Here is a 125,122-nt window from a genome sequence, read left to right on the forward strand (position 1 = left end):
TGACGAGAGTCTAACTCGAGTACCGTAGCAATAAAGACGGATAACCAGATAAAGAAGGCAATATGACGATACATACTAGGGCATTATGATGAGAAAGACGGGGCATTATGCGGTGCTACTGGGCCGTGTGACACGATATCTTCGTAATTAATTTACTATAAAAGAACCATACGAATCGCAAGGGGATATATGTTACATTAGCTTGTGGGCTCCACAGACCAACAAATACCGTATCTTAATTTGGGAACCTCTGTCTCCTTTTAGCAAATATATTTCAATGACTTTCCTCAAAAGGTTTTTGTTTGCTCTTACAATGTATTATTACCGGATTGGAAGGGTGGACAGTCTGTACGCTTCCTGAATATGAGGTTCATACTAACAACAAATATGAAATTCGGTGAAATGTTTCCCTCTAGAACGGATAAATATTAACGAAAATTGCATCTGAAAACAAATAATAACACAGCGGCTGATTTCGGTTTTTACCACAACTAGCGGGAAACCTGCGCTACGCGCGGGTCCCGGCTAGAGATCCGCGCTGTTCAGATTTCACAAAGCACGAAGATTGATCTTAACTTCAATCTTAATTGCTAAGCAAAGAGTGACGTCACAATACCAATTACCCTATCCCTATTTTGTATTCCCGTTTTTTTTCCCGTTCAGGTTTTTTTTCCTGTCTCGTATAATTTGTTAGTCCCTTTTTCTTTCCTTTCCCACTTATTTCACAGCCCGTAAATTTTGTCTGTCCTGATTATTATTTCCTTGTCTTGTTTTCCACGTTTTTATCACAATAGTAAGGACAGCGTGTTTACATGCTGAGGGGTGTGCATGTTTATTTTTTTTTTTTTAAATCTGATTTCGGGTTGAACGAATAATCTACTCGAGTGGGAATCGAACCAATTACCTCAGAATTAACATGCTGGCGCTCTACACCAACTGAACTATCTAGCCCTATATTGGCGGTCTCCCTATCTTTTTTCTAACTTACAAAACCGGTTAAGCCCACTTTCACACGTGGTTGTTATTGTGGGTGCGTTCGTTTAGCTTCCCTGGGTCGACCCCGTCGTGTGGCGTTTTTTCTTTCCAGGACGAACGTGTGCAGATAATTACCCACGTTTGTCCTGTGAAAAAAAGCCGCACACCGGGGTAGACCCAGGGCAGCTAAACGAAGGCACTCTATATGTATGTTATGGTTGACCACACAATTTATGAACTCTGTCAGCTCTATTGATGCCGCATAAATTACCTTGAAACTGATGTCATTTTAAAGGAGCACTCGAAACAGGAGCAGTGCTCTCGACTAAACACTTTTTACATGCGTCGACTCGCAAGTCAACTAACAAGATCAAAGTCTGACTGAAATATAATCAAGGTTTGACAAGAGATCGACTTTTGTACAATTGAAGCAAAGTATTAAATTACGCACACAAACGTTTAATTGGTAATACTTGAGCCGGACGAAGCGTGGGACGAGTTTTGCCTGGCTAAACATGTTTACGGTCGTTTGAATCATCACACTTAAATTATTGCAGCTAATGATCAAATATCACTTGCTACTCTGACAGGCAGGAAAACAAACCTTAATTGTATAGCCTTTTTTTAACCAATAATATGAAATTCGTTTATGTATTCATTATTTTATTATTTTTTATTTGTTTTTATGGAAAGATGAAAAATTGCAAAATACTGGCAGGAACTATGAGTAATGTTAAAGACACTGGACACTATTTGTAATTGTCAAATACCAGTCTTCTAACTTGATGTGTTTCATCATATGCATCAAATAACAAACCTGTGAAAATTTGAGCTCAATATTAATGATAGGAAAAAATACTCTTGTCACACGAAGTTGTGTGCTTTCTGATGCTTGATTTCGAGCCCTCAAATTCTAAAACTGAGGTCTCGAAATCAAATCCGTGGAAAATTACTTCTTTCTCGAATACTACGTCACTTCAGTGGGAGCCGTTTCTCACAATGTTTTATACGATCAACAGCTCTCCATTACTCGTTACCAAGTGAGGTTTTATGCTAATAATTATGCTGAGTAATTATCAGTAGTGTCCACTGCCATTAGTAATATATTAATAAGAAGATGCAGAGACAAAATCTAAAACATAAACAAACACGACAACTTGGACTAGAATAGAAAAGGGGAGGAGAGAATGAAATTGCATGAGGAAGGCTAAATCCACAAATACACGAACACAGTTTCAAGTTAGGAAGGTAGTGTATTCTGCTCTACCAACCAGGCTCCTTTAGACATTACCATGGCCCAATTTCATAAAGCCTGTAAGCACACAAACAATTGCTTAGCATGAAATTTCTTCCTATTCATAAAAAACAAGAATACCGACCAAATTTAAATTTATTGCATATTGTTATAGTTACTGGCATTCAGCTGTTGTGTGCTTATCCTGAAAATCACGTGAACTGGTTGGAAATCCTGTTTTATGAAGTAATACATTTGTGCATTTACTGGCTTTATGAGTTTGGCCCCAGACCTACATCCTTACTGACTGAAAATGGGGTAATCCTGTTTCAGCCTTAGGAGTAGGTGGTAACATGCCCCTGGTGACAGTTGATTTGGTTGGCAACCAAAATTAGTTAAAGGGCATTGCACACTTCGGTAAACAGTAATGCTCAAAGGCCCACACTTCGTGTATCACAACTTACATATAAAATATTCCTGTGAAAATTTAGGCTCAATCGGTCATCGGAGTCAGGAGAAAATAACGGGAAACCCCACCCTTGTTTCCGCACGTTTCGCCGTGTCATGACATGTGTTAAAATAAATCCGTAATTCTCGCTATCGAGAATTGATAATTGTTTTAATGTTTTCTCAAAAAATAAAGCATTTCATGGAATAATATTTCAAGAGAAGTCTTTTACCATTACCTTCCGTAAATCCTGTAAGTTATTTATAAATCTGTGAACTTTTTGTTGTGTGCTTATCCTGAAAATCACTTGAACTGGTTGGAAATCCTGTTTTATGAAGTAATACATTTGTGCATTTACTGGCTTTATGAGTTTGGCCCCAGACGTACATCCTTACTGACTGAAAATGGGGTAATCCTGTTTCAGCCTTAGGAGTAGGTGGTAACATGCCCCTGGTGACAGTTGATTTGGTTGGCAACCAAAATTAGTTAAAGGGCATTGCACACTTCGGTAAACAGTAATGCTCAAAGGCCCACACTTCGTGTATCACAACTTACATATAAAATATTCCTGTGAAAATTTAGGCTCAATCGGTCATCGGAGTCAGGAGAAAATAACGGGAAACCCCACCCTTGTTTCCGCACGTTTCGCCGTGTCATGACATGTGTTAAAATAAATCCGTAATTCTCGCTATCGAGAATTGATAATTGTTTTGATGTTTTCTCAAAAAGTAAAGCATTTCATGGAATAATATTTCAAGAGAAGTCTTTTACCATTACCTTCCGTAAATCCTGTAAGTTATTTGTAAATCTGTGAACTTTTTGTTTCTGTTTCGAAAGTGTCCAATGGCTTTATAAAAAGTGTAGCCCTCACCTTGAAGTGGCTGTATAACCCTATGATGTTTGACCTTATCCCATTAAAAATATTGGCCTTTACAAAATAGCCTGATGACGACAAACAAACATACTGAATATATAGGCTTTATATATATTTTAATTTCATTATTTAGTCGGCTGGGTTGTAGCAGTAGCGCGGTATGAGATAAACTGTGCCATATGAGATAAACTGTGCCAGACGGTGACAGTTGACGCAGAAAATGATCTGTCCTCATTTAATAATAATAATAATAATAATAATAATAATAATAATAATAATAATAATAGTACTCCATTTTTAAGGCGCACTTAATCGCAATTAACATGTTCTGCTTGCCCAGCGTGGGTAATAAGGTTGTATATGAGTAGTTGGATCGTGATGTACGACCAGGTGCATATCAGTGATGAGCTCAGTGATGTACCATACATCATTGCGTGTAGCAGGGTAAATTTTGTAAAGAGAGCCAGTGGACACTATTGGTAACTGTCAAAGACCGGTCTTCTCACTTGCTGTATCTCAACATATGCATAAAATAACAAACATGTGAAAATTTGAGCTCGATTGGTCGTCGGAGTTGCGAGTTAACTATGAAAGAAAGAAAAAAAAAACACCCTTGTCAAACGAAATTGTGTGCTTTCAGATGCCTGATTTCGGGACCTCAAATTCTAAACTTGAGGTCTCGAAATCAAATTCGTGGAAAATTACTTCTTTCTTGAAAACTACGACACCTCAGAGGGAGCTGTTTCTCACAATGTTTTATACTATCAACCTCTCTCCATTACTCGTAATCAAGAAAGGTTTTATGATGATAATTATTTTGAGTAATTACCAACAGTGTCGACTGCCTTTAAGGCGCACTTAATCGCATTTAACATGTTCTGCTTGCCCAGCGTGGGTAATAAGGTTGTATATGGATAGTATGAGCGTAATGTACGACTGGGTGCGTATCAGTGATGAGCTCAGTGATGGTAGATTTCATAAAGAGTTGAGACTAGTCTTATCTCGAGTTAGAACGAGTTTCTCGTCCTAAGTTAGGACGAGCCTTATTGTCTCAACTCTTAAAGAGTTCCCATTATAGGACTAGTCGTAAATTGGGACTAAACCCAAGTTCGGACTAGGCCTATGTGATTACGCTCCCAGCATTGCAATCTTAATTTTGAAATTGTAGGCGCTGTTTCAATTGTATCAAATGTAGTTCTTGGATAATTTGTTTTTTTTAAAGGAAGTTAGCGATAAGAATACAACATCTTCAACGGACCCAGTGTACTTGTCGGAAAGAGAAGGGGTAACAAGATCTCAAAACGTACCTCTGCAAACCTGCAGCTAAATAAATACTGAGTGCTCTGAGACGAACATCGGGTGTGCTGAAGCTCTGTAGAGGAACATGTACTATCAACTGATATTTGTTTAAATCTGTTACACTAGGGTCTGATAATTGCTTCCGATCCGAACTTGACCAAAGCTAAATGTTAAAACAATGGTTTCTTAAAACACCATGCATTTATATTCCAGCGATAATAAGTTCGCAAAATTTCAAAAAAACTAATTACGGATATAGAGTAACAAAAAAGAGGAAAGCAAATGAAATACCAGTCTGACAATACCAGAAGTAAACCCTGCCTTTAAGCCCGAGTGACCTTTAAAATAAATCTCACTTCAATGTTTAATCAATGGTCCTTCAAAATAAAATTCACAAGCAATGATGATTAATACAATTGATTTAAGAAACGAATTATAATGAAGTGTTCGGTTCAAGTCCGTACACACAAAAAAGTAATTATTGGTCAATAATATAATGATTAAAGGATACAAACTATCAGGCAGATCAAGGGAAGTTCCTGGGCTAAGACCTCTTGGGTTTAGTAAGTATATTAAAGTGAATAAGGAACCAATTATTCACAATTTAAAGCAACAAATCCGTGCAAGTTACTCTCCTAAATGTATTGATTTCACATTGAGTGGCATTTAGAGAGTAGAATTTCAGAGTTGGAGTTTCCGAAAGTGGTGAAACGAAATATTGACTACATTCAAATTGTTCGCCTCGCGGTATGCTACCTGCGTATGCGCCAAGAATAACACACCTATAAAAAAATAACATAGACACAAATTCTTTAAAGGAACTGCAGCTGATTTCACGAAACTCTAGGATTAATCCTAACTCGAGTTAGGACGAGTAACCCGTCCTAACTTAGGATGGGTTCAATGCGTCCTTCACCTTTGGATGCAGGACTCAACTCGTCCTAAGTCCTAAGATTAATCCTAAGTTAGGAAGAGTTTGGTGAAATCGACGGCTGGACACGTTTTGGTAACTGTCAATGACCATGCTTCATTTGGTGTATCTCAACCAAAAATATGCATAAAATAACAAATCTGTGAAAATGTTGACTCAATTGGTCCACAGACTTGTCATTTTGTGCATACGTTGAGATACACCAAAATGCCGAAGGTGTCAAGTGTCTCTAAACTCTCTCTCTCTCTCTCATTTATTTTCTTCTTCTCGAAACTATTAACTTCGAGCTTGCTTTACTAACGGTTTGGCCTTTGTTGTCCTTCGGCCTGCCAAGAGCCAAACAAATTCTGAACACATCATCAACAAAACCGTCGCAGATTACATTTTTCTATATTTGTTTTACAACTTATTTGCGCCGACGTCTTGCGATGCGAATCCTTAAACTCAAACATCTGTCCATGTCTCAAATCACTAAAAACATCTTCGTTTCCTAGGAAGTGTTGGTGACTTGGCTGCAGCGTTTGTGTAAGTTAAAGGGTCTATGTAACTTTTGTAGGACAAAAAACACAATGTCCACAGATTTACACTAAACTTACACAGCTTGAAGATAATGATAGTAGAAAGCTTCCCTGAAAATATTACGTGCTGAGGCGCTGTAGTTTTGGGGAAATGAGTAAAACAATGTCATGAAAATAGTTTTCGTCTCATGAGACGAAAATTATTTTAAGCATTTACAAACTTATTTTCATGACATTGTTTTACTCATTTCTCAAAAACTACAGCACCTCAGTAAGTAATATTTGAATGGAAGCTTTCCACTATCATTTTCTTCAAACCCTGTAAGTTTAATGTAAATCTAAGGACATTTTGAAAAAGTACCCAAATCCTTTAACGTGAAGAGCACACATGAAGTGTTTGTCAAACCACTTGCGTTGGCGAGGAGCAAAAATGTACTGTGCTGTTTTTTTGCTCTTTCCAAGTTTGGGTTCTGATAATGTCTTGACGTGATCACCGCTCTGACGTATTGAAGACATTTAATATTGCTTGGCTCCTTCACGTACATATCATCTTCGAGTGTGTATAGCTCTTTCTCGTTGAGAACGAGTACAATAACCAGCGATGGGGAGAAATTTATGAAATTTCACATTCTATGTTAATTCATATTATTTAATTAAACTTATATGGTGAGCATCTACACAATTTGTGTGTAGGCGTCTGCATTTCCTTGAATTTGCTTTCTACATTTTTCAGAATTTAGCTTAAGATTTGCAGCTGGTAATTATTTTTTTTACCACAGGTTTTAAAGGCATGGGTAAACTTGTGATAAATTGGTCTAACGCATATGCATAAATAAATCTTTTTTAAAAAGGGGATCGATTCGGATAATCGGAAATGCTTCTAAGAAATGCTTCAGCCTTTCTCAGAAAAAATTGTTTTGCTAAACACATTTGTCTTGAGAAACTGCTAAATTTCAAATGGAGTTGTTTTTTCCCCGGTCGTAAACTTTTGGTAGTTAGCAAATGTGTACCCCATGTTAGGGATATTACTAGAATTGGGCCATTTTCTTGTTAAAGCAATTCCTCGAAATTTCTTTGTATTTTTGTCATTGGATGACTACAAGCTCCTTATTTACTTGATTCTAATAAAAAACTAGTTCTTAAAATAGCGCATTATTTCAAAAACATATCAATGCGCTGAACACTATTGCCCTGGTCTTTGTGCCAATTTCCTTTAAATACAATGGACACTATTGGTATTAATTGTCAAAGACCAGTCTTCTCACTTGGTGTATCTCAACATATGCATCAAATAACAAACCTGTGAAAATTTGAGCTCAATCGGTCGTCGAAGTTGCGAGATAATAATGAAAGAAAAAACACCCTTGTCACTCGAAGTTGGGTGCTTTCTGCATGATGCTTGATTTCGAGACCTCAAGTTCTAAATCTGAGGTCTCGAAATCAAATTCTTGGACAATTACTTCTTTCTTAAAAACTACATTTCTTCAGAGGGAGCCGTTTCTCACAATGTTTTATACTATCAACCTCTCCCCATTACTCGTTACTAAGTAAGCTGTTATGCTAAACATTATTTTGAGTAATTACAAACAGTGTCCACTGCCTTTAATCTTTCTCAGCTCCCTTGAGATTACTCAGCTCTGAGCTACTGTGGCGCTCCGAACACTTTTTCATACACAATGTCAACCTCTACCCCCCACAAGTACCCATTTAAACAATACAAGTGAAACGTCTTGCTCCAGGACACAAGTGTCATGACCGGGGTTCGAACATACACCCACCCGGATGACATAACCATGAACTTGAGTTCGATGCACTTAACCACTCGGCCATGACAACCTGGGAAATATAAAACATTTCACACACTGCGAATACGGATGAAACAGTAAAGTTCATCATGTCGCATCATTGACTTTTATTTGCATTGTGAATGAATTTTAAGTATTTTTTCTGATAAAGGTGGGTGTTGAACGAACCATGATTTTTATATGACCCCCATGTACAAACCTATAAAACCGGTGTCAGATGCAATTGTGTCCGCCATGCAATACTGTTCGCTCCGGACACTTTTGCATATGCAATCGTGTCCGGGGCTATGCAAAAACCGTCCGGCGGACATGTACATGTATGTGCGCGGGTAAGAGAGCGTGCATGCACTGAACCCGATGCAGCATGAACATTTACGTATTTTATGATTGCAGCGAATACCCAAGGGCCGAACATTTCCCATGTCATTCATGACATGCACTTAGCTTGTAAAAAATATGGCAAACGTGTTCCGTCGTGTTTAATTTACTGCAAGGACGGTTTTGCAGGGGGCGGACAGCACTGCATATGCAAAATTAATGTGTCCGGGTGGACACAATTGCATTATGCAGCAGCGTCCGGGCGGACACGATTGCATATGCAATAATGTCCCCCGAAAAGTATTGCAAAGAGGACATGATTGCATGCGACACCGGCTCCGAGACCGGCTTCTCCCAGATTCACAACTAGTCACAAAAGATATTCTTACATGGTGCCACTGCAAACCTTACTTACTTAGTATTTTCCATCTTGCATAACCGAAGTCTTATCTTAAAATTAACGTCTTTTGATGAAGACGAAAGATTATAAGAAAACCCCCTGACATCCCCGGTTTCAACATTGGTTCTTACGGGGTTGTAGAGCTTTGCGAAGCTTTTAAAGGGAATAGTAATTGGTTTGTTGGCCTTGTTATTAGTTTGTAAATTTATTTCAGTAGCGAAGGTTTACCTTAATTAATGGCATGGTTTCTTGCAGAAGTAACCTCATTAATCCCTCGAAATAAAGAAGGATTCTTATCAGGCCTTCCCAACGGGACGATTTCTAGCACTTCTATAGCATTAAAGTCAATGTACATGTTTGGTAATTGTCAAAGACCAGTGTTCTCACTTGGTGTATTCCATCTTATGCATATTATAACAAACCTGTGAAAACCTGAGCTTAATTGGTCGTCGAAGTTGCCAGATAACTATGAAAGAACAAAAACCCTTGTCACACAACGATGTGTGCTTTCAGATGCTTGATTTCGAGACCTCAAATTATAGTTCCGAGGTCTCGAAATCACATTCATGGAAAATTACTTCTTTCTTGAAAACTACGTTACATCATAACCCTAAAATATAAACCTGTGGAGATTTAGGCTCAATTGGTCATCGAAGTTGCGAGAAAATGATGAAAGAAAAAACACCCTTGTTGGACGAATTTGTGTGCATACAGATATGAATAAAAGACTTCTAGCAAGAAGTCTTTTAATATTTTAGTTAGAAATTACCCCTTTCTCAAAAACTACGTTACTTCAGAGGGAGTCGTTTCCCAAAATTGTTATACTATCAACAGCTTTCCAATGCTCGTACCAAGTCAGTTTTTAAGTAAATATTTGTTTTGAGTAGTTACCAAACGTGTACTTCAAATTATAAGGTTTTATTGGCATCCGTTGTGGAGTAGTGTGTGCGGTGGTTTCTGGAACTATATATATATTTACGTGAAATGGATCCTGTGTTTGATTGAGCGAGGACGAACATGGAAAACATGCGAAGGGATGTTCTTTTATCAAGCATTCTCGAACAAACATGTGTGCGTGTGTGTTTTGTTTTGTTTGCTGGTTTTTTTTATGTTGTTTGCTGGAGTTATTAATTTTGTGTACTTTTTTTTAAAAAGACGTTTAAATGGCTTTACTTTCAGAAGTGCCATTTTTCGGCATCCAGGGGCCAATTTCATAGAGCTGCTTAAGCAAAAGTTTTGCTTAAGCACGAAAATAGCTCGCTTATTTTACACATGTTACTGGCCAAAATTCCATGCCATATACATTGCTTATGGCTAGTATTTAGCTGTTATTTACTTAGCATAACAATTGAGTGGAGTCTTGGCCGGTAATCTGATTTTACTAAGCAATGATTTTGGGCCCAGTTTTTGTGTAACGCATTATCAAACCCACCAGACAAAAATTGTCATTGCAAAATTAAAAAAATTGTAAATTTGTTTGAGTGAAAACCAATAATGTTTTTAATTGTATAGCTATTACATTTATTTATTTTGATGTAAAACTTGTCATAACCAACTACATGCAGCATTTTACAATAACAAAACCGTGAACTTAGTTAACTGGGTAAATCCAAAGACACTTAGCATTGCCAATTGAAAAACAAATTAAGGTTATAACTATGCAAAATAGAAAAATGGAGCTAGCTGTTCCAAAACAACTTACCAACCAAAAGGACCTATTGTAATGCAAAAAAAAAAAAAAAAAAAAAAAAAAGTTAATGGCCTGGGCCCAATTTCATAGAGCTGCTTAAGCACAAAATTTTGCTTAAGCGAAAAAAATCCTTGCTTGTAAAATCAGGTCACCGGCCAAGAGTCGAGTCAATTGTCATGCTAAGTAAACACCAGCTAAATACCAGTCACAAGCAATGTATATGGCATACAATTTTGGCAAGTAACATGTGTAAAATAAGCGAGCTATTTTCGTGCTTAAGCAATATTTTTGCTTAAGCAGCTCTATGAAATAGGCCCCTGACGTTTCGACCCTAGCAGAGGTCTTCGTAATATGACAAAAAGTGTGTTTTTTCTTCCATTATTATCTCGCAACTTCGACGAGCAATTGGGTTCAATTTTTCACAGGTTTGTTTGTAGAGATACACCAAGTGAGAAGACTGGTCTTTGACATTTTCCCAAGGTGCCCATTGTCTTTAAATCACCGGAGACGCAACTAATAACATAATACTTGGTGTGTTGCTAAAACTTTTGGATAATTTTTTTTCTTCTAGGATTTGTCCTGATGTCAACTTTATTCCCAGTAAAAGTTGATTCTGGAATATTCCTTTGGTACGGAACACAAACTAAAAGTTCACAGATTTACAAATAACTTACAGGGTTTACATACAGTAATGGTGAAAGACTTTTCTTGAAATAACATTGTTCCATGAAATGCTTTACTTTTTGAGAAAACATTAAAACGGTATCAATTCTCGCTATCGAGAATTACTGATTTATTTCAAACACATGTCATGACACGGCGAAACGTGCGGAAACAAGGGTGGGTTTTCCCGTTATTTTTTCCCGACTCCGATGACCAATTGAGCCTACATTTATTACAGGTTTGTTATTTTACATATAAATTGTGATACACGTAATGTGGGCCTTGGAAAATACTGTTTACCGAAAGTGTCCAATGGCTTTAAAACAATTACTGATTGCCACGTGTGTTGTTTAACCTTTAAGCGCAGTTGCTTTCTTCTCCGTCGTGGTAATTTGTTAACGCCTCTGCCTTTCTTAAACGCTCAGACGTGACTGCCATATTGACTGCATCTTCTTGTAGTTCGGGTGGGGAGGGGGGGGGGGACACCCTAGAGGAAAAGTATACAGGCTCACATATATAACTGTTTTTTGGTAATTTCTTGTTATTTTTTATTCAAATTTCCATCCTAAATTGTCATAAAAGTAAAACAAATTTAACATCTACGCTGTTTTTCTGTTACTTATTAGCTTTTAAATAATTCGAAGAAAACAAAATTGTTTGAAACAATTCTCATTGAAGTTTTATTCAAATTGTAAATCTGAGAACTGTTTTTTTTTTCGTGTAGGGAGGTTTAACCTAGAAAGTCCAACACTTTCAAAAACTCTTTATCAAGACCTTACTCTCAGCTAAATGCAGCGATTTTCCATCAACTCGGAAATCAAACACACGATCGGGCACCGGAAAAACGTCAAAGTCTTTTACACCACACGAATCTCAAAGCTGGGCTTCTTAAAAAACAAATTAATTGACACATCGCATTTCGATGAGGGAGAAAATGCAGACGAGCTTAATAAGATGCGACATGCAAAAATGAAGAACCAAATCTGTTACTAAGAGCAGTTACAAATGGAATTGGTTTGACTCAAATAGCATTATAGGAGTTGTATTTATCGAAACAAAATGTGTATACGAAACGGCCCGAGTCATTAAGACTGTCTAGTTCCATTTGTGGCGTCTAGGTGCTGTCAAATTCGTCTACGAGAGTCCGGCATTTGCAGGTATATTTAAGTCCGAATAACTTAGTAGAATACAAATTGGTGAAGGGACGGCGAATTGTCATAATGCTTTCATTTAGTCAGTATTAAATCTAAAAGGGTAATTACTAATACGTTTAAAGGTAGTGGACACTATTGTTAATTGTCACGTATGGGTATGTCATCAATGTTACATCCACATTGTCTATACTGCGTATCATTTGAATGTCTTTTTGTTGGCCGTTGCCAGCAGTAGCTTTGTATTCAAACAAAGCTCAAATCTCGTCTTTGAATGGACCACGTTTTGCTTCAAAAGCAGAATGCAAAACAAAAAACCTGAATGTTTCGGAGGAGGAAACCTAACACATTTTGTATAAATATATAGTAACAAACGGACATGTGATAAAACAATGTAACGAAAAACGATCTAGCGAAAGGGAGCCCTATTGAATTAGCCTTAATCTAGGTCAGTATAAAGCACGTCATAGGACGTAACGTGAGTCAGATCAATTAAGCATGTACACGTTTTCGTATTCATATATTCGTCTGTATTTGAAAAACCCACGAGGATCGCTTTCATGTTTATATTCCAATGTGTTTTTGACTAGCACATAAAATGCATGCAAGATTGAACTCAAATTTTCACATGTTAGTTATTTTTTGCGTATGTTGAGATACACCAAGTGAGAAGACTGGTCTTTAACAATTACCAATAGTGTCCAGTGTCTTTAAAGGCAGTGGACACTAATGGTAATGATCAAACACCAGTCTTCTCACTTGGTGTATCTCATCAACATACGCATAAACAAATTAAACCTGTGAACATTTGAGCGCAATTGGTCGTCGAAGTTGCAAGATATGAATGAAATAAAAAACACGCTTGTCACACGAAGTTGTGTGCTTTCAGATGGTTGATTTCGAGACCTCAAATTCTAAACTTGAGGTCTCGAAATCAAATTCGTGGAAAATTACTTCTTTCTCGAAAACTACGTTACTTCAGAGGGAGCAGTTTGTCACAATGTTTTATACTATCAACCTCTCCTCGTTACTCGTTACCAAGTAAGGTTTTATGCAAATAATTATTTTGAGTAATTACCAATAGTGTCCACTGCCTTTAATGGCGCAGTATAATTTGATTCAACGGAATCGAAAAGAGGTTACGCCTTTAACAACTGACGTCACCGATTAAAAAGCAACAACGTCAGCGTCCCAAAAACGTTCCGAATAAGAACGCAGTCACAAATGTTTTTTTTTTCTTTTTTCTTTTTCAGAAACAAGCACTTACCCCATCATGTTGATTAAATTTCAATTGAATTGCAGACCCCGCCAGTTTGTCAAAATGTGATCTACGCTTAGCTGAAGAGTACATGGAAATTCGTTCGCTTGGTCGTTGGGGGAAAAATCACTAAATTTGCGGCCAATGTGTTTATCCTTCAGTATAACGTCACTACCAACAAAACTAAGGGCTGAACACAAGAACAAATTGGTGCCTGTTTTTTGTTTTCAAAAAGCCTTTTTCGCGAGTTAAAGGGAAGGTAAACTATTGGTAATTGTCCAAGACCAGTTTTCTCACCTGGCGTATCCCATCATAATCATAAAATAACAAGCCTGTGAAAATTTGGGCACAATTGGTCATCGAAGTTGCAAGAAAATGATGAAAGAAAAAACACCCTTGTTGGACGAAATTTGTACTTTCAGATAAGAATAAAAGACTTCTAGCTAGAAGTCTTTTATTATTTTAGTGAGAAATTACCTCTTTCTCAGAAACAACATTACTTCAGAGGGAGTCGTTTCCCGCAATGTTTTATACTGTCAACAGCTCTCCAATGCTCGTTACCAAGTCAGTTTTTAAGTTAATATTTGTTTTGAGTAATTACCAAACGTGTACCTTCCCTTTAAAGGCAGTGGACACTATTGGTAATTGACAAAGACTAGTCTTCACAGTTGGTGTATCTCAACATATGCATACAACAACAAACCTGTGAACATTTCAGCTCAATCGGTCGTCGAAGTTGCGAGATAATAATGAAAGAAAAAACACCCTTGTCACACGTAGTTGTGTGCTTTACGATGCTTGATTTCGAGACCTCAAATTCTAAACTTGAGGTATCGAAATCAAATTCGTGGAAAATTACTTCTCTCTCGAAAACTACGTTACTTCAGAGGGAGCTGTTTCACACAATGTTTTATACTATCAACCTCTCCCCATTACTCGTAATCAAGAAAGGTTTAATGATGATAACTATTTTGAGTAATTACCAATAGTGTCCACTGCCTTTAAAGGTAAGAATCAATGCGGCTTCGACTGACAATCACCATAAATCAATATTGAACTGACGTTGTCCCGTATGCAAAAATGAGGTCTTTGACAATCAGGTTGTCCGGTGCCTTTAAATCTTTTAAATTCACGAATGTTTTCTGAATTATTATTCACTATTTGTGACAATTTATTTTGTTGTTATTCTCGCTAGAATCTTTTCTACTCATCTACAGACATTCAAGACAAAATTTTCACAATTCTTCAGTCAAACTTCCAGTCCCAATTTACAACCGATGAAATTGTATTTAGACGCAGCCTCCAGCTGTTTGATTTAGCGAAATTTAATATTCTTTGCGACTTGATGAAACTTAATGATCTTATTCGACCAGTGAATGTTCAACTTTTGAAATTGAATCATTCCTTTTGATTGATGAATGTTGATTCTATGAGAAATCGTTTTCAAAAGAAGTTGAGTATGAGCCGGTGTGTCATTAAGTAGGGCAATATGATACATTTTATTTTATCAAAAAATTAAAGTCTGGTCACGTTTGAGTTTTGTCACCATTGTAAAAACAAAACTAACCCGAAAGAAAATTTAAAGACACTAGACACGTTCGGTTGGTGCTAAAAACAAAAATATATAAGCATACAAACTGACATGTGCAATGGAGAGCTGTTGATAGCATTAAAGAGTGTGATAAACGGATACCTCTGAAGTAACATAGTTTTTGAGAAAGAAGTAGTTTCTCACTCAAATATTTGATTCTGAGGAGGACATCAGGGCCCAATTTCATGGCTCTGCTTACCGTAAGCACAGAATCGGCGCTTGCGGAAGCAGGGAATTCTGTGCTTATACGGCAAGCGTATTTCACGGGTTAGCGGCGAATTTTGGCTTCTGCGCGTGCGTACTCCGCGTTACTAGGCATTCTACGCTTACAAGGCTATCGCAGAAATTCGGCGCTTGAACGGAAGCGGGGAATCGCGATCGTAAGTGCAGAATTCGGCGGTAAGCAGGCGCAGTAAATTGGGCGCAGGCGTCATGCCTTTTTAGGCATCTGAGAGCACACAATTGTGCAACACTTGCAATTCGATGATGCATTGAGGCCAAATGGTCACAGATTTGTTAACTGTATGCGTATGTCCGGATACACCACGTGAGAATAGTTATATGTGATAATTACAAGACATGTGCAGTGTAAGACATCAGTGTTGTACATCACCTGTCAAGAGTATTGTGCGCCTCTGTGTTGCCCTCTCACACTGCTCTCGTTTATTATGGTGTCTTTTCTGCATTCATCATAAACAAGCTTAATACTGTTTGATCATCTGATAGTTTAACTCATGTGGAACCAGTACGACAAGTTTAAAGGCTCTTAATGAATTTTGTGTTTCTTCCTTACGCCATGAGCATCACTTGTGGTGGATACCGGCGCACTATAAGTGTTCTTCTTCTTCTTCTTCTTATTATTATTATTAAGACATGTTATAAGACATGTGCAGTGAAGTAGGCATCATTATTCGAAAGTCAATTGAAACATTCACTTTTTGTCTCTAATAATAGTGGGGAAATTACTAAAATAATAGTGGGGATATTACTAAAATAACTAAAGTGTTATTCTGAACTACTTTCTGTATTTAAACTATTTTCTGTGATACTTTTTCACAGGACTCGGGAAAGTACTGTGTATATAGTGCTTCGGTGTATGGGTAAAAAAAAAAAAAAAACATTTTTTGTTATCCCCGATGCAAATTTAACATCTCTTATATTTTCTGTTCGTTAATTAATTATAGATATTTGGACTCGGTATTTCTAGAAGAAACTAGAAGAAACTGGCCCGTCCAAACGAGCTTATTGAATAGATTTGAAGTTCAGCATCAAGTTCGGAGCTCTCCTCAAAACACACAAGTCACAAGTTGGTAAGTTACTTATGTTGATTTCTTCTTTAAATAATCCTCTTTAAGTTTAATGAACGCACACACTTTGTTTTGCTTTTTATTCATTTCGCGATACGTTCGGATGCGTCACTTGAAACAATAATAATTAGCCTAGCCTTCTTCTATAACATTTGTATAATGATGTCGCATCAGTGAGATTTCGGGTAATTTTAGACACCTCCATTTCACAATCGAGTTACGTACACCCCTGATAATTGATAATAGGATGATTGTTACCCACATTTAGAGAAACTATTGTCTACAATGGTATATTAAAGGCAGTGGACACTATTGGTAATTACTCAAAATAATGATCATCATAAAACCTTTCTTGGGGAGAGGTTGTTGGTATAAAACATTGTGAGAAACAGCTCCCTCTGAAGTGATGTGATTTTCGAGAAAGAAGTAATTTCTCACGAATTTGATTTCGAGACCTCAAGTTTAGAATTTGAGGTCTCTAAATCAAGCATCAGAAAGCACACAACTTCGTGTAACAACAGTGTTTTTTCTTTCATTATTATCTCGCAAATTCGACGACCGATTGAGCTCAAATTTGCACATTTTTTGTTTGTTATGCATATGTTGAGATACACCAAGTGAGAAGACTGGTCTTTGACAATTACCAATAGTGTCCACTGTCTTTAAGTTGATGTGCAGTAGGTCCTCGAAAAAATATCTATACTGACGTAATTTATTTTTTTCTTTATACTTTGGTTTGAAATGTGGTTTACAGTTGTAGCATAAACGAAAAAAAAAAAAACGTGGAATAGCTTGATGTTTCTCGAACACTCCAAATTTGTGGAAATAAACTAAATTATTTTATGGGCTCAAACGATATCAGATCTCTTGGATAAAATTAGAAATCGTTGATAATTTACACTTCTTTAAGTGTCCATTGTCGAACGTCAATTCTTATCGTCAAACGAATGTGCAGCACCTAAATGTAGCCCGAGCCCTAAATGTAGCCCGAGCCCTAAATGTAGCCTGACCTAAATGTAGCCCCGAACATGTACCTAAATGTAGCCCGGACCTAAATGTAGCCCCAAACATGTACCCAGATGAAGCCCGGACCTAAATGTAGTCCAAACATGTACCTAAATGTAGCCCGGACCTAAATGTAGCCCCAAACATGTACCTAAATGTAGCCCGGACCTAAATGTAGCCCCAAACATGTACCTAGGTGTAGCCCGGACCTAAATGTAGCCCCAAACATGTACCTAAATGTAGCCTGACCTAAATGTAGCCCTTAACATGTACCTAAATGTAGCCCGGACCTAAATGTAGCCCCAAACATGTACCTAAATGTAGCCCGGACCTAAATGTAGCCCCAAACATGTACCTAGATGAAGCCCGGACCTAAATGTAGCCCCAAACATGTACCCAGATGAAGCCCGGACCTAAATGTAGTCCAAACATGTACCTAAATGTAGCCTGACCTAAATGTAGCCCTTAACATGTACCTAAATGTAGCCCGGACCTAAATGTAGCCCCAAACATGTACCTAGGTGTAGCCCGGACCTAAATGTAGCCCCAAACATGTACCTAGATGAAGCCCGGACCTAAATGTAGCCCCAAACATGTACCTAAATGTAGCCCGGACCTAAATGTAGCCCCAAACATGTACCTAGGTGTAGCCCGGACCTAAATGTAGCCCCAAACATGTACCTAGGTGTAGCCCGGACCTAAATGTAGCCCCAAACATGTACCTAGATGAAGCCCGGACCTAAATGTAGCCCCAAACATGTACCTAAATGTAGCCCGGACCTAAATGTAGCCCCAAACATGTACCTAGGTGTAGCCCGGACCTAAATGTAGCCCCAAACATGTACCTAAATGCAGCCCGGACCTAAATGTAGCCCCAAACATGTACCTAAATGTAGCCCGGACCTAAATGTAGCCCCAAACATGTACCTAGATGAAGCCCGGACCTAAATGTAGCCCCAAACATGTACCTAAATGTAGCCCGGACCTAAATGTAGCCCCAAACATGTACCTAAATGTAGCCCGGACCTAAATGTAGGGCTCGGGCTACTATTAGGTGCCGCACAAACGAACATTCAAATATGCTTACAAAAGTATTGGTATTATATAATTGCTGTAAATATGTCAGTATGATTGTTTTTTTTTTCTCATTTTTTTTCCATTATACTCTGGATGTATTATGTAATGAAAAATTAATTAATACGTAAAAAAAAAACCACTTATTCAGACTTCTCGATTCTATTAATCGATCATTCTTATTCACAATAATTAATTTCGTCTTTGTAATAATTACGGAACTGCAATGATAGCGCCAAATACGTTTTACCTCAAGCACTCGTGTGTTAAGTGCTTTATCTTTGATAGGGCGAACATGAACAGTAATCACCACCCATTGTGTAGTAGAGCTTTGAAGATTGCTAATGCGTGTTCAAGTGTTTATAGGCCTTTGGCGACCATCACGAGAGGTGAGATTGTCGTGACAGGCGTATACAAGAACTGTAAGAGGCGATACGTCAAAAAGAACACGCAAACAAATGTATTGAACTCATAAACCATTAGTATTAAGTGATTTAGCATCATTTTTCACTTGACACGAAGATATATCTGCTGGATGTTGACTAAGATATGCTGAGTAACTAAATGCAACCCAATCATGTCTGTGCAAACCCCATAAGTATAATTCGAGAGGAAATTTGAAGTATAATAGAGCTAATCATAACCCAACCTACGTACAGTACATAAAATTTAATTGATAACTTACTTACCTAAATTAAGCCACAACCTTGCAATGAAGTGGTGCAAAAGTTCAGTGCTTTAAGTAATACCTAACAGACATACATCTGCAAAATGCAATGAACTTATAATCCATTAGTATTAGGTAATTTAGCATCATTGTTCACTCGATACGAAGATATATCTGGTGGATGCATGTTGACTAAGATATGCTGAGTAACTTAATACAACCCAATCATGTCTGTGCAAACCCTATATATAATTCGAGACGTATTTGAAGTATAATGGAGCTAAATATAACCCAAACTATGTACACACAATTAGCTAATAACTTGCTTACCTAAAAGTAGCCACAGCCTTGTAATGAACTGCCGTCGATTTCAAAAAACTCTTCCTAACTTAAGACTAATATTAGGACATAGGACGAGTCCCAACCCTGCACTGTAGCATGCGGACCTTAATATTAATCCTAAGCTAGGACGAGTTACTCGTCCTATCTCGAGATAAGTCGAGTCCTAACTCTTTGTGAAATCGACCGCACTGGTGCCTTATAGTTTTGTGCTTATCTCTCATACCTTAATGAGTCCGACCTCGGTATCTTCGTCCTTCGGATGGGACGTAAAGCCGTTGGTCCCGTGAGTTGTGTAACGCGCGTAAAAGAACCAAGGTTCTTGGTTGTTCAAAAGCGCCCCGTTGTTCAAAGCGAATAGAACATTTTATGTGTATTTTGACATCACCCTTTGCAATTAAAGACAGTGGACACTATTGGTAATTGTCAAAGACTAGCCTTCACAGCTGGTGTATCTCAACAGTTGCATAAAAAACAAACCTGCGAACATTTGAGCTCAATCGGTCGTCGAATTTGCGAGATAATAATAAAAGAATAAACAAAACCTTGTCACACGAATTTGTGTGCTTTCTGATGCTTGATTTCGAGACCTCAAATTCTAAACTTGAGGTCTCGAAATCAAATTCTTTGCAAATCCTTCTTTCTTAAAAAACTACATCACTTCAGAGGGAGCTGTTTCTCACAATGTTTTATACCATCCATCTCTCCCCATTACTTGTAATCAAGAAAGGTTTTTTGATGATCAATATTTTGAGTAATTACCAATAGTGTCCACTGCCTTTAAGCTTGATTTACAAATCATCAAGCTTTTTGTTCAACACAGTGCCTTGTGGTAACATTAATTGGGCAAAATTTGGAATGGACTACAAGGAGTGGGGCCTCAAGATTTTTTTTTTTATATTGAAATTTTGTACACTCTCCAATTATAAAATAAAGGCCTACTCAAGGAAAACCACTTACATGGTTATTATGTTGTGTTTTTTTCCCAAAAATATTTTGATAACTTCTTGAGGGGTGAACAGCAGGGTGCTTCAAATTTACACAAGATTGTTCACAAAAACATTGGAGTTGTTAGAATCAATCAACACTGTTTTTCTTATTACAAAGTGAATGCCATAGCCTCGTGGAAAGAATACACTTTCACTACCTTAGAAAAACAAGTGTTTGCCAATCACAAGACAATGCAGGGAAATCTATGAATAGAATTGCTCAATCAGCGTTCAGTGTACATTTCCCTTTTACCTGTCTACACAAGCTCACTAACTATGTCTAGACTACACTATTGTTCAGAGCTGCCACCAACGTCATACCTTTGTGTTTTTAAGCTGGTTAAAGGATTTGGGTACTTTTTAAAAATTTCCATAGATTTACATTAAACTTACAGGGTTTGAAGATAATGATAGTGGAAAGCTTCCCTTCAAATATTACTTACTGAGGTGCTGTAGTTTTTTTGACGAACATTATTTTCATGACATTGTTTTACTCATTTCTCAAAAATTACAGCACCTCAGCACGTAATATTTTCAGGGAAGCTTTCTACAATCGTTATCTTCAAACTGTGTAAGTTTAGTGTAAATCTGATGGACATTGTGTTTGTTTGTCCTACAAAAAGTACATACACCCTTTAAAAAAGGATCATCAACTTATGACACTTTATAATACTATTTCGCTTCGAAGTAAACGTGGTGATGGAAAATGTATCAATTTTTAACTCCAAACATTTGAATTTGAGTAACACCCATAATAAATTCGAATATTTTCATATATTATCTTTTCAACAAGTATCCAATTCTTGCTAACCAAAGTATTGGTGTTATAAACTAGCTGATATAATTATTTCTTTTTCATTAATCAAGTTATTCTCATAAACTCTTGACTTCAATTTCCCTACCGTACAAAAACATCTTGTTTTCTTGTTTTAAAGGCACTGGACACCGCGAATAACTATCAACAACCAGTTTACTCACTTGGTGTGTCCCCGCATGTGCTAGATAAATAAAAACTGTGAAAATTTGAGCTTAATTGGTTCTCGAATTGGTGTAAAATACTTTCAAAACCAACGCGCTCTTTGAGTTTGAGTTTTTCATGCTCTGAGGCCGGCTGTATTTTTTAGTTTCACCAAGTCATATCAATCTACTCTCTTAGTTTACGTGTAGTCTTTACAATTTTAACATTTGCAGAAGAAAATTGCAGCGTATACTTAATGATTTGGATGCCTTTGTGTAACCCAATATATTACAATGCACCATTGTCTCGATTTCACAAACACTAGGATTCACTTTAAGATAAGTTGCCAGGGGTCGATTTCACAAAGAGTTAGGACTCGTGTTATCTTGAGTAAGGACGAGTTACTCGTCTTAACTTAGGACTAATCTTAAGGTCTGCATGCTACAGTGCAGGGTTGGGACTCGTCCTCAGTCATAATATTAGTTTTAAGTTAGGAAGAGTTTTGTGAAAATCGACGGCAGTAATACTACGATTTGCACCACACTTTGCCACATCTTGCTTATCAGTTAAGATTGATTCGCACTTTAGACAAATTTTTAGCTCTCTCTGAAATCGAGCCAATGTATAATTATTTAGTTCATTCGTGTTACTTATAACGCGGACCTTACGTTGAGATCGCGTGTGAGTGCGAGGTTATTTTTTACCTTTCGAAAACATATTACAATGAAAGTGTTTAAATCTCGAGTTGAAGGTGTTCATTAATTATATTTAATGACTTACAACATTTGCTATAGGGTTCTTACAAGAACTTGTTGATAAAATATAGTAAAAGTAGGTTTTAATTGTCTATTTTGTTTTTTTAATATCATTGGAGAGAACTGGCTCAATATAAACCTTAATGATAGTTGTAGGAGTTTCTTGAAGTTCCAAGGTTAATTGTTAACATTTTGTTCGGTAATAATATGTTGGGGGGGGGGGGGGGTTCGCGTTAAGGTACCTAATTAGAGTTCAGGTATCTTTCTTTTGAGGTCTTGTAGATATTCAGTTTTGATATATTAATAGATATTATAAAACATTACATTTTAGACTGTTTGGAATGGATATTGTTTAACTATATTATGACACTAACTAGGCCATTACCTTAACTATAAGTTTTCTCTTTTCTTGAATTTGGCGAAGTTGAGAACTACTATGCTTCAACGATTCGAATGTGTCTTTCAAAAACACATTTGCAGTTGAGTTTTGTAGTACCCTTAAAGGCATGGACACTATTGGTAATTACTCAAAATAATTGTTGGCATAAAACTTACTAGATGCGAGCATTGGAGAGCTGTTGATAGTATAAAACATCGTGAGGAAACGGCTCCCTCTGATGAATTAGTAATGTAGTTTTTAAGCATTTTCTCACTGAAATTTGTTAATTGAATTAGAGACCTTGACTGAGGTGTTTGGACATTAATTACACAAACGTATAGAGGAGATTTAACTTGCTGGGTGGTGTGATTATGCCGTGTGAACAGATCGCACTCATAAGTCATCCCCTGGGTGCAGTAAATCAATAACAAGAAGAAGCTGAATATAAGACCAATCAAAGATCACGTTCCATTCAATTGGTGAATACCCCGGGGAAAATTTCCTCAAACTTAAATATTTTACTTCATTTGAGTATAAGTGATGTCTTCGCCATCACCGTGCTATAAGAACCTCTTATTTTGAACGTGGTGCAGCTTGGGCATCAATTTTGATAAATTCTTGAAGCATATCTTCACCAAATACGGTTTATGTTGTACTATATAGATGGGGTTCCCCCGTAGCGAACGTTGTGATTCGGTTTCCTTTGGGTCACTGTATCCCTCTGTGAGTAATCGGAAGGGGGCTAATTCGGGAAGCGTGCCCCAACGTCGGCGCGACTGCGTCCAATTGGGGAGCTTTTTACAAAAAGAAGAAATATAGACCACATATTGCGATTCCGTCAATTACTAGACAGTAGGGATACCACGCGTGGTTTAGTAACGAAGTGTTCAGACTACAGCTGTGTTAATAGTAGTTGCAATATCGGATATCAATGTATCCGGGACGACTAGTATTTTACACTCACTCTAGGCAAGTTGGCTCCACGTCTTCCTAATAAATATACGACTCTAGTCACAATTTTGTAGAACCCGTCTCCTTTTGATTTGAAAAACGTTCGTTGGATATATAATCTGGGAGATGTTGTATTTCAATGCCTATAGATCTATATTCTTTTATCACGGTTCAGCCATCTTGAATTTCTCCCATTGATATCAATGTTACCAAACCGAGGCTGGAAGAACAAAATAGTCTGGTTCCTAATTGCAAGATAATTATAAGCATACATTGTTGTTATTCGATACGAGGAACAAGACCAAGATGAAGGCAGCATGATAAAAAGGTCAATACACTCAATGCAGTGGCCGCCAACTTTAATAAAAACGTGCACGCGTGGAGGCTGTCAGTGGCTCCGGGTCATGTGCAGCGCATACACGCACACTCTTTTTCTTTAATTTACTTCATGATGGCTGTAATGACGTCATGTGAAATCCATCTATTAAATAAATATGACTAAAACTACTATAAAAGGCAGTGGACTCAATTGGTAGCTACTCAAAAGAGTTGTTAGCATGAAAAATTACTTGGTAGCGAGCAATGGAGAGCTGTTGATGGTATTATAAAACATTATGTGAAATGGCTCCCTTTGAAGAAACGACTTTTTTTAGAAAGTAGTAAATTCTCACTAAAATAATACAAGACTTCAGGTCTGAAGCCTTTTCTATGGCATAGGAAAGCACTCAAATTAATGTGCAACAATGGTGTTTTTTCGTTCAATATTCTCTTAAAACTTCGATGACCAATTGAGTCACAATTTCCACAAATTTTGTATTTAATGCATATATTGCGCTACACCAAGTGAAAATACTGATGTTTGGAAATTACCAAAGGTGTTCCAGTGACTTTAACAACGACACACTAAATCAGTCCAGATCTACATCGAAAGCGATGAAACTAAGGGTGATATTTTCTTACAGAATAACGTCCGGAAAAAAAGGGACCTAGCTTTCATCACGGGCTCCCCGCTTTAAGTTCGATTAAATTAAAGATCACCGCAGTAAAAAAACGTGCGAGTCAGATGCTTCGTATTTGCTTAAGCTGGGTTTCGTCTACCCTGGGCCGTGCCAAAGCATAATTGCAAGGGGGAAATCGACGCTCTACCACCGGTCTGGAAGCCCGTTGGAGCAAACATCAAGAACTCGGAGTTCAATTTCACTGATATGCAAAGACACAATGTAAAACATGTATCAAAGTGGAAATTGTCTGCAACCTCAATTTCCAATTGTTGGCCGGGACTATGTGATATTTGCTCTCTTTGGCCCAATTGGTGCAGGCAGACTTTTCAGTTGAAATAACGGTTGACCGAGTTTAGTTAAAGTCACCTGGAAGTGGTATTTTTTCAAAATAAAGCTTTTGTCACTAATATATGTGTTTTGATAAGTGGAATGTGAATAAATAGTTAACTAAGGTTTTAAAAAAATCAGTTCTTATGTTATTTACAAATTTAAGAGTAGACCCCGACCCGAGAGGGCGCTGTTCGTGACGTCAATCGAGGCAGACTCTGCCTGTAATGCGTCGAGTAAACACAATTGCAAAGTACATGTACGGACCAAGTCGTGAGTTTGTACGTTTCAAAAAACGATTTTTTTGGCTTTTTTTTCCGGCAATGCCGACCAGGTGTATTGCTGCTGAATGCAGAAAAACACTTTTTGAAATGTACCAACTCACGACTTGGACGTACATGTACTTTGCACGTGTGTTTACTATACGCATTACAGGCAAAGTCTGCCTCGATTGACGTCACAAAAGGGGTAGGCGGAGTCAGCCCCCCGAACAACTTTATATATTTTTTAAACATATAAATCGTGACAAACAATTACTAAAAAGTTGTTTTATTGTTCGTAAGCATTATACTCTTATGTTTGAAAAAAAAAAAAATCTATTTCCAGGTGACTTTAATGTTATAAGATTGACACTCGATTGTAATAAACACTTTTTATTTTGATAATATTGACTGAAGAAATCACATATCTTATAGTTACATCAGAAACGCTGCAATATTCTTTGAGTGATCTATTATTTAAGACATCCTACTGAACAATTGCGCCAATATTCGGGATGATAGAAAACGAGACGAAAATAGTACAATTTATATGTATGAGGATGTATGAGGAGTGTGTGTTATAATGTGTGAGGAAACCCATAATTAGGGGAACCAATGCGATCAGGCAGGGACTGTAAATAAAATCGATATACCGAGACTAAGTTGTCTGATGTGGGGTTCAAACAGGGATCCAGGTTATGACAGACATGGAACCCATTGAACCAACTGCCATATTTGGGCTGGAGCTTCTGCCTGCCTTTTATCTTTACTGTGGATCGAGTGCAGAAGCGTATTATAAACCTGGTTGGAGAAGAGTTAGGAACTACACTGCACCCCCTTTCTCATCGAAGGTCTGTAGCCAGCCTTTGCCTGTTTTACAGATATTTCCATGGTAAATGTCCCACCAGTCTATCCAACCTTGTTCCTCCTGTCAGGGTGTTTGAGCGCGAGACCAGGCTTTCTGCTTGTTCTCATCCTTTTACTGTGGCTGTGCCGAGATGTAGAACAAAGAGCTACTCCAGTAGCTTTTTCTCTCGTACTGCATCTCTTTGGAACTCCTTGCCTGGTGCATGTTTCCCTTCATCCTATGATCTGCCATCTTTTAAGAGGAATGTCAATTCCTACCTTCAGCTCCACTGAGTTTCTGCATGTCTATATTTTCTTCCTTGTAGCCCTTAACCTAGAGTGGCTTTAAGCCTTGTTTTGGGCGACTTGCATTAAAAAAAAAAGCTGTTATAATGATAAAACATGTTGTAAATAAGAGGTACGCAAACAAACGTGAAATTTTAGCTCCAGATTTTTGCGATTTTTTTTTTTACTCCTTTGCGGGTCAGTTTGACTTAGATACCGGGTCAAACTGACAGAGATTGGGTAAGCGCCCACGGGACCTGGATCCGGGTCGATGCTGAACCGGAAGTTGATATAGTGCGCTCCCTGTGGTATTGTTAATATTATTATTATTGGTAATTGTAAAAGACCAGTCTGCTAACTTCGTGTATCTCAACATATACTATGCATAAAATAAAAAATCTGTGAAAATCTGACCTGCGCTGTACCATGGCCAACTTTGTTGACCACAGACCTTTGCATTATTTATCCTTAGACTATTAGACAGGTATTTTCTAAATAAAGATTGATTGGACAATAATCATGTCGTTCAAATTAGGTAGGGGCATTACCACAAACAATGTTGAACATCAAAAGTCCCTTAAAGTAATTGATTCGGATGTCAATCGGTGGGCAGCAAATTTCTTCAGTCATGCCAATAGCATAAACAAATGTTGACCTTTATGACTAGTCGTGTCATGTTATATGTCAATCAACCATTGCAATTTTTTTGTCAAATTATGTGCTTGTGTTTTCTGAAGAAAAAAAAATGTATACATAATGACCTTGTGTTTCGTTGGGGAGATGTGCACATGCTACCGATTGCAAATTGGTCGTACAAACTCAACCAAGGAAAATGTAGGAGTGGATGTCTAAAATAGAATGCACAGGGTGTTTAATTATATGAATTAGTGTGAAAATTTACCAGGAAATCTTGTATTAAAATAATTTATCGCCAATCACAGATACTACGTTTTCGTATACATGGTGAGTTGACCTGTTTTCGCATAATGATACACTGAGAATTCACATTCGTCAAAGTCCAACTGATTTTGTAACGAGATCTTTATCTCTCATTTCTCACATGTAATGTCTCCAACTTGGTTTGTCAAACCATAAGGACATGCGGCAGGTGCAAAATCAGACGCCAATGGGGGAAAATTAGGAGAGGTTGAAAAGGGGCGCTTAGAATCAGAAGTTCGACTGAGCTGCAAATCATAATGCTTAGGGCATGCACATCCGCCTTTGAATAGGCTCTTGCAAGAAAAGAAACATACCGACATTTCTATAACTGTAATTACTTTCGTCTTCTTCTTTATTTTTTTTTTAAGTGAATGTTGCGATCTCCACAACGTTGAAAACTATTTAGGTCTAGTTACGTGTTAAGGCCAATTGAATTATATATATTATTTGTAATACTTATTCATTTACTTATTGGGTTAGAATAACCTTCTGTTTTTTCAATAAATTTAATTAATTTCCATGACTAGATAGTACTATATGGCGCGTGTTGTTTTCTTCATTTTCTTCATTTTCTGCGCTTAGTAATGGGCATTTGTTTAGGCCATACTTACTTATCAGTACATTTATTTCTTCTCTTGCTGTAAGTAGTATCTGTATCAATTTTCTTCACAAATTTTATTTTGTAACGAAAAAAAAACAAAAACAAACATCGAGCAAACAAACAAACAAACAAACAAACAAACAAACAACAAAAGAATGAGAGATTAAATATTCGTTGGGGACAAAACAAAAAGGGGAAAAAGGTTTTCATTATGTAAGAAATGTGGTGTTCCAAGTCAAGGAATTATTTTTTATTTGTTTATTTATTTCTTCAAAACCTCAAAAAATGGAGAAGATAAACTGATTTATAAAAATCGCATCAAAAATACAAAATAAGGAGCATAAACACAAAACAAACAGAAGAAACAGGATAATCCTGACACTCTCGGACGACCCCCATACCATCCTGACAATGTATGAAACAAAGGGATTGTCAGAACGATCTGAGTAGCAGACCGAGAGTATCAAGGTCACCACATTTAAGAAACTGATTACGAAACAACACAGTTTTTACACTATCACAAATACCATGGTTGACGCAGTTTACATAATTAAGGTCGGAGTTAAATTTCCGCCTGCAAGAAGGATTAATAATGCAGTTAAGCAGCGAAAAAAAATTGTGTAAGCTAAAACTATTTTTATCTCTATCACAATGTTAAACACAGTAATGAAGAAAAGAGCACTACATGTTTACTATAATTGTCTTAACGTTTACAAGTAAACATGCGTCAGCCATGTTTGTTTGACAATATACCTTTCTGTGAACCTTATTATTCACGAGTTTCCCACACATTTTCTTAAATCCGTAGTTTTGGCCAAACTGCACACTTGAAATGTTTACGTAAGGGGGACACCGTAATTTGATATCGTAACCGAATGGCCTACCCTTGTAACGTTATACGTAACATGAGACGTTATAAGCTTCTTTCTGGTAAAGGCAAGTTTGCATTGCCGTTGCTGGTACACAACTCTTTTTTTTCTCTAAGCAAAGAAATTTGTCAAGCAGTATTTTCTGCTTAAAGGCCTGGACACATTTTGGTAATGGTTAAAGGCCAGTATTCTCACTTGGTGTATCCAAACATACGCATATACAATAACATATCGCCAAAAAATCGGCTCAATTGGTCATCCAAGTTGCAAGAAACTAATGAGATAAAAAAGACCCTTGTCGGGCATCTTTATGTGCTTTCAGTTGCACAATTAAAGACTGAAGTATTTTATTTTGTGTGAGAAACAACCTTTTTCTCAAAAAACACACACAATACTTTAGACGGAGCCGTTATCTGAATGTTTTTTTTTACTATCAACAGTTCCCACTTGCTCGTTACCAGGTAGGCCAAGGTTTTTGTGCTAACAGTTATTTTGATTATTTACCAATAGCGTCCAGTGCCTTTAAGAGTGGGCTTGTGTTCGGCTATTTTTTAGCAGCAGTTATGTCGAATTTACCGAATTATAAGGACAAATTTAGCTTGTACTTTGCACGCTATCGAATGAACCCAAGAATAATATTTAGGCAAAGGTATCTTTTACACTCTGTGCTACACAGACTGTTTCCCTGCCCAACAAAAACACGTCTATATGACAGTGTTACTGATTGTCTGTAGCGGGAATTTCTGTTTGATTTGAAAGTGAACGGAAAAGACTTGCTGATATGTAGAACAATGCCATTCCAACAGCTTGATTTCGTGTACTGCATCTCTTTGGAACTCCTTGCCTGGTGCATGTGTCCCCCAATCCTACATACTCAGTACAACATTTATTTCCAATTCCTCAATCAATATAAATACAATGTTTACAAAGTGATATACAGGAAAATCTAGACTGTTTTTAAGAGGAATATCAATTCCTACCTTCAGTTCCCCTGAGTTCTTTTCACGTTAAATAGTTTGTCTTTGTAGCCCATACCAAGAGTAGCTTTAAGCCTTGTTTTGAGCAAACATGCATCTTAAAAAAAAACAAAAAAACACAAAAAAAAACAGTAGAGTAGATAATAAGGGAAAGCTTACATTACCGTGATACCTTTGTAGTTTCATTCTTGGAAATATGTTATTTTCCCGAAAGCCTCGACCATCCTTAAATTGCCAACAACAAAACAATTACACAAAATATGTTTTTATAAACTGACATTTAAAACAACTCTGACGCTTAAAATGTCGATTGATTCACTCACCCATAATGGTTGTTTAATTTTCTGATCATCAAAGTGTGGGTTCGAGTCCCGGTGTGGCGGTTTCAACTTTCCGCCGTGTTCAGTTTTCCGAATGACCAAATACGGTAACAATACGTCGTGCGATGCCTGCGCACAGCAAGCGAAAGTAGTCCATTTTTAGTTACGTATTGAGTCATCCGTGTTACTCTCTGGTAGCTGTCATGGCGGCGTCCACGAGTACAACGAGCGGCGAACACGTGGATCGTATGAGAGAGTTTGGTGTGAAGACCAAGCAAATTATCCTGTATTTAACCAGTGGTACATATACCGAACGAGCGTCAGAGAATCAGAAGATTTTTTTGTTATTATTCTGGTTTTGTTTAATACATTTATTTATTACCGTTTTTTATTTTATTTATTTAGTTATTTATTTATTTTATATTTCACTGAGCAACAGTACTCGCCAGGGTACTCTCGGCGGTATATTTGTCTGGCTACGTCACCCGGAAAACTGAACACGCCGGAAGACTGAAACCGCCACACCGGTATTAGCACTTGTGTCTATCTGCAAAATACGTTAAAGGGAAGGTATACGTTTGTTCCTCATGGGGCTGAAACAAGATTACCAGCAGAAAGCGCTACCTCCTAATTTGAGATTTGAGTTGGTCTATGTTAAAGCGTTTGTTACCGTTTGTCACGAAATGCATGGTTAGACAGATGTTTAAAAGGCAGTGGACACTATTGGTAATTGTCAAAGACCAGTCTTCTCACTTGGTGTATCCCATCATAACCATAAAATAACAAGCCTGTGAAAGTTTGGGCTCAATCGGTCATCGAAGTTGCGAGAAAATGATGAAAGAAAAACACCCCTGTTGGACGAATTTGTGTGCTTTCAGATAGGAATAAAAGACTTCTAGATAGAAGTCTTTTGTTATTTTAGTGAGAAATTGCCTCTTTCTCATAAACTACTTTACTTCAGAGGTGCTCGTTTGCCAAAATGTTTCATACTATCCACAGCTCTCCAATGCTCGTTACCAAGTCAGTTATTAAGTTAATATTTGTTTTGAGTAATTACCAAACGTGTACCACCCTTTAACATCAGTTATACCATAATTGATATGTCATTTGGATCGGCCTGTGCACTATGATTGATAGTGCTCGTAAGAGAACCCAAAACACTTCGTTTATTGTAAGTGTATTCAAGGTTTTGAAGTGCGCGGTTCTTACGTCAAATAAATTAATAGACGAAAATATCAAGTGAGTTGTGCGTAAGTACCTTTTGAAAACGGTTGGGTTCCTAAAAAAAACGTGTTTGTGTCATGTTTTGCGTCATTTGTTAGATAGAAAAAAGGTGATTTAGTTACTAGTATGGTCTCATTTTTACGAATTTTACATAACTTTTTTCAAGACCACTCGTAATTACTTTGCCTAATTTAGACTTTGTTGTGGGTATGCGAAGACCTCCAGCTGTGTTGATTTGTATTTTTTTCATGCAAATTAAGCCGTAATTGTATGATATCTTTCTGGGAATGAAAGTAATAAGGAATCCACAAAAGATGGCTTGGTGTGGAACCCTTATTAATGATAATAACTGTGGCTTCTTCTATACATAATACTCAAATCCGTCACTTTTATAAGCTTATTTCGCAGCATTGGGCTTTAAAATGTTTTCTTTCTTTAAGGAAAAAGGGACTTTGGTAATGTTCGAATACCAGCATCAGGTTCACTTGGTGTATCCCAGTTTGCAAAACAGAAACAAAATACTTTTTGAAAGTTGGCTCTATTTGTCATCGAAGTTGCTAGAAAACATTGTGGGAAAAAATAGCACAAACACACACATTTACGCAACACTGGTGTTTTTTCTTTCTTTCAACATTTTCTTGCAAATTCGATGACCAACTGAGCCAACATTGCCACAGATTTTGAGTATACGGGTTTTGAAAATTACCAAATGTGTCCAGTGCCCTCAGAACAACAGAAAAGTAAAAACATAAATAATTTAGTCACAAATCATGATTCTGGTAGATGTGTGGTCAATCTAACGTATATTCCGGGCCAGCTTGGGACTATCCAAGATTCCTTGTTGGAATTTCGACCGGAATTCATTACGGGGTTGCCATTTTGACCTCAATACAACCGGGTCAGACTGTCAGAGTAAATAAGAACGTCTTGCTGTGTGATTGACGGGCGGATTCCCTCCTCGTCTCACTTCAAGTAAACAAACCTCGCCGGGAACCACTTAAAAGTGATGTTCTTGCTGCTCCAATCGTAACATACAATATTTGTACAACTCTCCTTCCGAAAATAAAATAAAAAATATGTTAATGGAAACATACAACATGAAACAGAACATTCATTAACATATGCCATCAAATTGATACGTAGTATATGCCCTGCAGAATTGGTTGCTTCCAAGTTGCCTGTAATTTGCCAGTACAAGTTTACTCCCGTGACAAGATAGCCATTTCCATCATGTTTATGGTTTAAATTCCACCAGCCATTTCAGTAAACTCTTTTTGTAATTTGCTGTTCTCATCTTAGTATTAATGTTCTTTGCTGTACGTCTTGAAAGTGTAATTTTTGTTTCTTATTCTTTTTTTTTTAATGTTTATTTTAAATGGTTAGTTGTGAACTCTGTCTTGTCAAGCCCCGGCTTTTGAAGGGTGTCAACATATTCATATACTAAATTCGATATTATTGAATTAATTTGTTTGATGATGATGATGATGATAATGATGTGGAAATAAACGTTGCATTGAAACCGCATTGAATTGAACCGATAAGCATTCGGTACACAACTTTAAACAGTATGTTGTACTCCAAGTCTACATCATATTTTCGAAAAGGCCACCACTTTCATTGCACGCTGCTTTTGCGGCTTGTTACCGTGTAAGTTTTTATGCTAACCAAATTGTTTAAGTAATTACCAATAGTGTCTGGTACCTTTAAACCCCGCAGTGAGGGCCGTTGCCAGCACGTGATGACATCATAGAGCTATATAGCAGAGTGTGGGTTCGAATCCCCAGCCATGACACTGTGTTCTTGAGCAAGACACTTAACCATTGCTTCGTCCTTCGGATGGGACGTAAAGCCGTTGGTCCCATGTGTTGTGTAACGCATGTAAAAGAACCCAGTGCACTTATCGAAAAGAGTAGGGGTTCGCCCCGGTGTTCCTGGTTGTGGCTGCTTAATGCGCCGTAGCACCTTGTAAACCCATATTAGGTGCTAAATAACTGGGTCTCAGAATTCATCACTGCAATAACCTATCTTTCTGAAAGTTTGTATCTACTCAGCGCCTCGAGTACCTTGTTTGGTAGATACGTGCGCTATATAAGACTTCGATATTATTATGGTTGACACGCATTAATGTTTCAATAGTCTTTACCTTGGTCAGCTTATATTCCATGAATTCCTAATTGGGCAATGCCGAACGTTCATAGAGGGTGTTGATCAAAGGTTAGTGATTTGGTTATAGGACCTTTACATTCTATTAGAACAGCGTCATGCAACTCCTTTATACCTTGTAAACACTGGTAAGCTCATAATTCCATGAATTCCTAATTGGGCAACGCCGGACGTTCAGAGAGGGTGTTGATCAAAGGTCAGTGATTTGGTTAAAGGCAGCGGACACTATTGGTAATTACTATAATTACTAGCATAAAACCTAACTTGGTAACGAGTAATGGGGAGAGGTTGATTGTGAGAAACGGCTCCCTCTGAAGTGACATAGTTTTCGAGAAAGGAGTAATTTTCCACGAATTTGATTTCGAGACCTCAAGTTTAGAATTTGAGGTCTCGAAATCAACCATCTAAACGCACACAACTTCGTGTAACAAGGGTATTTTTTTCTTTCATGAATATCTCGCAACTTCGACGGCCGATTGAGCTCACATTTTCACAGGTTAGTTATTTGTATGCATATGTTGAGATACACCAACTGTGAAGAGTAGCCTTTGATAATTGCCAATAGTGTCAAGTGTCTTTAAGGAGGTGTGCGGCACAAAAATCTGTCAGCAACATTTGTGTACAGAAAATTCGCCATGTATATATGAAACAGCAGTACACAATTTTATTATTATTTTAAGCAAAGTGATAAGTTTAAAACTGACCCAGGCCCATGGAACGGTAAACAAATTCACGGCTCAGCTTACCGTAAGCAGAGAAACGGCGCTTGCGGAAGCAGGGAATGATGTGCTCACATCAAGCGTATTAAAATTATCGGGTAAGCGGTGAACTTTGGCTTCTGCGTGTCGGGCTCCGCGGCATTCTACGCTTACAGAAATTCGGCGCTTGCACTTTAGTAATCACAGATCGTAAGCGCAGAATTCGGCGGTAAGCAGAACCAGCTGGCCCAGCTCTTTGCTTTGACCTTTTAACGGTGACGAGAAGTAGGCCAAACCTGTCGACCGTCTTTACGGCCCCTCTTAGAGTTTTGATACGAGCCGCTTGTGGCCACAAAGCTCTCCAAAGATTAAATAACTGTAGCTAGCGTTGAGTTTATAATGTAGATCACGCGTTGTTCCACTCTGTACATGGTCATTGAAAAAGCTGAATCGAGAAGTCTGGTACAAACATTCTATCTTCTACTTTGTTTTGCGGCTTGAGGCAAAACTAGTTACTATCATTTCAAGAATACGTAATATCGCCAAGGATGTTCCTCCAATTTCCCCATAAATAAAAGATTCACTATTTTGCGCGGAATGAATGTTTTACACAGTGGGAAGGGACTGACGCTATTGGTTGTATAATTATTGTGATTAAAATTTTTATTATTTATGTCTTTGTTTTATCTGTCCGGTCGGTACGTTCTTGTTCCTGTTTACTTTTTGTTTGTCTGTCCGTCGGGAGGGAATTACTCAAGCCGCCATATTTAATTTCACTGCCTCGTAGATAATGCCATCATTTTGGTTGCTTCTTTAAAGACACTGGACACTATTAGTAATTGTCAAAGACCAGTCTACCCACTTGCTGTATCTCAACATATGCATAAGATAACAAACCTGTGCCAATTTGAGCTCAATCGTTCGTCGAAGTTGCAAGATAATAATGAAAGCAAAAACACCCTTGTCGGAGAAGTTGTGTGCTTTCAGATGCTTGATTTCGAGACCTCAAATTCTAAATCTGAGGTCTCGAAATCAAATTAGAGGAAAATTACCCCTTTCTCGAAAACTACATTACTTCAGAGGGAGCCATTTCTCACAATGTTTTATACTACCAACAGCTCTCCATTACTCATAATCTCATAGTCAGATTTTATGATAACAAATAAATTATTTTGAGAAAATTACCACTAGTGTACACTGCCTTAAAAGTAAGGTGGGCGTACTACTATGTGTTCTGTAACCATTCTTCAAATTAAAGGCAATGCAAACTTACATTGTAAGTAGTACATACAACAGCTTTCGATAGAATAAAGCATTGTAAACCAAACATTTCACTTCCAGGTTTTTATCTCTAAATGTGACCCACTCTGTGAAAATGAGTCGCATGTCGCCCAATGCAATATTAAGTTATGGACAGTTTAATGTGGAAAATGTAAAAAAAGAAAGAAAAAAAAATTGTTTTCTTTTTCTTTTAAAGATCTTTAGTTGCATGGTTAACCTTTAGAACACTTGCTTTTAGGCAATAAAGCTATGAATACAACAGTTTTGTGATCATACTCATGTCTAATTTGTATCCTTTTGCACACAATGGTAGTTTAATATATCATTTTACTTGTAATTATTTTTTCACAAAAAATGGTGAAGTGGCTAACTTCAAACGGGAGTAACTCAGCAACGCGATACACAAAGCTTAGACATATACCAAAATACTGCTGCTGATGTGTTCTTTCCAGCCATGCATATAACTCAATTCCTGAAATTGCCTACATCTGACTCATTTTCACAGAGCGGGTCACAAATTTGCTTCTCAGAAACGTTACTGTTCGAAACGTTTCTCGGATTGTTTATTCCATCATTCGCCTGTCGCGGACGTAATCGCTGCGGATTTCCGAAGATCTCAAAAACGCGACAATGTAAAAGGAAATTGTTAACGGTTAGTTTTATTGTACATTTTGAGATAGACTAAACAATGTTAAAATATTCAGTTTAAAAATTACAAAACTACTCATCATTTGGCCGCTATAAACATGAAAATAAATCCCCAGTAAAAGGTTAGGGTTGAAATAACTAAATGAGATGCAAAATGGGTATAGGGAGAGGTGACGACGAAATTAAGAATGACCCAAATTCCATTCCGCCGTCAAAATCAAGGATGCACCGAAATATTTACAAAACGAGATTCGGTTCTTCCGTGTCTATTCATTTATGTTGACATTCATATCTCTACATATCCTTTCTGGACCCAACTCTACATGTCTGCATTTATGCGCAGCCCATGCGACAACTTAATGAAATAAATTTCGTGGGAAATATAATATACATAAACAAGCTTATGGTTAAGTGTTCAACAGTATACAGTTTTTTATGCAAAGTAGTTTTCTGCCGTGTTGGAGTTTGCAATGCGCATGTGTGATTCGGAGACGGGTGGTCTGCGCGTCTCTGGTGAGGGTGGGTGAGTGAAGCGAGTTTACCGGGAGGGCTACTTCAGAGAAAACTGCGAGTCTTGAAAGACACGGACGTGGTCGGGTTGCGCTGGTTGGATCTTATCGAATGAATATAAATCTTGTCTTTAACTCAAATTGCTGAATGAAGGTATCTGCATAATTAGAGCGGCTGGATATTCTGAAAGGTGCGTATATTTTTTGCTTGGTTCACACACAAGAAAAACAAACAAAATTTGTTTGTATCTTTTCAGACGTCGTTTTTTTTTTCTAAGATTGCTTTTTTGTGTATTTTGTGTGTTTGTTTTTGTGTTTGTTTTCCTTTCTTTCAATTGTATGATGAACGTTCATTCACCTCTTGTACATTAACAGCGTGTACATATTTTTGTATTAAAAAAACGGTTTATGCTTTAAGACATTTTGAGTACTTGCAGCTCGGGATAAGAACTGACAGTTGTGTCCATTTGTTTGTCCGTCTGGTTGTTTTGTTGTTTGTTTCATTCTTGTTGACTCTCTCTTCATTTCAATTGTGTGGTGTTCGTTCATTCATCCCTCGTACATAAACAGCGCGCACATATTTCTGTGTTAAAAAAAACCCGGTTTATGCAATTTATTGTTTGAAGTCATTTTTAGTGCTTGCTGCTCGGGATAAAAACTGGCAGTTGTGTCCATTTGTTTGTCCGTCTGGTTGTTTTGTTGTTTGTTTCCTCTTTGTCGACTCTCTCTTTATTGTTGTTCATAAACAGCGCGTACATTTTGGTTTTAGGAAAAAAATGGTTGGCGCTTGTTATAACGACTTAGTCATTTTCAGCGCTTGCAGCTCGGTGATAAGAACAAAAAAGTTGGGTCCATTTGTTGCGTTGTTTGTTTATTTGTTTGTTTGTTTGTTTGTTTCCTTCTTGTTGAATTTTCTCTTTATTTGGATTGTATGGTGTGCGTTCAATTCCCCTCTTGTTAAAGGCAGTGGGCACTATTGGTAATTACTCAAAATAATTATTGCCATTAAACCTTACTTGGTAACGAGTAATGGGGAGAGGTTGATGGTATCAAACATTGTGAGAAACGGCTCCCTCTGAAGTGCCATAGTTTTAGAGAAAGACGTAATTTTCCACGAATTTGATTTGAGGTCTCGAAATCAACCATCTGAACGCACACAACTTCGTGTGACAATTGTGTTTTTTCTTTCATTATTATCTCGCAAGTTCGATGACCGATTGTGCTCCAATTTTCACAGGTTTGTTATTTAATGTTTATGTTGAGATACACCAACTGTGAAGGCTAGTTTTTGACAATTTCCAGTTAGTGTCCACTGCCTTTAATGAGTAGTGCGTACATAATCTGTTTTATTGAAAACAAAACAAAATGCTTTTCTCCTGACGATGACTAGAGCAAGCTAGTCGAAACGTTGAGACCAATTCAGAACTGACTCCGCGGCAGTACGGTTAATTACGATCCTGTAAGCTAAAGTAGTAGTCCAGTCTATTTTCTATACCATCTGCCCTGGTACTAGTTTTAAAAAGCAGGACAGTTCTTTTGAGAACTGAGAAGTCTCCTGAACCTCCGATTATCTACTCCACGGCAGTAGAATAAAGCAAGTAGATACACACATGGTGTTACCGCAAACCAAATAATATACATTGATACCTCACCATGCAATGCCTCAAATCCTATAAAATGCTTGTTGTTAACAATTTCAGCGATTGCAGCTCGGGATAGGTGCTAAAACTTGGGTCCATTTAATTGCCTGCCTGTCTTGTTGTTTTGTTGTTTGTTTCATTTTGTTTGATTCTATCTTGCTCTCACTCGTACATGTGTTCGGGGATTTGGGGGGGGGGGGGTCGTTTACACTCAAATTGTAATGAAGTAAATACCAGAGAATTGTTATCAATTTGAAATACTACGGCAACGTTGAGGATATCTCGATTAAGTATCTTCCTTAGCCGTAGTCTAAGAAATGACTTTTTCTTATTGATTTTAAATTGTTATTTATGAATATATTGTTTAGGCTCTGACATCTGAAGTGAGCTTTGGCGGCAATTTAGACTGCAAGTTAAGGCAATTAAGTTGTCAGTTTTCAATACAATTTGTTTTTGTTTGAAACAAACCATACACAAAAAAACGATCGTAGATCTTGATTTGGTTTCTGCAGTTACATGTACAACTCGTCAAAACGCTTTTCCATCAGAAAACAAACACTTTTAGAACAGATAAGAGATAAGCATCAGCAAGAACACAACAATTTGCCAATACGTGTTGCCGCTATACATTTGAGGACAAAAACTGTCGATTGTTGATTTATCAATTTTGGTTTTCACCCATGCACCGATGTTTGTTAGCACTGTATACTCAGTACTTTCCCGAGTCCTGTGGAAACAAGAAATATCACACGCGTATTACTCGGGTGGGATTCGAACCCACGACCCTTGTTGATTTATCTCACACAAAGTTGGAACCACCATCTTGCTTATAAAGGTTTCCTCGTAAAGTGTGGTTTTTGTGCGTGGGAAGTGTCTCTGAAAATGCACTTCGAATTTTCGGCTTAGTTTCGATCGAAACTCGCGCTTACAGACGTGTACGGAATATCGAGTAAAACATAAACACTTTAGCCTCTACGTCTAGAGAAAATGTGACAACATAATTTGATAAAAATATCACCCAAAGGTCGTTTGTGTGCTCCTGTTTCATGACAGCGAGAGAATGTGCTAAACAAACCTCACGCAAGACAATGATGGACTGTTTCGTCCAATATGTAGACAACATACACAGTTTCTAGTTATCTATAACCTACTTTATCTTCTTGCCTTGCTCTCAACCAACCGCCACGCTCAAGCTTGCGATCTGGGCCCAATTTCATGGCTCTGCTTACCGTAAGCACAGAATCGGCGCTTACAGAAGCAGGGACTTATGTGCTTTCGTCAAGCGTATTTCACGGGTTAGCGGCGAATTTTAGAGTCTGCGCGTGCGTAGGCTACTCCACGTTTTTACTAGGCATTCTTTGCTTACAAGGCTAGCGCAGAAATTCGGCGCTTGCACGTAAGCGGGAAATGATCATCGTAAGCCCAGAATTCGGCGGTAAGCAGAGCCATGAAATTGGGCCGTGCTTCTGACATCACATACATATTAATGAACACTCAACCATCAGAACACTTTCATCTGCTCACAACTGGGCCCAGTTTCATGGCTCTGCTTACCGTAAGCATTGAATCGGCGCTAACGAAAGCAGGGAATTCTGTGCTTACGTCAAGCGTATTTCACGGGTTAGCTGCGATTTTGGCTTCTGCGCGTGTGTACTCCACGTTACTAGGCATTCTACGCTTACAAGGCTAGCGCAGAAAATTGGCGTTTGCAAGTAAGCGGGGGTTCGTGATCGTAAGCCCAGAATTCGGCGGTAAGCAGAGCCATGAAATTGGGCCGTGCTTCTGACATCACGTACATATTAATGAACACTCAACCATCAGAACAGTCTAATCTGCTCACAACTGGACTTTCTCCTTTATTGCTCACCGAATCTGGAACAACCTCTTAGTACGCATCAGAAATTGCAACATTCTGACATTTTTAACAAATCTCCCAGAACTCATTTGTATCAGATGTAATTTGTTTTGCTCTTTTCAGCGATTTGATCTTGATGTAAAGGCACTTTATAAATATTTAGTTTTATGTATGTAGATGTGTTTGTATGTGATTGTAAATTACCATGTAGTGGACACTATTGGTAATTGTCAAAGACTAGTCTTCACAGTTGGTGTATCTCAACATATGCATAAAATTAAAAAACCTGTGAAAATTTCAGCTCAATCGGTCGTCGAAGTTGCGAGATAATAATGAAAGAAAAAACACCCTTGTCACACGTAGTTGTGTGGTTTCAGATGCTTGATTTTGAAACCTCAAATTCCAAATCTGAGGTCTCGAAATCAAATTCGTGGAAAATTACTTCTTTCTTGAAAACTATGGCACTTCAGAGGGAGCCGTTTCTCACAATGTTTTATACTATGAACAAATATGTTAGTCCTGTGAACAAATATCAAAGACATGCTACTCGGGTGGAATTCAAACCCACAAGCTTTGAAATTCTAGGTTAGTGTCTTGCTTCGCCCGGCCCCAGCGGCCAGTCTATCCAGGACCGCTGGGATGGGCTAATCGCTTGCACAGATTCTTGTTCAGGAAGTACGTCATGTATGCAGTGCATAGAAATATGGTGCAGAGTGAGTGTGATGCATGATGGGACTGCGCATTATTAAAACGATGAGCGTGCATGATGCGTTGCCCACCCCGGCGCCTTTGGTTAAAGCAAGGCGCTGGGGACGAGCGAAGTGTCTTGTTAACTAGACTACCGAGGTTGCCCGGTAACTGTGGCTGCAGTTTGAAGCTGACTTTTCATGTTGGAGCCGAGCTGTATCCCACGGGAGTTGGTGACGAGCGTTAATGATTGCTGAACCTCTCATTTAAAGTACAGACCGCGAGGAACAAATGAAAGAGCAGTCATTCGTGTTTATAAATAGGTAAATAATGATCAGACACAGAACATAGTTAGGTGACCGATTTACAAGTTGCCAAAACCATGCATACGTTGCTTGGCGTAAGGTGTACTTTCATTAGAGCATTACGCACAACTTGTGGAGAAAACTTGGATTTCCAGCATTGTATGAACATTACATTAATGGTAAGAGAAAAAAATAAATTCTTCAGATTTACGTAAAACTTACAAGGTTGAAAACTTAAGATAAAAACACGGCCTAATGGTGATGAAAGCAGAACAATATCCCTTGAAGTATTTCTGTCTGAAATGTCATATTTGATGAGAAATAAATACAATTAATTTCTTGTTTGGAGTTTATCGCTCGGTGAGGTTTTCATTCATTTTTTTTTGGTTTTGAATCGATGTCATGCATAATTCGAATCGGCTGTTCACTATTTTCTCGTGACCCAGATGGCCGATCGATCTCAAACTTCTACAGGTAGATGTATATGGTGGATTACACAAAGTGCTTACACTGCCAGCAACTGTTCTGTCAGCCAACAAAATCCGTAATCATCCTTTTAAGCCCGTACATTACAGGATTTAACAAGCTAAAGTATTCTTCGCGAGTCACCACGGCTTACAAATCGCGTTTGTACGTGACGCAAACACTAAACTACGCGCTGTTTTCTAATCGTTACTCAAGAAATCTCGCATTTGTAATAATAGGATGAAGTTTTTTTTACCGACACGGCTAAAACTTGTGTAGCCTACATGGCATAGTGATTAGATCTAAAACGGATAGGCCAATAGGTGGTTTCCTCGTGACGTCATTATGGGACCATTTTTACGCGTAACATTTTGACAAGTATTTACTTTGCGTGAATACCGCGTGCGGCAAATGTCCTGCTCCATGGTTGGTCAAAAACTATGTCACATCAGAGGGAGCCGTTCTTCACAATGTTTTATACCATCAACTTCTCCCAATTACTCGTCACCAAGTAAGGTTTTATGCTAATAATTATTTTGAGTAATTACCAATAGTGTCCACTGCCTTTAATGGTCTCTACGAAGCAGACAGTGTTAAGCAAGTTAAGCAAGGCACCCTAGTTAAATTGCTGTTGTGTGAACGGGCTTATAGGCAAACTCGGGGTCTGCTTTGAATGTCTCTTCGAAGCAGAGCAAGTTAAGCAAGTGACCCTAGTTAAATTGCTGTTGTGTGAACGGGCTTATAGGCAAACTCGGGGTCTGCTTTGATGGTCTCTTCGAAGCAGAGCAAGTTAAGCAAGTGACCCTAGTTAAATTGCTGTTGTGTGAACGGGCTTATAGGCAAACCCGGGGTCTGCTTTGATTGTCTCTTCGAAGCAGAGCAAGTTAAGCAAGTGACCCTAGTTAAATTGCTGTTGTGTGAACGGGCTTATAGGCAAACTCGGGGTCTGCTTTGATGGTCTCTTCGAAGCAGAGCAAGTTAAGCAAGTGACCCTAGTTAAATTGCTGTTGTGTGAACGGGCTTATAGGCAAACTCGGGGTCTGCTTTGATTGTCTCTTCGAAGCAGAGCAAGTTAAGCAAGTGACCCTAGTTAAATTGCTGTCGTGTGAGCGGGCTTATAGGCAAACTCGGGGTCTGCTTTGATGGTCTCTTCGAAGCAGAGCAAGTTAAGCAAGTGACCCTAGTTAATTACTGTCGTGTGAAAGGGCTTATAGGCAAACTCGGGGTCTGCTTTGATTGTCTCTTCGAAGCAGAGCAAGTTAAGCAAGTGACCCTAGTTAAATTGCTGTTGTGTGAACGGGCTTATAGGCAAACTCGGGGTCTGCTTTAATGTGCTCTTCGAAGCAGACAGTGTGAAAGCTTATATCATGTTTATCACCTGCAACAGGTCCCCCCAATCCATGATAAGTGGGTTAAACGATATGGTCGTTCACACACTATTGATCGTCGTCAATCATACGTGAGATGCCATCGGCGATATGCACCGTGTATTCATACCGTTGTCTTTGTCTAGGTGCTGTAGGGATCCTTGTACAACGTGCGTATGATGGGAAATATCTTAATTAAACAACTTGTTTGGATGAAACAGATTGCGCAAACAGTCTCCCCGGAAATCAAACGCAATTCATATAAACAAACGCAATTCATATAAAAGGAAATGTCAAAGTTCGCGCAATTAACGGATAGCGCTCGAGGCTCGTGCTTTTTGTGTTTAGAATGAGATTTCCCCCTGCAAGCAGTCAGTGCAACCATGGAAGGAGAAGAAGAGCAATAACGAAAACAAATTAAGCTCTTGTTTGTGTTTCATTAGTTGTTCATTTTGTTTTTCTTTTCTGAAGATCTCCTAACGATGACTATAGAAAAGGCTTTAAGAGACCAATTTAAGAACTTCCTCCATACACTGCAGTTATTAACTACAATAACTATAGGCTAAATAAGTAGTCCCAGCCGATTTTCTTCTTTCCGCCCGGGTAGAAGTTAAAAACAGGACAGTTCTCTTAAGAACTGAAAAGTCTCCCGAACAACTAGATAAATTTACTCCGTGGTAGTAGAATATAGAAAGACAGTTCTCTAAAGAACAAAATCTACCTAGCAAGAGATACACACATGTAGCCTTTCTCTTGCATCTGGAAGCACACATGCAACAAGGGCGTGTTTCTGTCTTGCGACTTCCACGACCGATTGAGCCAAAGTTTTCGCATAAATTTGTAATGGTATGTATATGTTGAGATACACCAAGTGAAAATACAGGGCCCAATTTCATGGCTCTACTTACCGTAAGCACGGAATCGGCCCTTATGGAAGCAGGGAATTCTGTGCTAACGGCAAGCGTATTTCACGGGTTAGCGGCGAGTTTTGGCTTGTGCGCGTGCGTACTCCACGTTTATACTATAGGCATTCTGCGCTTACAAGGCTAGCGCAGAAATTCGGCGCTTGCAGGTAAGCGGGGAATCATGATCGTAAGCGCAGAATTCAGCGGTAAGCAGAGCCATGAAATTGGGCCCTGGTCTTTGTAGACCCGGGTTGCTTTTTAGCGGTTTGGGAAAGATTTTTTTTGTACTGACCAAATGTTCACAGGGTAAATTTAAATTTGTATTCCAGTGTGTGGTTGTTGCCTGGGAGTTAACTGAACATTATATCTGCTCTATGGTTATATCAACACAATTTCACAGGTTCTTGTTTTTAATGTGAGGTGGTGGGAAACACTTTAATGATTATGGGATTTGAGGCATTGCATGGTGAGGTATCAATATATATTTGGTTTGCGGTAACACATTTCAAAGAGCTGCTTAAGCACAACATGTTGCTTAAAGGCAGTGGACACTATTGGTAATTGTCAAAGACCAGTCTTCTCACTTGTTGTATCTTAACATATGCATTAAATAACAAACCTGTGAAAATTTGAGCTCAATCGGTCATCAAACTTCCGAGATAATAATGAAAGAAAAAATACCCTTGTCACACGAAGTTGTGTGCGTTTAGATAGTTGATTTCGAGACCTCAAGTTCTAAACTTGAGGTCTCGAAATCAAATTCGTGGAAAATTACTTCTCTCTCGAAAACTATGGAACTTCAGAGGGAGCCATTTCTCACAATGTCTTATACCATCAACCTCTCCCCATTACTGGTCACCAAGAAAGGTTTTATGCTAATAACTATTTTGAGTGATTACCAATAGTGTCCACTGCCTTTAAGCAAAAAAATCCTTACCTAGTAAAATTAATTTACCCGCCAAAACTCCACTCAATTGTTATGCTAAGTAAACAACAGCTAAATACCATTCACAAGCAATGTATATGGCTTGAAATTCTGGCCAGTAAAATAAGTGAGCTATTTTCGTGCTTAAGCGAATTTTTTGCTTAAGCAGCTCTATGAAATTGGCCCCATGTGTGTGTCTATTATAACGGTGTTAAATTATTTCATAAAAAATAACTTTCAATCATAACAAAATCCCAACATTTTTTTGTATCGTGAGGAGAAATTGAACCAGAAATTGTAGCAGTAGAATTTTGTATCTACTTTTCAGAATGTCAGTTATTTTACATCAAATAGTCCCGCGGGTGAGGATCTCTGGCCTATAGGGTAGCATTTTGTTTCAACAAAGCTAACTTCTAGTTATTGTAAAAATGTAATAATGCGCTGCATCAATTCGGTTATTCTTAAAATTGTACATTATAAAAATTTTTCCATTAAAGATTCTTAAAGGCAGTGGACTCAAAATAATTATTGGCATAAAACCTTACCTGGTGACGAGTAATGGGGAGAGGTTGATAGTATAAAACATTGTGAGAAACAGCTCCCTCTGAAGTAACGTAGTTTTCGAGAAAGAAGTAATTTTCCACGAATTTGATTTCGAGACCTCAAGTTTAGAACTTGAGGTCTCGAAATCAAGCATCTGAAAGCACACAACTTCGTGTGACAAGGGTGTTTTTTCTTTCATTGTTTTCTCACAACTTCGATGACCATTTGAGCTCAAATTTTCACAGGTGTGTTATTTTATGCATATGTTGAGATACACCAAGTGAGAAGACTGGTCTTTGTCCAGTGTCTTTGACATTCGAGAAGTACATTCATACAGCCACATAATTTGCTTTTGGCCATTTTGCGAGCAAGTTGCTCATTCTGGGCAGCTTTGTTGTGTGAATTCTCACAGGAGACCTTTTCGCAAAATAAAACTCGGTGTATGCGCGCTTTGGGGCATAGCATAAGGTGCATGCTAGGCAAGTTTGATTACTAGATAGGCCTGGGTCCAATTTCATAGAGCTGCTAAGCACAAAAACTCGCTCAGCATGACATTTCTTCCTTAAATGAACAAATGAACACGTTGCCTCGGTCGAGTTGGGATTGTGAAAAGCGTTTGTAACAGTTTGTTATAAAATGCATATGGTTAGAAAGAGGTTATAAAAGTAGAATACAATGATCCACACAAACATGCCTCGAAAATGCACGGTTTTCCGTTTACCTCGTCGACTAACACGGTCGGCTATTTATGGGAGTCAAATTGTTGACTTCCATTAATGGCCGACCGTGTTAGTTCGCAAAGTAAAAGGAAAACCACGCAATTTTGAAACAATTGTTCAATGGATCATTGTATTCTACTTTTAAAACATCTTTCCAATCATATACATTTTATAACAAACGGTTACAAACGCTTTTTATAGACCAACTCGTTCCTTTAATAAAGTGGGATTACCAACCGAATTTCCACAAGAAAACAACAGCTGAGTACCAGTATCGAGCAATATGAAACAAACGGACATTTGGTTGGTAGCCCTGTTTTTATCAAGGAAGAAACTTCATGCTAAGCAAATGTGTGTGCTTAGCAGCTCTTTGAAATTAGGCCCAGCATACACCTTATTCAACTTTTGGCGCTTGTGCGCAATTGGTACTTAGCGCAAAAGGTCTATGATGATCATGTATAAGTATATATACGTTCGCCCGTGGCATACCGCAAGGGATTAAGCAAAAAAAAAAGACAAATCGTCTCGGATGTTGAAATCTCATTCAAACTGTTTTTGCCTCAGTCTACTACTGTACCACACGAATGAGAAGAAACTGTCACCCCAGGGCAATGTGAGAATTGCATCTGAGGTTAAAGGAGCACGTTGCCATGGATCGGTCGAGTTGGTCTTTGAAAAGCATTTGTAACCGTTTGTTATGAAATGCATATGGGTAGAAAGATGTTGTAAAAGTAGAATACAATAATCCACACAAACATTCCTCGAAATTGCGTGGTTTTCCTTTTATCTCTTCGACTAACACGGTCGGCCATTTATGGGAGTCAACTTTTTGACTCCCATAAATGGCCGACCGTGTTAGTTCGCAAAGTAAAAGGAAAACCACTCAATTTCGAGGCAATGTTGTGTGGATCATTGTATTCTACTTTTAAAACATCTTTCCACCATATGCATTTAATAACAACCGGTTAGAAATGCTTTTTATAGACCAACTCGTCCGATCCAAGGCAACGTGTTCCTTTAATGTATTTTGCTCAGGTTTGTTTTCTGACAAACACGGTAGTCATGGCTTTGATATTTTTCTTAGGTGAATCGGGCCAAGACATTAATCATTTCGAAGGTCTCATTCTGAGGTTTACTCGTTACACGCCTCGAGGCCCAATGCACATCGGAACAATATTCTAATTCACTGTGACCAAAAACCTTTTAAATTTGAGACTGCGTATAAAAAAAAAAGTCACAAGACTTCAACATGATTCAAACCTCTATAGCCTTACGTCAAAAATTGACAAATTTAAAGGGTCTGGGTACATTTTGTAGGACACAAAGCGAGATGTCCACAGACATTAAAGACACTGGACGCTATTATAAGTTATCACACAAGCGCGAGTGGAATACGGAAAAATATAGCGCTTCTGCGTCCCATATCCAACGAGGCCGAAGGCCGAGTTGGATATGGGACGCAGACGCGCTATATTTTCCGTATTTCCACGAGCGCGCGTGTGATAACGTATTTATCTTTAAGCAAACTTGGCGCGTGACATAGAACACACAAGACGCATGGTAGTGATATTAGCCGTGCAATATAGGTTTTTATCACCACTCCATTCTGCCAAGCTGATTGGAGGATTAGCGCGTACTTGAAGATAATAGTAATTGTCAAAGACCAGTTTTCTCACTTGTTGTATCTCAACATGCATAAAATAACAAACCTGTGAAAATTTGAGCTCAATTGGTCGTCAAATTTGCGAGATATGAATGAAATGAAAAAACACCCTTGTTACATGGAGTTGTGTGCTTTATTTCAAGATCTCAACTTCTAAATCTGAGGTCTCGAAATCAAACTCGTGGAAAACTTACTTCTTTCTTGAAAACTATACTCCACTTCAGAGGCAGCCGTTTCTCACAATTATACTACCATTTTCTTATACTACCAACCTCTCCCAATACTCGTTACCAAGTAAGATTTTATGCGAATAACTATTTTGTTAGTAATTACCTTTTAACTCCCTTTGAACTTACACAATTTAAAAATAATGATGGTAGAAAACTTCCCTTAAACTATTACTTACTAGGGTGTTGTAGTATTTGCGATTGTAAAACAAGTCACATAAGTAATGTTGGTCTCTAAAGACGAAAATTATTTTAGCATGAATGTACTATTTCGCGACATTAATTTTTATTCATTTGCCAAACCGTAATACATCGTTAACTGTTTCTCATAACACTTTGCTCTCGAAAGCTTCTGTATATTATGTAGGCATATTAAACCAAAACTGAATGTTGCCATTAATTTTTAAGAGTCATTACCAAACGTATACCGCACTTCAAAGTGTAAAATACGGGTATTTTGAAATCACATATCCACATTTCAACCATGAACATTAGCGTATTTTACTTTGTGTTTTATTAATACGGAGGTAGAAATATTAATAATAATAATAATAATAATAATAATAATAATAATAATAATAATAATAATAATAATAATAATAATAATAATAATAATAATAATAATAATAATAATAATAATAATAATAATAATAATAATAATAATAATAATAATAATAATAATAATAATAATAATAATAATAATAATAATAATAATAATAATAATAATAATAATAATAATAATAATAATAATAATAATAATAATAATAATAATAATAATAATAATAATAATAATAATAATAATAAAACAGTATTTATATAGCGCAATATGAATTTGCATTCCTCAAAGCGCTTAACAGCAAAATGAACAGCATTACAAGAAAACAAAAACTAGAAATAGATCTATTTCTACATCCATGGTTTTAGAAGAGATGCTTTCCTGCGTACCACCCAACCCATTGATGTGTTTTACGCAATAACATGGATCGATGTATAGATTTTCACCATACCACATAAGTGAATCATCTTTAATTGTGACGCTCGACTCTTTCTCGTTGCCCGTGGCAAGCGAATGTGACAGTGGCAGTCACTCTTAACTCATCATTTTGCCCGAGGCAAGCGAATGCAACAAGGGCGAGTCTCCTATATAGAATGGTGGGTAGACTCTTAACAAATTATCCCCAGACAGAATGGACCTGGATCCGAGTCTCGTTGGGAACAGGACACATTTTAATTCTGAACTCAGTTTGACCCAGAATCTGTCTTGAAATGATCCAGAAATGAGTTAAATTTACGCAGAATCTGCAGGGGCAAAATCCGATTTCTGACCTTACTTTCGGTCAGCCCGACCAATTAAAGGCAGTGGACACTATTGGTAATTGCTCAAAATAATTATTAGCTTAAAACCTCACTTGGTGACGAGTATTGGTGAGAGGTTGCTAGTATAAAACATTATGAGAAACGGCTCCCTCTCTGAAGTGACATTATAGTTCTCGAGAGAGAAGTAATTTTCCACGAATTTGATTTCGAGACCTCAAGTTTAGAATTTGAGGTCCCGAAATCAAGCATCTCAACGCACACAACTTGGTGTGACAAGGGTGTTTTTTTCTTTCATAGTTATCTCGCATCTCCGACGACCAATCGAGCTTAAAACTTCACAGGTTTGTTATTGTATGCATATGTTGAGATACACCAAGTGAGAAGACTGGTCTTTGCAGTTACCAATAGTGTCCACTGTCTTTAAAATGATCCAGAAATGAAGTCCGTTTCACAGGAGAGCAATTTAGCGAGGGTCCCTTGCTAACTTGTAGCATGGTTGTACACATTTTCAAAATGTAGTCTACCCCGTGTGAAAGGATACCATATTGTTCTACTGTTCATTACAATTTCTCTCGCATAAGTTTGTCCAAAAAAGTGTCAATACATGTTCAACCATGCTAAAATTAAGCAAGGGACCTCGGTTTATAATGCTGTCGTGTGAATAGCACTTGTCCATTTACACGGTATACACATTGACACGCATTCCGGGTCAAGCTGACCCATAAATGGGTCTGGTCCTCTGGGACTCGAATCCGGGTCAATTCTGACCCGTTTTTTTTTAGAGTGCTTGCATACTAGCCTTGTATTAGGTTTCTGCCTCTGCACTGTAGTATAATACGAAAGTGTAAAGGCCGCCAATGCTACATGCATCTTGCATTACATAGTTTATTCTATTGTTTTTAATTTCCCTGCCAATGAATAGTTAAAAATATGTTGTTGTTGTTGTTGTTCTTGTTCTTGGTGGTGTTTTTTGTGTTGTTTTCTACTTCAGAAAGTCAACTATTTTACAATCCATGAATAAGTTCCAAAAGATGAATGCACTTGTTTATAGTTCCTTTACCCTGAAAATCATATTGCAAAACCATGCCCCATCTCTACCGGGAGCTTCTTTGTGTGAATTATAACCCTGGCCTAAAGGATCAAGACTTTTGAGAAAATGGTTTGATAAAATCCCGTCGTTCATACGGATAACAATCGTCAATCATCCTTGTCTAGGGATTTTGGTCGGCCTAGGAGATGTTCTTGACAGGATGGGCTTTTTTAAAGGCACTGGACACTATTGGTAATTACTCAAAATTTGTGTTGGCACAAAACTAACTTGGTAATGAGCAATGGAGATCTAGTGATAGTACAGAACATTGTGAGAAACGGCTCCCTCTGAAGTATGTAGTTTTTGAGAAAGAGGTAGTGTCTCACTCTAATAATATTAAAGGCTTCAGCTGAAGCTTTTACTATGCATTAAGGGTGTTTTCATTCATTATTCTCTTGCAACTTTGATGACCAATTGAGTCAACAGATTTGTTATTTGATGTGTATATATTGGCAAACACCAGGTGAGAATACTGGTCTTTGATAGTTACCAAAAAGTGTCCAGTGTCTTTAAGGCCAATATAAACTTCGATATAGGGTTTAGAAGGGCGGGCGTTGAGCAATCTCGTGGGACGTCATCAACCATTCATAAAAGTGCTTGAGGGGAAAATGAGAAAAAAAAAACTCAAATTTTTCAAGCAACAAGCATCTCCAGGTTTCCTCTAAGGAGTTTAAGAGTTGATAATAATGATATGAAGCTTTTTACCTCGGGTGTATTCCGATCTCAAAAACATACTTTAAAGCCATTGGACCCTTTCGGTACAGAAAAAAAAATTCACAGATTTACAAATAATTTACAGGGTTTACAGAAGGTAATGGTGAAAGACTTCTCTTGAAATATTAGTCCATGAAATGCTTTACTTTTTGAGAAAACGGTAAAACAATATAAATTCTCGTTAGCGAGAATTACGGATTTGTTATAAACACATGTCATGACACGGCGAAACGCGCGAAAACAGGAGTTGGTTTTCCCGTTATTTTCTCCCGACTCCGATGTCCGATTGAGCCTAAATTTCCACAGGATTGTTATTTTATTCATAAGTTGTGATACACGAAGTGTGGCACTTGGACAATACTGTTTACCGAAAGTGTATAATGGCTTTAAAGGGATCGTAAATATATATATTTCCTGATATAAAATAAATGGAACCCAGTGCTTGTTTCAATCCTATAAAGTTATAGTAACCATGAAACCAACCTGTGAAAATGATCACTTTTAGTTTCTCACTAAAATATTTGAATTTGATTTCGAGACCCCCGAGGTCTCAATTCAAGACATCTGAGCACACAACGTGTTCGCAATGGCTGTTTTTTCTTTCATTGTTTTATGGTAACTTTGACTTGCATACCCTCGCAACTTCGGCGTCCAAATTTTCACGGGTTTGTTATTTTTATGCATATGTTGGGATACACCAAGTGAGACGACTGGTCTTCGACAATAACCAATAGTGTTGTACGATCTGTATTCAGTCAGTCTTAGACCAGCGTTCAGATAGTGAAGTCATACCATAGTTTTAGCTACCATTATAAGTGTTCACAATTACTTCCCGCCAAACTTCCCGCTGATTCTGTTCAGCAGAGTGTGGGTTCATATCCCGGTCGTGACACTTGTGTCCCTGAGCAAGACACTTAACCATTATTGCTTCTCTCCACCCAGGGGTAAATGGGGACCTGTGAGGGCAGAGATGGTTCTTGTGATTGATTTAGCCGAGTAGCGCATTTGTTGCACGAGGCTGTGTACTCCCCAGAGAGCTGAGATGGTTTAAGGAGTGAATTAAGGCCCAGTGATCAGGGGTAATAATTTTGAAGCACTTTGAGACGCCCTCCGGGTATGAAAAGCGCTATATGAACTCAAATATTATTATAAATATTATTATTATTATGTTGGGATGCAACAAGTGAGACGACTGGTCTTCGACAATAACCAAAGGTGTCCAGTGCCTTAAAGTCTCAGATAACCACAAATAACTTCAAAGTTAGTTTTAATAACCCCAATAATATAGGTTTTCTCGGTCAATTTCGGAAAATGAACAGCCAATTTAACCACCAACCTATTCTATTTCGCGCAAAACCGAATGCTACTCAATAGGGTCATTCGATTTCGTTTTGGGATGAGTCAAATGTAATGTTGCGTCATTCGAATTAACAAAATAATAATTCAATTTAACAATTCATCAAAGCAGCAATCAAATTCGCAGACGCTTCTTGAGGCGTGTGTGTCACGAAAAAGAATGACGATACGCTAAATTGAACAGAGTGCTTAAGGAATTTGACTCAACCCAAAAAGAAATTGAATGGCCGAATTCTGAATGTGAAACGCAGTAACAACTGGAGAGGCAAAACAGCTTTAATTCGATTGCATGAAAATTAAATTGACTGCTCAGTTGCCGAATTTGACCGAGAAAACCTATACTAATACTTTGTTTTGCCAAGTTCATAAAAAATCGTCGACTCCTTGATAGCTTCAGAAATTGGAAGCGTCCACATTCCACGTTTAAGCGCGGATGTCCGTATGTCATTGTTCGTTAATTCAAACGTTCCTGCTGTCAGTAGTGTATTTTTTTGGGGGGTAACCGGCGATTAGTTCTCTCCAAATGACATATTATTTTTGTACAGTGTGGTTGTGCATTATGCACGGACCCGTTTTTTGTCCGAAAAACGGAGGTATACAAACGTGACACGCATGCAAACCACCCCGTTATGAAGCAAAGTATCGCTGTCATGGGAAATGGACGCCGTGCCCGTAGTTACGTCGCGGCACATTTTCGCTTCGGGACCAAACCTCCCGGCAGCTGCCACACATTGAAGTGACAAATAATGAGGCACAAGCCATCGGATGTTTACAGCCGGTAGAGACAAGTTTGTTCCCCGTTCTCGCCATGAGTGGGACACCTCCCCAGACGTTCTTTCATCGGAGTAATTACATCTTCAATTTCCCCTTTCTCAGCGACCGGACATCTGTCTTTGTTTACAGCCGTATTTCTCTACTTCCATGGACACCTAGAAGTGTCGACCATGAGACGTTTCGCAGACAACACAGGTGTATAAATGTCCACCTTCGTTAGCAATCTGTGTAATTAGGCTTTTTTGACTCCGCACTGCCCCATGAGGCCATGTTTTTATTAAAGTCCCTTTCACACGGGAGTAATTTAACAAGGGTCCCGTGCTAAATTGTAGCATGGTTGTAAACCTTTACAAAATGTACCTCGTGTGAAGGGACCTTGTTTCTACTGTCCGATGGCTCTCTTGTATATAATCTTGTCAAACATTGCTACATTTTACATCCATGCTTAAATAGCAAGGGACCCCCTGTTAAATTGCTGCCGTGTGATCAGCACTAATGTTAGTTTTAGATACGTACAGAGTTTTGTACGGTCAGCAGAGAAGACAGCCCTAATCACTACCGGTAGTTTGATCTCATTCGAGCCGCTGTGGGACGAAGCACCGTCAAGTAAACGGTCTGGTTCTTTTTGTAGGACACAAAACACAATGTCGAAATTTTAACTTTCCATCTACACAGTTTAAAGATAACAATGGCAGAAAGCTTCCCTTATAAGTAGAGCTATAACTTGCTGAGGTGCTGTATTTGTAGAGAATTGAGTTTAAAAAAAAATAAAGAAAATAATGATCGTCTCAATTTTAGCATGTGAAATGTATTTACCAGTTATATCCAATGTAAACCAGTGGACATTGTGTTTTGTGCCATACAAAAAATACACCGACCCTTTGAAGGCCCACGTATTTTTGTGTAACTACGTGATATCCATACGTGCCTCCGCCACAACTATTCATGGAGCATATAGACACAGTGCCATTACACTTATGTTGTTTACTAGCTATCAATCAGTACATCCGACCCGACCTAACAAATGAGACAATATAATAGAAACAAAATGTTACCGTTCTGGAACATTTTTATGAAACAAGCTTTCTGGTGGGATTTGCCCCCATGTCGCTTTCCTCTTTGATTTATTGTTTATTGTATGTCCATTTCATGCCTGTTTTGTTAGTTTTCTTAATATAATAATGTTTATTTCCTTCATACACTCCTGTATTTTCGTCTTTCTGTGATAAGGAAATAAATGTTGTGTGAATGAATAAATGAATGAAGTATAACAACTGTACTAGAGGACAGATATTGAAAACTATTAACCTGATGACGTCATCTTACTTTAACAGGCTCACAGCACCATTCAATGATCCAGAACACGAACACCTTGTTTTGGACTGGACATGTCAAAAACAAAACACGAAGTCTAGTTTTTTAGTTTGTTCTTGTTTTTCTTTCTTGCAGGTGGCCACTAAATTGACCTGCGTTAGAAGTGCAACGTTAGAAGTGCAACGTGCCGAAGGGTGTGAGTATTGTTATTTGTAGCTTCAACATAAATTCTTGACTGAATAACTTTGAAGACTTATTCGGGAACTTTGGGGGCGAGGGACAGTTTCCCAATGCTACCTACGTGCCAAGCTGTACGAGAACAAAGCATAATCTTCTGAAGTTGTTTTTTATTCCATCCCCTGTTCTTAAAGTACCGCAACTCAATCAACATACAGCAAGTGTAAGAGATTTCACAAAAGTATAGATATAAACTTTAAAATACGGTCAATTTATGGGCATATTTTGAATAAGTAATGAATTAGCAGGTTTCTTACAGCCTAGCAGTGTGAACTTAAGTTTAAATCCAATAAAGCAGTTCAAATTAACAGTCTAGATTTGATTTTCGGTTCAAGTTACATTTTAGCCCCAGCAATGAGCAGTTAGGGAGAACTGCGCCACCGATCGCATCTGCTAAGGCTGGGCCAAGAAGGGCAAATTAGAACTGATTGAAATTCAGGAATAAACTATAAATAAACAGTAAACTTGGGGGTACAACTAGGGGCAAGTTCGAACAGCGACCATTTGTCAATAACTAGTCAATATTCCATGGTTACCTATGCGATTACTCACCTTAGTACCAGCCAAAAACGTCAGTTGATCAACTAGGCAGTGGACACTATTGGCAATTACTCAAAATAATTATCAGCATAAAACCTCACTTGGAAAGGAGTAATGGGGAGAGGTCGATAATATAAAACACTGTGAGAAACGACTCCATCTGAAGTGACGTAGTTTTCGAGAAAGAAGTCATTTTCCACGAATTTGATTTCGAGACCTCAAGTTTAGAACTTGAGGTCTTGAAATCAAGCATCTGAAAGCACACAACTTCGTGTGACAAGGGTGTTCTTTTTTCATTGATATCTCGCAACTCCGACGACTAATCGAGCTCAATTTCTCACAGGTTTATTATATTGTGCTTATTATGAGATACACCAAGTGAGAAGACTAGTCTTTGACAATTACCAATAGTGTCCACTTGACCAATGTGTCAATATCTTTTGTGTGAGTGTTGGCTCTGTAAAGAGCCGGTGTGGGTTCGACGTTTCGACAGTTACTTTGGCTGTCTTCAGGAGAATCTTTCTTGGTTGAAAGTATAAGATAGAACCAACATTATCTTGATGTGTTATTTGTAATGGCTGAGATTGTGTGAGTTCCTTATCCTTATCGTTGTTATCGAGTGGTCACAATCTGTTGTCCATAGGTTGACCAAAAGGCACTGGACACTATTAGTATTTACTTTATGGGCCTCTCTTAATATTTATGAATGAGGTATGTCACAATGCTAACCCAAAACGAAGCGATGGGCACAGCCACTGCAAGTGGTGGCGGACTCGCGCCCATAGCCTTATTTTGGGTAAGAATTATGACGTCATGCATAAATATTAAGAGAGGCGTATTGTTAGTATAGAAACTCACTTGGTAACGAGTAATGGAGAGCTGTTGATAGTATAAAACATTGTGAGAAACGGCTCCATCTGAAGTAACGTACTTTTTTAGAAAGAGGTGATTTCTCACTCATGTAAGAAAATACTTCTGCTGAAGCCATTTATTATGCATCTGAAAGCACACCAAATAATGCAACAGGAGTGTTTTCTTTTCTTTCATCATACTCTTGCAAATTCGATGACCAGGTTTGTTATTTCATGCATAAGTTGAGATACACCAAGTGAGAATACAGGCCTTTGACCATTACCAAAATGTGTCCAGGCCTTTAAGCAGAAAATACTCATTGACAAATTTCTTTGCATAGAAAAAAAATGAGTTGTGTACCAGCAAAGGCAATGCAAACTTAAGGTAATTTTGGCTGGTGATCTATTTCTACTTAGCAAAACTATTCTGTGCTAAGCAATTTGTTGTGCTTACAGGCTTTATGAAATTGGGCCATTGTGTCCGTAGGTTAGGATTTCAAGAGATCTTAAAGGCAGTGGACACTATTGGTAATTGTCAAAGACTAGCCTTCACAGTTGGTGTATCTCAACATATGCATGAAATAACAAACCTGTGAAAATTTAAGCTCAATCGGTCATCGAAGTTGCCAGATAATAATGAAAGAAAAAAACACCCTTGTCACACGCTCAAGCTCTAAATCTGAGGTCTAGAAATCAAATTCGTGGAAAATTACCTTTTTTTCTCGAAAACTATGGCACTTCAGAGGGAGCTGTTTCTCACAATGTTCTGTACCACCAACCTCTCCCCATTACTCGTCACCAAGAAAGGTTTTATGCTAAACATTATTTTTTAGTAATAACCAGTAGTGTCCACTGCCTTTATTAAACGTTTAACCTATATTTTGTGTCTCTCCAATCTGCCACTGTCATAGTCACAGTGTTATCTTCTTGTATGATGGGCATCATGGTTGCCAATGAGTTTCCCCCGAAGCTTTTTCGACCGGTATAAACCCAGCAATATATAACATCTTCTGCCCCGAAGTCAGCCCGTGTATTTCTTTGTGGCAACCCGCGCCCCATACAGTTATTTCCTGCTGGGCAGTCAACGTTGTTTTTGTTCCTCTGAACGAAACATATATAAATGCACATCTTTAAAAATTCGCTCATGGATTTCTCCAGTGGCCGAATCCATTAAGGTTCTTTGATCTAATATGAGTGATTTTGATCCCCGGCTGTCGACATATAATACCGTTCATGGCGTTACCCGGGGTTGGTCAAGCACACTGATTGAGTTAGGAGTAATAGTGACTAAGTATTGCTCTAAGGAATCTGTGTGCCATGTCTTAATTTGTGTGTCACTAAATCGATTGGAACCGAATCAAACAATATGCGAAGATGTAGGATTTAACATGTAAAGGAGAAGACCGGTCTTTCCATTCACTTTGTCTGTCGCCAATTTTCCAAGTTCACTTTGGTTATTCGGTTTGGTTTTAGCTTTGCAAATCGTTTTGTTCGGGGTAATAATAATAATGATGAGTTGAAACCAACGGTTCTTTTCAGAACCACCCAAACTCATTTTTAGAGATTAGCAGTAACATGCTGTATTGCAAACCTCACTATATCGCGATACCACCATGCAAAGTTTCATAAATTAATAAAATAATATTTTATTCATTTATGTAGCGCAAAATAATTCCAATATAATTTTGTTCAAATGCGCCGAACAATAAAATATTCACAATTTTGTTTTCAAAGTACACTACAAAATAGCATTCGGACATCTTAAATAACACTGTTTCCATTCCAGTCTCTTTAAAAAACAAACTGAAGAAGTAAATTGTTCTTGCAACAATGAACCACCTTATTTGGTCTTCGTGATCGATAACCAGTGAATAGAAGTGAAGTAACTCATCCCAAACAAACAGTGATATTTTTTTCGTTTTGAGTTCTAAAAATCTATTCACAATACTGTTTTAGTGTGAGTTCGGATGTAACCGAACTCAAACGACCCAATTCTTCCGTCTTTTATGGCATTTTATTGTGTTTTGCAACGGTGTGGATTTAAGTATTTCGATACCATCAATGAAGCGTTTTTAGTTGACTTTTTTTTTCGTTCTTGGCTCAAAATCTATTCATTACTTGAAAAGCTTGAGGTCGGTGTAACCGAACTCTAATAAACCTACTTCTAGTGTATATTTTATTGCATATTTTTACCGGATTTTTTTTTACGGTTTAAGTTTAATAAGCATAGAGACAACATTCATGAAGCATTTTCAATTATGTTTTTCTTTCTGAGCTAAAAAACTATTCACTGTGAACTTTACATAGTCGAGTTCGGAGTGTAACCGAACTCAAATGACCTACTTCTTTTTTATTGCTTTATTGTATTTTGAAACGATGTGGATTTAAGCATTTTGACAACATCAATGAACCGTTTTCAGTTATGTTTTTCTTTCTGAGTTGAAAGTCTAATCACTGAAACCTTACATATTGTTATAGGTTAAGTTCGGACTGTAACCGAACTCAAATGACCTACTTCTATTTCTTTTTAATGTCATTATTGTAATTTTGAAACGGTGTGAGTTTAAGCATTTTGACAACATCAAATAAGTCTTTCAGGTGCCCTGTGGTTAAATTTAGCACTCGTGTTCGTCTAGACAAGGGATGCGTACCTTGCGTCGCTTCTTTTTCCCTCCAGGGTTATTCAGCCAGCCTGGTTATAAATTATTTATTTTCATACGTTATGGTTGAATTATTAATAACATATATAGGCTATGCTGACAGTATGCTGTGGATGTATTATTGATAACATAATGCTGACAGAACGTCGTCTGTTACAGGCGCATCATTAGTTCTTTTGGCATGGTTATTGTTTGTTGATAACCACTCCCAAATATTTGATTAAGGGAACTATCCCTAAGCAAGATTAAAGGCAGTGGTAATTACTCAACATTATTATTAGCATAAAACCTTACTTGGTGACGAGTAATGGGGAGAGGTTGATGGTATAAAACATTGTGAGAAACGGCTCCCTCTGAAGTGACGTAGTTTTCGAGAAATAGGTAATTTTCCACGAATTTGATTTTGAGACCTCAAGTTTAGAATTGGAGGTCTCGAAATAAACCATCTCAGCGGTTGCACATAACTTGGTGTGACAATGGTGTTTTTTTTCATAGTTATCTCGCATCTCCGACGTCCAATCGAGCTAAAATTTTCACAGGTTTGTTATTTTATGCATTTGTTGAGATACACCAATTGAGAAGACTGGTCTTTGACAATTGCCGATAGTGTCCACTGTCTTTAAACACATTGAAAATAAAACAATAAATTAAAATTAAAATAATAAATTGAAAATAAAAGCAAGGGCGTCAAATGATAGAATCCAGAAAAAAAAAACTTTGTTTAACAAAGTTTTTTTTTTCTGAAATTCGCCTTTTTACCCTGTGCGCTGTATTGTTATTATAATAGTATAAAATCAATGATGCTAATAAGTAAACATTTTAGTGAATTTTGTGTTCGTGAATCAGCATCATCCAAACGCTATCCCGTTTTGCACTTTTTTTCGAGTGGTCGTCCACTCTTTCAGATTGAAGTTTGCATCTTTTTGAGTGATTTGAGCTCAATTGGTAATGAAGTTGCGAGAAAATGATGAAAGAAAAAAAAACCTTGTTGGACGAAGTTGTGTGCTTTCAGATAGGAATTAAAGACTTTTGGCTAGAAGTATTTTGTTATTTTAGTGAGAAATTACTTCTTTCTCAAAATCTATGCCACTTCAGTGGGAGCCGTTTCTCACAATGTTTTATACTATCAACAGCTCTCCAATGCCCATTACCAAGTCAATTTTGAAGTTAATATTTGTTTTGAGTAATTACCAAACGTGTACCTTTCCTTTAAAAATATACTGAGAGTAAAAACAAATTCACAGATTAAAATAAGATATAAAACAAGAGGGTTTAAAATAAACTTGCAAATTGGTTTGTTTAGAAATAAGTATTGAGATATCTCTCTGCTGAAGCAATAGACCCTCATCACGGTGCAGCCATCTTGAACTTTCCCTATTGATATCAATGTAACAAAACCGAGGCTGGAAGTCAACATAGTCTGGTTCCTATTTACCAATTAGCATTTATTATTGTTATTCGATACAAGGAACATGACCAAGATGGAGGCAGCATGATAAAGGTCTATATACCTTATGCATTGACGTCATCCAGCCACCATCTTTGAGGTCAAACGGTGACGAAACAATCGAAACGCACTTAGATTGGCCAATGAACAACCTCCTTTTGACCTCAATGCGGGGGCGCCGTACTGAAATGACGTCATGTGCATAAGGTCTATTGATTCCTGTTCTTTTCCCAATTGAATTACAGAGTTTCAAAACAAGTGAATGTTGAACAGATGAGACCCCAGAGGGCAGTATAGAGAAAACTGGGCAATAAATTATGAACAATGGTTCAACGAGTCATCATTTTCATCACTCACTGAAAGGCTGCGACCGCATGTTATAATGCGGTCCACCACTCATCAACATGTCCACGTCAGTTGATGGTGAAACATCTGTAACAACTTGTCATTTCATGTTTAAAAACCGGCAAGCTTTAAGTTGTTTTTCTATCCGGCTATATTATATCATTATTGTTTTTACGATAGTGAATTCATCTCAGGAAATGTATTTTTACACAAAGCCGTCAAAAACCTACGCTGATAGCCACATCGACGTATTACATTACTCTGTTGTTTGTTTTCTTTGAAGTGATGTGTGTGGGGACTCGTACAGGAATCAAAACTGTAACATCCTTAGCACCCGTCTTGTCTGTAGGGGAACGCTAACCTCCACGCGGCGTCAAAAACAGCTTGCGTGTTTACCATTCCAAAATATTTTCAACCGCATAGAGTTGTGATTCGGGGAACATCGCATAGATTGATTTCATTGGGAAGTGACGTTCATTTCCTGTCATATCTATTCTGTTTTGCCATCAAAGTAGCAAAATATCAAAATGAAAAAGAAAATCAAAAAAAAAAAAAAAATCACCAACTGATGTGTGTTATATGCATGTGACATGGAAACTGCTTCCCTCATGAGACCTCCGCTACGTTTTATATTCTCGATTTTATTTTTAAGGGTATTTAAATTATCTGAGAGTACAATTTCAAGGTTTTATATTAAATGATGTTCTAAATGACCGTACTCTTATAAGCGCTACCAAATGTCAAGGCTGTGTTTTTCGGCGTGTATGGCAGTGGACACTATTGGTCATTACTCAAAATAATTATAAAACCTTTCTTGATTACGAGTAATGGGGAGAGGTTGGTAGTATAAAACATTGTGAGAAACGGCTCCCTCTGAAGTGCCATAGTTTTCGAGAAAGAAGTATCTTTCCACGAATTTGATTTCGAGACCTCCGATTTAGAACTTGAGGTCTCGAAATCAACCATCTAAACGCACACAACTTCGTGTGACAAGGTTTTTTTTTTCTTTCATTATTATCTCGCAAGTTCGATGACCGATTGAGCTCAAATTTTTACAGGTTTGTTATTATATTCGTATAGTAAGATACACCAACTGTGAAGACTGGTCTTTGACAATTACCAATAGTGTCCAATGTCTTTAAATACTACATAATGCGGCGCAATAGGTTCACCATGTTTATTCATCCATTGTATCATGTATATTAATATAGGTTTTCTCTGTCAAATTCGGTAAATGAGCAGCCAATTTCATTTCCATGCGTTCGAATCAAAGCTGTTTTGCCTCTCCAGTTGCGTTTCAAATTCAGAATTCGGCCATTTAATTTCGCTTTAGAGTCGAGTCAAATTCCTTTCATTTAGCACTCTGTTCAATGGGAGACTTTTGGGACGCTTGGTGGCAGCAAACTTACCAGGTAAAATCCATTGATCTCGGTAATGTGTGCATGCTCAGAACTACGGCCGTGTCCGAATTGGTGACTTTGGCTATAGCTACGGCTAGATCAGCGCGAATAGAAGAATAGGCAGACGCGCGCGATCTAGCCGTAGCTGTAGCCGAAGTCGCCGTTTCGGACACGGCCTTAGGCCGTGTCCGAATTGGCGACTTCGGCTACAGCTACGGCTAGGGCGCGCGCGTCTGCCATTCTTAAACACTGGTAGACGCTCTGATCTAGACGTAGCTGTAGCCAAAGTCATCGTTTCGGACACGGCCTTAGTTAACAATGGAAATTTACATGGTTAGTCTGCTGCCACCTAGCGTTCCAAAGTCTCCCATTTAGCATATGGACATTCCTTTTTGTGACACACACGCCTCAAGAAGCGAATTTGAATGCTGCTTTGATGAATTTGTTAAACTGAATGATTATTTGTTAAATCGAATGACGCAACATTACATTTGACTAATCATGAAACGAAATCAAATTACCCTTTGCAATAGTATTCGATTTCGCGCGGAATAGAATAGCTTGGTGGATAAATTGGCTGCTCATTTGCCGAGATTGACCGAGAAAACTTATAAATAACCTTTAAAAGATTCAGTGTTGCATTCACCTTACACAATATTTAAAAGTGGTATCAACTCTGATGTTTGTAACCGCATCTCTGCCCCTTTTTGGATGTTTTCAGGATTACGACCCATATTTCTTGAGGCGTGCAACATAATGGTGTTAGTTTATCTTTCACCTGGGGTTAGAATGAAATATAATAAAATTTTGTTTGTGTCGTACTTTTGATTCTTTGTTCTTATTTCAACGATTGTAGTGGAGACACCACGTTCAGGTATTGTTAGAGACTAGGCGTTCGGATCACTTGCTTAGGGTGGGGTATCAATTGCGTAGTTATTAAACGGGGGCGTGTATTATTACTCGACCTTGTGGTTTGCTAAAGCTGTAATTCAAAAGGTTACTAAATGTGGTTTTGAAGGTTTATCCCGTTAAAATTTCAGGAGGAAATTATATTTGATTTTTTAAAAGGAGTGGCCTTACACGGTAGCTTGAGCTGACAATGCCTTATATTCAGATATGTGTTGGTCGTAATAGAAATGCATTCAAACTGGTTGTATTTATTACAGTAGGTTTAGCTGCATGTTACGCAAGCATACACGTGAAAAAATTTTGCGGTAAAAATATCACGTTTTGACGTGAAGTTACCACTTTCCACGTCAGGTACGTAAGTGCAGACGTCATACGTGATCATGCAATAAGCCCAAAGTGGTGACGTCACATAGAAACGGCACCACTTTCTGACATTCGCGTACACGTTTTGCTCGCGTAACGTACAGCTAAATCTCCCCAGTATTAGTTACAGTCGGACGAAGAAATGTTGTTGCTTCTTGTTTGATGATGCTGTTTTAATTGGAATTGTTATTGCTGTCAAGCTTTGTCTTTTTTGTTGTCATTAACGATGTTGTTGTCTAGAGAGGCGTTAACTGTTTTGGTTCACGTTTTTAAGACTGTATACGTCTTGATTACTGCAATAGTTTGGTCTTAACCATTGCTTCGTCCTTCGGGTGAGACGTTAAGCCGTTGATCCCATGTAAAGAACCCAGTGCACTTATCGAAAAAAGAAGGGGTTCGCCCCGGTGTTCCTGGTCCGATCGGCAGCACATTGCGCCACAGCACCTTGTAAAGCATTACATGGTGCTATCAGAATAATATCTCATAGTTCAAACGAAGTCCCACATCTGGCAGGAAATACTGTATGTCCACCGGTGGTATGTCGGGGCGCCAGGAGCGTCACTGGGTGACGGACACGTGCGCTAGAAGGAGCCACAATTATTATTATTAATGATCTATTGACCTATTTTTCACGAACTGAAAAATAATGGCAAGTGTATGTTTGCGATTTCACGACAAACAAAAAACCTGTCTAACCTCATTGCTTATTGCTTAACTTTCACAAGCAGTCCAAATCACAACTTTGTAGCAGTGTTGTCTTCACTGTGAGAGCGAGGTGAAAATACCATGAAACTTTGAAGATGGGATTTTAAAAAGTGCTTACCTTTTATTAACGCCATGTTTTAATGTTGTGACGTTGTGTCAGTTTGTGGCGTCGGTAATATCCATGTAAGAGATTTTTGAAATTAGTCAAAGTGTGATTTTCTGATGACGATGCCTCTTTTTTGTTTAATTACAGCTAGTGATCTTAGGCTTCATGTTATTTTGTTCCTCGACGCAAATATTCAAAAATGTCGACTCAAGACGGCCTTCTCAACGTAACCACTGCTATCCCGAATGTTACAGAAGCTTCAATGGATGACGGGGGAGCCAGTGTGTATACCAAACTGGTTCCCGCCTTAATCGGCATTATAACCCTGGTTGGATTGGTTGGTAACTCGATCGTCGTCTACGTCATCGTGTGCCAGGGACATCTGAAGACGGTTACCAACTATTACATTGTGAATCTTGCCATAACTGACATATTCTTCCTGGTGTTCTGCGCACCTTTTACTGCGTCGATTTATGCAACGCCGAGTTGGCTGTTTGGTCGCTTCATGTGCAAGTTTGTCTTCTACATGATGCAGGTAAATATATCTTCTTCTTTTTTTTACATTTTATCTTATTTTGTCTCATGCACCGCTCCATACTTTTTGCAAATCCGAAATGCAAATCGAATTTTGGTGACCGATAGTCGATACGTTTTCCTCTTACAATATAGAACTTAATCACATGACGTCATTTCAATAGGGCGCCCTTACCGAGCGGTAAAAAGGAGGTTGTTCATTGGCCAATCTATGCGGCTCTAAGATGGCGGCTGGATGACGTCAATGCATCAGGTCTATTGTGTCAATACCTTGACCTTTGACACCAAGTAACAATTAATATAGATTAGCGCCGATGTATTAAAAGACGCATTTACTGTGATACTTATGTTAAAGGCACGTCACAGAAATAGTTTTTGCTAACAAAACATTTGCTGCCAGTGTACGCCTTTTGTAATCCAGCATATACAAAAACTGACAGACCTGTAGAAATTTAAGATCGATCGGACATCTGTGTCACGAGAAAATAGTGAAAAACCGATAGCATGACATCGGTTAAAAAACAAAATGAATACAACGCTCATTGAGTGATAGACTCCACGCAGGATAGTTATTTATATCTCATCAAAATATGACATTTCAGGCAGAAATATTTCATAATCATTAGACGGTGTAAGTTTTTTGTAAATCTGTGACCGTTGACGAGATTTTTTTTCTTACAAATTCTGTAATGTTCTGTAATAGATTAGCGCTGATGTACCAACAAAAACTATTTTTTCCTGGGAAATTGTCAGTTTAAAAGATGTCCATACATCGCTTTATCACCCATCAGCGACGTGTTCTTAGCGAACGTCACCGCCACTTATAGTGTTTATCCAGTCACAGTGATGATAAAATAAAAAGAAAAATACCTCAGCAACCAACCAATGATGAATGGTGCTATTAGTAGTCGTTCTGTGAAACGAGGGTGAAACAGATCAATCAGAAACCTCAGTCTACTAGAAACAATTATTTATCTGCTCAGATGGACTTGCTTCTACTTCAGTTGATTCATATTTTTTGAAGGACTCCATAATGGACGAAAGAAGTCAGTTCTTCGTTTCTTGGATTCTCCTTGCGTTATTCACTCACGCAAATATGATAGCCTTTTTTTTTAAACACAGCGATTCATATTGTTTAAGGATCCACGATGGACGAACGAAGTCACTTTGATATTTTCTTTTGATTGTCCTTGCGTGAATGACGTATGTCTTGATTTATTTCAAAAGCCATTTGCAGGTTAGATTTGAATAATGTTTGGTACCATGCCTAGCGAGTATAAATATTGAAGTAATGTCTGGTGCAATGATTTGCTTAGTCACAAGTTACCACTTAAATAACACAGAACAAAAGTAACTTCAGTAGTGTAAGACAAAAATAATTTAAGTGGGTGAAAAGAGAGGAACTGTACCGATAGCTATAACGTCCATTACGACAGTTGATGCCATGGCAGAATTTCTTTTTTGGATAAAAATGGTTAATTTAGTAACCGTTCTATTCTGTATTTCTAATAGCTGAAACAAGGGTAAAAGTAATCAAGCAGAAACAGTGGTGAACTGCAGACAAATTACTTTCTGCTCAGTAGACTTACTTCTACTTCAGTTGATTCATATTTCATATTTTTGAAGGACCCGTAATGGACGAAAGAAGTCATTTAGTGATTTTCTTGAAGAGTTCCTGCATGCGTGCTCGTAACACTCATGTGATACTTTCTTGCTGCTTTTCAAATGCCTTTTATGATTGAGATTTGGATAATGTCTCGTGTAATGACTTTTTTAATCACAAGTCACCATGATCAGAGAAAAAAAAACTTCAGTGTAGTGTAAAAAGAAAAGTAGTTTCAGCTGACTAGCAATACTTACCGTTCAGCTAACAGTTAAAGATACAATAGTAAACAAAATACCCCACACAACACAGTTCATTTGTAGCCGTTCTGTCTTTCTTAGCTGGAAAGTCGGTAAACAGAGATCAGTCAGAAACATCTCAATTACTAGAAAAGATACTTATTGCTCAAAGTGGACTTCTATTTTCTTCTACTTCAGTTGATTCATATGTTGAAGTACCCCGTAATTGACAAATAAGTAAGTTCTTCATTTACTTTGATTTTCCTTGCGTTAATAACGAATAATGTAAAGCTCTGTGAGCATTGTTTTGATGAACATTTGACTCATATTCTAAGGACCCCATAATGGACGAAAGAAGTCGGTTTCTTTGTTTCTTGGATTGTTCTTGCGTGGATAACTTCAAGACAGTGGACACTTTTGGTAATTGTCAAAGACTAGCCTTAACAGTTGGTGTATTTCAACAAATGCATAAAATAATTACCCGTTGAAAATTTGAGCTCAATCGGTCATCGAAGTTGCGAGATAATAATGAAAGAGAAAACACCCTTGTCACACGAAGTTGTGTGCGTTTAGATGGTTGATTTCGAGACCTCAAGTTCTAAATCTGAAGTCTCGAAATCAAACTCGTGGAAAATTACTTCTTTCGCGAAAACTACGTTACTTCAGGGCAGCCGTTTCTCACATTGTTTTCTACTATCAACAACTCTCCATTACTAATTACCAAGTAAGGTTTTATGCTAATCATTATTTTGAGTAATTACCGATAGTGTCCACTGCATTTTAACACTCTCAAAAAACATTTGCTATGTAGATTTGAATACTGTCTGGTGCTAAGACTCGCTTTGTTAGCTGCAGACAGAGCTTCGAATTAACATAAGTTTAATTTAAATATTACGTGTATACGGTGTTGTAAAAAACATTCAATTCCATCATTGATTTGGTAAATGATATACCAAAATGATTGATTGGTTGATTAATTGATTGATTTACTTAATCATGTCGAAACAGAATTTGTGTAAAGAGTGGATTAAAGGGAGTGGATTAAAGGCAGTGGACACTTTTGGTAGTCACTCAAAATAATTATTAGCATAAAACCTTACTTTGTAACAAGTAATGGGGAGAGGATGATGGTATAAAACATTGTGAGAAACAGCTCCCTCTGAAGTGACATAGTTTTCGAGAACGAAGTAATTTTCCACGAATTTGATTTCGAGACCTCAGATTTAGAGTTTGAGGTCTCGAAATCAACTATCTAAAGACCATCTAAAGACAACCATCTAAAGACACGGAACTTCGTGTGACAAGGTTTTTTTTTCTTTCATTATTATCTCGCAACTTCGACAACCAATTGAGCTAAAAATTGTACAAGTTGGATATTTCATGCATATGTTGAGATACACCAAGTGAGAAGACTGGTTTTTGACAACTACCAATAGTGTCCAGAGTCTTTAAGAAGGTGTTGAAATCTGTTTTATTTCGAGGAAATACATCGTGCTTAATCTCGCGTACCACTTTGATTACAACCAACGGCCAAGAAAAGATTAATCTTCAGAAACACTTTATGCCCGTAATTTGGACAATTATTCCCGATGATTGTAACTGGAGACCTCGCCTGCCAGCCTCCTCATTGCCCAGCGCTTCCCCCATGAGATTTCAGTAATGCGCTTTACGCTTAGCTAAATAGAATGTTGTAGTGATGCGTAGAACACGACGCCGTCCGCAGGCGCGGTGCAACGGTAGGGGAGTCACCTTGTGGGGTGGTACGTCTAGTCAATTTAATCATCCCGTACAATAACATTGGAGCACGTAGGTGCCTTACCTACGGGAAATAAGTCATTAATATTTAAAAAACTAAGAGGGATATTAATGGGAGCTTTGCGCCAACTAGTTAAAGGGTAATGACGGATTTATATTGTGTTTTCTAAATATGTATTTAATTTTAACACGAGTATATTAAAATATTACCTCATTCAACAAAGCATACATTTTATTTCGATACCCCGGCAACCGAATGAAGTAGCTGGGTTTTATTTGCAGCGTCGTCACTTTCTTCATCTTGGAAGTCGTGAAATATTTTTGAAGAACTGATATTTAAAGTTATCATTAGCTTCCTGTAATTATTTTGAAGTACACCGAACTAGCTTGTTTTTATTGACTTTCGTTGTTAGTGTGTTGTTGTTTTTGCTTCTGCTATTGTTGTTGCTGTTGCTGCTGCTGCAACAGTCGTTGATGCTATTGGTGTTGTTTTTGTGTATGTTGTTGTTGTTGTTGTTGTTGTTATGTTGTTTTATAACATCCCTTACAAATATTCTGCCTGTTCATTGGTTTAGAGCGCGTCACATAACATGTCTTAGTTTTGCTATAGACGACTGCCGTGTGATAGTGCATCGGTTTGCCGTGCGCTAGTTCGAAGACTATCACACGGCGTGCAGTACCCAGACGTCCGTTGCAATCTGCATTCGCGTCGTCCGTGGATTGTAGCATTAAGGTCTGTAACTTAATAGTACAGTATTTAGAATCGTTTGGGGTGTTATAAAACAAATATTGACTGCTTTTATGCGTGCAATATTATTTCGCCTCGGAAAAATAGAACGCTCCGCCGATCACCTCGGGAGTCATAGGGTGCGTTCGTTTAGCTTCCCTGGGTCGACCCCGGTGTGTGGCGGGTTTTTTTCCAGGACAAACGTTGGTAATTATGTGCACACGTTCATCCTGGAAAAAAAACCCGACACACACCGGGGTCGACCCGGGGAAGCTAAACGAACGCACCCATAGTTTTAACCATAGCACTCGAAGCAGTCAATATTTGTTTAATATACAGTGATGCTACTACTGCTGCTGCGGTTTTTGTTGTGTTGCAGTGGTTGATGTAGTTCTTCTTGTTGCTGCTGCGGTTTTTGTTGTGTTGCAGTGGTTGATGTAGTTCTTCTTGTTGCTGCTGCGGTTTTTGTTGTGTTGCAGTGGTTGATGTAGTTCTTCTTGTTGCTGCTGCGGTTTTTGTTGTGTTGCAGTGGTTGATGTAGTTCTTCTTGTTGCTGCTGCGGTTTTTGTTGTGTTGCAGTGGTTGATGTAGTTCTTGTTGTAGTTGCTGCTGCTGTTGCTGTTGTTCTAATGCTGCTGCAGTTGCTTTGTTATCGATGTATCTCGTATATTTTTTTCCGACAAACAAAAACTTGCTAAAACAGAAACGATTGAACCTGATCCGCATATCCTGCAATATTACATTATGTATAAATAAAATAATAATAAATACACAGTTATACACAAGAAATAATATACGGTTGCTGGAATTGTTAACGACTGCATGATAAGCACATTGTGTATACATGATAAGCACACTGTTAAGCGGATTGCTAAGCAGGATTATGTGTCATTGCTCCCAGTTAGTCTGATCTTTGCAAGGTAAAAAAAAAGTCCTCGATCTGGCTCAAGACACGTACGCAAGGAGGCACACGTTGCATCTGTCAAGACTTACAGTTTTAGCCTTGGGGTTAGCTTTTTTAGTGATTTCATTATTGGTTCTGACATTATATGATGTTTGAAGTAGGCAGCCAGTGCAAGACAAATTATCAGAGGCAGGAAATTGGAGGTATCGTGTACACCTAAAGGACGCCTGCAGCATTTCGGTTTAAACACTGTTAAGACCACTGATTAAATAATGATCAGTTCTGCCTTCGAGACTGTGAGTTGAAACACTAATGATCGAGTCTAACTGTTCTCGCAAAGATAAATTAAACACCTATAGAGGACAATCAGTGTAATACAATGTTATACATGGTAGTTCAATCTTAATTAACTGCCGTTATTTTGTTTGAGTGTTTCATTAAATCTTAGCTGATCTCCCACGATGAACAAGGCCGTCGTAGTCGCACGCGATGAAGTCAGTTAAAAGGCACTGGACACCTTTGTTAATTGTCAAAGACCAGCCTTCTCACTTGGTGTATCTTAACATTTGCCACACGAGTTGTGTGCTTGATGCTTGATTTCGAGACTTTATCTGTGGTCTCGAATGAAATTCAAATATTATTTAAATAAGAAATTACTTCTTTCTCAAAAACTATTTTTATTCTCACAATGTTTTATATTACTGATTCGGGGGGGGGGGGGGTAGTAGAATAGAGAAAGACAGTTCTCTAAAGAAAAAACTCTACCTGGCAAGTAGATACACACATGGTGTTACCGCAAACCATTATTGAAGTTCATACTAAAAATATCATTCTGTTTAACAATCCCATCTAAAATGAAGTCATGTTCAATGAAACTGTCTTAGCAAACAGTAGCCCACTTTGCACAGAAAAGCCTTTATTGATTTTGGAAGCTATAGTCTGATCCATGGTGGTAAAGTTTTAGCAGAAGACAAACATACATTTGTTAGTGTAACAACTGCATGTACGTCACAGCCATTTGCACACAGGGCAATGTTTCATCCCCTTTTTCTACCTCCGGTCCCCTATGACCTCAACTAAATAACACCAGGTTAATTCGATATGGTGTTCAAATCTAGCAAACCCAACGACAGTTGTTATGAAGAGTCTATTGACACATGCATTGCGCTTAAAGCCATTGGACCCTTTCGGTACAGAAAAAAATAATAAAAAGTTCACAGATTTACAAAATAATTTACAGGGTTTACAGAAGGTAATGGTGAAAGACTTCTCTTGAAATATTAGTCCATGAAATGCTTTATTTTTTGAGAAAACGGTTAAACAATATAAATTCTCGTTAGCGAGAATTACGGATTTATTTTAAACACATGTCATGACACAGCGAAACGCGCGGAAACAAGAGTGGGTTTCCCGTTATTTTCTCCTGACTCCGATGACCGATTGAGCCTAAATTTTCACAGGTTTGTTGTTTTATAGAGAAGTTGTGATACACGAAGTGTGGGACTTGGACAATACTGTTTACCGAAAGTGTATAATGGCTTTAACATCCGAAGTGGTTTGTATCCCATCCATATAGGAAATTGTATAGTCCAGGAGAACTGATGAACATGAACCGTGACATTGAGTACATCTAACATTTTTTTGCTGAAATGAGTCTTCCAGGGGGTCCCTTTTAAGAATCTGATGCATGCCCATCTGGCAGGGTTGAGCATTTTTTGTTATTGCAAAAAAATCACTTTTCCCATATGTTTGTGTACAAACGCTCATCAATGTGTTTTATATGATAACGACAAAACTCTTCACATGTTTTCTCGACAAGGAATACTTTCAGGTGTGTACTAACCAGATTTTACACGTAGATATTAATTCAGACACGTGGTTAATAATACTATTTATTTAATTTTACCTCACTTGGGTGAAATTATGTAATCAATAGGTTACTTTGTTTCTGATCTAACCTTTGACCTTGGCGCAACATTTCTATGTATTTATAATATGATTAAACTAACAAAAAAGAGTCCAACATGAGTGGTTTACCCTTAAAATAAAATAAAATTCTAAGGGGGACAACATCTTGTTATAATTGACCTTCATAATATACCAGTCGTCCTGCTTCTCAGTAAAACAATATCCATGCCAATGCATCAAGCCATTTGCAGTTTTTGGGGTGTGTGTGTACCTAAAACAAAGTTTTGTGGTGTCATATTTAACTATAGTTATACAGTGATGCAACTATCTCAATAAAAATTTTTAGTCTCAACCAAATGCCATCAACTCTAGCCAAAATTACCATTCAACTGTTACTGCTCCTCACCGATGAGATATAGATGCCATGGTCAGATGCCATTCTGATGAGCGTTTGTTATAAATTGATAGAAATGTTGCGAAATGTTACACCGGGCCAAAGGTCAGATCAGAAACAAAGTAACCTAGTGAGTACGTAATTTCACCAAAGTGAGGTAAAAGTAAATAAATAATATTATGAACCACGTGTCTGAATTAATATCTATGTGTAATATTTTTGCAATAACAAAATATACTCAACCCTGCCAGCTGGGCATGCATTGGAATTGCATACTAGACACCTTGAAGAACATATTTCTGCAAAAAAATCTTAGTTGTACTCAATGTCACGCTTTACCTAAATTTTGGGGTTTGGCTCCTGGGATCGATTTCACAAAGAGTTAAGACTAGTCCTAACTTAGGACCAGTCCTAGGAGATATACAAATTGCATGGATAGTCCTAAGTTAGGACGAGTAACTGGTCCTAACTCGAGATAAGACTAGTCCTAAACTCTTTGTGAAATCCACCCCAGGACTAGTATATCTCTTGATATGTGTACTTCACAATGTTTTGACAACGGGTGAAAATGAGTTTCGTTCCGACCGCGCAATACAAAATGGCCATGCACCAAACAGTAGAGTTCTCATAGACTCATGGGGTCAGAAAGGGATCAGAAGACCGGACGGTGTTACAATCTTTTAGGTAAATAAGTGCCAAAGATTGTTAACTGAAATGAGATGCGGTTCGTGTTCACTCTGGTTGTTAGGCTTTTCCCCGTAGCCATGGATGCACAATTCATTCTTCTTCTTCGTTAAACTGTATTGTCCAAAGGCCCACACTTCGTGTATCACAACTTATATCTAAAATAACAAACCTGTGAAAATTTAGGCTCAATCAGTCATCGGGGTCGGGAGAAAATAACGGGAAAACCCACCCTTGTTTCCGCACGTTTCGCCGTGTCTTGACATGTGTTTACTATAAATCCGTGATTCTCGTTGTCAAGAATTGATAATTGTTTCAAAGTTTTTTCAAAAAGTAAAGCATTTCATGGATTAATATTTCAAGAGAAGGCTTTCACCATTACCTTTCTTGATTACCTTATTAAAGGCAGTGTACACTATTGGTAATTACTCAAAATAATTTATCATCATAAAACCTTTCTTGATTACAAGTAATGGGGAGAGATGGATGGTATAAAACATTGTGAGAAACGGCTCCCTCTGAAGTGACGTAGTTTTTGAGTAAGAAGTAATTTTCCACGAATTTGATTTCGAGACCTCAAGTTTAGAATTTGAGGTATCGAAATCAAGCATCAGAAAGCGCACAACTTCGTGTGACAAGGGTGTTTTTTCTTTCATTATTATCTCGCAAATTCGACGACCGATTGAGCTCAAATTTTCACAGGTTTGTTTTTTTATGCATATGTTGAGATAAACCTTTGACAATTACCATTAGTGTCCACTGTCTTTAAGTAAAATATCAAGTAAAATCATTGACCATGTAAGTTTATATGTGAATCTGCGATCCTAGATGAGTGGTTTTCTATACCAATTATTTTATCATCATAATTAGACCATGGTAGTTTATATGTGAATCTGTGATCCTATAAACGAGTGTTTTTCTGTAGCAATTATGTTAAGTTCCTTTAACACAAATTCATTCCAATCGCAATTTAAGACTTGTGGACTTTGGGCAACAATTACTCTTCTCTTTCTGGAAGATTGAAGGGGAAACATTCCCGTGTTGTGAAGCACCCATGTAATTAATCAGAATGCCCATACAATGTCTGATTCGATGATTACTTTATGTCACTCCCGAGGTGTTAGAAAAGCGATTGAGATTTGTGCCTAACAACATTGTAGTGCCTCGCAGTCATCGTGTGCAATTTGAATTTGATTTAAGAGTTGTTGTACAATACAATACAATACAATACAATAATCTTTATTAGATCCAAAAAAGGGTAATTCAAATGCTCGCTTACAGTAAAAACAGTAACACATTAAAAACATTACAAAACAGACAATGGCTATATACAATTACAAGAAAAAAAAAAACTAAAAAGCGATAAGAAAAATTCCGGAGACCGGGCGATAAATTTATAATAAATTTTTAAAATTGAGAAGAAAACTACTGGAGCCTGGGTGACAATTTATAATTAACGTTTAAAATTGAGATTGTGGTGTGTTATTCCACGAGGGATAAAGGAGGATGGGTGCCGGTTTGTCGCAGAATATGGCACTCGCATACGACCAGACCTAGGGATCAACTGACTGGCAAGCGCATCATGAAGCGGATGGTTAGCATCATTCAGTAGCATTGTTAACTTGCCAGCCAGCAGATCCCCATATGCTGTGTCAACAAGCGGCCGCGACCCCCTAAGAATCCTTCCTGCTGCTTTTATCATTCTATTTATGCGATCCTTTGCAATCCCACGTACATTTCCACCCCAACAGACCAAGCAGTATGACCAAACACTAGCAACCACAGTGTCGTAAAAAGTAGCTAAAATTTTACGATTGACATGAAAAGAATTTAATTTTCTAAGACAAAACATACGAGAATTCATTTTTTTTTAACAATGGAATCTACATGCTCATGCCAACACAGTTCATTGTCAAATACGATACCCAGATATTTATAACAAGTTGTACGTTCCACTGCCCTGTCTTTCAAGATCACAGGCTCTGGTTGACGGCGTGATTTCCTATAATCAATAACCATTTCTTTAGTTTTAGAAACATTTAGTTGTTTTTTAGCTTCAGTTTTACAAACCATTCTTGGCCTTGATGACGGTGTTTGGTGATTATTGTCAGGGTCTTTTTGGCAATCCTTTAAAGGAACACGTTGCCTTGGATCGGGCGAGTTGGTTTTTGAAAAGCGTTTGTAACCGTTTTTTATAAAATGCATATGGGTAGAAAGATGTTGTAAAAGTAGAATACAATGATCCACACAAACATGCCTCAAAATTGCGTGGTTTTCCTTTTACCTCGTCGACTAACACGTCGGCCATTTATGGGGGTCAACATTTTGACTCCCATAAATGGCCGACCGTGTTAGTTCGCACAGTAGAAGGAAAACCACGCAATTTCGAGGCAAACTTGTGTGGATCATTGTATTCTACTTTTAAAACATCTTTCAAACCATATGCATTATATACAAAACGGTTACAAACGCTTTTGTTTTGACCAACTCGTCCGATCCATGGCAACGTGTTCCTTTAATTTAAGTTTAATGAAAAGCCTTAAGAAATGTGTAAAATGGTTAATCAAGTTACCATGGACCTAAACAGCTACTTGAGCAAACGTGATTTAATTGGATTGCTATTGGGACTTGCTTATTATGTGTTTGTTTTTCATTTAAATGTTTTTTCCTATAATATCTATACACTTCCGAAATTCTTCGTAATTATCGACTTAAAAATTAGGCCCAACCTCAAGTTTGTTTATCAAAATAAACTAGAAACACATCTACCGTTGACGGCGTTTGTCAAAATGACAGTACTTTGACGTCATGATTGGGATCTTGATTTTGCTGTAACAACATTTGTTTGTTTATTACTATAAAGTTTGTTTATCAACATAAACTAGAAACACATCTGCCGTTGACGGCGTCATGATTGGGATGTTAATTTTGCTGTAACAATATAAAAGCGACTGTACAACGGATCTTCCACAATTATGATGTTAAATGGGTGACGAACGTATGGATGTAACAACACTGTTCATCACTCTATGGCTGTTCACGAATCTTTCTAAAAAATTACAGCGAATGGTTATCAAAATGATTGTTTCTTTCAAACAAACCTGTTTAATTTCAAGTGAACTAAATTTCCTTATCGACTGAAGTCATTTAAAGTCACCCGGAAATATAATTTTGTTTCTTCAAACATTTAAATTTTGTTAATAAAATGGAAAGTTATTTTTTAAACCTTAGTTGACTGTTTATTCATATTCCACTCATCAAAACACATTTTAGTGACAAAGGCTTTATTTTGACAAAACACCACTTCCAGCAGGTGACTTTAAAAAAAAACATTTCAGGAAATATCACCCGTTGACGGTTATGGGGTGTTATTCGGTGTATTCTATAGTTTGATAAATAAGTAAAAGAAAACGGGAAAACAAAAACACACAACAGAATATTTGTCTTTTGGGGAAGGGGGGGGGGGGGTTAACCCCGGCGTTTCTCGTTCATATTGCAAGCACCCTTGCGTGCAATTTTCCTCAGGCTGGCGGGAGCTACCGTGATAATCATAAGTTCCGTTATCGGAAATTTATAACAATTATATGGCACCATATAATGTAATTTCATAATTCACTTCTTGAAATAAAAACAACCCGTGGTTTAAAACGAGATTACTATTTCTTCTTCCTGTGAAACTGAGAATATTTCCACAGCATTCAAACTTAGTCCCTGTTAAAATCAGTAATTGTCATACAGCTCAAAAGTATGACATTCATAATAAGGCAACTGAAAATACCAATCTATTTTCAAATCATTCAAAGCAGATAAAGCTTTTATGGACACAGAATTATGAAATATAATCTTTTTGGCAATAGGACTGTCGGATAGTTTGATGATGGCAAGTGGGTAGCGTTTATACCTCAGTTATTTTCATATCTGACGATAATAAGAAATTAACACCTTTTTTAAATGTCAGAAGTGATAAGTTTGGTGATTGTGCTCGAGCAGTCAATAAGTGGATTCACGGTGAGGAGATAAAGTACGATCAAGCGCTTGGGATCGATCACGATCCAGTGTCACACAAAGAGATGGTGAGACAATCTCCTGGGAACGAGGAAGCTTGAAGGATCACTCAGCATTGGGTTAAAGGCAGTGGACACTATTGGTAATTACTCAAAATAATTGTTAGCATAAAACCTTACTTGGTGACGAGTAATGAGGAGAGGTTTATGGTATAAAACATTGTTAGAAACGGCCCCCTCTGAAGTGACATAGTTTTCGAGAAAGAGGTAATTTTCCACGAACTTGATTTCGAGACCTCAGATTTAGAATTTGAGGCCTCGAAATCAACCATCAAAACGCACACAACTTCGTGTGACAAGGTTTTTCTTTTCTTTCATTATTATCTCGCAACTTTGACGACCAATTGAGCTCAAATTTTCACAGGTTTGTTATTTTATGCATATGTTGAGATTGACCAAGTGAGAAGACTGGTCTTTGACAATTACCAATAGCGTCCAGTGTCTTTAAGCTTCTGGAAGGACAGTTTTTATTCCATTCGGAACCAATGGTGTGAGCATCAAGGTATCAGCCAAGGGAAATGCCAAAGCTCCTCGTGATTGAAATAGCTTGAAATTTTCAAACTGAAGATCCCATGTCCACAGATGTCTGAAGCCATGAGCGCGTACAAATAGGACGCGCAATATTGAAAAAAAAAAGAAAAAAGAAAAAAAACACGGGCCAAGCTAGCCAGAGCTAATTCCAAAGCCGAAGCCGTCGTTTCGGAAAGGGCCCTAGTCTTGGTTCCAAGACCTTCTCATGGATTTGTTTTTCCAGTTTAGCTATACCATGCATGGTAAGCGCGCCGTATCACCCGCTAGCTTTGCGCAAGTCTATTCCTGGTTTGATTTCTACATAATAGGCTCTTTTCGAAACTACGGTTTCTGCTTTGGATTCAGCTTCAGGCTCCGTTCTCCCGTCTGAAGCCCTAAACGTGTACCGCAAATCACGAGCAAATTGTCAAAACAACCGCGGGGCCAAGCTAGCCTGAGACGAATCCAAAGCCGAAACCATGGTTTCGAAAAAGGCCACAGTCTTCAAACGAAATTAAATCAAAAAGAAAAGCGCGCCCTCTGTCGGGTTATCACGTTTACATTGCGAGTATGAGATAGTGGCGTCTTGTAACAAGACTACCGGGACCCAAAATGTGTCATGTAGCAACACAAATCATATGTTTATGCATTTTTTAACAAACGGTTACAAACGCTTTTCAAGGACCATTTCGAACGATCCAAGGCAACGTGTTCCTATACGGTTCGCTGAAACATGTTGATAAATCTGACATATAAAAAAAAATCAATACAATGATATTTTGTCACACAGTAGAAAATTCACTAGCGACTGCTGCAAAAAGGAAACTATCCACAATGAACACCAGTAGTAGCCTGTAGACGCATCTCAGTATGGCTCAATCTAGGACTTTTGTTCGATGTGGTGTGTTTTGCATGATCACCATCGTCCTTATACTGTTGGTGTTCTCGCTAAGCATGAATATTACGATGTACAACTCTGTCCACCAACATAAGCGGAAATCTCAAGATTTACTGGGTAGAGTGTTATATGCTTATAATAAATCTAGTAAAGCTTCACGCCACAGCAACAGCACCACTGTGGAGCATCGGCTGGATAAGTACGTCTTAAAGAGACCTGAGGCGGGTAAGAACACTTTAATTTTGATTTAAATGTCTGGACATGTTTTGTCATTACCAAAGACCATGTTATTCCACTTGGTGTGTCCCAACATATGAATAAAATAAATAAACCTGTGGAAAAGTTGGCTCAATTGGTCACCGAATTTGCAAGAGCATAATGAAAGAAAAAAAACCCCTGTTTTCCTTTTGTGCTTTCAGATGCATAATAAAGGCTTTAGCTGAATTATGTTATTATTTGAGTGAGAAATTACATCTTTCTCGAAAACTAAGTTACTTCAGAGGGAGTCGTTTCTCACAACGTTTTATACTATCAACAGCTATCCATTGGTCGTTACCGAGTAAACTTACATGCTAACAATTATTTTAATTTTTAATGTCCAGTATTTTTGGCGGTAACCATTGCCTCGAATGCAAAATTTGCATATAGTACCATTTTAATTTGTTTATACGAAGTAATTGTCAGTGAAATAACCCGAGAGTTAAACCAGTTCCTGTCTATGATGGACAGTGTAACAGATGCACAAAACCAGCTGGGACTCCCACTGACAATGCAATGAAAGCAAACAATTATAGATTTGTGACAACATTTGTTTTACTGGTTCGACATGCATTTAATTCAAGATTGCCTGGTCGATACTAGTATGAATAGGCATTGTGAACGTTAAAAGTACCACTATTTTTGGCGGGGGGGGGGGTGGTAAGGGTAAGGGTTAGGGTCTTAGGGTTAAAGACGTTATGTGCTTCACCGATTTGTTTTTCGCAGCCGATTTCCGAGGACGAGTATTAAACTTCTTGTGAAATACGCCCGAGAACGATTCAAGAACAAAGTTTTATTCAAAAATGATGTTTTATTTTGTTACCCTCTAGGACCTTTGAAGAAAGTTTCCCCGACTGATTCTGAAAATTTTCGCAAGGTCAAAGTACTTTGCTGGATAATGACGTCACCAAAAACTTTATACGCAAAGGCTCTTTACATCAAACAGACGTGGGGTCCACGCTGTGACGTCACTCTCTACATGAGTAGCAAAGCTGATCCAACTTTTCCAGCGATCGGACTTCCAGTGGAAGAAGGACGCCAAAATCTTTGGAATAAGACCTTGAACGCCTTCAACTATATCTACCAGAACCATTTCAACGACGCTGATTGGTTCATGAAGGCTGATGACGACACTTACGTCATCGTAGACAACCTGCGCTACTTTTTGAGCGACAAAAACAGCAGTGAGGGCGTTTACTTCGGTCACCATTTCAAGACGTTATCAAAGAAAGGGTACATGAGTGGAGGCGCGGGGTACGTTATGAGCAAAGAGGCACTGAGGTTGTTTGGGACAAAAGGGAAAAGTGATAATGCGTGTGATGTACGTTCCGGGGCTTCGGAAGATGTTCAGATGGGGCGGTGTTTGACGGCAGTTGGCGTCCATCCTGGAGATTCCAGAGATTCACAGAAGAGGGCGCGATTTCTCCCACTGGCACTCAGAGACTTTATTCAGGGGCGTCTCCCATACTGGTATCATTCATACAAGAAGTATAACGTAGCGAAGGTAAATATTGCTGTTGTTAATATAAGTTGTTGTACATTTTGGTTTGCGGATGGGACGTTAAGCCGATGATCCCGTGTATTGTCACGATTTTTTTCTTTAAACGTTCCTTTTAAATTACATCTGTTGGAAATATTATACTAAGTTACAATAATACTAACACTTCCCTGATGTGACGTAACATTATGTTTCATTTGTGTTCTTTGCCGCAGGGTCCCGGATGCTGTTCCGATTACCTCATCTCCTGTCATTACGTGACGCCCTCAAATATGCAGATGTTAGACTTTTATGTTTATCGTCTCCGCTCAGCTGGGAACGATGGTCAACACATTTACCGGGTCGGTAATAAAACTGTTCCAATATAGCTGATGACAGCAACTAACTTCTGAACTAGACAAGATGGTATTCCACATAACGTCCAAACAGCTGTTACAACAGACACATCCAAATCAGCTCTCAAAACACATTATTGTGATATGGACATGTGAATTTGACCACAAGGCACTTTTTACGATAACTATTTTATTAAATATCACGAGCAGTGCACTTGGAGTGCAGCTGACTAGAGTGCAGATTTTTTTGAGCAAGCGCCACGAGCGTCTGCATTGGCGGATACCAGCGCTGAAACTTCGATTATTATTATTATAATCAGGTGTTTGTGAACAAACAACAAACAGAAAAGCTGGTCCATTTTATTTTACTTTGGTTGACCGCTCCAGACAATTGCAGTCAGACTGCATTAAAAACAGATTACCCTCGACACTCGACAGGCCCTTATTTTGAGACGATATGACCTATGTTAACATTTAAACCGCCCTCTGTTGAAAAAAACACTTTCCACGTCCTGTTTCGCCGGGCAAAATAACGCGTAGTCATGGTAAGATTTCGTGTACTTTCTAGCTGGTTGCCCATAAACACAAAGGTTTTGCCCGGCGGTATGCGCGCAAATCATGTTATGGTTTTCGAGTGACGTCAGAGGTCACATCATCTTCGGAACTGCTGGCTCCCATTCGGTGATACTCGTCCATTAAATCGTCTATCATCAAATGCTTGTTTTGAGAACAAATAATAAGTTTACGCAAACAAAATGCATCATCAATGTATGTATAGTACGTGAGAAACTCATGCAACATTTTAATAAATACCAATAGTACAACAATAACAACTAAATCAACGCTTTGCAACTTTAAAAGCCGTAAAACAAAACCCAGAACACAACCAATTCGTCCCTGATACTCTTTCCATTTCACACAAGATTCCCAAACCTGCAAAAACGCTGTCCAGCAGAATGTCTTAAACCATTACCATTGTGTGACTGATTTTCACAGTATAACCCTCCTACTATAGTTCCCCTTAAAACTCTTAAGCAATTTCCCTACTTTTACACTATACATTTATTGGACATTAACAATGACTGTTTCTGTCGCCCAAGTATAGGGGATTCTAGATCATGTCAATAGCTATATAAAACAAGCTAAATTATTTGGGGTACCTTGGACTGACATACCATATCAATTGGATGTTTCTTAGGAGTATAACTGATTACCAAAAATCCACGTCAAAATCTGTTAATCCGCTCATCACAAATCTGGGAGGTGCATTGGTTAGAACCGGAACGTAACAACCTTGTTAATCGTAATATGCTTCCTGGCCCATGTGCGAATTTGATCCCTTTGGGAATCTACTGAGAGGAGTGGGGGTCTCTTATATGCCGCGCCACTCACTGGCCCATGTGCGAATTGGATCCCTTTTGGGAATTTGCTGAGAGGGAGATTGGGTCTTATGCCGCGTCACCGATCTTGATTGAATCAGAATTACCTCTGCCGATGTGAAATTAATGTCCTTGGTCGTTAAACCTCTTATACTATGTTAGCGCCTACACAGCATTATGTCCAATTTATCATTGCTAATAATAACCAAAACCTTGGGTATTTTTTATTTTTACCCACATTTTTGAAAGGAAGTCACGTATACGATTAACTATTCCTCTTCTTAACCTGGACAGGAATACTGTATTAAAGCCAGTGGACCCTTTCAGTAAACAGTATTGTCCAAGGCCCACACTTCGTGTATCACAACTTCTATATCAAATAACAAACCTGTGAAAATTTGGGCTTAATCGGTCATCGGAGTCGGGAGAAAATAACGGAAAAACCCACCCTTGTATCCGCGCGTTTCGCCGCGTCATGACATGTGTTTAAAATAAATCCGTTAATTCTCATTAACGAGAATTGATATTGTTTTACTGTTTTCTCAAAAAGTAAAGCATTTCATAGAATAATATTGCAAGAGAAGTATTTCACCACTACCTTCTGTCAACCCTGTAATTTGTAAATCTTTTTTTTTTTCTGTACCGAAAGGGTCCAATGGCTTTAAAGTCATTGGACACTTTCGGTACAGAAAGAAAAATAACTTACAGGGTTTACAGAAGGTAATGGTGAACGACTTCTCTTAAAATGTTAATCCATGAAATGCTTTACTTTTTGAGAAAACATTAAAACAATATCAATTCTCGATATCGAGAATTACGGATTTATTTTAAACACATGTCATGACACGGCGAAACGTGCGGAAACAAGGGTGGGTTTTCCCGTTATTTTCTCCCGACTCCGATGACTCCGATAGCCTAAATTTTCACAGGTTTGTTGTTTTATTTATAAGTTGTGATACACAAAGTGTGGGCCTTGGACAATATTGTTTACCGAAAGTGTCCGATGGCTTTAAATAGAATTCGAAACATGTTCAACTTAAAACCCAATATAGAACCCCCCCCCCCCCGTAAAAAAGAAAAGACTATTAATTTGTTTGCTTTACTAGAAATAATGCGCTGCGTTTCACCACCAATTATAAGGTCAAGTTTAATTACTAATTGCCTGTTTCACCAAGGGCCATGTTATTCCTGTATTTCTAATTTTTGTCTATTCTTGTCAGCATATTTTTTTTTCCGAACGTCGTGATTATGTCACGCTAAATTGTAGATATTCGTATATATATTAAAGGTTTTCATTTAACTATTTAAAGACACTGGACACTATTGGTAATTTTCAAAGACTAGTCTTTTCACTTGGTGTATCTCAACAATGCATAAAACAACAAACCTGTGAAAATTTGAGCTCAATTGGTCATCAAAGTTGCGAAATAATAATGAAAGAAAAAAACACCCTTGTCACGCGAAGTTTTGTACTTTCAGATGCTTGATTTCGAGACCTCAAATTCTAGACTTGAGGTCTCAAAATCAAATTCGTGGAAAATTACTTTTTCTTGTAAACTACGTTACTTCAGAGGGAGCTGTTTCGCACAATGTTTTATACTATCAACCTCTCCCCATTATCTCATTACCAAGTAAGGTTTATGCTAATTATTATTTTGAGTAGTTGCCAATAGGATCCACTGCCTTTCATTATTTTGTGTATTATTATTATTGTTATTTTCTGAGCTACTTCATGTTACTTTCTGTGCCTGTAGTATTTACTGGAGTGTATTTTAATAGTGTGTTTATTTGATGTATGCCTTTGCTGATGAATGTTGAATAAACGGAGTAATATAACTCCACATCAAGAAAAAAAATAAAAGAAAAAAAATCTTGGTTCGGAGAGATAATAGTTTTCCACTTAGAACGTAAAAACTACTCAGTATTATATTTAATGTTAAACCCACTAGGAAAATAATAAGAAGAAAAACCAGTTCAGAGATATAGTACTTTTCCTTTTAGAAGTAAACAAAATATTTGGATGTGCACGTCTCCAAAGTGTACAAGTTGACATCTTTAAAACGTTCAGAGAAAACGAGCAAACAATTCTATTGTCGAAATCAGTTTACCCGTTCACTAAAAATATTTACAGAGTGGAACAGGATGTTGGCATACTCAGGGGAAACTAGGGCTTGTACGTCCCGAGGTAAAGGTTTGATTATTGTTTTATGAAAAACAAATTGTGTGTTAAAGGCAGTGGACATTGTGGTAATTACTCAAAATAATTATCAGCATAAAACCTCATTTGGTAATTAGTAATGGGGAGAGGTTGATAGTATAAAATATTGTGAGAAACGGCTATATCTGAAGTGACGTAGTTTTCGAGAAAGAAGTAATTTTCCACGATTTTTATTTTGAGATCTCAAGTTTAGAATTTGAGGTCTTGAAATCAAGCATCTGAAAGCACACAACTTCGTGTGACAATGGTATTTTTTATTTCATTCATATCTCGCAACTTCGACGACCAATTGAGCTCAAATTTTCACAGGTTTGTTATTTTATGCATATGTTTAGATACACCAAGTGAGAAGACTGGTCTTTGACAACTACCAATAGTGTCCACTGTCTTTAATTTGATTGAGGTTGTATAAGGTTTTAATAAACGCTTCGATGACAGAGTTTGAATAATTGTCGAATAGTGGGTTTATGACGGGAATAAGTAACTCTGCCATGCTGACACAGTTACTTATTGCTCAATATATGATGGTTATAATACGCTTAAAAGGTTTCACCCGTAGGGCTCTCCAAATAGGCTGGAAAGAGGGGATAGAAGTGTTCCTGCGCGAAACTACTGTTTTGTTATTCTACAATCTTCAACACGAGGATTCGCGGATTTTATGTATTGCTAACGGCCCGCAAGATATTTTTGAATACGACGAAAGCCTTGGCTTTCGTTTAACGTATAGTACAAGATCACCAACTGGTGCTTGAGGAAATTTGAAACAAACTAGGCTAATACTACTTTGAGGAATAGGGTACCGGACATTACCTTATCCGAATGACCTCATTTGACATGAGCACTTTAGTAAGTTTCAAGTCAGTCTTCCTTTTGTTTGCATACTTTTGCAACCTCCTTCCCCACGGTCTATTGGTAACTGGACAGAATGTATTGGAGAACACGTCTCACAAACGACATGGAAAATCATAATCACGTGCACGGGTATTAGAAACATACCTTGCATCAGATAACATTCATTACCCGGTCTATAACATTCATATCTCAATGCATGACCCCACAAGACCCCACAAGACCCCACAAGACCCCACAAGACCCCATGTCTTCTTCAATATTCTCAAAGACTTTACGCGCCGCTAGAAAGTCAGCCCCCCCCCCATAAACTTTCTACTCTAACGATCGGTTTCGCTAAAGAGGGTTTTGTTTGAAGTGGTTAAAGTCTCATGACTTTTTAAATGGTCTAGTATTAACCCACATCGTCGGGCTATTTGAAGATAGTTGCAAGTTGTTTCCGATCCAGCCAGTACATGTTTGTAATGCAAATAGCCTCATGACTTGAATCAAGTCTAGACCGTACAAAGCATTGGAAATTTTCACTTGAAAGCCCCGTGCTTAACACAGTGTGAGAATCACTTAACAGAGCGTGCATAGGTTTCAATGATGAGGAGGATTATATAGAGCAATAGACGATGGGTTTTAAAGGGACAGGTTGTCTTGTATCGGGCGATTTTGTTATTTTATTTTTTTTAATTTTTTTTTGCAAGCATGAAAGGCCACTTCAAGGTGTGGCTTACAATATATTTTCCATGGGCCGTTGCCACCTACTCATGGCGCTGAAACAAGTGTACCAGCAGAAAGCACTACCTCTTAATTTGAGATTTGAGTTGGTCTATGTTAAAGCGTTTGTTACCGTTTGTTATGAAATGGATGGTTAGAAAGATTGTTTAAAAGGGCAGTGGACAATGTTGGTAATTGTCAATGAGCAGTTGTCTCATTGGGTGTATCTCAACATTTATGCATTAAAAAACAATGTGAACATTTGAGCTCAATTGGTCGTCGGAAGCTGCGAGATATGAATGAAATAAAAACCATCCTTGCCATGCACACGAAGTTGTGTGCTTTCAGATGCTTGATTTCGAGACGTCAAATTCTAAATTTGAGGTCTCGAAATCAATTTCGTGTAAAGATTACTTCTTTCTCGAAAACTAAGTTACTTCGGGGGAGCCGTTTCTCACACTGTTTATACTATCAACAACTCCGCATTACCCGTCCCCAAATAGTTTGTATTTGTGAATTATTCATGTTTGGAGCATTATTAAGGGTTCCAACAGCCGGTGTGGAAGTTGTTTTTTGTCATTTATGAGCTAGCAACTATTAGTGCAACTTTTAACATAACAAACAATGTTAGCTCCCCATTATACTGTTTACATCTGTTTTCATAAATATAACAGTCATTATAAAAACTTTTATATTTATGAAAACAGATGTAAACAGTTAAATGGTGAGCTAACTTTGTTGCAATTTTAGTCTGTTTTCAAGGTGTTTTCAACCAACATTTCTTTCCGTTTAGTTAGTCTTTTCTTCAGTCGTCATTATGCATAAGGTCCTCAAACACAAAAGCTATTTTGACAATCTATACATCATATGAAAGGGCTTTAAGTACGTAGTCTGTTTTCAAGGCATTTTCAACAAACATTTCCCTTCCGGTTAGTTAGTCTCTTCTCCAGTCGTTATTATGCATAAGTTCCTATGCCCTCAACCACAAAAGCTATTTTGACAATCTACATCATATGAAAGGGCTTCACGTACGTAGTCTGTTTCAAGGCGTTTTCAACAAAAATTTCCCTTCCGGTTAGTTAGTCTTTCCTCCAGTCGTCATTATTCATCAGTTCACATTTCCTCAACCACAAAAGCTATTTTGACAATCTTTACATCATATGAAAGGGCCTTACGTACTTCACATAAATGGGTATGTTAGAGACCTTCTCTTGACCTTTTGACCTTTTTAAACCGGATTTGCCCGTAAAATGCTTTGAAAAGGCACTATTTAAAAGCTTTTAGGTTGAAATGTACATTTTTTGATGCTTTACCATAAAATTATTTCAAATCGAAAAAACTGTTTGGTTTTGATTACTTTGCAATTTGACGAGCTATCAACAACACTTTTTTTCATTGATTCAAACACTGACCCAACAATAGCCGAACACCTAGTGTTTGTTTCTACAGTCTTTTTTTTTGGTTTTTCTTCTTCCTCTCGCTGTCGATTGTCCGCAAGAAAAAGCATAGATGCGAAGCTTGCATTAAATTGAAACTTTGCACACAGGTAGACAATAACCAGTAGATGATGGAAAAGTTGTTACGTCACGATGACGTCATCAGTTGACGAGATACACTAATACACTAAAATCATAACTTTTGATCTACATGAGGGATTCTTACAATCAATACAAAATCGGAAAGTTCAATAAAAACTCCATAAACGCCTCGCAGACATAACCCCTTTTTGATCTTGTCTTCTGGTTCAAAATCAAGGTTGAAAATTCTAAAATTCATGTATAAAGAACTACAAAATTCCCCCATTGATTGCGCGTATAAGGATTTTACAATTACATGTACATGTACTTTGTCACCACGTGTAAGCATGCGGTGCATTGTGGTCACCACGTGTAAGTATGTGGTGCATTGAGGAGCATAGTCAGGCTCTGCACCACGTGCTGATCGTTTTAGTCTGCGTTCGAGGCGTTCTCAACATAATGTAAGTTTTCTTCAAAAGTAATTAATTAGTTTATCTACGACCATACTGCGTTGATAACACCGGTTCTCGTCCGGTCATTGAAATTTAGCAAAATCGGGCCCAGTCAGTATTTGGATGGGAGACCACTTGGCGACCAAAATTTGTAGTATTTATTTTTGTATTTAATTTTTTTTTCTCCTATAAATAGCTTCGTTTTAGTCTGTTTTCAGGGCGTTTTCAACAAAGACTTCCCTCCCGGTTAGTTAGTCTCTTCTCCAGTCGTCATTATGCATAAGCTCCTATATCCTCAACCACACAAGCTATTTTGACAATCTATACATCATATGAAAGGGCTTTACGTACGTAGTCTGTTTTCAAGGTGTTTTCAACAAACACTTCCCTTCCGGTTAGTAAGTCTCTTCTCCAGTCGTCATTATTCATCAGTTCACGTTTCCTCAAACACAAAAGCTATTTTGACAATCTATACATCATATGAAAAGGCCTCACGTATTCCACAAAAATGGGTATGTTGGTGACCTTCTCTTGACTTTTTGACCTTTTTAAACTGAAAGAGCCTGTAAAATGCTTTGAAAAGGCATTATTTAAAGGCTTTTAGGTTGAAATGTACACTTTTTGATGCTTTTTCCATAAAATTATTACACACCAAGAAAACTGTTTGGCTTTGATTTCTTTGTAATTTGACGGGATATTTACAATACTCGTTTCATTTATTCAAACACTGACCCAACAATAGCCGAACACCTAGTGTTTGTTTTTACAAACACTATATCTAGTTACCTTGTCTTCTGGTTCAAATCAGATTTTTTGTGTATTTTCGTCAAAAATACATTTTTTGTTTTGACTACTACCGTACTGCGTTGATCACACCGGTTCTCGTCCGATCAGTGAAATTAAGCAATATCGGACCCGGTCAGTACTTGGATGGGAAACCCGCTAAACCAGTTGTTGACGTTGTTGTTTTTTTAGGTGTTCGGGCCAACAGCCCGGAACACCTCTTATTTTTGTTCGTTTTTTTAGGTGTTCGGGCAACAGACCGAACAACTCATTGATTTTGTTCGGTTTTTTTTTTGTTTTTTTTTTGGTTTTTCTTATTCTTCTCGCTGTCGATTGTCCGCAAGAAAAAGCATAGTTGCGAAGCTTGCATTAAGTTGAAATTTGGCACACAGGTAGACAATAACCAGTAGATGATGCAAAAGTTGTTACGTCACAATGACGTCATCAGTTGACGAGATACACTAATTCAAAGTTTATTATTTCAAAAAATCATAACTTTTGATCTACATGAGGGATTTTTACAATCAATACATCATCGGAAAGGGCATTAAAAACTCCGTAAACGCCTCACAGACATGACCCCATTTTGATTTTGTCTTCCGGCTCAAAAGAGAGGTTGAAAATTTAAAAATTCATGTATAAAGAACTACAAAATTCCCCCATTGATTGCGCGTAAAGATTTTACGATTACATGTACACGTACTTTGTCACCACGTGTAAGCATTCGGTGCATTGCGGTCACCACGCGTAAGTATGCGGTGCATTGAGGAGCATAGTCACGCTCTGCACCAAGTTTTGATCGTTTTAGTCTGCGTTCGAGGCGTTCTCAACATAATGTAAGTTTTCTTCAAAAGTAATTAATTAGTTTTATCTACGACCATACTGCGTTGATAACACCGGTCACTTAAGTTAAGCAAAATCGGGCCCAGTCAGTATTTGAATGGGAGACCACTTGGCGACCAAAATTTGTACTTTTTTTTTTTTTTTTTTTTTTTTTCTCCTATAAATAGCTTCGCTTTAGTCTGTTTTCAAGGCGTTTTCAACAAAGATTTCCCTCCCGGTTAGTTAGTCTCTTCTCCAGTCGTCATTATGCATAAGCTCCTATATCCTCAACCACACAAGCTATTTTGACAATCTATACATCATATGAAAGGGCTTAAAGTACGTAGTCTGTTTTCAAGGTGTTTTCAACAAACATTTCCCTTTCGGTTAGTTAGTCTAATCTCCAGTCGTCATTATGCATAAGTTCCTATGTCCTCAACCACACAAGCTATTTTGACAATCTATACATCATATGAAAGGGCTTTACGTACGTAGTCTGTTTTCAGGATGTTTTCAACAAACATTTACCTTTCGGTTAGTTAGTCTCTTCTCCAGTCGTCATTATGCATAAGTTCCTAAGTACTCAACCACAAAAGCTATTTTGACAATCTATACATCATATGAAAGGGCTTTACGTACGTAGTCTGTTTTCAAGGCGTTTTCAACAAACATTTCCCTTTTGGTTAGTTAGTCTCTTCTCCAGTCGTCATTATGCATAAGTTCCTATGTCCTCAACCACAAAAGCTATTTTGACAATCTATACATCATATAAAAGGGCTTTACGTACGTAGTCTGTTTTCAAGGCGTTTTCAACAAACATTTCCCTTCTGGTTAGTTAGTCTCTTCTCCAGTCGCCATTATTTATCAGTTTACGTTTCCTCAAACACAAAATCTATTTTGACAATCTATACATCATATGAAAGGGCCTCACGTGTTCCACAAAAATGGGTATGTTGGTGACCTTCTCTTGACTTGTTGACCTTTTTAAACTGGAAGAGCCTGTAAAATGCTTTGAAAAGGCATTATTTAAAGGCTTTTAGGTTGAAATGTACACTTTTTGATGCTTTTTCCATAAAATCTTTACACATCAAGAAAACTGTTTGGTTTTTGATTTCTTTGTAATTTGACGGGATACTTACAATACTTTTTTCATTTATTCAAACACTGACCCAACAATAGCCGAACACCTAGTGTTTGTTTTTACAAACACTATATCTAGTTTTTTTTAGTTTTTCTTCTTCCTCTCAGAGTCGATTGTCCGCAAGAAAAAGCATAGATGCGAAGCTTGCATTAAGTTGAAACTTTGCACACAGGTAGACAATAACCAGTAGATGATGCAAAAGTTGTTACGTCACGATGACGTCATCAGTTGACGAGAAACACTAATTCAAAGTTTATTTTTTCAAAAAATCATAACTTTTGATCTACATAAGGGATTCTTACAATCATTACAACATCGGAAAGGTCAATAAAAACTCCGTAAACGCCTCGCAGACATGACCCCTTATTGACCTCGTCTTCTGGTTCAAATCGAATTTATTGTATATTTTCTTCAAAAGTAAATTGTTGGTTTATCTACGACCGTACTGCGTTGATAACACCGGTTGCCGTCCGATCACTGAAGTTAAGCAAAATCGGGCCCGGTCAGTACTTGGATGGGAGACCATTTAGCGACCATATGTTTTATTATTATTATTTTTTTTTTTCTTCTCCTATAAATTGCTTCGTTTTTAGTCTGTTTTCAAGGCCTTTTAAGCAAACATTTCTCTTCCGGTTAGTTAGTCTCTTTTCCAGTCGTCATTATGCATAAGCTCCTATGTCCTCAACCACAAAAGCTATTTTGACAATTATTTATACATCTTATGAAAGGGCTTTACGTACGTAATCTGTTTTCAAGGCGTTTTCAACAAAAAAATCCCTTCCGGTTAGTTAGTCTCTTCTCCAGTCGTCATTAATCATCAGTTCACTTTTCCTCGACCACAAAAGCTATTTTGACAATCTATACATCATATGAAAGGGCCTCACGTACTTCACAAAAATGGGTATGTTGGTGACCTTCTTTTGACCTTTTTAAACCGGAAGTGCCTGTAAAATGCTTTCAAAAGGCATTATTTAAAGGCTTTTAGGTTGAAATGTACACTTTTTGATGCTTTACCATAAAATTATTTCACATCGAGAAAACTGTTTGGTTTAATTTCTTTGCAATTTGACGAGCTATCAACAACACTTTTTTTCATTGATTCAAACACTGACCCAACAATAGCCGAACACCTAGTGTTTGTTTCTACAAACACTATATCTAGTTATTGTTGGTTTTTTTTTTTTTTTAGTTTTTCGTCTTCTTCTCATAGTCGATTGTCCGCAAGATAAAGCAAAGTTGCGAAGGTTGCATAGAGTTGAAACTTTGCATGCAGGTAGACAACGACCAGTAGATTATACTAAAGTTGTTACGTCACGATGACGTCATCAGTTGACGAGATACACTAATTCAAAGTTTATTATTTCAAAAAATCATAACTTTTGATATACATGAGGGATTTTTACAATCAATACATCATCGGAAAGGTCATTAAAAACTCCGTAAACGCCTCACAGACATGACCCCTTTTTGATCTTGTCTTCTGGTTCAAATCGAATTTATTGTATATTTGCTTCAAACGTACATTTTGTGGTTTATCTACGACCGTACTGCGTTGTCCGATCACTGAAGTTAAGCAAAATCGGGCCTGGTCAGTTCTTGGTGGGGAGACCAATTGGCGACCAAATTTTGTATTATTTATTTTTTTGTAAAATTGTTTTCTTCTCCTATAAATAGCTTCGTCTTAGTCTGTTTTCAAGGCGTTTTCAACAAAAATTTCCCTTCCGTTTAGTTAGTCTCTACTCCAGTCGTCAGTATTCATCAGTTCACATTTCCTCAACCACTAAAGCAATTTTGACAATCTATACATCATATGAAAGTGCCTTACGTACTTCACAAAAATGGGTATGTTGGTGACCTTCTCTTGCCCTTTTGACCTTTCTAAACCAGACATAGATGCTTTACCATATCACACATCGAGAAAACATTTTCGTTTGATTTCTTTGAACTTTGACGAGCTCTTAACAACACTTTTTAATTGATTCAAACACTGACCCAACAAAAGCCGAACACCTAGTGTTTGTTTCTACAAACAATAATTCTACAAACAATTTTTTTTTCTTCCTCCATAGTTTTTCGATAAACAGTGTTTATCGAGATAAACAATGTTTATCACGTGATAAACATAGTTTTTCTCGAAAAACAGTGTTAATTGGTCGAAAAACATAAACAGTGTTTATCGAATTATTGGGCATATGGCTTGCCACGCTCCAGTGCTCATCCATAAAGCGCCCCAGCTTCTTGTATAGTCTGCGTTCAAGGCGTTTTCAAAATACATTTCCCCCCTTTCAATAAGTTAGTCTCTTCTACAGTCATCAGTATTTAATAAGTTCATGTTTTCCTCAACCACATAAGCTATTTTGACAATCTTTACATCATATGAAAGAGCTTTACGTACTTCATAAAAATGGATATGTTGGTGACCTTCTCTTGACCTTTTGACATGTCTTAAGCGAGGTTATGAAATGAAAAGTTTGCTAGTTGCGCCCAATAAGCACAAAATCGACCGTTAAGCAGCTCTATGAAATTGGGCCCTGCAGCGGTAAGAGATCTGCTCCAGCAGTGCAAACCTTGTAGGTTCGAATCCCACCCATTTTATAAAACACATTGGGTTAGGATTAAAGGGGTTAAGTTCTGATTTAAAAAATTAGATGTGTACACCGAACAATTAGTGTTTGTAAATATACAACCACTACATGTACAGTTTTTCTTTATAAATCTTTTTCGAAAGAACCATATACCTGAAGATACTCGTGTAGTGGTTAAGAAATTTCAGTTTTAGATGTGGTATAGGCAACCATTAAAGAGGGAAACCCCAAACAATCACGTAGGGTCTGAACAATCAATCCACACGATTCAAACCTTCATCCCTAGATTTTAACTGGGGTGCACTAAAAGTTCACATGCTAAAATTTTCACCTTAGTTTGTATTTGTGTTGGAGCATTATTAAGGGTTCCAACAGCCGGTGTGGAAGTTTTTTATTGTCATTTATGAGCTAGCAACTATTAGTGCAACTTTTGACATAACAAACAATGTTAGCTCCCCATTATACTGTTTACATCTGTTTTCATAAATATAAAAGTCATTAAAAAAAACTTAATAAGTTTTTTTATGACTTTTATATTTATGAAAACAGATGTAAACAGTTAAATGGTGAGCTAACATTGTTGCAATGTCAAAAGTTGCACTAATAGTTGCTAGCTCATAAATGACAATAAAAAACGTCCACACCGGCTGTTGGAACCTTAATAATGCTCCAAACATGAATAATTCACAAATAAAAACTAAGGTGAAAATTGTAATAATATTATCTTCGCAAGCATATCAATCTGAAAAGTACAAATCAGTACTTGCAGTAAGTGGAATAATTATGTCAAACAGCAGTGCAAGATGAAATTTGAATTAACTCCAGTTTGTAGAACGGAGACCTAATTATAATTTTCGTTCATTTTTTTCATCATGACATCATTAGATGTTAGGTCACGCGAATTCAAGTCGTAATGTTTGCTCTTTCTTGTAGCTCTTTGGTCGGACACTTTCCCTGCATGTGCAAAAGTTGCTGTTTCAGTAAAAACAAATTCCTACGATATGGGCCAAGAGCTAAGCTATTTCTTTATCCCTTACGTTTTGCCGACATCTTGTTCAAAGATAATTTCGACAAGCGTAATTACACCGACCGAATTCAAAACTTAAGAAGTCTCGAAATGGTCTGAATTGTGCACCACTGCATGCTATTTCCTCACTTAAAACGCATGAAAACGGCTTTGAATGTACCCATCATTTCTCATACATACAGCTTTTGGAATCGGCTCGGAAATGCGCCCACCGTTTTCCATACTTAGCAGCTTTTTGGAAGCGTTTGGGATAAGCACGCACTATAGCTTATCCATGCTTACTTACAATGCCTCGAACATTTCTGGAAACAGTTTTCTGATATGCATCCACTTTGTTATTCAGTGTTGAAAATCGCTGGAAATGTGCGCCGGTGTCGCATGCAATTATGTCCTCTATATAATGCAATATATCCGGAGAATAATGTCCGCCGGACGGTTTTGCATAATGCAATCGTGTCCGCCCGGACGCTGCTGAATAATGCAATTGTGTCCGCCCGGACACATTTGCATATGCAGTTGTGTCCGCCTCCTTGCAAAACCGTCCTTGCAGTAAATTAAACGCCCTTGGTCGACGGAACACGTTTGCCATTTTTTTAAAAGCTAAGTGCATCTCATGAATGACAAGTGACAAGGGAAATGTTCGGCCGTTGGGTATTCGCTGCAATCATAAAATACGTGATTATGCTGCATATTATTCGTTTGTAGGTTCAGTACATGCACGCTCGCTTACGCGCGCACATTAGTCATGTACATGTCAACCGGACGGTTTTTGCATAGCCCCGGACACGATTGCATTTCCAAAAGTGTCCTGAGCGGACAGTATTGCATGGCGGACACAATTGCATCTGACACCGGCCGCTTCATATAATGTTTGAGCAGCACTTAAAACAAGAAATCAAATAAGTTTTTTTGCGCTGATGACATGTCCCCTATACAGCTTGTCAATATTACAATGGTCGCTTAGAAACGCAACATGTTTTTTGTTCTTTATTCGCCTTTTGTCGAAAGAACCATAAACCCGAAGATACCTTTGTAGAAAAGGAGTAAATAAATATGAGTTTAAGATGTGGTGCGCAACCCTGGTAGAGGGAAACCCCAAAACAATCACGTAGGGTCTGAACAACCAATCTACACGATGCAAGGCTTCGTCCCTAGATTTTAACTGAAGTCCACATCAGTAAAGGTCACATGGTAAAATGTGCACTTTAGTTTGTCCTGGTGAATTATTCATGTTTGGAGCATAATTAAGTAATCAAGGGTTCCAACAGCCGGTATGGATGTTTTGTTGTTGTCATTTAAGAGCTAGCAACTATTAGTTAAAATGTTTTGCAAAGGCTTTTAGTTTGAAATGTACACTTTTTGATGCTTTATTACACATCGAGAAAACGTTTTAATTTTGATTTCTTTACAATTTAACGATATAGTAACAATACTCTTTTCATTATTTTTTATTTTTTTCTTCTCCTTTAAATAGCTTCGTTTTTAGTCTGTTTTCAAGGTGTTTTCAACCAACATTTCTTTCCGTTTAGTTAGTCTCTTCTTCAGTCGTCATTATGCATAAGGTCCTCAACCACAAAAGCTATTTTGACAATCTATACATCATATGAAAGGGCTTTACGTACGTAGTCTGTTTTCAAGGCGTTTTCAACAAACATTTCCCTTCCGGTTAGTTAGTCTCTGCTCCAGTCGTCATTATGCATAAGTTCCTATGCCCTCAACCACAAAAGCTATTTTGACAATATGAAAGGGCCTTACGTACTTCACAAAAATGGGTATGTTGGTGACCTTCTCTTGACCTTTTGACCTTTTTAAACCGGATGTGCCTGTAAAATGCTTTGAAAAGGCACTATTTAAAAGCTTTTAGGTTGAAATGTACACTTGTTGATGCTTTACCATAAAATTATTTTAAATCGAGAAAACTGTTTGGTTTTGATTCCTTTGCAATTTGACGAGTTATCAACAACACTTTTGTTTGTTTCTACGAACACTATATCTAGTTTTACTTCTTCTTCTTCTTCTCAGCGTCCCTTGTCCGCTAACAAAAGCGCCTTTCCCAAATTCGTATGAACTTGAAACTTCACACATAGTTAGCGATTTATTAGGAGAAGAAACCGTGTGAGTTACGTCATGATGACGTCATAAATTCTTGAGTTATGAATATTCAAAGTTTATTAATTCAAAAAATCATAACTTTTGATCTACATGAGGGATTCTTACAATCGAAACATCATCGGAATCGTCATTGAAAACTCCGTAAACGCCCCACAGACATGACCCCATTTTGATGTTGTCTTCCGGCTCAAATGAGAGGTTGAAAATTTCAAAATTCACGTCTAAAGAACAACGTAAATCCCCATTGGTATGTGCATAAACATTGCACGTAAGCATACACACAACGTGTAGTGTATTAGCGGTGCAGCAGAGCACGCTCCAGTGATCATCCATTCTGCTTATTAGCGGCGATTGTCCGCTAAAAAAATCACACTTCCCAAGCACATATAAAGTTGAAACTTCACACATAGTTAGATATGTATAAGGAGAAGAAACCGTTTGAGTTATGTCACGATGACGTCATCAATTCTTGAGTTATGAATTTTCAAAGTTTATTATTTCAAAAAATCATAACTTTTGATCTACATGATGGGTTGTTACAATCGACACATCATCGGAAAGTTCGTTAAAAACTCCGTAAATGCCTCGCAGACGTGATCCCATTTTGAGCTCGTCTTCTGGTTCAAAATCGAGTTTGAAAATTCACAATTTCTTGTATAAAGAACTACGAAATTTCCCCATTGGTTGTGCGTAACACTTGTGGCGTACACGTGTAGTGTATTAGGCATAATTTATTTGGTGGCATGCTGCCAAGTTTGTTGTACCCTGTGCCATAGCGTGATATGCATAGAGCTATATAGCTATGCAGAACGCTGCGAAAACGATTTCATTTCAATCTTCAGCGTCAAATTGTTCAAATGTTACCCTTCTGATGGCTTAGTGGTCAATGTGGAATTGAAGACGAAGTTTCGCTGAGATGGCCACCTACTTCAGTGATTCATGGGACTTTTAATTATGTGAGAAAACAACAGTACAAAATGACGAACATTGGTCATGTTTTGGTTAAACACCGAGAAGAATAGAGACGTTACATCGATCGACCACTCCCCCCGGGTGAAGGGCGTTTTGGGCTCACGGAATTCACGTCAGTATTACGATATCTATTACTTCTTGAACTTAGCATAATCATCAATTGTTTTGATTATTTGTTAAAACAACTATCCAAGTTATTTTGAGTTAAATATTTTGAAGAAAACAAATCTCTGGAATAACATAAGCCCTTTCAAACTTTCTCTCGTAGGAAAGGACGTTACGTAAACTAATCTATTTCTACCTCCATGCACAGACATGGATGCTACAATACAAAACATTCAAAGAAAACAGAATGGTTAAAGCATAAGGCCCAAGCAATTAGGAGTGGTCTTGCTAAAATAAACTGCCGGATTAAACAAAACTTTAGTACAAACAAATCAATAAAACAATCCAGATTTTGATCTTCTTCTTCTCTTCGTCCCTTGTCCTCGAACAAAAGCACACTTCCCAAACTCGTATGAACTTGAAACTTCGCACATAGTTAGATATGCATTAGGAGTGGAATAATGTGTTAGTTAGGTCATGATGACGTCATCCATTCTTGAGTAAAAAAAATTCAAATTATTATTTCAAAAATTCATTATTTTTGATCCACGTTTTTTTTTTACTTCTTTTTTAAAATATTATCAATAGAGCGCGAAAAAGCTTCATGAAGAATAGTCTTCGTTCAAGGCGGTTAAAACATACATGCCCCTTACAGTCTTTTCTTCAGTCGTCAGTCAATATTTCCTAAGTTCATATTTCCTAAACTACATAAGCTATTTTGACAATCTGTACATCATATGAAAGGGCTTTACGTACTTGACAGAAATGGATATGTTGGTGAACTTTCGTTGACCTTTTGACCTGTTTAAACGGGAAGTGACTGTGAAATGATTTGAAAGGGCGTTGTTTATTGCCTTTTTGGTTGAAATATACATCCTTTGATGCTTTACCATCACAGCATACAAGTCTGGCAAAGGTCTGGTTTAAAACAAATATTACCGATGACGTCACCAAACATACACTTTTACTAGATGACGTAATCATGTTGTTTTGGCAGTTTTTGCAATTTGAATCCTTTATTACGAATCTTGAGAACAAAGCAAGGTATAATATTTGTTTTTTAATCCAGGCTTTTACTCCCGGAAACCGAACACCTTGAGTTTGTTCACAAACTCTCAATCTCTAGTTTTTTCTTGTTTTTTTTTCTTCTTTTTTTGGTTTTACTGCGCCTTGAACACCCAGCAGGGTGGATACGTGCGCATTACAAGTCTTATTTTTATTATTATTATTTAACGTGTCCTGTCTAGCATATATCAAAAATGGCTTAGACCAACTCGTCCGATCCAAGGCAACGTGTCCTGTCCAGCATATCTCAAAATGGCTTTAGACCAACTCGCCCGATCCAATGCACCGTATACACCTTTAACTATTCCCTAACAATCAGCGGTCGTCTGTGGAGACCGATATGATGCTTATTTAAGATCAAGAATAGTGTTTACACGATGGTTTTAAAACTCCATCGACGTCTTGACAGAGTCAATAAAACTCAACATCGTGAAGGCGGTTCCTACAAACTCCTCCTCAATTTCATCACACACATGAGAGAACGCTGGATTGTTTTAAGTGGAAAGTGTTTTGAGTCGGGATTTACTGTGTGTTGATAAAGGCTTTATTCCCGCTCAAATACTACAAGGCGCACTCTACTTAAATCTCGGCTAATTGTTTTTTAAAGCATGATTGTTTGTTGTGAGTTGAGTTACTAATTTTACTTGATACTTTTGTTCGATGCTGCCGGGCAAACTATGTGAAACAAGTAACCTCATAAGATTCACGCTCTATCACTAGTAGCCTTTGGCAAAGTTCTTAAGACTCATTTATTTTAACTTCTAATTTAGTTTTTCCACATTATTCTGATATGATTTGCTTGCGTTGTGATATACAACTTTGTAAGGCGCGCTATTTGAAGGGAAGGTATACGTTTGGTAATTGTCAAAGACAAGTCGTCTCACTTGGTGTATCCCACCTTAACCATAAAATAACAAACCTGTGAAAATTTGGGCTCAATTGGTCTTCGAAGTTGCGAGAAACTGATGAAAGAAAAAACCCTCTTTTTGGACGAATTTGTGTGCTTTCAAATAAGAATTAAGACTTCAAGTCTTTTTTTTTTATTTTAGTGAGAAATTACCTCTTTCTCAAATACTACGTTACTTCAGAGGGAGTCATTTCCCACAATGTTTTATACTATCAACAGCTCTCCAATGCTCGTTACCAAGTCAGTTTTTAAGTTAATATTTGTTTTGAGTAATTACCAAAAGTGTACCTTCCCTTTGAAGGCGTTTTGAATTTGTTTACCAATGTATTGTCTCTGCAAATGAAAGCTGTGTGTGGGTAAGTCGTATGGTTTTCTGCGCAACGCGGGACTCGCCCAAATACACCTATAATACACCAAATACAAGGTGTCTTTAAAAGGAACCCAAGATTTAAAAGGAATAATAAAAACAGTTGCGTTCCTACAATAACAAAATGTTAAACACCATTAAGTTTTTCCATATTGATTATGAAATCCATGACCATTCGTGATGGTAGGGCAGGACATTGTGTTTGTTTATACATTGTGACATTAAAACAGTTCCATTTAAGGGAAATTCTGCCTTCTGTGTTGGAGTTTTTGTGCCGGTGTGGCGGTTTCAGTCTTCCGCCGTGTTCAGTTTTCCGGGTGACCGTATTCGGACATATCAGCACGTTGTTCGAACGGTTTTAGCTTTCCGGCGTGTCAGATACCGCCGCGAGTACCCTGGCGAGTACTGTAGTTCTCTCAGCAGTGACTACCCCAAATTGTTTATTATTACGATTCTTTTCTATGTAGTCACATAATCTCTTGCCCCATCTTTACATGTATTCATCATGGGTACAACTTTAGGCAGGTCACGCTCTGCTTGCATAAAAAACAACTCATACGATCCACGCGTTTGCCGCTAGTTGTACTCGATACGTGGACGCCGCCATGACAGCTACCGGCGGGTAACGGATGACTCAATACGGCACTAAAAATGGACTGCTTTCGCTTGCTGTGCGCAGGCATCGCATGACGTAATGCTACCGTATTTGGTCATTCGGAAAACTGAACACAGCGGAAAGTTGAAACCGCCACACCGGGAAACAATATTTACAAATCAGTTAACGGTTTCTTTAACTTCACTAATGAGATACACTATTCATAAATTAATTTAATACGGTTTCTTTAATTTCACTAAATAATTGTGCACTGTTTATACATTAATGTACGGTTTCTTCAACTTTTTTATGAATTGTACAAATTTTCAAAATTAATTTACGTTTTTTTATTATAATCTTTACTAATTGTTTGTACACTGTTTTTAAATTAATTTGCGGTGTCTTTGACCCAACTAATGATGAGTTGTAGTGGTTCGTTTAAGATATGGCGGGGAAAACAGATCCATATGCTCTACTCGTCTTTAAAGGCAGTTGACACTATTGGTAATTAATCAAAATAATTATTAGCATAAAACCTTACTTGGTAATGAGTAATGGGGAGAGGTAGGTTGTATAAAACATGTGAGAAACGGCTCCATCTGAAGTGACGTAGTTTTTAAGAAAGAAGTAATTTTCCACGAATTTGATTTCGAGACCTCAGATTTAGAATTGTTATGGTCTCGAAATCAAGCATCTGAAAGCACACAACTTCGTGTGACAAGGGTGTTTTTTCTTCCATTGTTATCCTGCAACTTCGAAGACCGATTGAGCTCAATTTTGCACAGGTTTGTTATTTTATGCATATGTTGAGATACACCAACTGTGAAGACTGGGCTTTGACAATTACTAATAGTGTCCAGTGGATTTAACAAGTTAGTCACGTGACACTTCGCTTGCGAGGAAACCTCGTCAGAGACTAGTCTTGCGCGCTGTTAGCGGGCGCTATATCAATTCAGCGCTGCTCCTTACTGCCGTGGTACGGGGAAAACTCAACCTTATAAGTATTGTTTGTGTTTTACTTTATTGATAGCCATATTATGTTTTCTTGATTAACAGGCGACTGCCCAAGCAACATGTGCCACCCTGACAGCAATGAGTATCGACCGTTACTATGCCATTACAGACCCGCTCAAGGCTCTCAAGACTCGTACACCGAGAGTGGCTATCGTCGTCAGCGTCGGTATATGGACATGTGAGTCTATTTTTAATACTGCACTATATCGATCTCACAAAAATACTCATAGTGTGGTAAAAATACTTTTATTTATTTCAAATATTATTACCTTGACACTATGAATACAAGTTGGACAGAGCCTGTCAAGGTTATACAAACGTATACAAACTGTCATCTTAAAGGCAGTGAACACGTTTGGTAATTTATTGTCAAGGACCAGTCTTTACATTTGGTGTATCCCACCACCATAAGCATACAATAACAAGCCTGTGAAAATTTGGGCTCAATTGGTCGTCGAAGTTGCGAGAAAATGATGAAAGAAAAAAATCCCTTGTCACAAGAAGTTGTGTGCTTTCAGATGCTTGATTTCGAGACCTGAAAATTCTAAACTTGAGGTCTCGAAATCAAATTCGTGGAAATTACTTCCTTCTCGTCACTTCAGAGGGAGTGGTTTTTTACAATGTTTTATAACACCAACCTCTCCCCATTACCAAGTGAGGTTTTGTGCTAATAATTATTTGAGTAATTACCAATAGTGTCCACTGCCTTTAAGATGTATACAGCCAGACCCTTGCCAACTAGAACGCAGTCACATAGTTTAGCGAAACCCACAAATGACTGTTGTTTATATTAAGTCTTTATATACTTATACAAGGATTACAAGTTGGACAGTGGCTTGAGATTGAACAAAAGTATAAAAACTGTCATATTAAGTGTACAACCCGACCCCTGCCAACAAGAACGGACATATAGTAGCAACACTTAAACAAATTACTGTTATTTGTTATAAATCTTTAGATATTTGTACAAGGAATACAAGTTTGACAGGGGATGTCTTAAGGATTGTACACAAGTATAACAACTGTCATCTTGAGATGTGTGCAACCAGACCCATGCCAACGAAATAAGTACAAATATACAATTTAATAAAAGAGGTTGCACTCAAACGCTTGTAAAATCACATAACCGTTAATATTAAGACAAAAGCTATTCCACAACCTTGTAAAAACAACAGCCATAAACACCATTCAACAAATCATGAGGCAGGGATAACACCATGGGTCTCTAACGCTGACAGCGTGATGGGCATCTGGACGTGTGAGTCTATAATTTTCAATACTCGACTATCGATCTCACAAGAGCGCACAAAGTTTACTGACACCCAGAATTTACTGTTTAAAGATAATAATTATTAGTGACTTCTAATAGTAGCGCGCATTCCCGTCAATCAGTGATGCTCATGGCGCTTTAAAGGGTGTGTACTTTTTCCCACACAGATTTTCATTAGACTTACACAGTTTTAAGATTATGATAGTAGAAAGCTTCCCTTGAAATTTAACTTACTGCTGTGCTGTAATTTTTGAGAAATGAGTAAATGTAATCATTTGCGTCTCATATTTTTAGCATGTAAAAACGTATTATAACCAGTTATGCTACGGTTTTGGAAAAAAAGGGGGATTCTACATGCTTAAAATACTTTTGGTCTCATGAGACCAAAATTATTTTGTGACTTGTTTTACTTATTTCTCAAAAACTGTCAACCTTATATAGTATAGTAATAGTTGAAGGGAAGCTTTCCGCTATTATTAACTTCAAACCCTGTGGACATTTTGAAAAAAGTACCCGAATCCTTTAACATACAGCAGCAAGGTATGTGAGACTACGTTCGAATTGATCATGACAAAGCAATGAAATTGAAACTTGTCATGTGTTTGTAGTTTAGCTGACTTGTCACTCATGACAGCGATGCCAACACAAATTATTAAAACGCCCACAGATCGATGAACTCCAAAAGGGAACTTAGTTTTATTTATTTCTCATCAAATATGACATTTCAGACTTAAATGTTTCAAGGAGATTTTGTTTTTCTTACCAATTTAGCAATGTTCCTTTAAAGGCAGTGGACACTATTGGTAAATACTCAAAATAATTAGTAGCATACAACCTTTCTTGGTGACGAGTAATGGGGAGAGGCTGATGGTATAAAACAATGTGAGAAACAGCTCCCTCTGAAGTGCCATAGTTTTCGAGAAAGAAGTAATTTTCCACGAATTTGATTTCGAGACCTCAGATTTAGAACTTGAGGTCTCGAAATCAACCATCTTAACGCACACAACTTCGTGTGACAAGGGTGTTTTCTTCTTTCATTATTATCTCGCAACTTCGATGAGCGATTGAGCTCAAATTTTCACAGGTTAGTTTTTTATGCATATATTGAGATACACCAAGTGAGAAGACTGGTCTTTGACAGTTACCAATAGTGTCCATTGTCTTTAAATCTAGTTTTATATCAGCGGTGTATGATGCTTTACAATTAATTTAAAGTCACGGACACTATTGTACTTGTCAGAGACCAGTCTTCTCACTTGGTGAATCTCAACATATGCATAAATCAACAAACCAGTGAAAATTTGAGCTAAGTTGGTCATCGAAGTTGTGAGATAATAAAGGAAGAAAAACACAACTATGTCTTACGAAGTTGTGTGCTTTATGCCTGATTTCTGGACCTCAAAATCTAGTTCTGAGGTCTCGAAATAAAATTCAAATATTTTTGTGGAAAATCACTCCTTTGCTCGAAAACAACGTTACTTCGGAGAGAGCCGTATACTATCACCATCTTACCATTGCTGGTTACCAAGTAAGTTTTGTTGCTAGCAATTATTTTGAGTGATTACTAATAGTGTTCACAGTGCCTCTAATTTACATCTGATTTTTCTATTTCCCACAGTCTCTGCAGTGCTTGCCATACCAGTTGCAATATTCTTCGACATCAATGTCGTGCAGTTTCAAAACCAGACATATGACATCTGCGAAGAAATGTGGCCTCTCAAAATTGTTAACCAGGGCTACGGCGTTTACTGCTTCGTGATGCTGTACCTCATACCACTAACAATCATCACCGTTTGTTACTCCATCGTGCTGAACCGTCTCTGGAAGGCCGTCTCACCAACCGAGGAGACCCACGCTCCCGTCCACCTTCGCATGCTGATACAGAAGAGACGAATCACCCGTATGATCTTAGCTGTTATAGTCGCATTTGCCGCTTGTTGGATTGGAACCCACATCATGTCGCTCTGGCGTCGCTTGGATGTGAACTTCCCAAGAACATCCACGGCCGCCCTTGTGTTTCAAACCATCGCTCATTTGTTAATGTACTTCAACTCTTGCGTCAACCCGTTTGTGTACGCTTTTATGGGTGGGAACTTCCGGAAACAGATGGCCAGAGCGTTTCCTTTCTTAGCTGGGAAAAAGTCTGCTATGACGGAAGGCCCAACTGGTAGTTTAATCAAATCGAAGTCCACGCAGGTTTAAACTGGTTAAAACTATTGTTTTTATGCTTAAAAGGTTTAGTTTTACAACGTTGAACAAGGATAACACGTGAAGAACGAAACAACGAGAGATGTCTGTCGTTGAACTACAAGGGTTATTCGGACAAGTGTGTATGACAAAACAATGCATTTGTTTCTCGGGAAGATGTCTAAAATTATGAGTTGTAGGGCCTACCATTATCTTTGTTCCCAAGTTGAAGTCGAGTGCCTGGTATATACCCGATAGAATGGGAGACTTTTGGGACGCTTGGTGGCAGCAGACTTACCAGGTTAAATCCATTGTTCTAGGTTATGTGCGCACGCTCAGAACTACGTAAACAATGGAAATTTACCTGGTAAGTCTGCTGCCACCTAGCGTTCCAACGTCTCCCATTGTGTGTTCTTTATGTAGCCCATTGGCAAAGTCAAACGTGAAGGAAAACGGAGTATATCATTTTACATTTCCTGACTCTAATTCCTGACAGTGGTCGCAATAAAGTGCGCCACCAAGCGTTTGACCCGGGTTGTCACTAACTTGTTCACAGAGCTATGGTACTGATCTCTGCTATACTGACAGTATACTAGAAATCATTGGGCATTGACCGTGCTTACCACCAAGTTAAGCACTAAAGGTATACCGTTCTTCTCTTACTGCAGTGCTGAACGAGGTTTATCCGGACATAAAAGAAACATAACTTGTTGTCCAAGTAGTGATCATTCGTTTTACACGTTCAAAGCACCGTAGCACGTCCAGATCTTGCCAATGCCCAATCACAAGTTGGATACTGAAGGCTCCACCCTACTCATGCCTCCAGCTCTCCTGCTCTATTGAACATAACATGAATATGTATAGCGTTTAACAAAGACAACGGTCCGAGTACGGTGGAGCCTTCAGTATCAAGCTTGTGATTGGGCATTGGCAAGATCTGGACGTGCTACGGTGCTTTGAACGTGTAAAACGAATGATCACTACTTCGACTGCAACGTATGTTCATGCGGCAAACACCACATTTGTGTTGTCAATCATGTAATACATAGACCAGGGCCCAATTTCATGGCTCTGCTTACCGTAAGCACTGAATCGGCCCTTACGGTAAGCAGATAATTCTGTGCTTAGCAAGCGTATTTCACGGGTTAGCGGCGAATTTTGGCTTCTGCGCGTGCGTACTCCGCGTTACTAGGCATTCTACGCTTACAAGGCTGGTGCAGAAATGCAGCGTTTGCACGTAAGCGAGGATCGTGATCGTGAGCTCAGAATTCGTCGGTAGGCAGAGCAGGGTTGTGTTTCTTTTTTTTATGGACGGATGTGACAATATGCTGAATTTTCTCTTGACACATTTTACCTTGCCCGTTTTTTTTTTTTTTTTTTTTTGGGGGGGGGGGGGGGGTTGGGGGGAGGGGAACTTATAATAGTATAGTGGTTTGCGTTCGCTCTCCGAAAAGAACCCAACATGAACGGGGTCCCGTACCTGTAACCCGGGTTTGTTTAGTGTGAACGGTGTGTAACCTTGTGTATCTCTTTATCTAATAAGAATATTGTAAATGCCATCAATGAGAATCACCCCATGTATCACATGTAATTGTAAAGCATGAAATATTGACACTTTCCGTCAATTATGGTGAAGTTTTCATGAACACCATGTGTTAATGCTAATATTGAAGTCTTTGAGCGCACGTATTTACCAACACGGTACCCGGGGCACTTACATACGATCTTTCAGAAAGATAGGTTATTATTTATTGATGAATTCTGAGACCCAATTATGTAGCACCTTCTGCTCATTCAGCATCCACAGCCAGGAACACCGGGGCGAACCCCTTCTCTTGTCAAGTGCACTGGGTTCTTTTACATGCATTATATTGTACAACACATGGGAGCAACGGCTTGAAGTCCCATACGAAGGACAAAGCAATGGTTAAGTGTCTTGGTAATAGGTAATTTTGGTTTAATCTTAATTGCTCTAATTTGTGATGATGTTTTGTTAAGATCTGACAAGAATTTTGAATTCAAGGATAGATATTAACAAACATGGTTTTAAAACTGATGTACGAACCCTACATCATGTACACATGAACGTTATCAAAAGTGTAATACATCACTTTTATTTTGAATAATTATGATTTCGTCGCTGCTTTATTTATTTTATTTATTTATGGACTAATTCGTTTGGTAAATTATGTTATGTTTGTACCAAGTGGTGCACGTCATTAGTCACATGTGTCAATGTGAAAACATTATATATAACAACTGATTGTAGATTGAGTAAAAATTTTGAAGGGTGTACATTTTCCTGAATGTGATATATACTATTTTAAACAAGGTAAACTAAGTATGTAATAGCACGGTAAACGGTCTTGGTCACTGGCTAATGTGCCGTTGGGTGTTTGATTTGATTTGGTTGTTATTTTATTTGATTGATTTATTTTATTGGTTTGTTGATTTGGTGTGTTGATTTGGTTTGCTTGTTATCTTATTTAACTGTGACCTCGTCTTTTTAGTTTTGGTTGTTTTGATGGCTGGTCGGTTGGTTGGTTGGTCGCTACAGGTTTGTGGGTTGCTTATCTATTGAATGGTTTGATGTTGAGGAGTTGATTTATTGTTGTTTTCACTGTCATTTTGGGAAGGGATATTTTTCAGTGGGGGGGGGGGGTAGCGGAACATTGGGAAAACTTTACACGGGATCATTTGAGTTTTTGAACAAAATACGTGTCTGCAAAAATGAGGCTGTGCCTTCAATCACTGCAACCACCGCTAATGAGCAATGATGGTTGCTAATGTGCAGTAATACTAAATGATGAATGGCATCAACGTGTTCATACAAGAGCCAGCTGTGTTTGGTATTCTCAAATTTAGCACGGGTCTATGTGAAAATATTCGTAATTGTTTATTAGTGATGCACAAAACAGTAAAAGCAAAAGTACAATCTTAGCGAAATTTTGAAAAGCCACAATGGTTTAAAAAGGACATTTAAAGCGGCTACTACGAAAATAGTATGCGTTGTTGTAGGGGAAATATTCCTTTGGACAAATTTCGTTTGGTTCGGCTAATGTTATGGCTAAAAATTTACTCGTATATATATATATATTTTTTTTTAAGTTATCACTAATGTTGGATTTGCGATTTTGTTCGTGAGCTATCTTAATAGCAGGTTATAGCTTTCTGGAATCTATAAAAAGAAAACAGTTAATCATTGTATTTAAAGTAGTCGATAATATACAGACCTACAGTCTCACTATTGTTCTATTATAATAACTACGGCTCACGAGCTACGGTTGCGTTGTTACAGGTTAGGCATACGTAGAAACATGGTTCCATCAAAAATGCTGTCCAAACATGGTTTTAAACTTGTCAACATGCTGTTCAAAATCTCAGGCTGGGCAGGCATTACCTCACAACTTGGTATAGCCTTGCTCAAGGCAGTCGCACTATTCGCTCCGAAAAGACGCCGCTGTAAACCCACCCGTATACCCTGTTCGTGGTGCGTGCGATCACACCGCATAACCGACCCGTATACACACTGTCAGATCGTACGAATACTGTTCACACAAGTCATCGCACTCGTACCACTAACCGCATGCGGAGGCCGTCAGACGGCCTCCGCATGCGGATAGTGTACGGGGGCACCGTGTCGTGCGATGTTACGCAGAGTGAATAAGGGTGGGTTTTATACAACGGCGGACTTTTTTCGGAGTGAATAATTCGACTGCCTTGAGCAAGGCTAAACTTGGTATAACATTTTACTGTTTTGTTGTGTGTGTTTCACTGAAAGGTTGGATAGTACTGTATATAAACTATTTAAAGCATTGTTTAAATGCTTTGTAAACCTATGTAAATAAGGCCACTGTGCCAACCCTTACACACTCAAAGGGAATTTTAAATGCTGGTAAGAGGTTGAGATAATAACAAAAACACAACAAAGTAGGTTTTAAATAGGTATGCTCCAGCAATGACATTTGATTATGCAATTATTGATGCCTTTGACGATGGTTCGACAAAGTTAGCAACATGGAGGCATACTAATGGTTGGGTACGGGAGAGTTGATGTTAGTATGGTGAATAGTGTGTCTTGAAAGAGTTAAAGGTATGTCATCAATGGCGGACTTTTGGAACGCTTGGTGGCAGCAGGCTTACCAGATGAATCCACTGTTTTTGTCTTGGTAACGTGTGCGTGATGAGAACTAAACGTAAACAACGTGAGCTTACTTTGTAAGTCTGCTGCCACCTAGCGTTCCAAGTTGTTCCATTGGTGAAGGTTTGGAGGCTTAGATGGATGTAATGATGGATGATTTGTTGTATGTCTGTATAATAGCCATGTCTAAACATTATACTGTTATCTAGTTACTAAATCACAATTGCTTGCTCTATGCAATATATAATCAAATACGTCATGTCAATGTTTGTATGAGAGAGATATCCCCTCATGGGGATTTGCTTGTTCCCTTGGCTGGAAGATCACGTTCTAAACAAACGAAACACGTAAACCACTGCCGAAGCAGATAATTTAAATATGAATAAATAGAGAAGCGATGTTAACCATGACGTCATCATTAGAGACTGTATGTGAGTGCATGGAGTATCAAAAGTAGAATGCAACTGGTACAGTGGAAGAAATGGACATGAAATGGGACACATTTGATACACTCTGTGCCACCTTTTGGTTTTTGTTAATAGGGAAGCAGTAGCGAAAATGTGGAATGGATTTGCTTAGCATGAAAGGGGAGAAGAGAAAAAAGGTGAGGATCTGAGTGAGGAGAAATGAGGAGGTGTTTATTTCGGGTTTGAATGAAAGGCAAAAATAATACCATTTAAACATAAAGTTTATAAAATCCGCAATCGCTAGAGACAATTGGTTCTCTCTATTGGGGCAATTCATTTGCTGTCATTATGTTGAGCCAAATAGGGTTAGCATGGAATTCAGCCAAGCAAACGGTCATTTTATTAATGTGAAACCCATAGCCCAATTTCATAGAGCTGCTTAAGCACAAATATCAGCTAAGCACAATAACATTATTCTTACCAGAATAAGGTTACCAGCCATGTCACATTGTACAATTTGTGACTGGTATCCTGCTCAATATTCTGCAATAGCAGACAACTGTTAAGCAAGATTTTCTGCTTAAGCAGCTCTGTTAAATTGGGCCCAGGTCTTTGGTGTAGGCCTAAAACCACATTGCGAACGATTCTCTTCTGTACTACTTCAATAAAAAGTTGATCTACAGTTAGTTTTTAAGGTTCTAAAGCCACTGATTTCATTTTGCTACATGAAATCGAGCCACTAAAAGCGAAATGCGATATCGTTGTAAAACGATAGCGAAAGTGGAAAACTAGAGCAGGTTATTTGGTTACCAATGGCTCTGTTTCACAAACTAACTGTTTTTTTTTCATTATATAATGGTTATGCCACTACTCTCATGTTGCTAAATGCAATTGACACAACTGCTTAGCGAAATTTGATATCGTTATAAGAAAACCGAAATGGAGGAACAAAATTATGTCATACAAAATTTAATGATAGCTTTGAAAATAATATAGCTATATGCTTACGGAAATTGTTACAAAGGCTCCATACCAGAATAATGTGACAACTAGAAACCACTCACACCTGAAAAACATAACTTCACACATTTTGGTATATTAATTATTTATTAACTTTACTTTTAAAAACACTTGGTGCTTGAACAAAATCTTTGCGGTTTCATAGTGAGGCAGTAGTGGAGTTATTTGAGGGAATTATGCCTTCGATGATAAAAGGACATAGACCCCCATAGAGTATGCTATTAAACAAACATTTTGCTATAATACAGGCCATCGCATGAATATTAATAAAAATAACATAGGCCTAAGTAGTGAAAGCAAAACTGTTGAACAATTGCCGAAATTACTACCATTGCTTCAGTCTACCTGTATTAAAGGGTCTATGTACTTTTTGGGGGACAAAACAACACAATATCCACAGATTTACATTAAACTTACACGGTTTGAAGATAATGATAGTAGAAAGCTTCCCTGAAAATATTACTTGCTGAGGTGCTGTAGTTTTTGAGAAATGAGTAAAACAATGTCATGAAAACAAAATCGTCTTACTGATCATGACACAAAATTATTTTAGCATGTAAAATACGTATTTTCATGACATTGTTTTACTCATTTCTCAAAAACAACAGCACCTCAGCATCTAATATTTTCAGGGAAGCTTCCTATTATGATTATCTTCAAACTGTGTAAGTTTAATGTAAATCTGTGGACATTGTGTTTTTTTCTACAAAAAGTACCCAAACCCTTTTTGGTTTTTTTAAGGACAAATTAATTTCCGTCTGTCCTGGAGCCAAATATATTTCCCTTGATGATCTTTAACTTCATGCCAAATTAGTCCATGCTTGTACTATCCATGGCACAGTAAGTTTACCACCTCCTGCATGATTCAAAGTCTGCACATGATGTATGAAATAACTAAAGCGAGATAATTCAATTCATCAGCTTAATAGTACACAAATATTGACTGCTTCGACTGCTATGGTTAAAACTATGACCCCGAGGTGATCACCAGAGCGTTCAATTTTACCCGAGGCGAAGCCGAGGGAAAATAGAACCCTCCGGGGATTACCGAGGGAGCCATAACTTTAACAATTGCACGAGTAAAAGCAGTCAATATTTTTTTATAACAACCCAAACATTTCTAATGCTGTACTATTAAGTTACAGACCTGAATGCTACAATCCATGGACGACGCGAATACAGACTGCGAAAACTGTTACTGTGCTGCATGTAGTGTCATGTAATCCGAAATGGTTACAGACTATTAGTTTATCATCCTCGTACACCCAACGGACGTCTGGGTACTGCACGCCGTGTGCTAGTCTTCGGACTAGCGCACGGCAAACCGATGCACTATCACACGGCCGTCGTCTAGTAAAACTAAGACATATCATGTGACACGCTCTAAACCAATGAAAAGGCAGGATATTGGTAAGGGGTGTTATAATTATTATAATTTTATATTATTACAGAATCACAAAAGAGGACAGTATTTATTATAATTTAAAAAGAGTTAATTATTTGTAAAAAGAAAATGCTTTACTTAATTATAAAAAAATATATTTGTAAATAAAACTTGAGAGTAATTCATGTTATATATGGTTTAAAAATAATGGCACTCTAAGAAGTTGTTTTTAAAAAGTTTTTTGTTTTGTCTTTTTGTGAGGTGAAAATTGTTTACAACGTGTGCAATTTTTGTTATAAACGTTGGGTTTTTTTCTCGGAATCATCACTAAAAAATCATATAGATATTAAATCAATTGAGTAAAAAACCTTAAATATTTGTCATTATTTCATCATGTTGGAGTTCTACCCCATTGATGACAGGGGTTGTATGTAATTTTGGACGCTTGGTGGCAGCAGACATTATAACAGGTAAACTTCCACAGGGATGCACCCCACCAAATAATCTCCCATAGCACACAGTGCAAAATGCTAGGTATTCAAAAATACACGAAAAACACTTGAAAGTCTCATGGCTTTTAACTTGAAAGGGAAAATTATTGATTGACTCTTGAACTTTTATTCTCTGCTCAATTTTATATGGGGAGTCCCTGGGGCCGTCGAGTTATTCTCCCTCCAAGTAAAAACACCCCTTCTCACAGGTCTAATTTTGAAAACGTCCGAGCATAAATCTTGAAAAATGTCCCTACACCTCTCAGCAAATAGGACCATTTATTTCAAGGCCTTTGTCATCCAAAATACCTCAAGCTGGAAGTCAACAACCCCCAGGTCACAATTGGGCAACATTTTTACACTGAAACACTTTCTGGGGGCTCTCAAATCTGGCTAATATAGAATATGTTCAGGGCCTACAAAATATTAATGAGCTCGACGCTCTATTTTCTCCTATTTGGTGGGGTGCACCAATAGGTCCTTTAACAGTGGGTGCGTTCGATTAGCTTTCCCGGGTCGACCCCGGTGTGTGGCGTGTTTTTTTTTCAGCACGAACGTGTGCAGATAATTACCAACGTTTGTCCTGGGAAAAAAAAACCCGCCACACACCGGGGTCGACCCAGGGAAGCTGAACGAACGCACCCTTTGAAACCGCGGTTTCAGCTAAAGATTCAGCTCAGGCTAGCATGGCCCCACGGTTGTTTTGACCATCTTTGCGTGCGTGGTCAGGGCACCTTTGTAGTGACCTTTGGTCAGGGCTTCAGACGAGAGAACGGTTACGAGGGGCTTGAAGCTGAACTGAAAGCCGATGCCGTGGATTCTAAAAGGACCAAACTTTGGATATACTGGGGCCTTGTGGGCATGGATTTCCCCTGAACGTCTGCTACTGCTGTACGTCATAATGTTTGGATATACTGAGGCCTTGTGAGCGTGGATTTACCAGTTAAAGTCTGCTAAGTGCTGAACGTCATAATGTGTTAGTGGTAGCCATTGAATGCAAGATGGATGCCCCCAGCTCCAAGGAAATTTACAGGTAATGTATGTTTATTATTTTGCTATTGTCTTGTATTCTTGTTTGCACAGTTTAGGGAAAAGTTTCCGTATGGCGCCACCACCTTTTCATTCGAAATAAAATAATATAGTATCTAATTTACCTGATTGATATATCCCTTTTTGTAAAAAGAAAAAGTGGTGGCGCCATACGGAAAGTTATCCCAGTTTAGAGTGGTACTAATTTGTCATGTCATAAGGGATCAGACCATTATGCTTTTCGCCTCTATTTGGTTACGTTGGGAGATTGCTATTAAAAGATGGTCAAATCGAGTTAAAGAAAAAGAAGAGTTAAAGAAAAAATATTGTTTAACTGACAAAAGAGGGCGCACTTTCAGATGCCAATAGACCTTATCGCAAAAACTCGGCACGTGTCACTGATCTCTGAGATCAGTGGTATGTGCGCTTTAGGGTGGAATTTGGTGCTTGCTAGTCTAGCTAGCGATCAAGTTTGACCGCTAGCTAGACCAACAAGCATCTCCATTAAACAGTTAGCGCTTGCGCAAATAATTATTGGTACTTGCGAAAAAGTCTATGCAATAATGTATAGGAAACAAAGTAAAACAAAATAAAGGAAGCCATTTTAAGTAACAGATTCAAGATTTGATGTTTATTTATAAATATCATAGAGTATAAGGACAAATCGCCACGTCGATAAAAACCAAATGTCTAGTGGGTGTTTTTAGGTGATACAGATGTCATAAAGCGTTATAGGATTAATTGCGCTGATCAATCCCCATTGATGGTTTGTTTTTAAAGGAATTTATTTTCTTGTTAGGGTTATTGACAGTAGTGTTTTCTCAGACTGCCAGGACGGTCACCCTTGTCCCGCCATCTTCAGTCAACCTAGCCCTGCGTAATCGGTTCACTAATTGAAAGGTGTTTCTCATAACAATCCGCCTCCTGAAGCAAAACGGGAACGCCTTCTTAAAGCTAGTACGGAAGTTATTCCCCATAAAGGCATACACAAAAGGGTTAAGGCATGAATTGGAATAGGCTAATGTTACTGCTAGAATTCTGGCATAGTACACCGCGTCGCTGTAGTAGGGGAAATCATGGGTGCTGTAGCGTTCCCAACAGTTAAATACATGTGTTGGTAACCAGCACACAAAGAATAGACAAACAACAACAAGAACCATGCGGGTCATGCGTCGTTTTTGGAGAAGGTTTTGCCGGGTTCGGTGACTGTTTTGTGCCGAGGGATGATGCCTCGTCCACGTCGCTCGTAGTAGGAGGGAATAACATGCGCATATCACAAATAGAGGTAAGATGTAGGTGCACACGAGGACGTAGGTGTAGTACACGGCTTGCTTGGTTGGCGTGCTGAATGCCTCAAAGCAGAAATATTTCTCGCCCGTGTAGTAGAAGTGGCTCTCTGCTTCTACGAAGATGGGAGCTGGTATGGCCATAATGTAGGAAACTGCAGAAAATGAAAAATATATTGAATAGTACATTAAAATAACCATTTTATATGTTAATAGATTAATTTAACCATCGGTATAAAGAACACGTTTGAAAACACGACATAATCGTGTGTCGCTGCCGTCAACAGAGGGCGCTAGACTGGCAAGAGGGATTCATTTCGACTCGACGTGTAGTGGCGCGCTTAAGATTTCCTTTTTTACGTGACCTTCAAAATAATGGATTTTTGTTTTATAAAGAACCCTGCCGTTAACCCTTTTTGACTTTATCTTCACGAATTGTCTTACTGAGAAAAAACTTTTAAAAATGTTAACTTTTATCTTTCGACGGCAAACAATTAAAATTCTCATTAAATCTGATACCCTCGCTTCAGTAGGCGCGTGTTCAACCTCGTTCCTAATGGGCTACCGTCAAGATGCGCCGTTTCCCCCTGGAATGCCTTGCCCGATCATAACCCCGTGGAAGTGTGACTAGAAAAGCAAATGATTATACTAAAGGTAGTGTTAAATAGTCATTAGGTTGATCCAATTTTTGTGCGTGACTCTAGGGAGTAGCCTATACGTGGCACTTTTAGCAGGGAAGTTGTGTTAAGACCTATATCAGTTCGTGGCTGTGAAACTACTCGACTGGGTGCAAGAAACTACCTTCATCAGTATAAATTGTGTTGTCATGAACAGGTATTAACTAAGTATGCAAAAAAAATCATGACATTGCATATGTATAAGCCTACGCGAAATGCGCACATTATTCGCAAAACGTTGGCGACATCGCTTAAGCCCGGTTCATACGTCATGCGAACGCGAATGCGAAGCGAATTTGACGTGAATTTGACGTCACACCCTCCTTTCGCAGCGATTATTCGCAAGGGTAGAGCAAGGGCAACTGCTGCGAATTGTTCGTTGCGAATTTGTGACGTCAAGATCCGCTTCGCATTCGCATTTGCAGGAAGTATGAACCGGGCTTTAGGCGTAGGGTCACGCATGCGAAAAACGTCTCGACATCTTATATACTTTAATGCGCAAAATCACAGCATCGACCATTGTTCGCCATCGCATTCGACGTATGCGCACATAGTATTCGCCCCCATAAAAAATAAGACATCGCATACGTATGCTCACATCTCCCTTCAGGGCAACCTTTTCATATCAAAATCCCAGTTGACCCCAGTTAACTGTTGTCAACTGGTTTCTAGTGTCAATTTCCAAATAAAACCAAGTTTGATCTGTGTTCAACTGTTTTTCATTGAATGAACCAACGGCTTTTAATTTCATAATAACCACCTACATGGGCCCAGTTTCATAAAGCCTGTAAGCACAACAATTTGCTAAGCATGAAATGTCTTTCTCGATAAAAACAGAATTACCAACCAAATTGCAACGTGATTTTCAGGATAAGCACCCAACACATGTAAACCAGTATCAAACAATATGCAACAAATGGAAATTTGGTTGGTAATCCTGTTTTCTAGGCAAAAACTTCAAGCTAACTTGGGCCCAGGTATTTAACCACCTGGTTTTGTTTAACGAAGGTACACGTTTGGTAATTACTCAAAACAAATATTAACTTAAAAACTGACTTGGTAACAAGCATTTGAGAGCTGGTGATAGTATAAAACATTGTGAGAACCGGCTGCCTCTGAAGTAGCATATATTTTGAAATAGGGTTTTTTTCTTTCATCATTTTCTCCCAACTCCGATGACCAACTGACCCCAAGTTTACACAGGTTTGGTTTTTTATGCTTATGTTGGGATACACCAAGTGAGAACACTGGTCTTTTACAATTACCAATAGTGTAACTTCCCTTTAATTAACTGGTTTTCAAATGGTTCCAGTTAAACCGAGTTTAGCAGGAGTGCGTTTTGGCGACCCCAACAAGAAACATTGGTCATCGGTTGAGCGTTTTCGCGTATTCGGTTGAGCGCGGTGATAATGCTGTCAGACCAACCGGTAACCGACTTCATGAGTTGGTTGGGCTTTGGGTTGGGGTCGCTAAAACGCACTCCTAGGTTCAACTGAATTTTTGACCTGGGTTAGTAATATGTTTACTTACGGATCCAAACACTAAGGTTGATAAGAAACGACAATCGTCTGGTTCTGTACTTCATTGACTTGATTGGGTACACGATGGCGAAGTAGCGATCTGCACTCATGATGGTCAGTGTCATACAGGTTGCATGAACAGACGCCTGGGGTTCATACACAAAGTACCGGGAAGAAAATACAAGGGATGAACATCACTGTTAATATTCTTTTATCCCCGATGCAAATTTAACAACTAGGATAGGATGAAAATAGTTCATCCATAATCAGATTGATTGGTTTAACTTGTCTACGTAAGGATTAACTAGCGGTATAGTGTGAAGGCTGTGTTAGGGATCGTGGTTTTTGATAGACGTGGTTCCACGTCTGTGGTCGTGGTTTTTATTTTTATTTATTTTTTCATTTTTTTTTCTTCATAGAAATATTGTGAAAATGTGAAAAGGGAAAGGGGCAGTTGTTTAATGTTGGTGGGGTTGAGCCCCCGATCTCGAAACAATATGGAATGAAAGGTGGACTGGACTTTTAAAAAACCCTAAAAGCATGTCAAAATTCATGTTGGGTCTCATTCCCCAGGAATCTGTATTTAATATGAACAAGAAATGAGTCAAAATGTCGCACAATCCAAGCTCAAACTTGTTTAACTCTTTTCCGGGTCATCTTAAAATTGAGTAAGGCTCCTCGGAACCAATAAGTTTGTCTGATCCGAGAGTTGCTTAAGAGTATGTCCACTTTACCTGTTGTACATACGATATAACTCTACACATCCCCTCAGTCAGATAACCATACAATGTGAACGTCAACGTCGTGAACGGTGTACAAAACAGCAGATACGATATATCGGTCAGTGCTAAGTTCACGATGTAGTAGTTGGTCACTGTTGTCATCTTCATGTGCAGCATGACCACGTAGACTACTACGGCATTAGTGGTGACTCCAACGGCTATAATGAGGGACCAGACTACTGGCACGAACACTGTCTCTGGGCCCGGCTCCATAGCCTGATCAAGCCATGATTTTGATGAGGTGTCATTCAACACACCCGTTATGTCCACCTCATATGACGTCATGATTACGTAGACGGTTTGGGTTGGCGGTCAGGTTGGCGGTCAGGTTGGCGTAGTGGTGTCTTGCCTCACCTTCCACCTCTGGGGACCCCGTCTCGAATCCCACGGGGGGGGGGGCACTATGTGGATTTGGTTTTCAGTCCCTACTTGACTCGACTGCATGCATGGGTTTTTCCATGAATAATTCTCTGTGGCTTTCTGTCTTCTCCATTGTCCAGTTGCTAATCAGGCTTTGAGGAGAATCTTCATTGATGTAGATATACACAAGACTCACTCGGCTCGACACTGAAAGAAAGAAAAAACATACAACAATTCAGTTAAACAAATAAAAGCACTCTAAACTAAGTATTTTTTCTTTTTTTAAGTGTGTTATTTGCATGCTTAAAAGCAGTGGACACTATTGGTAATTACTCAAAATATTTATTAGCATAAAACCTTTCTTGGTAAGTGGTAACAAGTAAAGGGGAGAGGTTGAAAGTATAAAACATTATGAGAAACGGCTCCCTTTAAAGAAACGTAGTTTTCGAGAAAGAAGTAATTTTCCACGAATTTGATTTTGATACCTCAGATTTAGAATTTGAGGTCTCGAAATCTCGAGATTCTGGACACTATTGGTAATTGTCAAAAACCAGTCTACTGACTCAACGTATCTCAGCATATGTATAACAAAAAAAACCTGTGAAAATTTAGCTCAATTGGTCATCGAAGTTCCGAGATAATAATGAAAGAAAAACAACCTTGTCACACGAAGTTGTGTGCTCTCAGATGCTTGATTTCGGGACCTCAAATTTTAAATCTGAGGTCTTGAAATCAATTCGTGGAAAATTACATACATTAAATTACTACATTATTTCAAAGAGAGCCGTTTCTCACAATGTTTTATACTATCAACCTCTCTCCATTACTCGTTACCAAGAAAAGTTTTATGCTAATAATTATTTTTAGTAATTACCAACGTGTCCACTGCCTTTAAGTTAGTGCAGGCACAAAATCATGTTGGTAACTTTGTAATTTCACACAACTTGAAAGTACGCTAAGAATGTTAGCATGAAGACCAAACACCCACTTTCTGATTGAAAGGGACACGGGGAATACCGGACTACTTTGTTTTTCTTTCCAGAGGACGACACCATGGCCCAATTGCATAGAGCTGCTAAGCACAAGTATTTGCTTAGCATGACATTTTACATTGATAAAAAAAGGACTACCAACCAAATTTCTACGTGATTTTCAGGATAAGCAAACAACAGCTGAATACCAGTTAATAAATGCAACAAATTTAAATTTGGTTGGTAGTAATCCTTTTTATATCAAAAGAATAATTGTCATACTAAGCAAATTTGTGTGCTTAGCAGCTCCATGAAATTGGGCCCAGATGAAAAGCGTAATCTCGTCATGAAAGACATGAATGTGATGACGAAATTGGTGCGTCTTGAGAGGTGCATGGATGGCTGAAGTGTTTGATTGCTTTTGCTCTGATCACTCGGCTACTGTTTCAGACTTCTCATTAGAGGTTACAAGGAGCACTACTGCTTCCAATTAGACGTCTGGCCACGGATGGCTTAAGGGGATCATACCCACTACCATAAAGGTCGAGACGGTATCATTTCGGGCACATAGTGATCTACGTTTATCAGTATATATCATCACACCAGTCAGTGATTTCCCATTTGTAAAAGTGCAATATAATTGGTCTGCGTTTATACTCCGTACATTATTTGAATAATCTGAACATGCTTTGCGAGTGTAGTCTTCTAAAGATTTTACCAAATATTGTCAAATACAAAACCCTTAAGTTAAAGCCATTGGACACTTTCGGTAAACAGTATTGTCCAAAGGCCCACACTTCGTGTATCACAACTTATATATCAAATAACAAACCTGTGAAAATTTAGGCTCAATCGGTCATCGGAGTCGGGAGAAAACAACGCGAAAACTCACCCTTGTTTCCGCACGTTTCGCCGTGTAATGACATATATTTTAAATAAATCCGTTATTCTCGATATCGAGAATTGATAATTGTTTTAATGTTTTCTAAAAAAATAAAGCATTTCATGGAATAATATTTCAAGGGAAGTCTTTCACCATTACCCTCTGTAAATCCTGTAAGTTGTTTGTAAATCTGTGAACTTTTAATTTTTGTTCTGTTCAGAAAGTGTCCAGTGGCTTAATGTGTGACAAAGATAACTAGACATGATTGCATTTGTGCACAAATGCATAGCTGTTTCGTGAATAACATTTTGAAAGGACAAAGATGATAAATATTAATTGTCAATTAGAAATGTACCATAATCTTTCTTTGTTAACGTCAGTATTTACTGTTAGCGACTTGATAGCGGGTACCAACAGCATCCCTGACCGCAGAACTCGCGAACGGACACCAACCCTGATAAATATAAGAAGCAATATTCAGAACGATTCAAAGGTTTCGGTTGAAAAAATTTGGAAACTACTTCCAAGGAAATCTTTTACAAAAATAGTTTACACCCAACAGCTGCAGTGCTTCTCATCGAATGGCCATTCGTTGTTTGAATTATTGTCCAATCAAGTCCTGCCATTATCAGCGCCAATAACCTGAACGTTGCCTCTTAAATGCACTGGACACTATTGGTAATTGCTCAAAATAATTGTTAGCATAAAAACTTACTGGGTAACGAGCAATGGAGAGCTACTGACAGTGTAAAACATTGTGAGAAACGGCTCCCCCTGAAGTAAGGTAGTTTTTGAGAAACGAGTAATTTGATGTCTCGAATGCAAGGCGTCTGAAAGCACACAACTTGTGTGACACGGGTATTTTTTTCTTCTATCTCGCGCGAATTCGACGACCAATAATTGAGTTCAAGTGTTCACATGTTTTATTAATTTTATGCAATTAAAACATTTTTGGTTACACCAAGTGAGAAGACTGCCGTCGATTTCACAAAACTCTTCCTAACTTAAGACTAATCTAAAGGACTTAGGACGAGTCCCAACTCTGCACTGTAGAATGCAGACCTTAAAGATTAATCCTAAGGTAGGACGAGTTACTCGTCCTAACTCGAGATAAGACGAGTCCTAACTCTTTGTGAAATCGACGGCTGGTCTTTGACAATAACCAAAGCTGTTGCGGTGCCTTTAACGGAAACTTTATCTTTTTAATTTCGCAAGGGTCATAACTTATACGTGCTTGGTCGATTATTGCTTTAGGCTATGCTTGCCCATCTATGTTGATTGATGGGGTGGGCGGTGCATTCAAATGACCCCACGTTTCGAGAGGGTTAGTAATAACACACAAAGTCACCTGTCTTAACCCGTAAGGATAAAGCCAGGCACTGGCTTTAAAGGCAGTGGACACAATTGGTAATTGTCAAAATCCAGTCTTCTACCTTGGTGTATCTCAACATGTACTTGAAATAACAAACCTGTGCAAAATTGAGCTCAATTGGTCGCCAAAGTTGCGAGATGAAAGAAAAAACACCCTTGTCACACGAAGTTGTGTACTTTCAGATGCTTGATTTTGAGACCTCAAGTTCTAAACTTGAGGTCTCGAAATCAAATTCGTGGAAAATTACTTCTTTCTCGAAAACTACATCACTTCAGGGGAGCCGTTTCTCACAATGTTTTACACTATCGACCTCTCCCTACTGCTAGTTACACATTAAGGTTTTATGCTAATAATTTTGTTGAGTATTACCAATAGTAAAGCCCATTAACTTCATTGGCAACAGAGGTTTCATTGGATAAACGTGCAGTGACGTAAACTTTATATGTGTTTTGATTGGTTGAAGGTAATATATTTGTTAGCTTGAATTTTCGATGGTCTGCACGCAGCGTGTGCATAAAATGTTCGTACATCATGCAATTTTGTTTTACTCAAAGAAATCTTTAGAACCATGTTTAGTTAAATGTAAATCCGTCCACGTTTGTATGTTGTGTCGTGCCCAAACCTTCTAACACTATGCCTATGTCTGATCAGAGTCTATGATAACAGAGCATGGACTGCTAATGTCTAATCAATGTAACTCATGGTTTGTTCTGCAGCAGAGGGCAGAGGTCTTTCAAGTTAAACATTGTCAGGGCTGTCAGGGCCGCCATTTATCTTGTTGGCGGCAAAATTACAACGACATCGCTGTGCGAGTTACCACCCTCCACAAAGTCTAACACTAAGTAACGGCTCTTGTCAACCCGTCTTCCTTTAATAGCCTGAGGTAGTGTAAACCTATACCTACAATAACTTATTTTCTTCCGGAGGCAGTTTTCGAATCATGTTCCAGGGGGTAAGCATTTGGGCACGTTCGAAGTCACTTTGGTTTAAATTTAATAACAAGTTTCTATTTATTGATTTGATTAATGCTAATTAAAATATTTCTTTAGGCAATACTTAAATTATTTCCCTGCTCCCTATGTCGAGGAGGGTTTCGGGTCAAGTTTGTAGCCAGGCTTTGAGGGCAAATTCCACTATAAGTTTCAATTTATTTGGGGCAAATCTTTAGTAATTAATCCATTTCCTATGGGCAAATATACGGCAAGCGTCAATACATTAATACTATAGCAATGTACTACTCAAACACAATGCTAATTAGATGAACTGTCTTGAGGAATGTTGTCTATATATGTACTTATAAATAAAACATTTTCAGAACATTGTTTTATCATTAAAGGCAGCGGACACTATTGGTAACTGTCAAAGACTAGCGTTCACAGTTGGTGTATCTCAACATGCATAAAATAACAAACCTGTGAAAATTTGAGCTCAATCGATCATTGAACTTGCGAGATAATAATGAAAGTAAAAACACCCTTGTCACACGACGTTGTGTGCGTTTAGATGGTTGATTTCGAGACCTCAAGTTCTAAATATGAGGTCTCGAAATCAAATTCATGGAAAATTACTTCTTTCTCGAAAACTATGACACTTCAGAGGGAGCCGTTTCTCACAATGTTTTATACCATCAACCTCTCCCCATTACTCGTCACCAAGAAAGGTTTTATGCTAATAATTATTTTGAGTAATTACCTATAGTGTCCACTGCATTTAAACATTATTTTATCGTTACTTGAGTTGGGTAAAAAGCTATTTGAACTTATCTATGTGTTTGTTTACGGTATCGTATTGCCACCACGTGAATGATGACTATATAACAAAAAATGGTGACTTATTGTGTATGTACACTATAATCTTATCTTGTACGTACACCACAAAATAAAGTGACATGAGTGCTGACGTCATGGGTCTTTTTTGCGACATGTACTAAAAAATTACCGGATAAGTAAATTCAAATTATTTGTGGTTTGGTTTACAAAAATCTATTTACTCTAATGTGATCCTAATTTCTCTACTGATCGACAACATTTTATTTTGTTTTTCACCAAAGATAACTTTATGTCATTATGTTCGAAAGCTTTTCTTTAACAAAACATAGGCAGTCAAAGTTTACAAAGCTCAGAGGCAGGCCAGAGTTCGCTCAACTTGACAAATTTAATTTAGATCTACCAAAGCGACGGTGCGATTTTCAAGATACCACGGTGATAATAAAACTTGCCCATGGAAATATGAATTATTTTAGCACGTACAAAGAAGAAGTAAAACAGGCAATACCGAGAAGTCCCCTCGACCCACGAAGCGAATTTAGTAGTCCCGGCCGATTTCCTCCTTCACTGGCTAGTGCTTAATAAGTGTGACAGTTTTTTCAGGTAGTAATAATAATATAGTAGTGGCTTCTTAAAGGAACACGTTGCCTTGGATTGGACGAGTTTGTCTTTTTAAAAGCATTTTGAAACCGTTTGTTATGAATTATGGTTAGAAAGATATTTTAAAAGTAGAATATAATAATCCACTAATCAAGTACCATTCGAAATTGCACGGTTTTCCTTTCAATACGTCGCGAAGTAACACGGTCGGCCATTTTTGGGAGTCAACATTTTGACTCCCAAAAATGGCCGACCGTGTTAGTTCGCGACGTATTGAAAGGAAAACCGTGCAGTTTCGAGGCATGTTTGTGTTGATTTTTTTATATTAAACTTTTAAATTATCTATCTAACCATTTGCATTTCATAACAAACGGTTTCAAACGCTTTTCAAAGACCAACTCGACCGATCCAAGGCAACGTGTTCCTTTAACATAGCGCTCATAATTATCACTCAGTGACGCTGAATGTGCTTCAATCAGTATTTTCCTGCCAAGATGTGGGACACACGTTTGTCTCTCGAATTCTGAAATCTAGCTCCGCAAAGTAAACAAAAAGCAATGCAAGTTCCCGGAACAAATCTACACATCAAAGAAGATTATACACATGGTATTACTGCAAAATATATCAATAATTGTACACGAAAAAAACGCTGTCCTTCAGGTGGTACCTTTCTTATCTATTTTACAAGAGTCTATAGCATGTAGGATTCGAACTGCCTCTAGCTACCGGAGAACCTCGGTAGTCTAAATTTAGTTGGTAAGACACTGCTCTAGAATTGCAAGGGTCGTGGGTTCGAATCCCACCCGAGCAACATGCCTGTGATATTTTTCACAGGACTCTGGAAAGTACTGAGTATACAGTGCTTACACACATCGGTGTATGGGTAAAAACCAAAAATACTATTCTACAGCATGTATTGGGCTGTGACAATTTTGGAATGGCGTGTGTGTCGTGGCCGAGCGGTCAAGCGCACTGGACTCAAACTGTTTCTGTACAGCCATGGAGGTAGGTTCAGCGGAGTGTGGCTTCGAGTCCCGGTCGTGACACTTGTGTCCTTGCAGGACACATCCACTATTATATAGAAAGGTTTGCGGTAACACCATGTAATGACTATCTCCAATGAGTTGGGGGTGGTTCTGAAAAGAACCGTTGGTTTCAACTCGACGTTTCGATTAGTATGCTCTGATCGTCTTCTGGAGAAACTCATTTGAGATAGTCATTACATAATGGTGTTACCGCAAACCTTTCTGTATCGTATTTCCACCATGCAAAGTTTCAAATCCCACTTATTCATTATTGCTTCGTCTTTAGGATGTGACGTATACAAAGCTGTAGATATCGTGCATTGACAAATATCCGTAAAAGGACACATATGCACTTATAGAAGGGGTTTGCCCAGTGTTTATAGCAGCAGTTGGTGGATGTGCCACAGCGGGCCTGCCCTGGAACCTTCTAAAATGTAGCTGGTATCCTGGTTGTACTTAACAGAAAATGTTAAGCATTATTTTGTGCTTTAATTAAGCAGCTATATGAAACATAAATTAATGTTACATGCAGCGGTCCAATAATTTACAAAATTAATTTCAAAAATATGATTTTAAATGTGTTATTTGTATTTAATGAGCGCCTTGAACGCCGATGTTGGTAGCCTATTTGCTATAACTGTTCAGGTTAGGTTTCAACTTAAAGGAACACGTTGCCTTGGATCGGTCAAGTTGGTCTTTAAAAACCGTTTGTAACCGTTTGTTATAAAATGCATATGGTTAGAAAGATGTTTTAAAAGTAGAATACAATGATCCACACAACATTGCCTCGAAATTGCGTGGTTTTCCTTTTACTTTACGAACTAACACGGTCGGCCATTTATGGGAGTCAAAAATTTGACTCCCATAAATGGCCGACCATGTTAGTCGACGAGGTAAAAGGAAAACCACGCAATTTCGAGTGATACTTGTGTGGATCATTATTATTCTACTTTTAAAATATCTTTCTAATCATATGCATTTCATAACAAACGGTTTCAAATACTTTTCAAAGACCAACTCGTCCGATCCAAGGCAACGTGTTCCTTTAATGCAAACAGTCCAACATGAA

General features: G+C 38.0%; 3 protein-coding genes across 3 annotated transcripts; 2 read left to right on the forward strand and 1 right to left on the reverse strand.

Annotated features, from left to right (window-relative positions):
• The first annotated feature begins 36,615 nt into the window (after positions 1 to 36,615).
• Positions 36,616 to 105,227, forward strand: LOC139949190 (G-protein coupled receptor 54-like). Its single transcript, XM_071947586.1, has 5 exons — positions 36,616 to 36,718; positions 54,529 to 54,589; positions 64,104 to 64,491; positions 100,925 to 101,060; positions 103,771 to 105,227. The coding sequence occupies exons 3-5, from the start codon at positions 64,156 to 64,158 to the stop codon at positions 104,352 to 104,354; spliced, it is 1,056 nt and encodes a 351-aa protein (XP_071803687.1). The 5' UTR covers positions 36,616 to 36,718; positions 54,529 to 54,589; positions 64,104 to 64,155; the 3' UTR covers positions 104,355 to 105,227.
• On the forward strand, positions 78,245 to 80,503 carry LOC139949136 (glycoprotein-N-acetylgalactosamine 3-beta-galactosyltransferase 1-like). Its single transcript, XM_071947542.1, has 3 exons — positions 78,245 to 78,401; positions 79,265 to 79,938; positions 80,148 to 80,503. Exons 1-3 carry the CDS (start codon positions 78,245 to 78,247, stop codon positions 80,298 to 80,300), a joined length of 984 nt encoding a protein of 327 aa, XP_071803643.1. The 3' UTR covers positions 80,301 to 80,503.
• An 8,359-nt stretch (positions 105,228 to 113,586) lies between the features above and the next one.
• Positions 113,587 to 117,361, reverse strand: LOC139949121 (G-protein coupled receptor 54-like). The gene is made up of 3 exons (XM_071947525.1): positions 117,029 to 117,361; positions 116,305 to 116,440; positions 113,587 to 114,252 (listed from the first exon to the last, which is right to left on the reverse strand). Exons 1-3 carry the CDS (start codon positions 117,359 to 117,361, stop codon positions 113,633 to 113,635), a joined length of 1,089 nt encoding a protein of 362 aa, XP_071803626.1. The 3' UTR covers positions 113,587 to 113,632.
• Between the last annotated feature and the right edge of the window lie 7,761 nt (positions 117,362 to 125,122).

Source organism: Asterias amurensis, chromosome 16, assembly GCF_032118995.1.
Source record: "Asterias amurensis chromosome 16, ASM3211899v1".
Classification (NCBI taxonomy): Eukaryota; Metazoa; Echinodermata; class Asteroidea; order Forcipulatida; family Asteriidae; genus Asterias; species Asterias amurensis.

What these genes read in the sequence shown, in the direction of transcription:
- LOC139949121 (XM_071947525.1), bottom strand. Translation starts at nt 117,361, where the DNA reads ATGACGTCATATGAGGTGGACATAACGGGTGTGTTGAATGACACCTCA. An exon ending in TTATATCGTATGTACAACAG is followed by an intron (nt 116,441 to 117,028) that starts GTAAAGTGGACA and finishes TATGAACCCCAG; the next exon opens with GCGTCTGTTCATGCAACCTG. An exon ending in CAACCTTAGTGTTTGGATCC is followed by an intron (nt 114,253 to 116,304) that starts GTAAGTAAACAT and finishes CATTTTCTGCAG; the next exon opens with TTTCCTACATTATGGCCATA.
- LOC139949190 (XM_071947586.1), top strand. Translation starts at nt 64,156, where the DNA reads ATGTCGACTCAAGACGGCCTTCTCAACGTAACCACTGCTATCCCGAAT. An exon ending in TTGTCTTCTACATGATGCAG is followed by an intron (nt 64,492 to 100,924) that starts GTAAATATATCT and finishes CTTGATTAACAG; the next exon opens with GCGACTGCCCAAGCAACATG. An exon ending in CAGCGTCGGTATATGGACAT is followed by an intron (nt 101,061 to 103,770) that starts GTGAGTCTATTT and finishes TATTTCCCACAG; the next exon opens with TCTCTGCAGTGCTTGCCATA.
- LOC139949136 (XM_071947542.1), top strand. Translation starts at nt 78,245, where the DNA reads ATGTACAACTCTGTCCACCAACATAAGCGGAAATCTCAAGATTTACTG. An exon ending in CTTAAAGAGACCTGAGGCGG is followed by an intron (nt 78,402 to 79,264) that starts GTAAGAACACTT and finishes GTTACCCTCTAG; the next exon opens with GACCTTTGAAGAAAGTTTCC. An exon ending in AGAAGTATAACGTAGCGAAG is followed by an intron (nt 79,939 to 80,147) that starts GTAAATATTGCT and finishes TCTTTGCCGCAG; the next exon opens with GGTCCCGGATGCTGTTCCGA.